Here is a 144,179-nt window from a genome sequence, read left to right on the forward strand (position 1 = left end):
CTCCAACCACATTTTACTTGGTGTTCCCTTCTCTGAGTTGCCCAGAATGAGAGACCAGCCTCCAAGCCATGGAGATAACCTCTTGGTACTTATTTCTGCTATTCTTGGGTGTTAGTCTTATAGTCTATTATTCTATATTCCACAGATGAGTGCAATCTTTCTATGTCTGTCTCTCTTTCTGACTCATTTCACTTAGCATGATACTTTCCATGCTGATCCACTTATATACAAACGTCATGACCTCCTTTTTTCTAACAGCTGCATAGTATTCCATTGTATAGATGTACCAGAGTTTCTTCAACCAGTCATCTGTTCTAGGGCACTCAGGTTTTTTCCAGATTCTGGCTATTGTAAACAGTACTGCGATGAACATATAAGTGCAAATGTCATTTCGACTATACTTTTTGGCATTTCTGGGATATATTCCCAGCAGTGGTATTGCTGGGTCAAATGGGAGCTCAACCTCTAGTTTTTTGAGAATCGTCCATATTGTTTTCCAAAAGGGCTGAACTAGCCGGCATTCCCACCAGCAGTGTAGAAGGGTCCCTTTCTCCCCACATCCTCTCCAACAGCGGTTGCTTTTGTTCTTTTGGATGTGTGCTAGTCTCTGTGGTGTGAGGTGGTATCTCGTGGTTGTTTTGATCTGCATCTCTCTGATGATTAGTGATGTAGAGCACTTTTTCATGTGTCTTTTGGCCATTCATATCTCTTCCTTGGGAAAGTTTCTGTTCATTTCTTCGCCCCATTTTTTGATGGGGTTGGATGTTTTCTTCTTGTGGAGTTCAACCAGTGCTTTATATACCATTGATATCAACCCCTTATCTGATGGGTATTGTGTAAATATCCTTTCCCATTCTGTAGATAGTCTTTGTAATCTGGTCACTGTATCTTTTGCGGTGCAGAAGCTTTTTAGTTTAATGTAGTCCCATTTGTTGATCTCTGTTTTTACTAGATTGCTTAGTTCCGTGTCATCTTTGAAGATACCTTTATCTTCAATATCGTGGAGGGTTTTGCCGACCTTGTCTTCAATGTACCTTATGGTTTGTGGTCTGATGTTGAGGTCTTTAATCCATTTTGATCTGACTTTTGTGCATGGTGTCAGGTCGAGTTCTAAGCCCATTTTTTTGCATGTGGTTGTCCAGTTGTGCCAGCACCATTTGTTAAAGAGACTTTCTTGCTCCACTTCACATCTCTTGCTCCTTTATTAAAGATTAGATGGTCATACATTTGAGGTTGTGTGTTGGGATATTCCACCCTGTTCCATTGGTCTGCAGCTCTGCCTTTGTTCCAGTACCATGCTGTTTTAATTGTTACCGCTTTGTAGTAGAGTTTAAGGTTGGGGAGGGTGATGCCTCTCATCATCTTTTTCCCAAGAATTGTTTTAGCTATCCGTGGGCGTTTATTGTTCCATATATATTTCAGGATTGCTTGCTCCATTTCTTTGAAGAATGTCATGTGTATCCCTATAGGGATTGCGTTTAATCTGTATAATGCTTTTGGTAGTATTGCCATTTTGACAATGTTTATTCTCCCTATCCATGAGCAGGGGATATGTTTCCATTTCCTCATGTCCTCTTTTATTTCATGGAGTAGCGTTTTAAAGAATCAAACTTTTTTTAAAACATTTTTTATTAGCGAACCACCATGAGGTACAGTTACAAACTTAAGAACTTTCATGTTTGCATTTCAGTTACCCATCCCTCCACCAGTGCCCATTCTCCACCAATGTTCCCAGTATTCTTCCCACCACCCCCACCCAAACCTCCACCACCCCACCCTGCCTCTGTGGCAGGGCATTCCCTTTTGTTCTCTCTTTTTTTGGGTGTTGTAGTTTGCAATAGTGGCCATCATGTTCGGTCTGTAGTCTACTTGCGGCATGTATCTTTCAACACGAATGGGTCCTCCCAACATTTCTCTACTTAGTGTTCCCTTCTCTATGTCAGCTGCCTTTCCCCCCAGCATATGAGGCCAGTATACAAGCTCTGGGGCAGACCTCCTGGTTGTTATCTCTACTACTCTTGGGTGTTATTCTCCTATTCTGTTATTTTATATTCCACAGATGAGTGCGATCTTTCTATGTCTGTCTCTCTCTTTATGACTCAGTATCATTTAACATGATACTTTTCATGTTGATCCACTTATATGCAAATTTCATGACTTCATCTTTTCTAACAGCTGCATAGTATTCCATTGTGTAGATGTACCATAGATTCTTTAACTAGTCATCTGTTTTTGGGCACTCCGTTTTTATCCAGATGTTGTCTATTGTAAACAGTGCTGCAATGAACATAAAAATACAGATGTCATTTCTACTATACCTTTTTGCCTCTCCGGGATATATTCCCAGGAGTGGTATTGCTGGGTCAAATGGGAGCTCAATTTCTAATTTTTTGAGAATTGTTTTGTTTTCCAAAAGGGCTGAACCAGTCGGCATTCCCACCAGCAATGAAGGCAAGTCCCTTTCTTCCCACATCCGCACCAACACCAGTTGCTTTTGTTTTTTTGGATGTGGGCCAGTCTATGTGGTGTGAAATGATATCTCATTGTTGTTTTAATCTGCATCTCCCTGATGATTAGTGATGTAGAACATTTTCTCATGTGTCTTTTAGCCATTTGGATTACTTCTTTGAGAAAATTTCTGTTCATTTCCACCCCCTATTTTCTGATGGGGTTGGATGTTTTCTTCTTGTAGATTTCAACCAGTGCCTTATATATCTTCAAAGAAATGGAACAAACACTCCTGCAATTCATATGGAACAATAAGCCCCCTAATAGCTAAAGCAACTCTTAGTAAAAAGAATATGGGAGGAATCACCCTCCTCAACCTCAATCTCTACTACAAAGCAGTAGTAATTAAAACATCATGGTACTGGAACAAAGGCAGAGCCACAGACCAATGGAACAGGGTTGAATATCCTGACACATACCCTCAAAAGTATGATCATCTAATCTTTGATAAGGGAGCAAGAAATGTGAAGTGGAGCAAGGAAAGCCTTTTCAACAAATGGTGCTGTCAAAACTGGACACCTACATGCCAAAAAAAAAAAAAATGGGCTCAGATATCTACCTAACACCATGTACAAAAGTCAGGTTACTAATACCAAAAGCAAACAAAGACACCACTAAGAAAGAAAATTACAGACCAATTTCCCTGATGAACACCGATGCGAAGATCCTCAACAAAATACTAGCAAATAGGATCCAACAACTCATCAAAAAGATCATACACCACGACCAAGTGGGATTCATCCCAGGGATGCAAGGATGGTTTAACATTCGGAAATCAATCAACATAATCCAGCATATCAACAAAAGGAAAGATAAAAACCATATGATCATATCAATAGATGCAGAGAAAGCATTTGACAAGATCCAACATCCTTTCATGATGAAAACCCTCGCCAAAATGGGGTTTGGAGGAACTTTCCTCAAGATAGTCGAAGCCATCTATCACAAGCCTACGGCAAGCATTATCCTCAACGGGGAAAAACTAAGGGCCTTTCCTCTGAGATCAGGCACAAGACAAGGATGCCCACTCTCACCACTCCTCTTCAATATAGTACTGGAAGTACTTGCGATAGCTATTAGACAAGAAAAAGAGATTAAGGGCATCCAGATAGGAAGGGAAGAAATCAAACTCTCACTATTTGCAGACGACATGATACTATATCTAGAGAAGCCTAAAACCTCTACTAAGAAACTCTTAGAAACAATAGACTTATACAGTAAAGTTGCAGGCTACAAAATCAATACCCAAAAATCCATGGCCTTCATATATGCAAACAATGAGGCAGAGGAAAGGGACATGAAAAAAGCAATCCCATTCACAATCGTGCCCCAGAAAATCAGGTACCTCGGAATCAGCTTAACCAAGGAAGTAAAAGACCTTTACAAAGAAAACTACATAACGCTACTCCATGAAATCAAAGAGGACATGAGGAAATGGAAACATATACCCTGCTCGTGGATAGGGAGAATCAATGTTGTCAAAATGGCAATACTCCCTAAAGCATTATACAGATTCAATGCGATCCCTATAAGTATACCCATGACATTCTTCAAAGAAATGGATCAAGCAATCCTAAAATTCATATGGAATAACAAACGTCCAAGGATAGCTAAAACAATTCTTGGGAAAAAGATGATGGGAGGCATCACCATCCCCAACCTCAAACTTTACTACAAAGCAGTAACAATTAAAACAGCATGGTACTGGAACAAAGGCAGAGCCATAGACCAATGGAACAGGGTGGAATATCCCTACACACAACCCCAAATGTATGACCATCTAATCTTTGATAAGGGAGCAAGAGAAGTGAAGTGGAGCAAGGAAAGCCTCTTTAACAAATGGTGCTGGCACAACTGGACAACCACATGCAAAAAAATGGGTTTAGACCTTGACCTGACACCATGCACAAAAGTCAGATCAAAATGGATTAAAGACCTCAACATTAGACCACAAACCATAAGGTACATTGAAGACAAGGTCGGCGAAACCCTCCACGATATTGAAGATAAGGGTATCTTCAAAGGTGACACGGAACTAAGCAATCTAGTAAAAACAGAGATCAACAAATGGGACTACATTAAACTAAAAAGCTTCTGCACCGCAAGAGATACAGTGACCAGAATACAAAGACTATCCACAGAATGGGAAAGGATATTTACACAATACCCATCAGATAAGGGGTTGATATCAATGGTATATAAAGCACTGGTTGAGCTCTACAAGAAGAAAACATCCAACCCCATCAAAAAATGGGGCAAAGAAATGAACAGAAACTTTACCAAGGAAGAAATACGAATGGCCAAAAGGCACATGAAAAAGTGTTCTACATCACTAATCATCAGAGAGATGCAGATCAAAACAACCATGAGATACCACCTCACACCACAGAGATTAGCACACATCCAAAAGAACAAAAGCAACCGCTGTTGGAGAGGATGTGGGGAGAAAGGGACCCTTCTTCACTGCTGGTGGGAATGCCGACTGGTTCAGCCCTTCTGGAAAACAATTTGGACGACTCTCAAAAAATTAGATATTGAATTCCCATTTGACCCAGCAATACCACTGCTGGGAATATATCCCAGAGAGGCAAAAAAGTACAATCGAAACAACATCTGCACATGTATGTTCATCGCAGCACTGTTTACAATAGCCAGAATCTGGAAAAAACCCGAATGCCCCAAAACGGATGACTGGTTGAGGAAACTTTGGTACATCTATACAATGGAATACTATGCAGCTGTTAGAAAAAAGGAGGTCAAGAATTTTGTAGTTAAGTGGATGGGCATGAAAAGTTTCATGCTGAGTGAAATGAGTCAGATAGAGAGAGACAGACATAGAAAGATTGCACTCATCTATGGTATATAGAATAACAGAGTGGGAGACTAACACCCAAGAACTGTAGAAATAAGTACCAGGAGGTTGACTCCATGGCTTCGAGGCTGGCCTCACGTTCCGGGGAAAGGTCAACTCAGAGAAGCGATCACCAACTACATTGTAGTCGAAGGCCATGTGGGGGAAGAGAGTTGCGGGCTGAATGAGGGCTAGAGACTGAGCACAGCGGCCACTCAACACCTTTATTGCAAACCACAACAGCTAATTAGAGAGAGAAAACAGAAGGGAATGCCTTGCCACAGTGGCAGGGTGGGGTGGGGGGGAGATGGGATTGGGGAGGGTGGGAGGGACACTGGGTTTACGGGTGGTGGAAAATGGGCACTGGTGAAGGGATGGGTTCCCGAACTTTGTATGAGGGAAATATAAGCACAAAAGTGTATAAATCTGTAACTGTACCCTCACGGTGATTCTCTAATTAAAAATAAATAAATTAAAAAAAAAAAAAAAAAAAGTCAGGTTAAAGTGGATTAAAGATCCCAACATTAGACCAGAATCCATAAGGTACATGGAAGACAAGGTTGGCAAAACCCTCCACGACATTGAAGCTAAAGGTATTTTCAAAGATGACACACCACTGGCCAAGCAAGTGAAAACAGATATAAACAAATGGGACTATCTTAAACTAAGAAGCTTCTGCACCTCAAAAGAAACAGTGTCCAAAATACAAGGACAATCTACAGAATAGGAAAGGATATTCACCCAATACCTATCTGATAAGGGGTTGATATTAAGGAGATACAAGGCACTCTACAAGAACTCTACAAGACTCAAATTTTTCTTTTTAAAGTAGTAACTTAATCATATTAAGTGAAATGAGTCAGAAAGAGAGAGATATAGAAAGATTGCACTCATCTTTGGAATATAAAGTAACAGAATGGGAAACTAACACCCAAGAATAATAGAGATAAGGACCAGGAGGTTAACTCCATGGCTTGGAAGCCGGCCTCAAATGCTGGGGGAAAGGCAGCTCAGATAGAGAAGGGAACATCAAGTAAAACGTATTTGGAGGATCAGTTCAGATTGGGAGATGCAAACCGAATATAGACTGTAGATCGAACACAATAGCCACTCAATACCTCTAGTGCAAACTACAATACCCAGAAGGAGAGAGAGAGAGAGAGAGCACAAAAGGGAATGCCCTGCCACAGAAGCAGGGTGGGGGGAGGGGGTGCTGGGAGGGATACTAGGATCATTGGTGGAGAATGGGCACTGGTAGAGGGATGGGTACTTGATCATTATATGATGAAACGCAAGCATGAAAGTTTGTAAATCTGTAACTACCCCACGGTGATTCACTAATAAAAATAATAAAATAAAATAAAGTAGTAACTTAAACTAAGAATTCTATATAATAAAACCAACATTCAAATCTGAAAAGACATTTTCTGAACACAGTGTGCTCCAGACTTATACCCAAAGACCCATTCTAAAAGAAAAATTAATTGGGTGCATATTAGAAGGTGGAGAACAAATAGGTAACTTTTACAATTTAGTATTAATAAATGCTCATCCATATGTAAAACAGGTACCTACAAAGTAACTGAGGCAGGACCAGGATGATGGGGGAAAGGGCTCTCAGATTAATATTTGAATGTCAGATTTACCTTGGAAAAGAAGCCACAGCAAGTGTGAGACTAATTCCCACTGGACCACAATCGGCTGAATCGCTCCCATTCTGCCTTCTGGTGCCTTTCATCCTCTAGGCATTAGAGTTGGTCGGAAGCTTTAGAACAAGGGAGCAGCCTAACAGCATCCTTGATCAGTAGAGGGGACCTGGGTGTTCCTACAGATATCCCTGGCATACTCATAGTGATACTTGATTAGGATAATACAGTGTCTACTGCGTTGCTTTCCAGACCACTTACTCTTCAAAGCATCCCCCAGAGGAACAAAAAGGCCATGTGCTGGACGAGAGGCAGGATCAAACCTGGAGATGGACAGTGTCCAGAGCTTTCCTCAAAGCCTCGACAGCTCAAAACGCACCAGAACCCAAGCCTTGCCACTTAAGAAACTAACCATGTAACTTCGGTTAAACCACGTCACTTGCTCTCGGTGAACCCCTATTTCTTCACCAATAAAATGAAAACGACCTACTTACCTTCCAGGGTTGGGTGGGAAAGAGGGTCAGTACGGGCCTCTGCACCCCAAGGGATTTACTACATGGCATGGCCTCTGTCAGGGGCACTGCTGGGGCTAAGATCACTTAAAAGGATTTCCCAGGGCACAGCTACTGCGCACTGGACAGAACCCGCGCGCCCGCCCGCCCGCAGGTTGGATGGTGCAAATCCTCTTCCCTCGATGTCAGACGACCAAACCCGGCTTCGGCCGCTTGGAAGGTCACTTGGCATGTTTCCAGTCCCAGCGATGCCAGCTCGACTGCCTCCTTGTCCCTGGGTGGATGGTGACCCTGAGCGAGTGTGGGGCGCAGCCGGGCGCGTCGGGGGCCCGGGCCAGGCCAATCAGCGCTCGCCGCGCCCTCCCTGCCAGCCGCGCTAGCTCCTGGCTCCCGACAGCTCAGCCGGGATGGTGGGTGGCAGGATCTCGCGACTCTCGGTCCGCGACGTGCGCTTCCCTACGTCGCTCGGGGGACATGGCTCTGATGCCATGGTAAGCACTGGGCTAGGGCGCGCGGGTCCCGGGGGGGTGGAGATGGTGTGTGTGTGTGTGTGTGTGTGTGTGTGTGTGTGTGTGTGTGTGTGTGTGTGTGTGTGTGTGTGTGTGTGTGTGTGTGTGTGTGGTAGTGGTGGTGGTGGGGCGGGGGAGGGAGGGTTCCCGGCTTAGGAAGTAGTCCCAAATACTCCAGCCTCCTCGGGCTTTTATCATTGTCCTCGTTGCTGGGACTGATGTGTTCTTCAAATGTTTAGGGTTTGTATTTTGCTGAAAGTGGTAGAAAGCAAAACACGCAACATCAGCAAAAGAATTTTTGAGATGTTGAGTTCCACCATCGGAATCTTAGTGCTTGTTTCTACCTACTGAGGGAGGACCTGATAGGGGCTCAAGGGATTAGAGACCAGGAACTTGGTTGGGTTTTTTTTGTTGTTGTTGTTTTGGATGACGATCCTAACCCCACTAACAACTTGCTTTGACCTGGGAAAGGCATTACCCTCTCTGGGCCTGGGTGTCTGCAAGGCAAATGTGTAATTCTGGGTTATGTGGGTTTTGTAGCAGATGAGCCAGTCCGGATTTTTTTTTTTTTGGTGTTTTGTTTTGTTTTTTGCTTTTTGGATCACACCCGGCATTGCACAGGGGTTACTCCTGGCTCATGCACTCAGAAGTTACTCCTGGCAGTGCTCAGGGGACCCCATATGGGAAGCTGGGAATTGAACCCGGGTTGGCCACGTGCAAGGCAAACGCCCTATTGCTCCAGCCCCAGAGTCCGGTTCTTGTAGCAGGGTTGGCCCGCAGATGTCTTCCGTGTTACAGATCTTAATTTACTGAGAACGAAGTACATCTCTGTGGGCTGACTCTCAAATGGAATAATCAGCAGCAGTTAGTGGGCTCAGGAGTGCGCCAAGGATAGTGAGCAACCACCTAGGCCAATGGTGACAGCCACCCTCAGCACCATTCCTAACACAACGGCTTGTGTTTATATGCAGTAGCTGGTTCTGTTAATTGGCTGCATTTTATGTAAATGGGGGTTTGTGGGACAGAACAATTGTATCACATGAAAATGAAGGAACCATTGGTGGTCTAGATTATCTGACCCCTTCTTCCCCACTTCCTGCCTGACTAGAGATCTCATAAACTCAAAACTGTTAAAGAGAATTTGTCAAATTTGTGCTAATATCAGTCGTTGAAAATGCTATAAGATCACCAACTTTAATTCCTACCCAAATACCGAGGCTGTTTTTGCTTACTGAGAGAGGGATGCCGCCCCACCTCCCTCCAACCACACCCCTGCTGCCATCTATTGCTTGACTCCCAAATGTAAGCGTTCTGTGCGGTGCCTCCTCAGACCTGGATCCCTAATGGTTCCGTGGTCCACCAAGGAAATGAGCACACTTGAAAAACAAAGTCAGATAGCCCTGTAACAAATGCAATGCACACATGTGGAGAAGTGAGAACCATCCAAATTTGGATAATGGTTCCTGTGGGGGGAGGGGAATGAGTACCTGAAGACTCAATACTGTAGTGTTCTTCTTTTTTTTCTTTTCATTTTTTTGGGGGGGTCAGTGGTAGAGGGGGATTGTTGGACTATATCTGGCGGTACTCAGGAAGGACTCTGCTGACAAGTGGGGAAGGAGGAGTCAGATAATCTGGACCTCCAATTGTTCTTTCTTTTCATGTGATACAATCAAGGGATTACTCCTAGCAGTACTCAGGATAACATATGTGGTACTAGGGATCAAACCCTGTTTGCCTGCCTGCAAGGGGTGTCCCTACCAACTTTATGTCTCTCTGACTCCAGTGTTTTGTTTCTTAAACCAGTTGAATGCCACATTGATAGTATTACATTATCTACGGTCTTTGTGTACCTCAAGTGTCTTCAGCAAATAGGCCTTGTCTTAAAATACTAATTAAATAGTTGTTACATTTCCAAGATTAATTTGTCTGCTTTTTAAAAATGCTTATGTGTCTTTCCTTACATAGTATAATGGTAAATGACTCTACTCAGACCCAATTGACAGTCCTTTGTGGCTCTCCAAATAAATGTTTGGCATATTACTAGCTTGACCCTAGGTCAAATACCTTTGCCCTCTGAACTGTGGCAGATGTGGGGAAGAAGCATAACAACCTCTCAAACCCTAGGTTTTCACATCTGTAGAATGAGTTTAATAATATAAATTTTCAAGTTAGTGAGATGTCTGTAAGCACAGAGAAGGCCCTGACTAAGGTTTGGCTGTGATTACTCTCTGGGAATGGAAGCAGCAGGTGCTCTGACCTAGCCCCTGAATTTGTGTTGTGTTAAAGTAGCCTGACTTACATAAGAATATTTTATTTATTTATTTATTTATTGGCATATCGAATACACCACAGGTAGCTTGCCAGGCTCTGCCATGCAGGCAGGATACTCTCGGTAGCTTGCCAGGCTCTCTGAGAGGGGTGGAAGAATCGAACCTGAATCTGCCGTGTGCAAGGCAAATGCCCTATCCACTGTGCTATCGATCCAGCCCTTATTTTTATTTTTTAAACTTTTTTATTTATTCACTGTGAGACAGACCCTTACATCCAATTATAATCATGATTGGATTTTAGTCATACAGTATTCCAACACCCATCCCTCCACCATATATAATTATAAAATTATAAACTCACAAATACTTAAATATTTTTCTTTTGGAGATCTGGTATGTCCTAAGAGACTCTGAGAATGTGCTACTTTGCGCTTTTCAGTGGTTACAGAAAACTCATGATCACTTTTCTATGCCCTTAGCACACCAGCGACCTTTAGTACTTAGCAGTATGAGCCAAAGTGATTACTAGCAGGTATTTTTATGAAGCACAGATTATTTCCCTCAAATCTGTTAAGGCATAGTGTTCTAGTTAAATGATTTCATGCTCTCATACCTTTTCTCTCCCTCTTTCTCCACCTCTCACCCCCCACTTCCTTCCCTATTGACCAGGATATTGTACACACTTGGCTGGAGCGCTCACACTTGTACTTGTGAGGGGTTGGTTCACATTTTGGTTGTTGCCAAGCACCAGAGAGTGAATGCTTTGTTGTGATGTTGGGGATCCCAAGCAGCAATATTGCAGGGATTGTGCTCAACATATATGGGTGTTGCCAGGAATCGAACTCTCGGCCTCACACTTGCAAGGCTGAGGCTTTGCCTCTGAACCATCGCTGGGCCTTCTTAGTTGTGATTTCTTATGAGCATTTTAGAACAGTGCTCAGTCAGGGGTGTTGTGCCGTGCTCACACACCCACCAATGTTCCTGAGGGCCCCGGGACTGTGATCCCAGTTCCCGCCTGCTCTTCCCCCCACATCTCAGCCACACTTTACCTGTCCTTTCCACTGTTCTCTGCCGAGTTCCCCAGAGCAGTTGTGCCAGATCCTCTCTCCCCCCATTGGCCACCAGTCCTGCATCCCTAAGAGTTAAAAGACTGTTATTATCATCACTGAATTGCCTGGCAGTGCATCACTGAGAAGAGACAACACAAATGTCCCCCATATTCCGAGGTCAGCCTCCAAACTGATCCTATCACCTTTCTCTGCATTAAATAAATTGTAAATTCCTCCAGAACAAATCTGTTTGGTGTCCTCGGCCCATCCCCTCCGTCTCCAAACTCCACCCAGTCTTTCCTGTTCCGTGGTTTATTCTTACCTCATGCTTTCTTCTGCTTCTTCCCCATCCCAACCAAATACTAAATGTCTGCTTCACACTGCTATTTTGGTCCTTTACATCTGTCCCCTCCTTAATCTGAAATGGATTTATCTTTCCTTCTCTCGGAATTGCCTTGGTTATTTCTGTCCCCCTGTGGTCATCACCCTTGGCTCTATGTCCTGCTGTCTGCTGCCCACTTTTCCTGCCAGCTCTGCCTACTGGCTGCCAGACTTTCTGGCTAGTCCTTTCTATAATGCTTCCCAAATTCCTTCTTGCAAGCTTAAGCCTCAATGCCTTTCCCAGCTCGTTTCATGGTCCTGAAAGAGGAAGCCCGAGTTTCCTCTTGCCAGCTGCTGTGAGCTGCCCATTTTAACTCTCCATTCCACACTTTTAAACATTCCTGCAAAATCGTGGGCTTTTCCTGAGAAAGGGAAGTTTGCCATGTCCCAGGACTATAATTCTGCCCCAGAGCCTAGACTCACTGGAGACTGTGGTCAATATCTTAAGGCAAATGGTCAAATAGAGAACCTTAAAGACTAAGCTTCTACACCATGCTGTCCAGTTCTTGCATTCTCCATAATATTCTTGTCACTGGATAAGTGACACATAGACCCAGGTTTTCTATTTTTAAAAAATCCACAAAACAAACCATATTAAACTTAATCCTGTACTAAGCTCTTCCCCACATGGGGATCTTCTTTCTCTTTTTCTTTCCAATAAATGTTTCTGTTTTCTGAATGTGATCATCTTTATTAGTCAATATTTTCACTTTTGAAAATATTGAAGAACCTGGGAACCATGCATGAACAGACACCTGCTGTCACTGCTCCTGCATCAGTCCTATTAGCATTACCTCCATGTTCAAAGCTTTGGTGCCCACTTTGATTCAGAAGACCCCCAAGATTTCATTTCTGAATCTTCCCCTTTATCTCAAGCCCAGCTTCTGTCTGGACACTTCTATGGGCTTTTGTATCTTCATGCCAAAGACTGACCATCAAAATCTGAACTTGTCATCTTCATACTTTACCCTTTCTCCCTCCTGATCGGTCCTTCAGACATGAAAAGCAGTAAGTCATGCTGGGCTCAACTCTTCCTTTTGACCTCACAGAAGACTCCTGTGCATGGTCTTCCTTTTCTTTTGCTTCCTGTTCATGGAACCAGAAACTGTCGTCTATCATCTTTAATCATGGCATCTCCCTTGGAGCCTTATGCCCCACCCCCTACCACAGGAACCCAAAGACTAGGTCAGATCAGGGTGATTGGCTGGAAACGTTCCAGACTTTCCCTTTTATGTCCCTTTCCTGACACTGTCCTCACCTCAGACTTTCCTTCCTCCTGAACTCCTTTATGTCCCTTCCACACTGTTGAGAGACCCACGCAGCTGAGGGTCGATTTCTGTTCCAGAGCCATCTCGGTCTCCATGTGTGTTCAGTTCACCTGGCTCTCAGCTTGGCCTACACCTTTTCTGTCTCTCCCCAAAACTTACCATGTTCTTTTCGTATTCCAAGGGCATTTGTTATCATGGCTTTAAGCTGTAACGTTCCCATGGCTCTTGAGATGTCTGTGCCCTCAGCAACGTCCTTCATCTCTGCAGCAGTGCCTCATCCCTCCTCATCCCTTCCTCTGGGCACCATACCAGACACAGGCAGAATAGTGGGCCCAGGACAGGATCAAAAATAATATGACAACAATAATTAGTAAGAAAAGTAACTGGTCATAGCCCTATGCAACTTTTTTCAATTATTTTCCTTAATCCTAAGTCCTTCTGTTTGATTTGGGGGTATCTCCTTACCTGCCCCCACACCCCACACATGATCCAATGTTGTCTTCATTCCATTACAAATTAATATCCTGCTGGTCTTTGATTCAAGCCTCACTGAAGACTGCCAGGATTTCTCACCTCTCTCATCTGCACTCCTGTGTCTTCCCCTTTGTTCATCCAAATGATCCTAGACCCTTCTTTTTTTGTTTGAAATCCCTGAAATTTCTATGGTACTTCAAACTGATCATATCTCAGCACATGACTTTATAGCATCCTAGCATTTGTTCTTTTATGAGTGGTTGGTTCATTCTTCCTCTCCACTGAGAAATTTCTAGAGATAGATTTGATTTTTACTTCTGTATTTCCATATGGATGTGTAGTGTTGAGTTTTATAATAATCAGCCAGTAAACAACTATCAAAATACTGTTTTGATAGTCCAAAGTCAGATATATTCAAAAATATGTTGTTAATTTTAATTAAGTCCTAATTCATTTTCTACTAGTCATCTCTGAACTTGAGCTATTGTTTTTTCAGCCCTATGCTAAACAGTTTCAGTGGAGATTAGTTCCTCAATAGGAGAGCTTTTCGGATCACTGGCTTGTTCCATTTGAAGCTGTTAGTGACTGTCACCCTGTTCAGAGATGACAGAGATAGTAGGTGTAGGTGAGAAACTCCTGGGTTTGAAATTGAGCTGAACATCAAGAACTCAATGGTACCAACTGGCATTCAAAAACGTAGACATTGTGAGGGCCAGAGCGATGTACACAGCTGGGGTACTTGCCTTTTATGCGGCCATCTGGATTTGATCCCAGGTACTCCATGTGATCCCTTGAGCGCAGAGCCAGGAGTAAGCTCTGAGTACCTCCGCATGTGGCCCCAAACCCAAAACCAAACACACAAAATGTACACATTAAAATTATTTGAATCCTTCAGGAGGAATTTCTTTTGTCCATTCAGAGTCCCTGATTTTTTTCTTTGGGAATCCATCCAGGGGCCCATGCCATGGGGAGCTTGTCCACACATTGTCATGTTCTTATCTGTCGGCAGCACACAGACCCCGACTACTCAGCTGCTTATGTCACCCTAGAGACGGATGCAGCAGATGGGCTCAGAGGCTATGGATTTACCTTCACTCTGGGAAAAGGCACTGAAGTTGGTGAGTTGGACATTCTCTTTGGTTCCAGAATGCTCCCATTTCATTTTGGTTCTGCTCTGCCTTATTTTTCTTTGTATCTGTATCATATGAGGTACATTTTAAAAAATATATGATTTACACAGTAGAAATGACATATATACCTGTACATGCTTTGCAGCACTGTTCACAATAGTCAGAATCAGGAAACAACCCAAGTACCTGAGAACAGACGACTGATTAAAGAAACTTTGCTACATCTACACTATGGAATACTATGCAGCTGTTAGGAAAGATGAAGTCATGAAATTTGCTGATAAGTGGATGGTCATGGAGAGTAAGTGAAATGAGTCAGAAAGAAAGGGACACACAGAATTACTGCACTTATTTGTGGAATATAAAATATCATAATATGAGACTAACACCCAAGGACAGGAAGACTGCTCCATGGTTAGAAGCCTGCCTCATGAGCTGGGGGAGAAGGCAGCTGGGATAGAGAAGGGATCACTAAGTCAATGATGGTTGAAGGGATTGCTTGGGATGGGAGATGTGTGCTGGAAGTAGATAAAGGACCAAACATGATGGCCTCTCAGTATCTGTATTGCAAACCATAATACCCATAAGTAGAGAGAAAGAAAGAGGAAAATTGTCTGCCATAGAGGCAGGGTGGGATGGACGGAGGGGGTAGGGGGAGGAATACTGGGGACATTGGTGGTGGAAAATGTGCACTGGTGAGAGGAATGGGTGTTCAATCATTGTATGACTGAAACTCAAACATGAAAGTTTTGTAACAGTAGTTCACGGAGATTCAATTTAAGGATGCTTTATTGCTATGTATATTCTTGAGAGAGATTTTGAAGTGAGGAGGGCAGAAACTCCCCCATTCTTGGCTCATGTCTCTCCTGAGAACCTGAATTAGGCATGCAGCAGAGGGGCCTGAGGGGGCAGGCGTGTGTTCAAGTAACGAGGTGTACTGTGGTGTACAGAGTGAATCTACTCACTTCTCAAGGTGGTTCCAAGGTCCCAAGGTCGCTACTCTTCATGGCAGAAAAGGCCTCCGGCCTGCCCTGTTCACATCTGTCTTCCAGGAAGAGCAGATTGTGTGGGAGCCAGAGTAAATTGGTTTTGTCTCAGAATTGGAAGAGAGCTCAGTGGTTATCATGAACCTCCTTATGTTTGAGAGAAAAAGAAACTGAGTCCAAATGCTGCTCAGCCATCACATATTCTCCTGTCTATTGCTCTGGCCCCAGATCTTCGTGTGTGTGTGTGTGTGTGTGTGTGTGTGTGTGTGTGTGTGTGTGTGTGTGTGTGTGTGTGTTTAAAGACACATAAACCATGCAGATAGTGGAAAATTCAGGAAGTACAGGATGACCCGTGTCAGATCCATTTCAACTGATCAGTTAGAACTGAAGCTGGAAGGGGGAAACTGATGCCACAGGTGGTAGATATCAGCAAGATCTGCTAGGCCTCAGTGTCAGTTCCTGGAATGAAACAGTTTCAGTTTCCCAGCAATGAAACAATGTGTAACTGACCAACCTGATCCTACCTGGAAAGTTCCTGGGCCCAGTTAATGGGCTCAATCAAACAAAATGCCCCAGAAATTGTCTTTCCTTAGCATAAAGAATGAGTAGCTTATGTAACCATAAACTGTTACTGGGAACTATTGTTTAACTGTTGCCTGACCACTGTTATCATAGTGCTTGCTTAACTTTGTAACCTATATAAACTGCTTGCTCCTCAGAGTTCGGGTGGGTCACTATCAAGAGACCATTCTGTGAGATACTTGACCCCAGTTAACTAGAATAAAACTCTATTGCCACTGAATTATTGTGTTTGCATCTCTGTCCATCTCGCCACTTAGGACCTTATTGTCCCAGGCATAACAAAGCATCAGGAGAGGTTGGAGAGGAATGGTTCAGAGGGAGGAAACGCTCCAGCTTTGGTGTAGTTGCTGCCTACCTCTCCCATCTCCCATACATGTCTGCACATTAGCCCTCTCAGCTGTCCGATGGAAATCTTTGTTTTGCAAGATAGGAGTTTGGGGTGAAGAGTTTGGGCCAAACCCTGGCTCAGTGCTCAGGGTTCATTCCTGGAAGAACTTTATGGGGTGTCAGAGATTGAACCCATGTGGGCCATGTGCAAGGCAAGAACCTCCCTGCTGTAGTATCACTCTGGCCCTGAGAATCAAAGTCTAGCCCCACTGAAAGACATAAAATTGTTGAGCAGATAAAAGTTGTGTGTGTGTGTCCCCTTGAGGGAATCATTCTTTTTTTAATTTTTTTTTAATTTTTTGCTTTTTGGGTCACACCTGGCAATGCACAGGGGTTACTCCTGGTTCTACACTCAGGAATTACTCCTGGCGGTGCTCAGGGGACCATATGAAATGCTGGGATTCGAATTCGGGTCGGCCTCGTGCAAGGCAAATGCCCTACCCACTGTGCTATCGCTCCAGCCCCGAGGGAATCATTCTTGAACTTAATCATGAAGGTACTAGTGCTCCAGTTCTTCACAGGACTGGCATTTGGCCACACCATGGACCACTTTTACAGACCTCTTTTTTTTTCTGAGTGTAATAATGCACTTGTGCTGAAATGTTTTTTTCTTTGCTTGCTTGCTTGTTTTAATTTTATTGAATCACTGTGAGATAGTTACAAACTTTCATGTTTAGGTTACAATCACACAATGATCAAACACCCAGCCCTCCACCAGTGCACATTCCCCACCAGCAATATCCCCAGTATACACCCCCTTTCCCACCCTCCCCCTGCCTCCATGGCAGACAATATTCCCCATACTCTCTCTCTACTTTTGGGCATTACAGCTTGTAACATAGACACTGAGAGGTCATCAGGGTTGGTCCATTATCTACTTTCGGCACACATCTCCCATCCCAACTGGTTCCTCCAGCCATCATTTTCTTAGTGATCCCTTCTCTATTTCATCTGCCTTCTCCCCTCCACTCATGAAGCAGGCTTCCAGCTATGGGGCAATCTGCCTGGCCCTTGTATCTACTGTCCTTGGGTGTCAGTCTCATGTGATGTTCTTCTATACTCCACAAATGAGTGCAGTTCTTCTATATCTGTCCCTCTCTTTCTGACTCATTTCACTTAGCATGATACGCTCCATAACTATCCATTTATAAGCAAATTTCATGACTTCATCTCTCCTAACAGCTGCATAGTATTCCATTGTGTAGATGTACCAAAGTTTCCTTAACCAGTCAGCTGTTCTAGGGCACTTGGGTTGTTTCCAGATTTTGGCTATTGTGAACAGTGCTGCAATGAACATATAGGTACAGATGTCATTTCTACTGTATTTTTTTGCATCCTTGGGATATATTCCCAGAAGTGGTATTGTGGGGTCATATGGAAGCTCAATTTCTAGTTTTTGAAGGACTGTCCATATTGTTTTCCAGAAAGGCTGGACCAGTCGGCATTCCCACCCACAGTGAAAGAGCATCCCTTTTTCCCCACATCCACACCAGCACTGGTTGCTTTTGTTCTTTTGAATGTGTGCCAATCTATGTAGTGTGAGATAGCTTATTGTTGTTTTGATTCACATCTCCCTGATGACTAGCGATGTGGAGCATTTTTTCATGTGCTTTTTGGCCATTTGTATTTCTTTTTTGAGGAAACTTCTGTTCATTTCTTCTCCCCATTTTTTGATGAGGTTGGAGGTTTTTTTCTTGTACAATCTACTATTGTCTTGTATATCCTGAATATTGAGACGCCAGAGAATTAGAACTAAGCACTGGAAATAATTTTTAACAGGGGAGGTAGAGAGAAAGTCTCACATACAAGAGAAGGTCCGTATAAATTTGTCAGAGAAATATACATAAAAGAAATGTTGGTTTGGTGTGAGGACCATGCTCACCAAGCAGGCAGTGTTCACATGGGAGAGGAGTGAATCCATAGTCCAAGAGGGTGAGGGATGGCTTCAGAGCAGAGGCCAAACCGTCAGTTAGATCTTGACTGGAACAAGGAATCTGTCAAGCAGAATCAGGAGACTCATCCATCAATGATTCCCCATGAAGTCAATAATTTACTGTTGACATTTCCCCCAGATAGTGACCCCTGAAGTAATTCAGAAACTGTTTTAGCTTCTGTGACTTTGTGTCTGGCCTAATTTAGCACCTTACAAAGTTGTTTTTTCCATACTGCTGTTCTACAGCATGTCCCCAAGAGGTTGGTAAAACTCGACAAGCTTACAAAGTTGGTTATGGGACCACTCTGTTAGCCCCTCTGTGCTTTGCTGACTCACACACAGAGCAGAGACCTGCGCACAGGGTCTGCGTATTAACACAGCGAGGCAGCTCGTCTCCAGGCCTGCTGGTCTGTGCTCTCGGCCTCACTGAGCGCTCTCCTCCTCACTTCCATTCCCACCCACTCTCCTGGCAAGTAGCTCTGCTGGAGGTAAATCCATTCCCATCCTTTATGGCTTTAATAAATGAATGTGTGTGTGTGTTAATGCAGCTTCTGCCTTTTTCAGACCACAGTATGCTAGAATCCATTTTTATCTTTAGCCTTCCTACATATTTCAGGTGACTAACTGCAATTTCATTGTGTTATAGGCCTTCTGCAATTAAGCTGAAAAAGTTCCATTAGCTCATAAATGTTCTGCAAACTTTAATCATCCAGCTTACCTAATTATTCATTTGTGATTTCTCTCATCCCCCAAACAGAAAGAAATAATGTTTACTTTTTACTGTGAAGAGACTGTTTAATGTGTGTGTCAGAGGGTAGGAGAGAGGAAGGATTACTGTGGTCTTTCTAATGTGCAGAATAGATCAGAATGAGGGCTTTGCTGTCATAGGAAATGAAAAAGTTAAAAATGGCCATTTTACATAAAAATTTATGGATTTAATATAAACCCATCAAAATTTCAGTGCTAGTCAAGGATGCAGCTCGGTAGTAGAGTGTATGTTTTGCATATATGTTGGCTTGAATTTTTCCCAGTGCCAAAATCCCAACTGGCATATTTCAAGAAAATAGAGCAAATCTAAAATTTGTGTGAGGGCTGGAGTGATAGCACAGCAGGTAGGGCGTTTGCCTTGCACGCGGCTGACCCGGGTTCGATCCCTGGCATCCCATATGGTCCCCCAAGCACTGCCAGGAGTAATTCCTGAGTGCAAAGCCAGGAGTAACCCCTGAGCATCGCTGGGTGTGACCCAAAAAGCAAAAAAAACAAACAAACAAAAAAGCCAGCTCTTCTATTTATGTGATATTAGATATGGCAACTACAGGAGAAAAATTTGTATTTTTTTAAAATTTTATTTTATTGAATCACATGTAGAAAATTACAATTCTTTCAAGCTTAAGTCTCAGTTATACAGTGCTGAAACAACCATCCCTTCACCAGTGCCCATATTCCACCACCAAAAGAAAAAAAAAACCCAGTATACCTCCCATCCCGCACCCCCCCCAACTGATAAACTTCACTTTACTTTCTCTTTACTTTGTTTACATTCAATATTTTAACAAAAACTCACTATTATTGTTAGGAGTTCCCCACTAGAGTCAGACCTGTTCTGAAGAGATATGAGGTTTTGGATTTCTGTATTTTAGCAACTCAGTCCAGGGAAATTTCTTTCAGAAATTGGATCATTGCAAGCTTGTAACTCTCCTCTGTGGTCCTCATAATATGGCGGTCGCCACGCTCTACCCCCCCACCCAAGGAAAAGGTGAGAGAGAGAGAGAGAGAGAGAGAGAGAGAGAGAGAGAGAGAGAGCAAGAAAGAAATACCTTTCCCTCCTGGGCAGGCATGGGGCGGCGGCTTAGTTCTCAGTCTGGAGACATTCTGCAAGGAGCTGCCGCTACCAAAAGTAGTTTAGCTGGCCTCTGGAATCATGCTCATGCTGCGGAGGGGCCGCGCTCGGCAGAGAGTGGGGCCGGTGCCGCCCACCTTCCTGAGTAATTTTTGTATTTTTTTCTTAAAAAACGCAAATGCCTGCATCCATGCATTTGGAGTGTTTTCATATCTAAATTTATTGACTTTGTACCAATAAGAATCAAATGCCTGCTTCACAGTTGTCTGTGCAGTGAACGCCCTCGCTCACCACGTGCTTAACAAGGACCTCAAGGACATTGTCCGGGACTTCCGAGGCTTCTACCGGGAGCTCACCAGTGACGGGCAGCTCCGATGGGTAAGGGGCCTAGTTTGTACTGTGCTTCCATAAAAATGTTACTAAGTTCTGATTAAATTGCAACAAACTTGAAAATAGCAAAAGTTTAGAATTGGGGGCTGAGAGGGGTTGGAGCCCAACCCAGTTGAGCTTAGGGCTTACTTCTGGCTTCATGCTCAGAGATCACTCCTGGTGCGGGGGATCAAACTGGGACCACCTGTGTGCAAGGAGCATCTTAATCTCTGTACTGTCTTTCTGGCCCAAGGTTTAGAATTTTTAAACTGAATTCAGGCTTCAACTATTTAAACAATGTTTCAAGGGAATTTGTTTTCTTATATAAAACTTTAACCTGAATATATTGACATACTATAGCTATCTTGCCATCTGGGTATCAATTCTACCCCTGTAAATTGGAAGAAGTAGTCTAGATTTTCTAGAGGATAAAGTACTGAATGTGTAGCCTTCATGGAGGTGACATATATGAAGGTGACATATTAATTGGTGTTGTGAGAGGAGGTTAAGGAAATAAACATAAGCAAATAAAAATGATGGAGGGATGCAGGCACTTTGGGAGAGAGTGTGGGGTTGGAATCTTGTGTACACAAAACCCATCATTAACAACATTAATGATGCCTCAAATAAGACTTTAAAAAATTTTTTAAAAGTCAAAGAATATAGAGACTAGCACTGCACTGTAGCACTGTCCTCCCATTTTTCATCGGTTTGCTCGAGCGAGCACCAGTAACGTCCCCATTGTGAGACTTGTTTCTGTTTTTGGCATATCGAATACGCCATGGGTAGCTTGCCAGGCTCTGCTGTGTGGGCGGGATACTCTCGGTAGTTTGCCAGGCTCTCTGAGAGGACAGAGGAATCGAACCCGGATCAGCTGTGTACAAGGCAAACGCCCACCCACTGTGCTATTCGCTCAAGTACCTTTTATTTGTGTTGGTCTGTATGTGAACCCTTTGTTCAAGACATGAGAAGAGTAAGGTTCTATTAAAAGGGTTCTCTTTTCTTTGTCTTTTCCTGTTTAGTTCCCTATTCATGCACAAAGATATCAGAGAATGCACTGTCCACAATAACTCAGGTTTTATTTTTACCTTTCTGCAAAGTTATATTTACTTCTTTTAAAAATGTATCCTCTTAAAGAAGCCCTTTACTGACTGAATTGGGGATAATTCTAGCATCAAGATAAATCTGATAGTAATGGCTTATAACTCACTGTATAATATCAGAACTCATGAGCCCCTTCAGGCACTACACAGTAAGGAAAGGTTCATCATTACAAAAGAAAGCAAACTAATATAGAAGGAATGTTAACATTGGAAAATTGCCATATTGCGGCCACTGTAACTATAATTGAGGTACAAATTATCAATGGAAAATAAAATTTGTAGGCAAATACTTTTACTTTAAAATGGAAAAATGGCAAGTATACAGAGGACTAGCCTAATAAAGATCAACTTACATTGGTAGATAATGGCTCACTAAAATAACAAAACGGGGCTGGAGCAATAGCACATTGGGTAGGGCATTTGCCTTGCATGCGGCCGACCTGGGTTTGAATCCCAGCATCCTACATGGTCCCCCGAGCACCACCAGGAATAATTCCTGAGTGCATGAGCCAGGAGTGACCCCTGTCCTTTGCCAGGTGTGACCCAAAAAGCAAAAATAATAATAATAATAATAATAATAATAATAATAATAAAATAAAATAACAAAACAATGTCAATACTTGTATAGTATTTGTGCTTCCAAAAACGTAAAATCTGAATCTAATCATAAAGCAACTTCTGATCAAACCCAAATTGAGGGAGACTCTGCAACTGACTGTATGCTAAAATTGTCCATCAAAGCTTAGAGATAGAGCACATGTTTCTCCCAGCACCACTGAAAAAAGAAAAAAAGGGGAGAGAAAAGAAGAAAACTTGTTTTAGATGAAAGGAGAAAAAAGAGATGCAAGAGTCATAGTACAGGGGTTAAGCTCCTGCCTTGTTCATGGCTGACTTGGTTCAACCCTGGAAGCCCCTGGGCCCTTACCTGGAGCCTCTGTTTGCTGAGATGGTGAGGAGGGGCCCCAGGATTTCCCGAGCACCGCCTCATAAAGCACATTATTGGAACAATTGGTGAAACTTGATTATGGATTGTCTTATTTTTTGCATGGTACTGGGAACATTCTCTCTGTGTGTATAACTTATTGATTTTATTAAACAATGTTAATATTTTATAATATAATATAGTTGTTTACAGACAACAATTGTCTATTATCTAAAGATAATATTATTTGTCTACAAATAAAAAGAGAGAGAGATTGTGTATAGAGAGAACACAAGAGTAGGGCAAGGTGGGGAGAAACATATAGGATGTTTTTACACTGTTCTTGGAATTCCTCAGTAGATTAGATTTTTTTTTTTTAAGTAATTGTTAAATGAGTTTCAATTAACTCTTGAAATATGTTGCTGGCTAGGGAACTCAGAACTCCTTTTCATTTTTAAGGAGTGCTGATATGGTCTGTTTCCTAACCAGATTGGTCCCGAGAAAGGTGTTGTGCATCTGGCAACAGCGGCTGTTCTTAATGCTGTGTGGGACCTTTGGGCCAAGCAGGAGGGGAAGGTGAGTCATCCTGCAGTACTTCCTTGGAACAAGAGGACACGTGCAGAGGTGTCAGGCCTCGAAGAGGATCAGCCTCCGTAATCTGCAAATACATGGCAGGCACTTATCAAATATTTGGAATACAGAATTGTCTGACTGTTTTTTCCTCCCCTGAGTGATACTGGCAGTAGTCATGAAGTTGTAGGAATAGGTTAGAAAGGGCTGAGAAAGGGGCAGCAAATGGGAGGTGAGGGTGCAGCAGGGGAGGGCTCAGAGACCTGAGGACGTGGTCAGGAGGCAGCATTGACCCTTAATCCAAAAACTGAACACGAATTCCCAAGCATTTTCCCAGAAGGGCCTTGGTGTAAATTAACAATCCACTTGGGAATTGACTCTGGTCTCCTGAGAGTAGCCAGGGGAGCAGATGATTTAATTTTATTTTATTTCATCTTATTTATTTTGTTTGGTTTTGGGGGGTCTAGTACACCAAGAAATGCTCAGGGACTATTCTCGGCTTGGTGTTCAGAGGACCGTGCACTGTCGGGTATTGAACCCGGGCCTGCATGCAAAGCCCGCACTCAGCCTGTGCAGCTGATTCTTCCTCCCCAGAGGTTGTCTCCTAGCTAGAGTCTGCGACTCCTACATTTACTCTCAGGAAACAACTGTACTTTGCACACATGTTTGACAAATCTTTCCTTTTGTTTCTTGAAGCCTTTGTGGAAGTTACTTGTTGACATGGTAAGTAAATTATTCAATGCTGTTTCTGTAAGTGAAATAGACTTCTTGACTTTCCTTCTTTTTGATAATCAGTGAATCTATCCAGGGACCATCTATGAATCACTGTACTGGAGATAAAATCACTTTGAGTGAATTATGTTCTTCCTTTCTTGACAGGTGAGATGACAGATAGTTGTACTCAAAGGAGGATGGGGTAGTGAGAGGTGCCACACTCAGTCCCTCTTCCTCTATTGTGGACCTTTCTCCTGTGGTACAAATACTCTAAGCCTCTGTTTCATAACTGTGGAAATAACCATCACATCCCAATAGCCTTGGTTGAAGACCAAATGAGCAATGCAATCACAAATGCTAAAGAACAAGATGTGCTTGTCTTATCCAGGACTGCCGTAGTGCCAGTGCTCTATAAAGAGGCAGACTCTCAGCATTTTTGAGTGAGTTTCTCTCATTTGGAATGGCAACGCTGGAGTAGTATTACTCACAGTAAAACATGGATGGGCATGGAGCTGCTGTTGCTTTCCCCCTGACCTTCAGAGTGGCCAGGCAGTGGTCTCAGCTAAAGGCCTCCTCAGACCTTTGCCCTGTGGCCTGAGCGTGGAGGGAAGGCAGGGAGCTGAGCCAGCGAGGGTCCGAGGGCTGCTTTTCCTCTGCAGTATCCCGCTGGGTAGGAGCGGAAGCTGCCCAGGTCCAGCTGCTTACAAATGGTGGGTGCAGGGGATGGTGCCGGCCCTGTCCTTCTCTTGAGAAACTGCCCCTGTTTTTGAGTCAGCCCTGAGCTGAGCAGTGGCAAACGGTCTCCAGATGGTGCATCCATTTGCTTTGCCCTGGGCATGAGTCTCTCTCCAGTCCTCAGTGTGGTTCGGAATGGGGCGACTTGGTTTTGAGGAATGGGAGGGGCAGGAGAGGGTGAGGGCATGGAGCCTGAGGCCTGAGGACTTTGTCAGGAGGCAGCACTGACCCTTAATCCAACTGAACTGTTTGCTTGGGAATTGACTCTGGTCTCCCCCACCCCCAACCCACCCTGTCACTCTGCCAGGACCCCCGGACACTGCTGTCCTGCATTGATTTTAGGTACATCACCGATGTCCTGACTGAGGAGGAGGCTTATGGTGAGTCACGCTCCTGGGAGGGCGCTGGGCTCGCTCTGTGGGCCGCAGAGCACAGATACCTTTTCTTTTTTCCAGAAATACTGCGGGAAGGTGAAGCAGCTAAAAAAGAAAGAGGTGGGTCTGTGGAGGTTTCCCTGACTATTTTACTACCATTGCCCAGTTTTGAGGGTCCCTGCTCCTTGGGACTTGACTCCCTGCTCCCCTTCTCGCAGGCCCTCTGCTGCTGTGTGGGTCTGATTTCTTCTTTCCTCAGGCTGCAATTGAGCAACTGCTCAAAGGCACTTCCGGTTTAGGGTGATGCCTTGGACCAAGGAAGGTTTCACTCCACCCAGAGTGGGACATTCTGAGAATTTGTACAATCTTGACTGTGGCCAAGAGGCTGGACTGGGGCCGGGTGCAGGAGAAGGGCAGGCAGGGTGGGGAGGAACAGCTGGATCCTCCTGGGGCCTCCGCTGAGCCTCGAGCAATTATAATCCTACTGGAAGGCACAAAGGCTTTTTCTTTTTCTGCAGAAAAGCAAATGCTGGCCCAGGGCTACCCTGCCTACACCACCTCCTGCGCCTGGCTGGGGTACTCGGATGACATGCTGAAGCAGGTGGGTATTAGCACCTGGCAGGCGACAGCATTTCTATTCCTGGCTTTCAGGGGGAAAAAAATTCTAACACTTTCGAGTGAGAATCTTGGAATTGTTTTGGAACTGAGGCCACATTCCGAAAGTTGTGACCCGCCAGTCACAGTTTGGCTGTTCCCACTGGGGGCCTGTACATTCTTAGGCTCTGGAAAGTGGCAGCCTAGCCTGGATGTCCAGGCAGAGGGAGGGGCATGACAAACTGAGCCTCTTTCTCCTCTTCGGGAAAGGGGACTCATCCCTCTCTTCATGGGTGGCTTCCAGGATCAGGTTGAAGGCTGTGTTGTTAGTGCTCACAGCGTGTGGCACAGAACCAGTGCTCAGCCAGTAGTTCTTTCTCATCATGCCATGTCCTCACAGTGACACCAAGGCCGCCTTCTGGTCGCTATTCTGCCATCAGTTAGTTCTGTGGCTGTTGGGGAGTAGCCCAGCTTGAAATAGGCCCACGCGTCTCCACTCCCCTGCTAGAGAGGTTGGGACAAGGAAAGAACAGTTCCCACAGGGATGAGGAAAGAAAACCACTCTCCAGGCAGACAGAGTTCCACAGTTGGCTGAGCTGCGGTGGCTCCAAATTTCAGCAACACGTGATAGTTCATAGTTCCTCCTACATCCACGGTGTCTGGGAAATCAATTCAGAGTCACCTGAGATGCTTGGCAGACCCCGGGGAATATTTCAGCACGTGGTGAGAGTTATACTCCCTTCCCCACAGCTCTGCACCAAAGCCCTGAAGGACGGCTGGACCAGGTAACTTCTTCAGTTGGATCATGAGCTTGACTTTCCCAGTTGGTAGCATGAGAGGCTCAGGGGAGCCAGGAGCAAAGGGCGCCCTGAGCGCAGGACTCATGCAGGAGCATCTGTACAGAGGAATAGGGGGCGAGGACTTCTCTAGAGTTGAGGTGAGTCTGTCCGAATCAGAGACCTTGGGAGAGCATTCATTTCAAGCACCAGCTGGAACTAAGACCCCACGATTTGGTGCCAGTGACAAACCTTCTTTGGCTGTTCCATGGCTGTCACTAGAGCAGGAGCCTCCTCCATTGGGGCACTTCCCTGTTGTCTGAGTCGTCTGAGCTGCCCTTTGCTGCCCTGTAACCCGCAGTGCCAGGTCCCCTGTTCTCCGTGGGCTTCTGAGGGCTGGGCAGCTCCTTCCCTGAAGTCAGTGCTTTTCAACCTGACTTTCTTCCTATGCCCCTCCTCCTGCCACTTGCCCCCCAGTCTTGTGCCATGGCCCTCCACTTTTTGTGAAACGGACCTTGTGGAAAGTAGAGTGGACCACACCCCCCCAGCTCTGTCTAGAGAGGCAATCTATTTTGGGGGGTGGGAAGATGGTTTGGAGGTGGTCCTCAGAGGTTATTCCTGGCTCTGTGCTCAGGAGGGACCCCTGGCAGTGCCAGCACTGGGCCAGAATGAACTGGCATTGGCTGCTTGGCAAGGCAAGCACCTCACCTCCTGAGCTATTACTCCACCTGTCTAGAAGTGGAGATGGTCACAGCACCAAATGTTCAGGGCACGAAGACAGGTAAGCTGCAGAGAATCGCTGGCCCTGCCCAGTGCCACACTCAGGCACACGCTCTCTCCTGAGTGCCGAGACCAGTGCTTGGGCTGTGGGGTACAATGCAGGTCTGAGGAAGAGTTGGGCGTCAACAAACTAAGGAGGGCCTGGAAGGGGCTGACGAGTATAGCAGGTAGGGCGTTTGCCTTGCAGCCGACCCAGGTTCAATCCCCAGAATCCCATATGGTCCCCCAAGCACTGCCAGAAGTAATTTCTGAGTGCAGAGCCAGGAGTAACCCCTGAGTATCGCCTTTGTGACCCAAAAATTAAAAAAGAAAAGAGATGAAACGCTTGGCCTGTGGTCAGCAGTGTGATGCAGGAGACCTGATGTTTTCATATTTATGTGACCTTGTCATTTCATTTTGCTCTCTTGAATAAAATGCCACTGGTCCCCACAGCCCACCTCACCCTGAGTGGATTTAGGTGAAGCCCTCTGGTAAAGAGCAACGACAAAGAGGTGTTTCATCCAGCATGCTCTGAACATTCACCATGTAACTAGGCTGTGCCTTCAATCCCCCCATCGTCCCTCTCTTTTCTCCAAGTCTGACTTGGAGTTCCTTCTTGAATTCTTTTCATGGCACAGTCAAAGCTGAGTTATGTTACTAAAGAAACCTAAGACTCTCTAGTTCCTTAACTTCAGGTCAGCACCTAATTTAGAATCATTGTCCCAATACTAAGAGCAGGGAGGCTGTTTGCAGGATGATTTTCAAATGACCTGTCTGAAGATTGACTAGGAAAGAGCAAGACCACATCGGCTAAAACATGGGGTCTGTGAATTATTGACAGGGATGGCCAGATCTGCAGCAAACTCAGGTGTCTTTGCAGGTCAGGAGACAGACGGAAGCTACCAGACGAGTGTTTCTTGCAGGTTTAAGGTGAAGGTTGGAGGTGATATCCAGGATGACATCCGTAGATGCCGCCTCATCAGAAACATGATTGGATCTGACAAGACTTTGGTAAATAAACGTTCTCTCCAACCACTGAGAAATAAACTGTTCTTCAGAAAGTTTTCTCTAGAGTCAAAATACAACTTATTTCCAGTAAGGATTAAAGAAAATTAGGACTTATAAGACTTAGTTGTCTTAATGACAAAGGAAGTTCTGCTTCATGATCTTATAGTAGGCAAAATCAAATGAAAACTGAGGGGGGGTGATAGTTTAAATAGTTTTTTTTCATTTCCCGTAGTTAATTAAGAGCAGACTAGAGATTGTTATATTTTTCTAGCAAGAATTCCCCTGAGAAAAGCAGATCTCTCATTGGTCCTTCAAAGTGTCAGTCATTTACTTTCCCTTTTGTTGTTTTGTTTATTTTAATATACGTACATACATACATACATATATACATGCATTTGTTTTTTGAATACATATACATATACAACAACACACATGTCTATGAGGGGGGTCATACACCTGGCAGTGTTCAGGTCACACACCTGGCTCTGTTGTGTGACTTTACTCCTTGTATGGCTCAGGGAACTATAAGGGATGTCACGATCAAACCTGGGTCAGTAGCATGCAAGGCAGGCAAGGCTATTGCTCTAACATCCCTTACTTTGCCTTTTATTTTTAATTTTTTGTTGGGGGCCACACCCAGAAGTGCTCAGGGTTTACTCCTGGCTCTGCATTCACTCCTGGTGTGGTTGGGGGGAATATATGGAGTGAAGGTGATTGAACCTGAGTCGACTGTGTGCAAGACAAACGCCTTACCCACTAATCATCTCTCCAGCCCCTACTGTCTCCTTTAGAAATTAGCTGGGTAGGCAGTCTTAGGAAGCCATTGAAAAAAATGCACAATTTTGGCTGAGGGAAAAAAAAAACTAAGGACAGGACTTTCCTATATATTTCTATAAAGCATTTCTCACTATATAAAAAAAAAACCTTTATAAAATCAAGACAAACTGTTTTGTTTTTATTATTAAACTTTTAGAGGCATGTTAAAAGAGAAATTTGAGTTCTTGACCAAGAACCAGAAGTCCCTTTATTTATACATTACAGATACTATTTTTGTTTTATGATGTCATCCTTAGCCAAATAATTTATGATACGAATTGGCTGTATTGTCCTCAGGTCTTCATAGGCTCCCATGAGGAAACCATTACCACTTAGCACATTTAGCTCCATCTCTGCCTTCTGGAGGCTTGGTGTCATTGGGGTAGAGGGGTCATTTCTTGATTTTTTGCACATCCAGAGTGTCTTCTAGGCATGCGAACTACCCCGAAGAGCAGTGCTTTTCTTGGAGTAAGGAGCCTGAACTTAAATTTATATTCACTTAACTTTTTCTCAGACATATAACTCAATTTCTCTGCATACCTCTTATAAGACATCGGTAGCACTGTCATCCCATTGTTCATGGATTTGCTTGAGCAGGCACCAGTAACATTCCATTGTGAGACTTGTTACTGTTTTTGGCACACCGAATACACCACAGGTAGCTTGCCAGGCTCTGCCGTGCAGGCAGGATACTCTCGGTAGCTTGCTGGGCTCTCTGAGAGGAACAGAGGCCGGCCAGCCTCGTGCAAGGCAAATGCCCTACCCACTGTGCTGTCGCTCCAGTCCATATTAAATAGGACAAATAGATAAAATGCTTAGTGAAATTGGTGCTTATTATTATGAAATTGGTGCTTAGTGAAATTGGGTTGCTTATTATTATGCCACACTTATTAATTGGTAAGTCAATAAACAATCATTGAATACATATTGACTATGCATGTTTTAATTTTATTTTTTGTGGGGTGTTGGGGCCACATCCACCAAAGAGCAGTGCTCACAGGACCATAAGTATCAGGAATTGGCCCTGAGATCTCAGAGCAGATGTCACTGTGAAGGGTCTCTCTGTCCCTGCAGATGCTGGATGCCAACCAGCGCTGGGATGTCCCTGAGGCCGTGGAGTGGATGGCAAAACTGGCTGAGTTCAAGCCACTGTGGATCGAGGAGCCAACCTCCCCTGACGACATTCTGGGACATGCTGCCATTTCTAAGGTCTCAAAAGTACCACTGTCTCTGCTGCTGCTACCATCCCCTGCCCCTCTCCCCGCCTCCCCTCTTTCTTTCAAGCGCTATGTCTCTCTCTCAACACAAATATATACAGACGAGTGTATTTCCTTCTTTCTATTGGTTAAGTTTTTCAGTGTTTGTGGCAGACTGAAATTTCTTTGCTGGTTCCTGATGTTTCCTGATGAAATAGCAGAAATAATGGTAACTTGTGAAAAGTGCTGATATTGCAGACTGGTCTGTTTATTCACTTCAGCTTATCTATTTATTTTAGAGAGAATAAATTGCTAGGAAGTCAAAAGGTTACCATCAATCCAAAGGTTCCTAGACATGGTTCCCAGATTTTGTAAACAGAGAAATCTGATACTAAAATATTTCACTCACCCAGAAAGAAGTAGGTATTGTTTCCTCTGGGTGACTTAGAAGCAGGGGTTTCCTTAGCAAATATCAAGGTCAGACCTCCCCAAGAGAAGGTGAATGGATGGTCCTGGGTTCAATTCCTGGTAATAATGTCCCTCCTCCAGCCCCCAAGTAGACAGGACTTCAGCAACCAGTGGCTCTAACTTTTTATTTATGCAGGCCAGGAGGCCAGAGGTTCTGGTGGCCCATGACTCCCCAGGTCCACATGTTCCATTAGCAGGTACCAGAATTATGGACACCTGACTCCTAATTTAAGGGGTTTTTCACCAGGAAGTTGGCCCCTCTAGTGGTTCTGGCTTTTGCAGCTGGCCTAGGTATCTAACCCTGGCTTCACACTATCTAGTTTGTATTCAGGTAAAGAACTGGGCTTTTCTGATCCATGAAAGAGGGTGGTGGGGAGGAGAATACAATGTCCTAACCCAGAGGGTTGATGAAGAATCATTTCAGTCTGGGTGTCGCTCAATGCCAGACAGGTAGGAAGTTCACCAGTGTCACTGGTTGTTCTATGGGAAAGCAAGTCAGGGAGAAACCAGCCATGCCTGAGGAAAGTGACAGGGAAATCCTAATGGGAGGCACAGGAACCTGGCCAGGAGCTCAGGTGAAGAGAGTAAACCTGCTTCAAGGGGAAGGACAGAGAGTACCATGTTCAGATCATTCCAGTCTCACCATGTTAGGAATTCACAAGTGAGGAAGGAAGTCAGTATAACCTATAAAATAGGATTTAACTGCGCTTGAAGAAAGGTTCTAGAATAATCACTGAAAGTTTTCATTAGGGAGATAGGGAATAAGAGTGATTACCTCTAAGCAGCCAAGGCCAGAGCCATTCCTGAGTGACTGTATCTTTTCCCTCTCTCCAGAGCCCTGGGTACTAGAAAATATGGCCCAAAAATCTGAAAGAAAAAAGTTCTCATCATATCCAAAAAATTCAGTATGATGATGGATGTTAGCTAAGTTTATTGTAATAATTTTGCAGTATATGTCTATATCATTGTTATACACCCAAAATTAATACTATCATATAATAACACATAAACAGCTTGAAAGAAAAATCTCACCAACAAAAGACATTTCCTTCTTCAGTTCTACATTCTTTTCATTTTAGGGAAAGGGCTTGGGGGGGGGGGCACATCTCTAGGTGCTCAGGATACCTGGCTCTTTGCTCCGGAACTACTTCTGGCAGGCTCAAAGGTCTATGTTGGGTGTCAGGGACAGAACCAGTGTCCACCGCATGCAAGGCAAGTGCCCTGCCTGCTGCACCATCGCTCCAGCCCCTCTAAATTCTTTTTAACATTAGGAGTTTCAGTTCACAAACTCAGGAGACTAAGTTTTCCTTATCTTTTATAGGCATTGGCCCCACTTGGAATTGGCGTTGCCACAGGAGAACAGGTAAATCGAGTTTCTCTGGGGTCAGCACCAACCCGATCCACAGACCAGACCAATCCAACTGGCAGTCAGTGTGCAAAAACACCTGTAGCGTTCTGAGTTGGGAAATTCCATAACCTCAGGAATTGGGTCACTTAACAGTGCTTCCTACAAGTCTGGAGTCTGAATTTAAAAAAAAAAATTGCTTATTTTTCTGCAACTCAGATGACTGGGGTCATTTATCTTTTTTCAGGGTGTTTTAACTTGAAATTCACAAGGCAACACATTAACAGTTGCTGTTCCAAGGACATAAAACACACTGTAAGAAAGTCAGCTTCTAAATTGAGTAAACATTAGCGGGTTCACTTTCTGTGCTTATAAACGAAGCCCAAGTGCCTGCCAAAACCTGCAGCGCTCAGCCCACGAGCAGAGCGTGAAGGAGCAGATTCTCAGCTCTGCCAGCCAAGGGAGCAGTGGTGCTCTGCAGAGGCTGTTTTGCAGGCCCCGCCACCTGCTCCCGTCTGTGTCAGCGCATTCCAGCCTGGTGCCTTGCTTCATCTGCCATGTATGAGTCGATGACAGTAATTCCTTAATAGGTAGTGAGCGGGAAAATTCATTTGATCCACGGATCCACTAGCAGCTTTGTAGAGAAGTGACTACAAAGTCCCCACCTGGACTGTCTAGCTGGCCTCCTGCCAAAGGAGAAAGAAAACCGCGCAAAGAAAAACTCTGACCAGCAACTTGGAGCTGGCACGCTGCCAGGTTAGAAATCCTACAGGCAAAGGCTGACTCTTCCCTTGATTTCTCTGCGATTCTGTTCCCAGTGTCACAACAGAGTGATGTTTAAGCAGCTCCTACAGGCGAAAGCCCTGCAGTTTCTTCAGATTGACAGTTGCAGGCTGGGAAGTGTCAATGAGAACCTCTCAGTATTGCTGATGGCCAAAAAGTTTCAAAGTAAGGGCACCATGGCGCTGCCACTGAACCACCACGTCTCTGCCCAGTTTGTCTACCCCCATTCCCAACTCTCCTCCAGGTTCAATCAGGGAATCTTTGGCAATTCTCAATCTGGAATGGCACTTGTCAATACTGATTTCATCACCTGCGGGCAATAAGAGAAATTAAGAGATTTTTCTTTCCCTCCTTCCTCTCTGCTCTCCTCTGGATATTAAATAGCCATCTGCTTTTCTTTTAGTTCCTGTTTGTCCTCATGCTGGTGGAGTCGGCCTCTGTGAACTGGTACAGCACCTGATCATATTTGATTTCATATCAATCTCTGCAAGTCTTGAAAATAGGTCAGTAATATGGCATTCACTTTAATAATAGCCCTGAGGTCTTCAGAAACTGTGTTCTTGTGACGGAGGCATTAGGAACTACATCCTTTAACATATCTGGTCCCTCCCAGGCCCAGCTGCTTGTGTTTCCACTTTCCCCCACACTGGCAGTAAGAAGGGGAGCCACCCTTGCCTAGGATCCTTTCTCTCCCAAAGGGGCAGATCCTTACTAAAGCTGTTTACTAAGTATATGGGGAACGGGACGGAAAAGAGTGGGTGTCTGAGGGTAGAAAGGCCTTCCTCCTCTCCTGTTGTTTTTATAAGTCTCCTTTCAGGGGCCACAGTAGATAGAGCACTTGCCTTGCATGTGGTTAACTGGGTTCAATCCCGGGCCCCCCTGATGGACCCCAAGTCCCACCAGGAGTAAATCCTGAGCACTGCTGAGTGTGCCCTCCCCACCAAAAATAAAACCAAAGTTCTGCTTTCATTACATGTAACCCTCTGCTCCTGTCTGGGCTGTCACACACTGTGACCCTCCAGGACCTGGGCACACCTTTATTCAGTCCCATTAGCCCCGGGTGGGTGGAAATGAGGAGCCCTCACTCCTTCCGTCCTTATACATAGGGTCCTTTTATGCTTTTCTTCCTTCCCTAAATAAAACGTGGCATTATGAAAAGACCACTACACTAGAAATACACGTCGAAAGCTTATAAATAAGTCTGAGGAAAAATAAGCACCAACTTCACATTATGAGAAACGGGAACCATGGGGGTAACATGTAAAAATAAGAAAAAGGAAACCATTACTTTGTAAGTGTAACATCACTTACAAAGTAATGGTTTCCTTTTTCTTATTTTTTTTTTCTTTTTGGGTCACACCCGGCGATGCACAGGGGTTACTCCTGGCTCTGCACTCAGGAATTGACCCTGGCGGTGCTCAGGGGACCATATGGGATGCTGGGAATCGAACCCGGGTTGGCCGCGTGCAAGGCAAACGTCCTCCCCGCTGTGCTATGGCTCCAGCCCCCCTTTTTCTTATTTTTAAAAGTTTATATATTTCCCCTTCTTTACTGAATTTCCAGTGATGTTAATGATAGTTCCATGCACACATCACCCCAGCCCCCGCCAGTCCCACCGGAGTGCCTGTTCCCCTGCACCGACAGCCCGGCCGCCCTTCCCATCCCCCACTCCCTGCCAGGGGAACTCAGTTCTATGAACCAATTTTTCAGTTCTTTTGCCTTTGGAAATTGTTTCTTTTTGTGTGGAATTTTTGTTTGTTTGTTTGTCTCTTTCTTTTCTTGTGGCACACCTGTCTGTGCTCGGGGGATTGCCAGGGATTGAACCTGGATCTCCTATGTATAAGGCAGGCAGGCACCTTACCTGTCCACTGCACTCTCTCTGGCCCCTGAAAATGGTTCCTTTCTTAAGTTGGTAGAGTAGACAGATGCTGTCTCTTAAATCCTTAAGAATTCTGAATGATAAGAAATGTCCACTCTGAAACTATTCTGCTTTTGCTGATTTCCATTTGCGCTCTTAGGGGTCTTGAGGGATGAGGAAGAGGGCAGTCTTGAATGCACTCAGGATTGGGTGAGGTGCTGCACTAATCTGGAGCAGACCTGCTCGGGAATGCCACTGTACGTGCAGAGTTTCCCGGGAGAAACTGCACCATCACACCCCGGTATCTTTATGGTTCTCCCTGCATGGAACACCTGCCTATGTCCTGTTCATTCATTTATCCTTTTTGATTTTGTGCCACTCATAGCACTGCTCAGGGCTTACTTCTGGCTTTGGGTTTAGGAATTATGCTCAAATGGGTTCCAGACCGTACGTGGTGCTGGAGACTGAATCTGGGTTGGCCATGTGCAAAGTGCAATCACTCTGGTTCCTCCTGCTCATTCTTTAAGGCCCCGTCCCCTCCCATGGGGCTGGTCCTTCTGTAGCCTGATCTTTAGTGTAAGCACAGCACATCTGACATATAGTCAGTGGCCTGGTCTCTCTGTCCACTGTAAACAGTGAGACACTCTTTCCAATTCCTTTGCGTGCCCCCTGTACCCGGCACAGGGCTGCCTGTTCATTACTGACAACTAAAGTCAGTCGTAGAGCTGGGTCACTTGCCCTAAGTCACAAAACTAGGTAGTGGTTGACACCAAATCTGAACAGATTATGTGTCTAGCTGGAAGGGACCTCACTGACAAATTTTTTTTTATCTAACTTTTGGTTAACGAAACTCAATCCCAGATAAGCATGAAATCTAAATTGATGTTTTGTGTGGATCACAAGACCATTACAATCAGGTGACTTCTCTCAAAGCCCCCTCCCCGCCCAAGACACACACACACACACACACACACACACACACACACACACACACACACACACGGCTTTATCTTATAGATGAGAACACAAGGCATAAGTTCATAGATTTGCAGAAACATGAAGTATCAACCAAACCTTTCTTCGCCGTGTACTCGAGTGCTCCTTCTGCTTCAGCAGCACCACAGGACTGGCCGGGAGGCCTCACTGCCCCACTCTTCCCTCCTAGGATGTGTGAATACGTTGACCACTTGCACGAACATTTCAAGTACCCAGTACGAATCCAGAAGGCTGCCTACATGCCTCCCAAGGTAAGCTTGGCCAGGAAATCTCCCTTAGCAAGTACCACTGTCTGTACTACTTGTTAGCATCGATTAAACCTACAGTGCAAAGCTGATTCCTTAGTTTATTTACAATTTTAGAAACAAATGGTTCATGGAGTCAGAGAGATAGTAGAGTGGGTAGGGTGCTTGCCTTGTAAGTTCGGTCCCCAGCACCTGATATGGTCCCCTGAGCACTGCCAGGAGTAATTCCTGAATGCAGAGCCAGGAGTAACCCCTGAGTAACATCATCACCACTGGGTGTAGCCCCAAAAATCAACAACAACAAAATAAATAAAAATAAATGGTTCAAGGAAGGACTAAAGGTCACAGGTGAAGTATCCCTTGATGCAGTTTCTTTCTTACCAGTGGAGAACTTAAAACATTCAATGATTGGGAAAAAGAAATAACAAAACTACACAACCTAGCTGCTTTCTAACAAACAGTTTGACTACAAATGTGTTACTAGTCTACTTATTCTCATTTTGTTTGAAATAAAAAATAGTAAAATATTATGCTTACATTTGTATAATGCTGTGTATTCATAATATCTTAGCTAAATTCGAAAAATCATTTCTCCTACATCAGGGCTCATTTCCACTGGCAGGCTGAGGCCTCAGAGTTTGATTACTAGTTCACTATTCCTGGGAAGTAGCCAATAAAATGTATCCCTCTCCCTCATTTCAAAGAATCGGAAATTTATTAAAATCCAGTTGCATCTGGTTTAATTTTAAGGCATTGCTAGTAGCAGAAATACATACAATTTTGCTCCCAGTTATTAACAATACTCCATTGGTCTCTGCCAGGACCCTGGCTATTCCACAGAAATGAAGGAAGAATCCATAAAGCAACACCAATATCCAGATGGTGACGTGTGGAAGAAACTCCTTGCTGCTCAAGGGAATTAAGTGTCCAGCTCTAATCCCTTTTACTTTTTGTGTGAAAAGGCCTAAATTTTCTTGAAAATGGTTTTACAAATTTTTTTGTGTTTTGGGAAAATTCATCCTACCAATCAAAACTAAAAAGTAAATCAACTTCAGTAGTCAGCTCAGTAATCATTGCTTGATTTTTTTAAAAGCCAGTAAACACACCTTCATTCTTTTTTTTTTTTCTTTTTGGGTCACACCTGGCAATGCTCAGGGGTTACTCCTACAATAAACACACCTATTTAATTCTTAAAAAAAAAATCATATTTCATTAACCCAAGGTCTAGGAAGATGTTCTAGCAAAACTTCTATCAAAATTGTTTTGGGCCTTAGGCATTAAATTGTATTTGCATATAGGCAGCAAGCCGCAAAATTTGTTCAGACCGTTCCTTATTGTATTTAATACCTGTCATAAATTAACACAATAAAAATATTCTGCAGCACCATGGGGTATGTGGTATGAAACAAAGGTAAAAAGATTTCACTGATTAGCCCTGAAGTGATTTAATATCTCCTTTCTTGGCTTAGTCTAACCGCATTATTAGAGAATTTATACTAAAATTAGCAACAGTAGTATATTTTTAAAAAATTATTGAATCATTGTGATAGTTATAAAGTTGTTCATGATTGTTTCAGTCATACAATGTTCCAACACCTAATTCTTCAGTGTACATTTTCCACTACCAATGCTTTTCCCTCCTGCCTGCACCCACCCACCGCCGGCCCCCTCCCCCTCTGCAGCCTGCCTCTATGGCAGACACTTTTCTTATTTTCTTTTAAACACTGGTTTGCAATACTGTCCCATCACTTTACCTCTTTTCAGCACTTAGTTTTTGTCCAATGATCATTTCCAATTATTACTATTATAGTGGTCCCTTCTCTGTCCTAATGCATCCCCCCACCCCTTTGTTTTGTGACAAGTTTCCTACCGGGACTAGACCTCCTGGCCTACAGTCTTTGGGAATGATTCATGTTGTATAACACTGGTCAGTCTTTTCTCCACCTCTAGCTCCAGTTTGCTGAGTAACACCCATCACAATGCTTCCAAAGCACTCCCTTTCATCTTTAACTTTTCCTTTGTGCTCTGTTAATCACTCATTTCCCCCAATCAGAACCTGTGACTCCTAAAGTCAGATTCTTCAGAGAACTCTGGATTTTGTAAGTGAAATATTGCTTTTCTCTTTCCTTTCTATCCTTAGCAGTTTATTGTCTTTTTTGTATAAACACAGGAAGACAATTAATGCTATGCACTTGTTACTTGAGAGTTAACTGACTGAGAATATTTACTCCTGGCCATCTGTCATATTTTTAAGCCTGTTACCCTTTGTTCCTAGCACCCAATAAGGAGGGTTCCCATGAATGATGAATGGACTTGAACTGGACCCAGGGCAAGCTGTGAGCTATCCTGGAATTGAAGAGACAAGCCGAGAGCTTGTGGTATCTCACCTATGTGTAATTGCTACCCCAAGCTTGGAGGTTGGGCTCTTAACTATCCCTGGGAGATAGGGATGGGGGCAGAGTAAGACTGGAATGGGACAGAGTAAAAATGGATGGGCAGAAGGAAACTGGATGAAGTGTGAGCCTGGCATGGAGACAGATATTAGAATTAAGAGACTGATCACCAACCAGCCTGGCCTCCATTCCCTCCTTCCTGTGTCTGGTGGCAGTGGCAACCAGCTGGGATGGGGAAGTGGCTCATGGCCATGGAATGCATGCAGCGAGGATACCCACACACTGTGAGCACACAATTCACATACAATGTGTCTGTATTTTAAAGATATCCTACAAATGAGTGCAGTCATTATCTATCCCTTTCCTCCAATTCATTTCACTTAGCATGATACTCCATGTCCATCCATGTATGAGCAAATAGGCCTTCCTTTTTCCTAATAGTATGACAGCAATATATTTATTTAATAGATGGCTGTAACTTTAAAACTCTCTATCCTAAATACTCATATTGTAACGATAAGACACAGGATTAGATAAATCACAGGATATAGGGCAAAATATGGTTTAGTTAGCATTTCTAAAATATATTCACACCCTTTAAGCAGCATCCAAGTGAGAATACGGCATGTTTATTTAGAAGAGTTGAATTCATCTATTTTAGGCAGGAATTAAGCAGAATGGGAACACATAATTTTAAGACAAAATGGATTAATGTAAAAATACTTTATTATAGCAATATATATAAAACAAATATAAACTTTAAGTGTCTATAAAACTACACTATTCAATGTGATGCTGTTAGAGCACTCAAATTCTGGAAGCATAACATATGAAGCATACTGTATGGTCCACTGACACAGCCCCTTCCCACCTCCTCAAATTTTAACAGTATTCCACTAATCTCTGCTAGGATGCTCAGTCCTGAGCTCAGAGCTTGGAATATCCTCCAAACTCCTTTAAAAACATGCTAAACTGCCATTTCCATTTTAATAGACGGATGAGGATTGTAGCCTTCAATCTGAAAGTCTTCAGCCTTGAAGTCATCAATTTTGTCAACTTTCCGAAGTATTTTGAGCTTTGGGAAAGGTCTTGGTTCTCGCTGAAGCTAAAAACAACATAAGACCATTATTTTGTCCAAATCTGTACAATGTGATTTAATTCTGTTCCATGTCCTTTCATAAATTAAGTTGACCGTATTATCTTACAGGAGTGTAATACTGCAAATATCTTATCTTTGGTTTTCTGATACTCAAAGGACAACTTACTGATTATCTTGCACAATGCTGAGTAGAAGGTATTTTGTGCAATCACAATGTCAGAGGTTGGTGGATCATCTGGAGAAAGTTCTTCCAGTTGATTGATTCTGGTATACTTTACAGGTTGTACTGCACTTCAGTTATAGCAAAGCAGTTGGGCGTTCGCCTTTCACGTGGCCGACCTGAGTTCGATTCCTCCGCCCCTCTCGAAGAGCCTGGCAAGCTACCGAGAGTATAGAGCCCGCGCGGCAGAGCCTGGAAAGTTACCCGTGCGTATTCGATATGCCAAAAACAGTAACAATAAGTCTCTCAATGAAAGACGTTACTGGTGCCTGCTCGAACAAATCGATGAGCAACGGGATGACAGTGTCTGTTATTAGTTTGGTAATTCTGACAGTATTTCGGTGTTCTTCATTATTGTTATAGCTATATAATGATCTGTGATCACTATTGTTACTATTTGTAATGGTTTAGGAACCTCATAAACCACATCCACATAGACGGAAAACATAATGGATACGTGTGTGTTCTGACTGTTCCAAATGACCCACACTTGCCCCTTCTTCCTTCCTGCCTCCCTATTCCCTGAGACACAATGCTGATGAGGCCAATTACCCTACCTGGCTTCTGGATGCTCAAATGATGGGTATCATCTGTCTCTTACTTTAAATTCAAAATAATAAATGTTTCTAAAAGTCAACACAGGCTTGAAATTTAGGCCTCTCTAGCCAAACTGAATGCCAGGGAGAAATTCTTAAGGGCAATTAAAAGAACTTTTCTAACAAATAACAAAATTGAAACAGTCTTACTGTCAACATAGAGACAGGTTTTGTTTTGTTTTGGACCACATCCAGCGGTGTTCAGGACTTACTCCTGGCTGTGTTTAGGGATTATTCTTGGTAGGGGTCAGGATGGAACCCTGATTGGCCGCATGCAAGGCAAGTACCCTACTCACGATACTATTTCTCCAGTCCCTAATGTTAACTCCTTGTAAAGGGGAGTGCCTACTCAGCAGTGCTCAGGAATCACTCTTAGTGGGATTCAGAGGACCATATGCGGTGAAGGGATCAAACTGTGAAGCTATGTGGAAGGCAAGTGCCCTACGTACTGTACCATCACCCGGCCCGGAGGTAGTTTTAGTGGTCCCAAGAGAAGATCATAAAAGCTGCCAACACTCCCTTAAGTCAAAGTCTAATCCAAAGCATTATTTCAGTTTTGTTCAATCCTATAAGGTTGAGAGGTAGGAAAACTACTGAAGTCTGAAGCTAGTAGTGGCTACTTCAGGAGGTTTAAGAGATCAAAGCGCAAGATGAAGTATTGATGTAGAAGTGGCAATAAGCTCTCCATTTCATCTCTTTATCACTGATGAAGGTGTCTACACTAAACAATAGTTTCTATGAGACAAAACAGCCTTACATAGGAAGTGCCATCTAGGACTTCCATAGCTAAAAAGGAAAGTCAAAGCCTGGTTTCAAAGCTGCAAAAGACAGGCCAACTCTCCTACTGGGAGCTGAAGGCAGTGGTCACTAACATCCCCAGACACAAGGGCCCTTTCAGAACTATGCTCTCTACCGTGCCTGTGCTCTGCAAAGGAAACAAAGCTGGGAAGGCAGAACACCTGTTTGTATGGTCTATCAGTTTACTGAACACCTGAAGTTCACTTTTGAGGATTTACTGCTCAGAAAAAGATCCCCTTCAAGATATTACTATCATTGATAATGCATGCAGTTAGCAAGAGCTCTGATGGAGATGTAAGAAAGATCAATGTCATTTTTGTGCCAATAAACACATCTATTCTGTGGTCAATAGATCAGAGTCATTTCAACTTTCAAGTCCTATTAAAGATATACATTTCTGGGGCCGGAGCAATAGCACAGCGGTAGGGCTGGATGGTTGAATGCCTGGGTCAAGAATGTGGTGACACGCAGGCCATGAAGTGCTGGGGACCACGAGGGCCACAGTGATAAGCTTGTGAGGTTCACATGATGCCAGAGTATCCAGCATGCAAGGTATGTGCCCTAGCCCCTATACCATCTCCCCCACCTCAAGGAGCGTGTTTCTTGAGATCTACTCTTGTTGCAGACACTAAACACCGCTGAAATGACAACAATGGATTTTAGTATTACGTAAATCTAGTTGACAAATAGCAGCAAAAGTTTAAGAAGGCTGACTCCAATTTTGAAGTCTACTTGTGAGTAAAATGCTACTAAGAAATCTTTTATGAAAGGAAATCAATACATGTGGCAAACATCACAGTTATATTTAGAAGCTGCCTAAACCAGCCCACCCTTCAGCAACCATCACTGTGATCAGTCAGCAGCTATCAACCTGAAGGTAAAACAGCAGCGACTTGTTAGAAGTGCAGAAGATCTATTATTTTTAGCATCAAAGTACTTTCAAACTAAGGTGTTTTTTTCAGACATAAGGCTATTACTACAGCAGAGTTTCTCAGCTGTGGCCTTCATCCAACATTATATTTTTCCTGTGGACCCCACCCCTCCACCAAGTGGCCCAAGTGGCCCCTAATCTTGTTGCATGCCCTCCCGCAATTATATGACTATTCTCCTGTGGTCCCTAGGAATGTCCTGGGAGCCCAGAGTGAGAAACGCAGGAGGGCTATACTAGTGTAAATAAAACTTCTCTATGGACAAGGGAAAAAATTATGACCTCCTTTATCATGTTTTATTTTATTAAGTTTTTGAAAATTGAGCTAATTTTATTTCATGACTATATTCCAGGGGATTTTATATGAGTGGTCACCATCTTACATGGGAGCGGTATATACCATTCTCACTGGACAACGGAGGGAAAAAGCTTGAAATACTACAAGAATTAACAAAATGTGACCAATGCACAGTGACCGTATGCCAAGGGAAAAATGGTGCTGACAGACTTGCTTCTTAGCAGGGCTGCTGTGACCTTCCAAGGTGAAAGCAGCATCCGTGAAGAACAGAAGGCAGGCCTGTCTTGGGGCAGTCCAAGTTCTGTACTCACATGTTTTCACTTCCACCGACTTAACCAAAAGTGGATTGAAAATTCATATCAGCAATGCCTATGATGGCTGTGCCTGTAACTAACACGCAGACCTTGTCATTATTCCTTAAAAAATATAGCACACCAATGATTTATTGGTATATAAATAATGTTATTGCAACTATGCAAGAGGATGTGCAAAGGCTACATGTAACCACATTTTATATAAGGGATTTAAATGTAAAGGAGTTTGGGAATTTACATGAGTCCTAGAGCCAAGCTTCTGGATAAGGACTTAGTACCCTACAGCACCCGCTGTGTTAAGTGCTGCAGCCACTGAAAGGTGATTTGGCCTTATTCTTGTTACCACCTCCTGTCCCCTCACTAAAGTAGTCACCTTCCCTACATCACAGACTGTCCTAAGACATGTTTCATAAATGAACCCTACTTTTTAATCATAAATCAATCTTTCATCAAAAGAAAGCACCAAATTCTAAAGTGTGACAGATTTCTTACCTGCACTTTCAGCGGCTCAATGTGATTCAAGTAAATATGTGCATCTCCCAAAGTATGTACAAAGTCACCAGGCTAAATCCCACGGGAAAAAGCAAAACAGGACATGTTTCAGTACCAATTCCTTTAAAACACATCATTTAAATACATTGCATAGGATGTATATCTATCCCAAAGCTTTCCAGAAATTAACTGTGGTAGTGTTTTAAAAAATTGACAAAAGTTCATTTGTAAAGATTGTCTAGTACGACAAACTATACCAGATAAATCAGTCTAGTGGACAGGTAAATTCCATGTAAGGTTACAAAAACTGAGCCAGCTCTTTTTTTTTTCTTCCTCTTCTGACTTTTGGATCATACCTAGTGATGTTCAGTTATCCCTGGTTCCGTACTTGGTAATCACCCCTGGCAGTGCTCAGGGGACCAATGAGTGTTGGGGATTGAGTCTAGGTTGGGCACGTGCAAGGCAGGCGCCTTACCCACTGCACTATCACTCTAGCTTCTCATTTCTTAAACTAATCAGAAACTATAATGAGTTTACACGAAAGCAGCCCAGAGGCCCGTGCGTTAGGCTGGAGACAACCCTTCCTTCCCGAGCGCAGCCCACCTTCAGACCGGTGACGTGTGCGATCATGTAGGTGAGTAGAGAGTAGCTGGCAATGTTGAAGGGCACGCCCAGGCCCATGTCTCCTGACCTCTGGTACAGCTGGCAGGAGAGCTCACCGTTCACCACATAGAACTGGCAAAGGGCGTGGCATGGAGGTAGGGCCATGAGAGGGAGATCTGAGGAGCCAGCAGGGAGGGAAAAGAAAAGAGACATGGTTTGGGAGGACACAATCATGGGGAAAGCACAGCAGGAGAAACGGGCCAAATCACAGCATGGGGAGCGTGACAAAGAGCCACTGGGCAAGTGCGAGTGAGAGCCACTTCACCTCCCTCCAATAGCTCCACTTCAAACCCCAGGTACCAGCCTGTCAACAGACCCCTGTGGATGCCTGTGAGAGGTGGAGGCAGTGCTGAGCCGAGATGACTTGCTGCTCCCTCGTGGCACCCCAATACCGGTGGGGAATGAATTCTTTAGCAGGCCCATGGGAAATCAGCATCTCAGACACCACCCTGCACTCAAAGTCTCTTTCATAAATGCAAAAAGGCGAACATCCAGTCTAGTCAGTACTCATAAAACCTTGGCCAAATTTTATTTTAAAATGGTTTAAAATTTTAATATGATCTGAGCAGATGTGGTTTAAAACCTCTTGTCAAAGGACTCCTGAGCCCCCACTTGGGGGTGGCCTCTGAGCACTGTCTAGTGTGGCCCAAATCAAAATACACACTGAGCTGCAATCTGACAGAAATGTAGGCTTTTTGTGTATTTGGGGGTCACATAGGGCAAGGGTCATTCTTGATTGGGGGCCTCCTCTAGTGTTGTCAGAAAGCATATGGCGCTGGGGATTGAACCCGGAGCTCCCACATTAAGGCGTCTCATCTGAGATCTCTCACTGGCTCTATTTAGGCATTTAGGGCAGGGGTGGTGACATACTCCCTAGAATTACTTGGGGCCTCAGGGCCACTCCTAGTGATACTAGTCCCAGTTTGACACCTGAGTGCAAAGGGCCAACAGGGCCATCCCTGGGTCAAACTAGGCCACACTTAGTAGGTCACGCTGTGTTGGAGACCAAACATACAAGGCATGTGCTCCAGCCCTTGGGGCCACTCCCAAATCCCTATTTAGACCACAGGGTCCCCTTTGGAATAAGGGCAAAAAGAAATATAAATAACAAAAGAACACTCAAATTAAGATTGTCCAGGTCCAGCTCCACCACTGGAGCTGAAAGTGAGGCCAAATGTGACCTGCCCAGGGTCATGCAACCAGCCATATGGCAGTTCTGGACCGGGACTACCACATAATGTCACACTGTATCCCCTCACGCTAATGGTGGAGTTAGGACAAGAAGGTGACTGAGATGCTTTCAACCTTTTGGATTCCAAGCACACATGATGATTCTTCTGTCGTCTGGGTTGGTTTTGATGGTGTCAATCACTTTTTGCAGCTGGTCTACTCCTTGACCTGAATAATCTGCATAAATGCCGGAAAGAGAGAATCAGTTCTCAGGCTAATTACAACATTGCCCAAGACAGCACTTAAGACGTCAACGCCCCTTGCTCCCCCCAAATTCCTCACGCTAAGTCCAGGGCCCTAGCTAGGTTCCTAGCAGCAGCCTGTTGAGCCATAACAAAGTCTATTTCTACATAAGAGTCCTCTGAATATATTGTCATACTGTCATTTTTCCAATCTCACTTTGTCCCAGCGATCCCTAGGGAACGTGTAAATCTACAGAGCCATCCATAATTCTTGTCACACTTTACTGACAATCTACTTTACCCATGTTCCACAGAAGAATGAGACCCTAGTTAGAATATGCCACTCCATACAAGCTATGACTAAGAGCACCCTTTTAGACCCAGACACAGTCTTCCAACTCTTCCCTCTCATTACAGCTTAGCAGATAAACGCCCCTGGACTTAGAAAGTACAGGGAAACTCCTGCAGTTATACCACCTTGCACCTTTATCCATTTCTGTTCTTTGGTCTTTGAGTCATTGCTGTCTTTCTGAAATGAAAGTAGAAGCTAAGAACTCTGGAGTTATATATTTTCTGATTAAAATCCCCTACAGGTTTCACTCTATGCTCTACTTTAGTAACGACTTGTTCTTGGAAGAAAAGTCTATAAGTATGATCCCAAAAAGGTAACAGCAGATTCTTAATAACGAATATACTGGACTGGAGCAATAGCACAGTGGGTAGGGTGTTTGCCTTGCACATGGCTGACCTGGGTTCAATTTCTCCATCCCTCTCAGAGAGCCTGGCAAGTTACCCTTTCAGAGAGCCTGGCAGGCCCGCACGGTAGAGCCTGGCAAACTCCCCGTGGAGTATTTGATATGCCAAAACCAGTAACAACAAGTCTTACAATGGAGATGTTACTGGTGTCCAATCAAGCACATCAATGAACAATGGGATGACAGTGCTACAGTGCTATTACTCAAGAAGTTAATTTAAAGAAAACTGAGTTAAAGTTACAGAGACCCTTCTGCACCTTTTTCTTTTATAGACAGAATTATTTCAAGATAAAAAATTTCAAAACAAACTACAAAATCGACAGTTGACCAGCCATACAATTCTAAAACTTAGGGTATAAGTTCATTAGGCTCCATAAATTCTCAAATTATAAATAATTGAACACCAGGCAAGATTTAAGACACAATTAAAAGCTAGGAGAGCAGTAGTATACTCTGAAGGTGTTCAAGGACAGAGGTTACAGTCAGAAGCAGATGATTTATCTACAGCAATAACAGAACCCACACAACATCTTTTTCATGAGTAAGTGTAGCCAGGCTAGTATTACACTAAATTGATCATTTTATGACCATGTTTAAGCATGTTAATGGTGACATTATACACACTCCCAGTGTCATCACTATCCAGTCCAGATCTTTTTCAGCTTCTCAAACAGAAACTTGGTACTCATTAAACAAGTGTTTTCTGTCTCTATGATTGTCTACCCAAAATTTCAAACGTACTGAAGTTGCCAACATAGAAAATATCTCAAGATCACACATAAAATGCAGATGTTATGACAGCATATTTGACGTCAGTCCCAACTCCTTCAACCAGAGATGAAAGTGATTCCTCTAGAAATGAGTCATGCTTTTCTGATCACTGATCTCTGCCTAGGTAACAAACACTTTTCTCCTCGTTTTTTGTTTGGTTGTTTTTGGGTCATTCTTGGCAGGTTAGGGCTTATTCTGGGCTCTCCATTCACAGTTCACTTCTGGCAGTGCGCAGGGAACCATGTGAGGCCGGGGACTGAACCAGGGTCAGTCACGTACAGACGCTTTAACCCGTCTACTATCTCTCCCGGACCCCAGCTAGCAAACTACTTCGCACACATGCCTGTACACATGTACACACACACACACACACACACACACACACACACACACACACACACACACACACATTAGGCATTTGCTTTTGCAAACACCATTCCAAGGATAGAACAGGACAGGAAGGTCATGGATCAGGGCTAGGTTCTTGGTGCCAAGCAAGAAAGGGAGGCAGCCATCCAGAAGCAACATTTCAGCTTCCTCTACCCCAGCAGAGCAGGAAGAGTGAGCTGAGAAGCACACTGTCTTAGCACTCCTTGAAAAGGAAAATAGACACAATTTCTAGGTGTCTTGTTCCCAGATTAACTTCCTGCCTTCTTCCCCACCCCAGCAACCAACAATGTCACATCTGCTAATGAGAGGTTTAGTAAATGCTAAGCACTGAATACATGCCAAGGGTGGATTTCCATGAGGTTTATTTATTTTGGTTTCAAGGCCACACCTGGTGGTGCTCTGGGCTTACTCCTGGCTCTGTGCTCAGGACTCCTGGAGGGCTAAGGCAAACAAATGAGGTGCTAGCGCTCAAACCTGTGGTGCTGGGGCATGCAAAGCTAGTGCTTTACTTGTTAGACTATTGCTCCGGCTCCCCATAAGGTTTAGTTGAGACTCTGCTACCTAAATCTAAAACAGCCTCTCAGGAGATTGGCTATATATCAGCTCCCCAGATACTGATTTCTTAGCCCCTAGAATTTGTTTGCAACAATAAATTCACCATCTGACAGGCATGCAGGAAACCTGAAGCATTGGTGCCTCCTCACCTGAATCTTTATCTTTGTATTCTGCCCCAAAATGCCTCCACTGAAAGCCATAAACTGGGCCTAAATCCCCTTCTTCTCTGGCGGAGAATCCCAGGCTGTCCAAGAAATCTCGGGACCCGTTGGCATCCCAGATTTTCACTCCCTTAGACGACAGTTCATTAGCATTTGTGGATCCCTAGAAGAGTCAAGAAAGAACAGGCATCCAGGTGAATTTGAGCCAGAGGGGCTGATCCCCAAGAGTCTCCTATCTGGTGTACTGTCACCCTGAGCAGACAGAGACACAAGCCCTGATATCCCTGCAGGCTATCATGCCTTTACACTGGTTCCAGTCCAAACTCCTAGTCTGACCTCTTCTTTGGAATGACACTTCCAAATCTTTTATTCCTCCTTTTATTCCCCTCAACTAAGGTCTCAACACTAAATTCTCCCTTCCATCATTCCCACTTCATGTCAGTTTTGCATTGCTATTTAAAAAAAAGAAAAAAAAAACCTGGCAGGGGCAGGGGTGCGGGGAGGCGTGGCCAAAATCTGCAGTACTCAGTACTCGGGCACTATTTCCAGCTTGGTGCACTCCAGCCTGTTGAGCTATTGCTCCAGCTTAAGTTTTGCGTTTTCAACCAAATGTACTGTCTGTTGGCGCCTCAGAATAAACATAACCTCACGTGCCTCTGACCAGTGTCTCCTAGATATGGTATGAAGAGTATTTCTACTGACTGGTCTGATAACTATTCCTTTATCTGGGAAATGTATCAGACATATATGTGTCACTCTAGTTACTGCCAGTTTACACTTGCATAGTTTAGGGGTTTTGTCTGTTTTTCGAAGCACACTCCTTATGTTTACTTCTCTTGTATTTTATTCTCACTAGATTTGATCCTGGTCATCCTAGTTAGCATCTGGAAATGCATCCAGGTAAGGAACTGACGTCCGCTCTTTCGGGTATGACACGATATAGTTACAAGAATATGGAGACAATAACTGGGCTCTGTGCCCAGGAGATCTCCCACCTCCCTTCTCTGATCAGCTCCTTACCTCCTCTTGTCAATAATATTCACATGATTTGCTATCAGGATTAGGGTCACTGACAGTTAATGCAGGCCAGGGCAGAATAAGCTATCCCAAGAATATAGCACCATGGACTATGAAATGATTTCTAAACCCCTTCTAAACATGGGTGAGGTCTGACTTGGTCTGAGCCCACAGCAACTGCACTACGGAATGGACCCTGTCATCTAGTTCAGTCTAGAACAAAGCCCATCTTCTCCCCCTCTGACCAGCACTAGCAGAACATCACCCGTCTGGACCAGGAGCCAAGCAGGGAGAAAGTCAGGTCATTGCCTGTCACTAGCACTTGGGCCCTCACCAGAGATACCTAATTGGTTCTTGGTAAGAGTCATGGCTTGTTATAAGAGAGACCTTACCAGTTTAACAGATACACAATGCTAGGGCTGGGGTCTCTATTCAGTGATCAGTATGAGTACCTACAATGTGGCACTGCAATTTAGGCCCTGGGAAAAAGTGAACAAGAGAATTAAATTTTCTTATATGGTTACTTGCTTTACTTATTATTGCTTTTTACTGAAACATTATCCAGTAGGTGATATCGGTAAATCCAAGGTACATTCAGACGAGGGTGTGGAAGGGTGATTACAATCTTGGGAGGTCACTAAGCAGAAGCAAAGAATGTGAGGAAGTGGCCCATGCTAAATGTAAAGGGAAGAAGGTTCTGGGAGCAGGACCGACAGGTGCCAGAGACCTAGTTGGAAATGTCCTGATGACCCAAAAATTTGCAGAGGTCGTCAGAGCTGGTGGCACAGTGAGGACTTTGCTCTTCTAGTGTGAAATGCAAGCCACGAACAGCTAGAGCATAGAGTGCTGTCATCTGACTTCAAAAAGGACATGTTCTGTGCTGAGTGTACCATCAACTTCCATTACGGTGACTTCCTTACCTTGATAAACCATAGCAACTCTTCCAAAACACCTTTCCAGAATACACGTTTGGTTGTTAACAGAGGAAATTCATCTGAAAGACAGTTTACCACATTAGTAGGCGGAAAGATAGATCATGTGAGCACAGGAGTAAGTGGAAAAGCATGACTCCATGATGTGGGCATCTGAGTTTGGGGAAGCTGAACCCAGACTGCAACACCAATCACTGGCCATTCAGACACCACCTGTCCTTCTGACCACCAGCTGCAGGAACTCCACAATGAGATGGAGTGCAGTCAAAGCAGGGATACTTTGCTAAATCTACTACAAGAGCTAAATCTACTACACTATTGATGTGAATCCTTCACTAGTATAAAGTAACACTTAAAACTGCCTTTGGGCAAAGCCAGAAGACTCCCCAGAGTTATCCCAGAATTACCATTAGGGAAAGTTTCTCAGGTATCTTTAGCTCAAACTGAAGAAGCACCTAGAAGGGCTTGCGAAGACAATGGGTATGCTTTGAAAATATACAGAAATAGTCACTATTTAACCACCTGCCTACACATGATTGATTCTCTTTAACCTTCAAAAAAATCCTTGAGATATTATACTGGGTGGGGTGCGGTTGTATGTTTTGGGGTCATACTGGGCTGTGCTCAGGATTCACTCCTGGGGGACCTTATGGGTTCCTGCAGATCAAACCCGGCCAGCTGTGTGCAAGGCAAATACCTTCTTCACTGTACTTATTGCTCTGGCCCCAAGATATCATTATGTTTTAAAAGCAGCTGGAGGCATCAGAAAGTGTGCATTAAGCAATACAGTTAAAAAAAAAAAAGTAGGGCCTGGAGAGATAACATAGCCTTAAGGTGCTTGCCTTGTGCACAGCTGATCCTGGTTTGATCTCCAGCATGGTCCCCCAGGCACCAGCCCTGAGCACAGAGTCAGGTGTGTATGCCTTGAGCACCTCTGGGTGTGGCACCAAACACAAACAAAAAGAGTAAAAGCTTGTCTCTAAACTCAGTCCATGTCATGAGAAATAGTAGTTGATATTCCTATAATTGGATTTTACCTGCCCACTCTTCCAGTAATGCCTACTGAGCAGTATTCCCTCCATGTTGAACACAGAGAGAGTTTGAAGACCAGAAAGATGAATATGCCCAAGGTCTTAGCAGAGGAGCTGGATTGAAAACTCGGTCTGTCAGAGGGAGGACAAATATTGTGTTCCCACTGATCTGTGGTATGCAATCACAAAACAAGAGGATGGAAGGTATGAATGACAGCCAGTCTGGGACTGCCAGGGGACAAGGGGGCTGGGTGAGGAGGCTGACTGGTGGTCACCTATGGGCCCTGGTCCCAAGTCTTGGTTCGGATGTACATACATCAAAATTCAAAGTCCACTCTACTGTTAGCATGTGATCTAAACCATCTGCATAGAATCAGCGAAGGAGGCGGATGGGGAGAAAGGGGGAGCCTTGGGGAACCGAGGGACACAACACTGGTGCAGGCTGGAGGTTGAAACGCAGGATACCTGAGTTAAGAGCTCTGCCAATCATGATGAATAAGCAAACACATCATAATGGTAAATAAAAGAAATAGGTCTATGGCAGCCGCTGAATTTGGGGCTGTAGGAAAGTGGAGAGATCTGCTGGGACCAAAGTCCCCAAGGCCATCGGATTACTACGGGGGTGGGAGCGGGGCGGGGCTATTCCAGTCTCTGGAATCCACTCCCCACCCCTCCAACAAAGCCTACAGGCTCCTCCAACAGCCGGTCCCTGCACTCCAGGAGGGCCATTGTTCCACAGCAGGTGAAGGATGTGCCTCACTAGTTCCGGGGGGGGGGGGCGGGGGGGAAGGGCGGGGTGGTCTGTCTGTAAATTGTCAGGGAAGGTCAATCCTTGGCCCCATTGTCCTGTGCCCAGCACAAAGTCGGATGCTAAAAGCCTCTGGAGACTCTTCCCTCCCCGGGCCCCTGTCGCTTTAGGCTTTCCATCCGCAGGGGAGAAGCCGCAAGTTCCCGCCAAACTCCTGTTCCCTCCCGCCCCCTGCCACGCGACAGCTTTGCTCCAGGGCGCGGCCGGCCGCTCAGCTGGCGGGGCGCTGGCCTTGCCCGCGGCTGTCCTGGGTTCGTCCCGGACTCTCTCTACGGTCCCCAAGCTCGTCAGGAGTGACCCCTGAGCACGGCCAGGTGTGGCCCCCAAACAAACAAAAGCGAGAAAGCTCTCCAGTTAAAGCAGGCCGTCCGGCAGGTGCGGGTGGACGCCCCTCTCCCCACTGCCTCCGAGGGCGCAGACGGGCCCCCTTTGGAGGGACCGCAGAACGGGGGGACCGAATGAGCTCCCCCGCCCCCGGCCCGCCGCCGCCTCACCTCGCAGGCTGTAGCGCGCCTGCATGCCGAACACCGACAGGGTGCCGGTGCCCGTGCGGTCCTCCTTGCGGACCCCGCTGCGGAGGATGTGCTCGAGCTGCCCCAGGTACTGCCGCTCCCCGTGCGGGCACGGCGGGTCGGAGCCGGCGTCGGGCATCTCGCGGGCGGCTGCGGGTCCCGGGCCAGACGGCGGCGAGCGACTGACTTGCAGGGATGCGGCTGCACGTTGGCTTCCCGGGTTTTTTTTTTTTTTTTCGTTTTTCCCGCCGCCGCGAGGTGGCCCCGCCTCTTCCGGGAGGGGGGGGGAGGCTCCAGCTCCCGGAACTCTCGGCCGTGCAGCCCCTGTAAACCCGTGTAAGCCCTTGCAAGCCATCGAGAGTTCAGTGCATTTTTAGTTGAAAACCTTTTGGTCTGAATAACATCTAAAGCGTGTCTTTGGGCGCTTTGAATGTGAAAACACTCTAGTTGGAAGGTTTCCCAGTGGGGCACTGCCATTCACTGAATGATTTAGGCAAAGAATGAATTTGTCACAGGCGTCCCACTTCTGTGAAATCTAAAATCAAACAACCCAGTTATTTGAGGCGCATTTCCTATAAGGGATATGCTTTCGAGTGACTTGCGTTTCCGTTTTCTCCTTCCTTGCTGAAGGACTACAATTGGAACGAGTGGAATAACGCAGATTTTGTATTGTTTTGGAATAATGCAGCTTTTTTTTTTTCTTTTTCTTTTTGGGTCACACCCGGTGATGCACAGGGGTTTTTCTTGGCTTTGCACTCAGAAACTACTGGCTGTGCTCAGGGGACCATATGGGATGCTGAGGAAGGAACGTGGGTTGGGCGTGTGCAAGACAAACGCCCTAGCCTACCCGCTGTACTATCACTCCAGCTCCAGGGTTTTTTTTTGTTTACAAACAAACAAACAAACAAACAAAAGTTCGTTTCTTTTTTCTTTTTTTTTCTTTTTTGGGGAATAAGGCAGTTTTAAACGGGATTAATGCCAGCTACATGTTTTCAAGTTCAACAGAATTTTCTATCTTAATGAAAGAAAATAGTGGGCTGAAACTATATAAGTTTAAGTGTACGTGTTTTACAGGCTCCAATCTTTGGCATCAATACGTTTTTTAAGAATATTTTGCCCAAAATTATTTGCATCTATTTGAGTGTGTCTGGGTAAGATAAGGATAAGACGTGGTCTTTGCTGAAACTCATAAAACAGTATTTCTTGGCATTCAATGAAGTCTAGGGCTTTTTCAGGTTATCTCATTGTCTGCAAGATTTCTGGAATGATTTTGCTGAAGTGTACCTTTCAAACTCATGGTTGAATTCTGTGTAGACATTAACATGTCTGAAATAAAGTTAACCGTCTTTCATTGTGCCAATCAACTTTTCTGAATTTTCTCAACACAAACAGTTGCGGCCCTTTAAGGGTATCAAGCCTATACAAAAATGACCAATCCCAGGAAAATGTACAAAATAGCCAGACATTTCTGTTGGAAATGGAGGGAAAATACCTACAGACAAGGAAGTGTTTCAGGGAACACTTTGGAAAGTGTTTCAGGGAGCACAGTGATGAAAACTCAGTATACTTGCTGTTTTGTTATGAGTATCACGAAGCTAGTTCTTAGTGATCACTAAATGCATTGCATTGCAAAATAGCAGGTATTTGGGATCTATTTGATCTGTCATAATAACAAAATGACTTTTCTTTCCTAGATCAAGTAGATTCTTCGCTCCTCTTGCACCCTGTGTACCTTGCATCCAATACCAGAGTAATAACAGTCTTTCAGCTCCTTCTGATCATTGCTGTTGTAGGATAAGAAGGGGACGGGACTCCCGTTCTTGGTTATGGTGCTTACACACTTGGTTGTGCTGTTTGAGGCAGTCTCACACTTTAGTTATCGTTGTTTGCGCATGTACTCGCTGGACAATGTCAGTTTTTAGTTTTATGTATTCTGGTTGTAATGCTTGTTGGAGATTGCTGTTATGCTCACACAAGTGCTTGCTGGGGTCTCACTCCAGCCTATGATCATACCATACATTGCAGAAAACCAACTCAACACAGCTTCATACCTACCCAAAAGTTTCCACACATATCCAACCATGGAAAGGCACTGCGCTGAAAATATCCCTGATTACCCAGTGACTCTTTACACTCTGGGTTTGTTTTCATTTTTCATATTTCTTGCTAAGTTGAATTGTTCTGGTTGAGTCAAGCTTCCTCTTTCATTGTAGTAGAGAGAATGGTTTCTTTCTTCTGGCTGCTCCATAAATGTAGATGAGAAGGAAGGTGTTGTCTTGATGAGATAAGCATATCAACTGTCCATTCACTCATTCATTCAATAGTTTGTTCATCTATTCAACATCTACTATATCCCAGGGCCTACCACTGTTAACAGGGGTGAACAGATAAGGTCCCCTTTAAACTCACTTTTTGGCACCTTTATGTTACAAATATGTCAAATATATCAAGTAGGATGTATTGATTGGAAATTTCCTATCTATGAAAGAATCCAAGATTCTATCAATTGTATCCTAACTTTTAATTCCTTTTGTCTATGATTGGAAAAGCCTTCCTCTTCATTTGGAGTTAATTATATACAATTGGCTGTCACTGAACCCTTTCTCTGATAAGTCTTCAAACAGTTCAAGAATGACTTTGAAGATTTTGGCTCTCTCTTTAATTGTATTTCTTTTCATAATTTGAAGAACAAACTGTGAGTATATTCCAGATATAATCCTTAGTGCTATATGCTGGTAAATAGCTCATCTATTTTTATATTGTACTAACATTTCAGTTATGAGGTTTTATGTCAGCTAATAATATCTTTTGCTGTGCATGAAATATACTTGGCTTTGATATAAGACAGCACTGTGGAATTAACTTTGCTAAGAAACTATGTGTGCTCAAATCAGCATTGTTTACAATAAACAAATGCTGGAAGCAACCTGAGTGTCTGTCCATGGGTGCAGGAAAAAACAGTGACACACACCTGTAATGGAATAGGGTTCAGCTTTAAAAAGAAGGGATTTCTGACATACTACAACATAGGATGAACCCTGAGAACTATATGCTAGGTGAAATAAACCAATTAGAAAAGGACAAATATTGTGTAATTTCATTTATATAAGGTACCTGGATGAATCAACTTTATACACATTAAAAGTAGACTGCTTGTTGCCAAGGGCTGGGGAGGGTGAGAAAGAAGGGGTTAATGTTTAGTGGAATGGGTTTTTATGTGGGAAGATGAAAGAAGTTCAGGAGATGGATGGTGCTGAGGTTGCTGAGGTTGCACTTGCACAACACTGACTGCTGGAAGCTGCTGAACTCAGATGGAACATTTGCTCAGTATATTTTACCATGCTTGAGCAAAAAGCTACTCAGAAGCTACAGGTTTTTACTAAACAAAGGAATGTACCAGATTCTCCCAAAAGTCAGTTAATTAAAAGGCAATTTAAAAGAAGAATCCTCTCATCCTAATTAGAAAGTGGCATATATATCTAGCCCACTGTACTATTTCTCCACTCCGTAATATTCTGATCTCTTAATTAGCATCCCGCACGGCAGAGCCTGGCAAGCTACCCGTGGCATATTCGATGTGCCAAAAACAGTAACAAGAAGTCTCACAATGGAGACATTATTGGTGCTCACTTGAGCAAATCGATGAATAACGGGATGACAGTGCTACAGTGACAGTGCTATATATATAATAGAAATGACAGAACATAGACACCCAGGTGATATAATATTTATTCACTACACTAAGAACTACTAGGAGGGGTGTGAAGCTAGTGCAGGTGTTAAAGTGTTTGTCTCTGGGTTTGGTCTACTTGGCAATGCCAGGAGTGATCCTTGAGCATAGAGCTAGGAACCAGCTCCGAGCAATGTGGGCTGTGGTCTGGCCCAAAAAACAAAACAAGAGAGTGAATGACCCCCTGGTCACCTCTCCAAGGCCCACTCTGCTACTGCTATTATATCTCTTATTCTCCCATTCTGAGTGGGAACTCATCAAATTCATTTTTTTTTTCTCTGCACTCAGTAAATTCTAGAACAGTATTGGTTTTTGACTGCTATAACTTAACAAAAAATTCTCTAAAACTTTGAGGTGAAAGGAGAGGCAATAGTAATGTAATGTAGCTTATTTATGTACTTATGAGTTTGTTTATTATATGTTAGTGGTAACCTACTTACAAATGATAACTTAGAAGTCAAATTTGATTGTTCTTAAAGATTGATCATATTGCCAAAAAAATATTTTCTACAGCTTTAATTATGCCTCCACTTTACAAGATACATTCTAAGCATGACAGTGATGATGGCTTAGGAATTTTTTAAATATCATTTAGTCATTTTCCGGGGCTGGAGTGATAACACATCGGTAGGGTGTTCGCCTTTCACACAGCTGACCCGTGTTTGATTCCTCCGCCCCTCTCGGAGAGCCTGGCAAGCTACCGGGAGTAAGCTACCAGGAGTATCGCGTTTGCATGACAGAGCCTGGCAAGCTACCTGTGGTGTATTGGATGTGCCAAAAACAGTAACAAATAAGTCTCACAATGAGAGACGTTACTGGTGCCCACTCGAACAAATGGATGAGCAACAGGATGACAGTGACAGTCATTTTCCTGCAAACTTTAAATAGAATTACTTAGATTCTAGCTCAATGTAGGATAACCTGGGAATATTAGTAGGTAAGGATAGCATGAAACTTATATGTCACGTTGGTATTCAATCTACTTTTATCTACCTATTTTAACATAGAGTATCTTCTACTTGAATCTTAAAATTACTTTTTCCTTTAGAAAATTATGAAAATAGAGAAAAATAGAAGTCTTTATAAAGCATTGGTTTTCCTATGCATCATGACAGTTTTTCTTGTTTTAAAAGCCAATTTTAGATTTTGCTTGGATTTAATATAGATTTTTGTATGTTGCTTTTAGACCAAATATCCTAACAGGAAGTAGTATAAATGTGATAATTAGGACTCAGAAAACTGAGTTAAAATTCTGGCTTAATAAATAAAGACAGTGATGTAAGATTTTGGGTACTTTGGTGATCATAAAAGCGGCTTAACTTAATACATCATGAGCATAAATAGTAACACCTCCATAATAAAAATAACAAGCAGTAATGGCTACGTAATTAAAAATATTTAAAATTTTTTGATTCTGTCATCTATGGACTTGAATCATAATTCCTTTAACATTGAACCCCAAGTCTCAACTTCCACTTATGAAAAATGCAATATTTATATCACAGGTAAACTTATAATAAAGGTGTTGTTATAGCAGTTGATGTTTATTTACATTTTATAAATATATTAAAGGTTTTCAGTGCTGGCGTGGGTGTACGGGAAAAGGGACACTCTTTTACTGTTGGTGAGAATGCCGACTAGTCTAGCCTTTCTGGAAAACAATATGGACAGTCCTTCAAAAACTAGAAATTGAGCTTCCATTGACCCCACAATACCACTTCTGAGAATATATCCCAAGGATACAAAAAAAGCACAGTAGAAATGACATCTGTACCTATATGTTCATTGCAGCACTGTTCACAATAGCCAAAATCTGGAAACAACCCAAGTGCCCTAGAACAGCTGACTGGTTAAGGAAACTTTGGTACATCTACACAATGGAATACTATGCAGCTGTTAGGAGATATGAAGTCATGAAATTTGCTTATAAATGATTAGTCATAGAGCATATCATGCTAAGTGAAATGAGTCAGAAAGAGAGGGACAGATATAGAAGGACTGCACTCATTTGTGAAATATAGAAGAACATCACATGAGGCTGACACCTAAGGACAGTAGATATAAGGGCCAGGCAGATTGCCCCATAGCTGGAAGCCTGCTTCATGAGCGGAGGGGAGAAGGCAGATGGAATAGAGAAGGGATCACTAAGAAAATGATGGCTGGATGAACCAGTTGGGATGGGAGATGTGTGACGAAAGTAGATAATGGACCAACCCTGATGACCTCTCAGTGTATGTGTTGCAAGCCATAATGCCCAAAAGTAGAGAGAGTATGGGGAATATTGTCTGCCATGGAGGCAGGGGGAAGGTGGGAAAGGGGGGATATACTGGGGATATTGGTGGTGGGGAATGTGCACTCGTTGAGGGATGGGTATTTGATCATTGTGTGATTGTAAGCCAAACATGTAAGCTTGTAACTATCTCACAGTGGTTTAATAAAATAAAACATATATACATATATATTAAAGGTTTTGTAAAATTTATTGATTGTATTTGGTCATAATCCACTTACCCATTCTCTTATATTTGGAGATTAAGATAGTATTTTACTTTTATAATTCTGCTAAAGCAATTTTGCTTTATTAAAAGTAAAGATAAATAAGCAAACTTAATGATATAGATCTTGGAGAGGAACTTTTAATCAAATTTAGATCTAGTCCAGGGTATTGATTTTAAAAAGCAGAATTATTATGTAAAAAAGGAAATTGGGGGGTGGGGGAAAACCTGGGACTGTTCAAGGCTTCATACTGGCTCTGGGCTCAGGGTCATTGAGTCCAGGTCCGCAGTATGTACAACAAACACCCTACCCATTGTACTATCACTCCAGTCCTTCATAAAAAGGAAATTTTATGGGTCCTAATATGGTAATCAAATAGGTTTAATTTAATTTATTTATTTTGGCTTTTGGGGTCACACCCACTGATGCTCAGGGCTTACTCTAGCTCTGCACTCAGGAATTATTCCTGGTGCTGCTTAGGGGACTATATGGGATGCTGGGGATTGAACCCAGGTCAGCTGCATGCAAGGCAAATGACCTATTCAGCTGTGCTATCGCTCTGGCCCCTTAAATAGGTTTTTTTTAAAGGTGAAAACTATGTATGTTCCCTCAGTTGATTTATATAAATTCTCATTTCATTAGACAACTGACAGGGTTTTGTATTTTTCAGATTTAATACACGAAAGATACTGTATCTATCAGTTTAGTTCTTGAGTCTTCAATTATTAATGCAATTAAATAATTTTCCCCCAATATTTTAAAACCAGATTTGTTGTTCTTTCCTTTTCTGAATGATTTGCTATATGTATCAGCAATACATTACTAATTTGGTTTTATGCTTACTGAACTTTAAAATGCTCTTCAAAATACTGTAGAGTTTTTGTTATTACATAACTAATGAAGCTAGAACTTTCAGCATTTTCTTCCAGAGGAATCTGCAGTGTGAAATTAAGGGAAGGCAGAATGTTCAAGTCTATCATCATTTCATCTTGATCGGAAAAGTCTTCTTCGTGGATAGATGCAGGTATCTAAGAGGAAGGATTATAGAGTATAAGTAAACTAAATTTTAGAGCACATTCATGATTAATTTGATACTACAATGGTATAGGCTAGATTGTGCAAAGTTGGTAGCAAATTACTTGCATTTTTGTTTTGTTTTGGGGCCACACTGGGCATTGCTCAGGACTTACTTCTGGTTCTGCTTTCAGAAATCACTCCTGGCATTGCTCGGAGACCCTATGGGATGTCACGAATTGAACCTGGGTTGGCTCTGTGCAATGCAAACGTCATATCCGCTGTACTATTGCTCCAGCAATTTGTAGCAAATTAGCCCAGACATTCCAGTTGCTTCAGCCTCCAAAACTGACTCTTTGCTCTTGTTAGGTGCCCATTATAAGAGCTCTCTGCCTCTGAGACACTAGGCAGGTCAAGAAGACCCTGCTTGGCAAGAGGTTCCCAGTCTCATGAGACAGGATGGGTAACCCCATAACCAGTGTCATTCCTGATCACACTGTATGTGCCAAAACTTGGTACAGGGCACGATTTTACTGCTAGGGGAGCTGGACAGTGTGTGAGCAAACACATTTTTGGTGAGCACAGCTTCCTGTGCCAGAACTGGTCAGGTGCTACCACATAACTTTATCATTTTATGGTCATGTATGTGAACTTTTTAAGAACTGTTCATCTAAATTGCAAGTTGATTGATTGCTCTCTTACTTCTCAAGTCCATATCCTTTTATTTCAGTAATTTAAATGAGATTAATGACATGCAACTTAATGGAACTTTAAATGTTTGAATTAATTCCCCCTTTTAAGAAGGCAAAATATTGGGGCTGGAGTGATAGCATAGCGGGGAGGGCATTTGCCTTGTACACGGCCGACCCGGGTTCGATTCCCAGCATCCCATATGGTCTCCTGAACACCGCCAGGGGTAATTCCTGAGTGCAGAGCCAGGAGTGACCCCTGTGCATCGCCGGGTGTGACCCAGAAAGAAAAAAAAACGAAGGCAAAATATTAGGAAGACAAAAATGGGTAATTTCTTAATTCCAGATTTTTTGGAGGGTGGGGCAAGGGGTACCCTGACTATGCTCAGGGTTTACTCCTGGTTCTGTGCTCAGATATCATTCCTGGCAGGGCTTAGGGGACATCTAGGTACACTTAAATGAAACCCATGTAACAATAACCCAAGGGCACAGTCTTTTTTAACCGGACAGAATTTATATTTTTTAAACAAGGTTCTTCAGTGCTTCCTCTCTTAAGGTTTTGTGCTTTCCCTTATATGCTGGAATAAGAGTCACTTTGAGGAATAGAACTTTTATTGGCATTTCTGCAAAGTGGAAATTCAGTCCACCAATTCTAGAGAAATGTTGCTTGGGTTTAAATCCCACCTCTACCTTTAACTAGCTGAATGACCCCAGCTTGGTGAGCACAGAGTCACCAAGTATGTAAGGCATGCACCCTACCTATTGTACTATTGCTCTTGCCCCTGATGATTATTCTTAAATGTATAATTTGACACCACAATTTTATTTAATATGGAGGTGGCAGGTGTGGGGTGATAATGCAGAAACATCAAAATTAACAGTATTGCAAATCACAGTAAACCCTGAGCACAGCTGTTTAATTATCCCGTGCTTCATCTGAAAAATTTTGGAAAATAACAATACTTACCTTACCGGATAACTGAAGTAATAAATGAACATTGCCTGTCACATAATGAGTACTTTTTAATATGATGTTTGTCTTGGGGTCACACCTAGTGATCACGAATCACGAAATCCTGTTAATCACCGATTTCTCCGGCGGGCTCAGTAACATCTCATTTCATCCTTTCCCTGAGATCTTAGAAGTCTATCTCGACTTGGCCCTCCTAATGGTGTTGCGCTGGGGGCTCTTCAGGGTCATGGGAATGAGATCCAGCTTGTTACTGGATTTTGCATATGAATACACCATGGGAAGCTTGCAGCCTCACACTTCTGAGAGCTTGCTTTTAAGTCTCTCTCTGGATGTTGGCCATTGATGGGATTACACACACCTGGGTTCCTCTGCCGATACCTTCATGCATGAGGCCTGTCCGATCGTGTGGAGAGGGGCCTCCAGCATGGCTGTAGCTAGGTTCCGGTGGTCTTCGGTTGCCGGGAGCTCTGCTCGGGGTGGGGAGGGAAGCTGGAGCCCAACCCCTCCGAGGGGCCCCGGGGAAGACAGCCAGGCGTGAGGGCAAGAAACTGCATCGCTCTCTTCTGAGAGAATACTTAGAAGACCATAATTATAAAGCTAAAAGCACTGGCAAGTTTTTCCTTAACTTTTATTTTTCAGGACTAGAATTGGGCTGGAGCGATAGCACAGAGGGTAGGGTGTTTGCCTTGCATGCAGCCGACCCGGGTTCGATTCCCAGCATCCCATATGGTCCCCTGAGCACCGCCAGGAGTGATTCCTGAGTGCAGAGCCAGGAGTAACCCCTGTGCATCGCCAGGTGTGACCCAAAAAGAAAAAAAAAGAGGACTAGAGTTATTCTTTTTTTTTTTTTTTTTTTTTTTTTTTTTCTTTTTGGGTCACACCTGGCGATGCACAGGGGTTACTCCTGGCTCTGCACTCAGGAATTACCCCTGGCGGTGCTCAGGGGACCATATGGGATGCTGGGATTTGAACCCGGGTCGGCCGCGTGCAAGGCAAACGCCCTACCCGCTGTGCTATCTCTCCAGCCCCTAGAGTTATTCTTAAATAGAGGCCTGTTTTTGTGTGGATGATCAAATACATTGAATTATTTCACCTGTCTAGGTTATGATCTGAATAAAACAATCAGAGTCAGCAGTCACTGGAGAATGATTTTCAAAACCTTTGAAGTGCTCTACAGTTACAAATAACTTTACATAATAACTTAGTACATGTCTAATACATGTATACACATACATAATTGTGTGCACACATAATGGAAGTGAAAGTTTTATGACATATACAAAGGATTATTAAAATCTGCATTCTAATATTTTTGATTCTATCTCATCTTGGGTTTTTATTTATTTTTATTTCAAACATGCTTATCTCAACTCTCTTAAATCTATTTCTCAAACCAGACATGGGCCAAAAATTTTTGGTGTGAAAGAGTAAAACACTGAGTTCAGAGTATCTTTGTTCAGAATCCTTAGAATCAAAGCATGAGATTCTGGCACCAGTTTTTTAAGGGGTGCCTTCAAGTTGAAATTTTAAGGGAATGAGGCCAGCAAGGTCAAGAAAAGGGAGAGGCAGAGCAAAGAAGGGCCCCCGTCACCTCTAGCCTCAAACAGAGGCTGAAGGAAACTCTGCAGCATAAATGAGCTAGGGTAATCCTCTGGAGAAGGTCTGGGAACCAGACAGACAGACAGACTTGGTGTAGGTCTTTGCAGAATTATGTGCAAGGTACCAACATTACATGCTATGTGAAAATTGCATCTTGATCTCTCTATTCAATGATTTCTGTATCCAGGTCTTTTTATTTGAGGAGCCCACCAATAGAAACAGCTATAGGAATCACTAGCTAGGTGTATTTTTATATTAGTATAATATGTGTCTAGGGCATGAGGGTTCCAGGAAGAAATTCAGTCCATTTTATGTTCCACAAAAGCAGTTATTGATTGTGGAGAAACTGGTATAAATATGGCTTATGTTGGTAACATGTTTTTATGTGTAGAGCTAGTATATAATTATATTTAATTTCTAGAGAGAAAGCTAATGCTCGCATCCATGGGAGCTTGTATGCAGGAGGCCCGAGCGCAATACTTAGCACTACCTGGTCCCCCCAAACACTTCCAGAAACCGCTCCTGAGCACTGTGTATGTATTCTTTTTTGTGAGGGGAGGTTTGGGACCACACTGGTGATACTTGGGTTTGGAACCACACAGGCAATGTTCAGGGAATATTCCTGTCTCTGCACTCAGAAATTACTCCTGGTGGTGCTTGGGGGACCAAATGGGATGCTGAGAATCAAACCTGATCGGATGCGTGCAAGGCAAACGCCCTACCAGATATATATTAATACTCTGTCCCCCATTTCTGAGCACTGGTCTTGGAGTGCCCTAACCATCACTGGGTGTACCATAAGAAACCAAAACCAAATAAACTTAAAAAAAATTAACAACAGCAACAAAGAAACCACTGAAAACTGAGTGCTGTATGAGAACACTGAATACAGAATTCTCATTTTGTATTCTAGACTAATCATTTATGACACATCCTAGAATACAATCACAGTGGAAAGGTGAATAATCTCTCTGCTTACTTGAAAATTTGAAAATTCAGATAAAATTAATTCAGAAAATCAATGTAGAGACATGTAATCTCCATCTCTGTCCTTGAGTCTCAGTCTTACCCTCACTGAACTAAAGATGTTCTCAGTTTTTGGAGTCTGCTTCGCCAGTTCAGTCACCCAGCCAAAGTGCTCTTCCATTCTTGCCATCAGATATTTGGTGTCTTCAAGGTGATGCTGGGTCATCTGGAGAATTTGGGCATATTGCTGATTGGAAATGTTGACCAATTTAAGCGCCTCATGTACTTTTTTGTGCAGTTCGGGTACATCAGGACACTCTAGCAAAGAAGAAAGTAACACGACAGAGAAAAGAATTCTATGAAAGTATAGTTGAGTAGTGCGAGCATACCCATTCCTGAACACTTTCTATTTTCAGTCTTTTGACCTTATGGAAGTTTTCAAGTAGGTAAAATGGACCTGAATAAAATAACACTAAAATGGCCTGCTTTACAGGGATGTCATACATAACAGATGTAGAATATGTTGATTTTTCACTTCCCCTCTCCTTCTTTTCTGTGCTCTGGGGCAGCTCGCTGATACACTGGTTCTCCTCCTTCAGGATATATGTGACATGACTGTCATTCCCTGTCATCTTGAAGTTGAGCACTGCCATCTTGAAAGTGATGAGTCTCACTTCTTGCAGGAAGCCTTTCAGAATGTTTGGGATTTCTCACATCCCCTCCCCACTGACAGTGGAACTCGTTTTCTCCATATGGTAGAATCTCTGTGATCCTGAGATGTGTAGCAGAGCCTTCCCGCAACTGTAACTGACGAGTGGGAGAGTCAGAAAGAACCCTTTGTATTCCCAAGTTGTTGAGATTCTGCAGTACTCTGTTATTACTGCAAAACAACTCTTGTGGACTGAGACGAGGTTATTGGAATTTACATAGTCATGCTTGTGAACAGCTTGATGACGTGTAAATATTATCCGCAGATTATGGAAGTGGCTATCTGCCATTTGGGATCATAAGAGACAGCTGTGGGAAAAGACCACACACTCAGGTCCCAAGAGATAGTATAATGGGCAAGGCGCTTGCCTTGCAAGTGGTTAGCTTGGGTTCAGTTCCTGGTGTCACATATGGTCTTCTGAGCACTGCCAGGAATGATTCCTGAGCAAAGAGCCAGGAGTAATCCCTAACACAAAGCCAGGAGTAAACTCTGAGCAACACTGAGTGTGACCACAAGACAAAACAAATGGAAAGACCACAGACTCTAAACTACGTCTTTTGATTTTACTTAAAAAAAGTCCTTCAGAGTGCTCTCCACCAAGATGTAACCCGGGTGGCCGCACGTGTGTGGCCTCTCCGTTGCTGGATGACCATGATCCCAGAGGCCAGCTAAACTACCTTTGGTACCAGCAGCTTCTTGCTGAAATGTCTCTAGACTGTGAACTAAGCCACGGCCCCATGCCGCCCCAGGAGGAGAAAGGTTTTTCTCTCTCCACTTTTCCTTTGTGGGGGAGGGGGAAGGGGTGGTGACTATAAGGACCACTAAAGAGAGGTACGAGCTTGCAATGATGCAATTTCTGGCAGAAATTTCCCTGGACTTAGTTACTAAAATACTAAAACACAGAAATCCCAAACCTCATATCTCTTCATTCTCAGCAATGAAAAACAAATTATTCAATGCTTCCTTTTCAGCGGGTCTGATTTTGGGGGGCAACTCTAAACAATAATAGTGAGGTTTTTTGTGGACATATTGAATGTAATCAAAGTAAAGAGAAAGTAAAATGAAAATTATCAGCTACACAGGCGGGAGGGATGGGGTGGGAGGGGAGGTATACCGGGGTTCTTGGTGGTGGAATATGTGCACTGGTGAAGGGATGGGTGTTCGACCATTATATAACCGAGACTTAAGCCTGAATGCTTTGTAACTTTCCACATGGTGATTCAATAAAAAAATAAAAAAAACTTAAAAGAAAAAGTCCTTCAGAAATATAGGGGTGGGAAACCTACCCACCAGAGACCAGGTGACTACCACAGATCTTAAGCATCAGTTTATCAGTTCTTTCTGATATGTAGATAGGAAAAGAAAAAAAATCTTCAAAAGAATACTTAGTCAGTAAACAATAGTTGCAATATTGCAATGGTATACAAATATTTGAGAAGTGATTTTGAGAAGATATTTGAAACAAAGGGAGTTTCAGTAAGCAAGAGTTAGGGTGCACTTGAAAGGTGATATGAATGTTTTTTGAATTTCTTCTTTAGAACTTCAGAGTTGCATATGCTGTACCACTGAGTTATCACCTGCCCCAATAATTTTTTTTTAATTTTAAGTAAACTGTTCTGATTTCCTTTGTATCTTGGGCAAGAGTATATTCTAAATTTCTTTTAATTTGAATTTATTAAAATGACTATCCCCGAGACCAGAATTATAGTACAAGGACAAGGCACTTGTCTTGAATAAGTGTTTAATGCCTGGCATCTTATGTGGTCCCTCTGAGCACTGCCAGCAGTAACTCCTGAGTGCAGGGCCAGAAGTTATCCCTGAGCACTGCAAAACAAAATAAAACAAAAAAAATTAACTCAATGTTGCACATGCATTTAAAGTTTAAAAAAAACAATTTGAAAAATGATTGAAAATGAAAACTTTTACATATAGTTTGATGATCAAGTGTTGATTATTCATTTAATATTATGGAATTTTAGGGATTTAGCTTCATATTTGCATATGTGTGTGATTGTTGCCATTGCCACTACCAAAATGATTCCCTACTACGTCATCCCATGTGACCCTTCCCTTTCTTTCTGGGAATCTCTGGTTCCCTCTGGAACCATGTCATTTCACAAAGCTCAGGGGTTAGTTTTGTTGGTGTTATTTTACCAGTTTGTTTGCTTTTTTAATTCATATTCCACATACGAACAAAGCAGCAGGCAGTTGTCCTTCAGTTCTTTACTTATGCCATTTAGCATAATCACCCCTAGATCCATTCATTTTGCCCCAAATAGTGCCACTGGGCCCGATTTTCTCTTTTTCCATGGTATTATATTGAATACTGTATCACAGATTCTTTTAATTAGTCATCTATTGATGAGTAGCTAGGCTGAGTCCGTGCTTTGACTATTATGAATAAAGCTCTTATGATCATCTTTTTAAGTTAGGTTTTCATGTTCACCAGATAAATCCCTGGGAATGGTATTACCAGATCATAAGTAGTCTCCATTTATTGATCTTAGTTTTTACTGTCTCTTTTCATTTTTGCCCAGACGTGCTAGTGCTGGGAGCCTCTCCCTACTCACTGCTTAGATGTTGCCTCCAGAGATGCTTAGCGGTGTGGTGCAGGGATTGACCCTGGGCCACCTGTTTGTGATTCATGTGTTCAAGCCCTTTGAACTATCTCCCCAGGTCCATTTTTATGTTGTATAAGGAATCTCCTTAGAGTTTTCCATAGAGATGCACTAATTTACATTCCCACCAACTGTGCCTCTGTGTTGTTTTTACCTCCACAGCCTCACCAACAGTTCCTGTTTCCAGTCTGTTGGATATAGGCCATTCTCCCTAGTGTGAAATGATATTGTACTGTGGTTTTGCTTTGCATTTCTCTAATAATAAGTGATGGTGAGTGTTTATTCATGTGTCTGTGGGCCAGCTGTATGTTTTCTTTGGAGGCACATCCTTTTAGGTCCTTTGCCAATTTAAAAACTGCATTGCTTGTTTTTTTTTTTTTATTGTGAAGTTGTGTGAATTCTTTATATTTTTTGAATCTAAACCTCTTGTCAAATGTATGATGTGAAAATATCTTCTCCCAATTGCTATTTTTGTGGTAGTTTATTTTGCTGTGTGCGAGCCATTTAATTTGATATCGGCTCATAAATACCCAAAACTTTTGCCAGTCATTGCATAAACTCAAGTTTGACTAAACATAACCTCTTCCAAGTGGTCCCCAGAGTATAAATTTCCACACACCACAAAGTGAAGTTATACAGTAAAGTTGTAACAGCTCCCAAATCCCAATTTTAAAATGGAAAATAGTGGCTAGAGAGATAGAACAAGGGTTAAGACACTTGCCTTTCACCCAACTGACACCAGTTGGTTCCTGGCCACTCATACGGTCACCTGACCACCTCCAGGAGTGATCCTTGAACAGTATCAGGTGTGGCCCACAAACCAACAAAAAAATTGGAAAAATGGGTTTCCCTAGATGGTATTAGTAGTGGCTACAAGCACTTGAACACACTAACTTCTAAGGCAGTGACCATACCCACCATCACTGCCTACACCCATGAGATCAGTCTCAAAGATGAGGCTGCAAAAAAAGGTTAAATCATAAATAATTAACAAAAACAGCCTAAACATGAGTAAAAGTAGGTAAAGTGCTACCTTTTCCTTAAGACTGAAATTTCCTGAAATGGCTATTATTGCTATTCCAAGAAACAACTCGACTTTTTGTCTCTGAATCTCTTCAAAACAACCTCAAACTAGGGTGAGAATGGAAGAGGTGACCCACTGCTCTCTGGTATTTCTCCAGTAGGGTATAAATACAAGAAGAATTCTTTCAAAGATATCCACTTACACTTTTAGCATATGCTACCAGGAAAAAGAGCTTCCTAGAATAAGGGTGAAGATTCACACAAAACATAATAACACAGGAAAGGAAAAGTTTCTATTCATAGAAGACGTGTTCTTGTCTACAGAAAACACTAAGGAACACACACACCTTAAAGTGAATGAAGAGTTCAGAAAGGCCACAGAAAACAAGATTCATATCAGAGAAAAGTCAAGTATTTTTGTACTCTAATAGCAGACCAAAAATGAAGAAAACAATGCTATTTGTGATTACATCAGAAAGAACAAGATGCCTATGAATGAAACATTAAAAAGAAGTGCAAGACTTAGACACTGAAAAAACGTCTTTGAAAATAATTATCAAAGACTTAAATAATAAATGAAAAGGCTTAATATTAATATGGTGACAAAAGTAAATGTATGCCTCCAGTATAACAGTATGGAGGTTCCTAAAATTTTTTTAAAGTCTTACAAGCCAGTTACTTCAATAATTTAAAAATAAAAATAGAATTATCACATAAGCCAGCAATCCTTCTGAGTATTTATCTGAAGAAAACAAACAAAAACAGCCATTTGGAAAGATAGCTGCATCCTCATGTTCACTGCAAGAATTTTTAGTCCTGGAAACACAGGGAACAATCTAAATGTTCTTCAGTGGATGAATGGGTAAAGAAAACGTATAGCTGCTTACCTGCTTCTATACCTGTTTACCTACCTATCTTCTATCTGTAGACCTACCTACCTGCCCGTCTACCTATAGTCAGTGGAATATTATTTAGTCTTAAAAAAGGAGAAATATTGCCATTTTTGACAATCTGGAAGATCTTAAGGATTATGCTTGCTGAAATAGTCATATAGAGAAAGACAAATATCACAGGATCTCACTTATATATGGAATCTGAGAACTAAACAAAAAAGAGGTCAAAGGAGCTGGAGAGATAGGATGGGGTTTAAGGCGCTTGCCTTTTACTCAGCTGACTCTGGTTCAATCCTTGGTACCCCATGTGGTCCCTTGAGCACTACCAGGAGTAATCATAAAGCAGAAGTCAGTAGTAAGTCAGGTTAGCCCCAAAGAAAAATAAATAAATGAATAAACTCAGAGATACAGAGAATAGATTGGTGGCTGCCAGAGGTGGGGGGTAGGAAGTGGGTGAAAGGTGTGGAGAAAAACAAAAGGTACAAACATCTAAAGAGAAGATAAGTTTAGTTATAAAATAAAACATATGTTGAGTTAACAATTCAAAGCATAGTTCAAAGTTGCTAAGATCTTAAAAGTTCATAGATAAAAGTGTAACATTTATAAAGAATATTTAAAAGTGTGTAACATCAAAAAGGCGTGTAGAATATAGTGATATGACTAGATTTATTGTGATTACTGTTTCACATTTTAAACAAATATCAAGTCATTTTATTAAACACCTTAAACAAATAGAATGTTGTATGCAAATTAAAACTAATAAAAAGCTTTATAAATCTACATGGAGTAGCACCATATGAAATGAACATCCCCAAAAAAATGCTGAAGAAAAAGAAAATGAAGCCAGGATCCTTATAAAAATGAGATTCGGAAACCTGACCAGATTGCTATTGAAACCCATAAGAAAATAATAATTTACCTTTGCATACATAATTCTGATATTCTGGGCATCTTGTATGAAACTCAAAACATTCTGACACATTCAGGCCAACTTGCCCACAGAGTTCTTTCTCTGGCATCGACCAGTTCTTTGAATTCAGGTTTCGATAGTCAGAGTCTGCAAGTAACACAGCACTTACACATTAGTGTCACTAGAGTCTCACTTTAGAGGAACGTGCATAACGTTATTTCTTTTACTTGCCAGTGCCTACAACATCTACATCCTGTGTACAGTCATAGGAGTGTATATTGGTGCAACCATTTGCCAGGGCAATTTGTCATCTATGAAATACTGTACAAGTATCTATTTGGGGAAGTCCAGTCTTCTCATTACTATGGTTGTTACTCTTCATTTTTAGAGCACACCCAAGAATGGTTAATATATATTTAATATATTTCGTTAATATGTTTAATGTAATTTATTTCATGCGAGGAATCATGAGGGATTGTTGATAATAGCCTTTGAGAGAAAGATTTGATGAGGTGGAAGGAAATTTAAATTATTTTAAATGTGTTTTATTTTTATTATTTTTTAATGTCAATTTAATAAACTAAGCACAGGATTTAAGTCACTTTTCTCTTTTGACTTCTCGATTTAAAAAATTGTAGGGTTCAGAGAGATAGTACAGGGGGTGGGGCACTTGCTTTGCAAGTGGTTGACTTGAGTTCCATCCATGGCACCCCATATGGTCCCCAAGCACTGCCAGGAGTGATCACTGAGTGCAAAGCCAGGAGTAGCCCTGAGCACAGTCCAATGTGCTGACAGCACCTGCCCCCTCCTCCCAAAAGAGACAAAGAAAAAAAATTCTGTACAGGAATTGAGGACACTTGTCTTACATGCAAGTGACCTAGGTTTTATAACTGGCAGCACATATGATTCCCTGAGCACCATCATGAGTGACTCAGCATATAGAGCCAGGAGTAATCCCTGAGCACCTCTCTCTGAGTATGACCCCAAAACGGAAAGAACTTTTTTAGTATTTTAAGTTTTTTATTTCTTTTTGGGCCATACTTAAAGGTGCTAAGGAGTTACTCCTGACTCTGGGCCCAGGGATCACTCCTGGTGTGACTCAGGGGACCACATGGGGTGCCAGAGATTGAACTTGACTTGGATGCTTAAAAGGCAAGCACCTTACTCACTGTACTGTCACTCTGGTCCTAATTTTTAAGATAATAATTGGAAAGTACATCAGAGTTATTGGGAATAATTGGGAAATGTATTAGAGGTATCAGAGATGTTCATGTCTAATCTGAACATTTGCGATTGTTTTATTACTGTGTTTTTGCTTTCATACATAGACTTATGAACAGTGGATCAGAGATTTTGGAAAATACCTAAGGCAGACCAAAATTTGAGAAAAGTATTTTTTGGTCTGTGGGACCTAAGAATTTATCAAAAATGATTATATACAGAAGCAGCATATGTAACTGAAAGTTGACAGTTCCCGCTTGTATTTCACAAAGGAAAAATTTATTGCAATGAATAACCTGATCATTTTTTTTTTTTTGCTTTTTGGGTCACACCCGGCAATGCACAGGGGTTACCTCCTGGCTTTGCACTCAGGAGTTACTCCTGGCGGTGCTCAGGGGACCATATGGGATGCTGGGAATTGAACCCAGGTCGGCCGCATGCAAGGCAAATGCCCTACCCGCTGTGCTATTTCTCCAGCCCCCAACCTGATCATTTTTATATTTATCCTCAAAATTTAAAAACAAAGCTTTTCACTTTTTTTTTCTTTTTGGGTCACACCTGGCAATGAACAGGGGTTACTCCTGGCTCTGCACTCAGGAATTACCCCTGGCCATGCTCAGGGGACCATATGGGATGCTGGGATTTGAACCCAGGTCAGCCGCGTGCAAGGCAAACGCCCTACCCGCTGTGCTATCTCTCCAGCCCCAAAGCTTTTCACTTTGAAATAAATTGTGAAGTAAATTGTATAAAGAACACATGGAGCATTTTTTGATTACTTGACATATCAGGCAACCATCTCTTTTGTTGACTAGAAAGGCTTCTCTGCCAAATCCCTGAAGATTTAATTCTTTTGCCCTTATAGATACAAAACTTTCTATGGAAAAGTTTTGTAGAACTTATTTCTGCTCCATGCTACTCTCCGAGCCCCTGAGGAGAAGATGTATAGTCTGATACTTTATTTTATTTTTGGTTTTGGGGCCATCTGGACCTGTCTTCATCTCTGTGCTCAGGAGTGACCATTCCCAGTAATTGAAGGACCATAGATGCTGCCAGGGACCCAACCAGGGTTGGCAGAATGCTAAGCAAGCACCTTAACCTCTGTAATACCTTGTTGGTTCCCAGTCTTGTTACTTTGTTTTTATTTTAGTTTGGGGGACATACCTGGCTGTGCTCAGGGATCACTCCTGGCAGTACTCAGAAGACCACTTGTCATGCTGGGGGTTGAACCCAGGTCAGCAGCATGCAAGGAAAGCTCTTTAACATTTGTATTATCTCTCTGGTTCCTTACTCTTGCTACTTTTGTTTTGGGGCCATACCTGGCAATGCCCAGGGGTTACTCCTAGCTCTACACTCATAAATTAATATTGGTGAGTCTTGGGAGACCATGTGGGATAGTAGGGATCAAACCTGGGTCAGTGAGGTACAAGGCACGCACCTTAACCCCTGTGCTTTCTCTCTGGCCCCTGATCTTGCTACATTAATCAAACTTTCTTCTTTTACTTGCCAGGTGGTAAGATAATTGTTCTCTTATGAATGTTCTGGACATTCATTCAGGTTATCACTGTATAGAAGCAGGAAAGAGACCCTGAGCACCTTGGGGGAGAGACTGGTCCCTTGATGTGTGAATGAAGGGAACCTGCAATTGCATTTGGAAAATCACTTAGATTCCTACTTATATGGAACTTTGCTATGTAACATAAAAGATAGAATAGGTCAGGCGCATTGGGGGACACTTTTTTGTTTTAAAGAATGTATTCTGAATATTATTCTAGGACTATTGATGTTTGCTTAAGAGGTCAAGAAAAAATTATTCCATATTACCTTAGATTGATGTATTTAGTTTAGTTTAGTGTCCTGATACTTTTCCTGAATGCTTGGTGATACCAAACACCTGACTTACAAAAAAACGCTTATCAGACCCTGAAATAGAATCCAACAATTCCAGTAATGAAAACTCATGGAACAATGGGACAGGAAGGATATAATGCATGATTTCCTGGATTCGGTTTCTATGTGTGAGGTAAGCCCCTCCTGTACAGAGGCCAGTTACGCAATGCTGTGGCAACTGTCAGAAATTCATTTAGATATTGCCAGTGACATTTAAAAAATCTGTAGCTAGGGCCAGAGAGAGTACAGGGGGTTAGGCACTTACCTTGTAATGTCCTGGATCAGCCCCCTGGCATCGTGTATGGTCGCCTGAGCACTGTCAGAGGTCACTCCCAATCAAATAATCCCTGAGCACCTCCAGAAGTGGCCCAAGCATCCTGTCCCATCCCCAGCGAATCTGTACATAACTACTATATACAACTACTATGGCATAAACCAATCCATCACCTCTGAAAGTGTCATCTTGTGTCACTGTCATCATCATCACCATTATGTTATTATATCATTATTATTTACAAGAATATTTAACATGGTATTACATATAAAGTTAATAAATAAATGCTTCTTAGCAACATTTTAAGTCTGCAAAGCAGTATCATTGACTATAAACAATGTGCTATACAGTCAATCATCAGGATCCATTTCTTCCACATTACTGAAACTTTGTACTCTTGGGCCAATACCACCCCATCTTCCCCTTCCTTTAGCCACTGGGAACCACCATTACATAATCTACTTCTATAGGTTTGACTATTTTAGATTCCATTAGAGGAGCCTCCTCCACACCCCTTCTTTTTTTTTATCATTTTAGAAATTAGCAACTTTCACTTGTCCTGGTGGAAAATAAGAGATAAATCCAAAGAAATTAATTTTGTGTATTATGTTATGATTTTTAGGACTTACATTAGTGATGCCAAGGTTTCAGAGGGCCCCAAGTAACATGATGTATGTGACACTAGATTTATTTTTAGATGAGAATTGAAAAACTTTGACTTTAAAAGAAATCCCATGGGGTTAAAATAGGATCAATCTTCATCTGTGGAAGTTTTCACAAAGGAAAACTTTCCTCCATAAAGTTTTCCCAAGAACTTGGTTTTCTAAAATTTTCACCTTAATTATATTTTCTCTTCCAAAAACTGAAAATTTGCTTTAAGAAGAGAGAACAGCCCCACAAATGTCTTGATAGTGTTGGAAGAGGGATAAAACCATTGTTTGGCACACTATAGAGCTGCTTCTCAGAGGCTCTAAAACTTTGATTATTCATAATGTCACTCAAAAAAGTATACAATGGCCTAGAAATTTTCAAAATTTCCAAAGCTAAACAAAACTTGACTTTAGTATAGACATCTAAGTAAAAATAATCTTTCAATACTTGCCATTGTCTGGTTTTGGTAAATCCTCTATTGCACGCAATGTCTCAGTAATTGTTTCACTGACACTTTGATAAATAGAGAGAGTGAAATTATAAACTATCTGGAAGAAGTTGAGAATGTCCCAACTTTGCACAAGATCCAGTGTTTCCACTGGCTCTTTGGGAAAAGCTGGAAAAAAGTAAGGCTCAATTAGGTCTGTATCTGACATGAAATATGATTGAAAGGCTTGGTCAAATTCTTGCTGCATTTGTTTGAAGACATTATAACTCCTGTTAAAGAGAAATCTCACATCCACTGTCAATTGATTGAACACATTTTCTATTTGGGTCAGGTGCATATCTTCCTCAATGACATTTTCATTAACCAGATGATCTTTCTCTTTATATTCTTGAAAGGGAAATAGAAATTGATATATCTTTCTTAAAAAATGTCCAACCTGTGGGGTGGGATGGAGATAGAAATGGAATATTTATTTTCTTTCTGTACCATTTTTTATTGTAAATAAAAAAATAAACTTTCAGTAGTCATTCAGAATTAAGCATAATTCTGAACAAGGCAGAAAAAGAATTTGCTTAAATTATCAACACTCTTGTACATGATTTTGACCATGGAAGTAAGATCTTAAATTTCTCCCTGTTTATTTGTCAACTAAAAAGCACTTTTTAATATTGTTCAAAACCACAGTTTGAAGTCCTTGCAGGCTAGCAGTACTAAGGCCAGGGAGTACCTTGGAGAATTTCCAATATATAAAGGATCTTTCCTTTCACCTCTGTTTTAATGTCTTGTTTTTTTTCCTTTAGTAGAATGCCATTAACATTTTTATGCTCTCCTCTTTCTAATCACACAAATTAATCCACTCAAAAGAAAACATCAATACATTCACATTGAACTATACATATCTTTATACAACTAAATAGGTGACCTAGGGAGTTTACATATTAACAGTGATCAAAACCCTTCTTGGCTAAAATTAAAGGCACGAGGCTTTACTTGTACAATTTCCCCCAGTGGGAGAACATTTTCAAGTAGTCACCACACGCTGCGTCACCTGTATGACTCTTGAGTTCATACCAGAACATACCTGCCATGATATGCTATGATGGTAATGATAAGAATCCTGACATGACCTCCTGGTCATGATACAATAGAGATATGGTTGCTCTGAGAGTCATCAACTGTAGAATATCACTGTGTAGCATTCCAACTTGTTCAAAGAACTTTTCAGGATTCATGCCTTTTACAATCTGGATTAATCCTGTCTCTCCTAACAGATTCTTTATATATCTAAATTGTCCAGAAAGATAAATCTTGAAACCCAAAGGGGTTTTCATAAGGAAATTCCCTAAGGTCACGCAACTGGTACAGATAGGAACTCTGAAGTTCAGTAAGCATTCATGAATCCCTGTTCTGGTATGTCACACAGTGATGGTGTTTTTACAAATACAGCAGAGGCAGCTAACCACTGTAGGCAAATTTACTCAATAGAGAATTATCCTGGGGCTGCTCCCTCCACATTGAGCACAGCACTGTCAAACCCAGAGCATTTTTGACTATGGAGAGGGAAATTTCATTTCATTCAGCTCCCATCTTGACGAGGTTGTAAAACTCAGGCCAATAGAATAAGAATCTGATATAGGGAATAGCTCCTCCTATTTAGGTCACCATCCTCTGTGATTTCCTCTGCCAGGTGATAGCCAAAGGGGACAAAAAATAAGCAACAATGCCAGTCCTATGCCACATTATGGATAGTGCTAAAGGATATCTGCACATGAGTTTGTGTCCACATGCATGTGCATGTGGGAGTTATAGGTAAACTTGTTGAAGGGGAGATTTAGGAGACATATGTTCATATGCTTGGTCTTCAGGCAAAAAATAAAGTGTGTTGAGATCAGAGATGATGATACTATCATTTAGAAGCAATTCAGCAAATATTTATTGCATACCAACAAGACTTAAATGAAGCTAAGAAATGGTCCTTAAAGAGCTTACAATATAGTGTGGGACATGTTCACCAGAAACAAATAGAGGGTGGAAGGAGCCCAGGTTTCCTGAGGGAGAAACATAGCCTTATCAAAGGGAGCAACAAAGGCTGAATGGCTGTCCTAACCTACTAAAAATCATATGAACACAGGTGATACATACATCAGCATGAGTGTTTGATTCTAGCTCACAAAAGGCCAATAGAAAATCAGGCATCTATACTAATAGGAACAGTGGTGGAGGGTCTCAGACATTTTGGTATTGGTGGGGTATGGCAAAACTTCAGCAATATCATAAATTTAATGCTATTGTAACCATGTTGCCTAAAGTATAATTTAAAAAATGAAATGAATGGTGATGAAAAGATTGTACAAGAGTTAAGGCCCTTGCCTTGCATGTAACCTACCCTAGATTGAATCCTCAGCACCTCAAGCACTGCCAGGTATCACTTATGAGCACAGAGCCAGAAGTAGTTCTGAGTGTGAGTAGTTCTAAGTGCTGAGTATTGCTACCTTCCAAAATAAGATGAAAATTAGTATTTGGGGGGCCTCCCAAGAAGTAATCAGGGGGCATGGATGTTTCTCCAAGGCATTCTCAACAAGCTGGGCTGCAGTTCAAAGCAGCAAAGACATAATGCTACTTGGACCCTGTGGTGTGGGAATTACCTGGGTCATACTGGTGGTGCTTGGAGGACTCCAGCACCATTCCTGGTGATGCTTTGGAGACTGTATGGTGCTGAGGATGGAACTGGGGTTGACCACATGCAAGGCATATATATATATGTGTGTGTGTGTGTATTTATAAGATACATATATATATTTTTTTACACCCTATACTATCTCTCTGGTCCCATACATTTAGAATTTTAAAAAGTTGAAGAAGCTACCATAACTGTGAAATCTTGAGCTCTATTTTCCCCATACCGTATTTCTCACAGAGGACCAAGTAGGTTGGCAAGTTGTATAAAATCCCATGTGGTTGCTTTCCAGGCAAGATTTGCTTTCATTCCAGGAAGATGCCAAAGACACCTGGCATAGGTGTTCTTCTTGTTCCAGATGTTTCTGAACTTCATTCATAAGTTTCAGTGCTTCCTAATTAAAAATTATAAACAAACATTATATTTCCACTTCATGATTTTGTATACCTCACTTGATTTCACCCTTGAACATGTGTCTGTTGAAGCTGCATGCAAAAAAAGGTGCATGTGGACTGAGAAGAGAGCTAAAGAGTTAGAGAGCATGTCTGGAATGCACAGGGCCCACTTGGTCAGAGCACAGTTAGCTCCCAGCACTAGGAAGTCAAAAAGACTCCCCTCACCCCCCACCACCACCCTTCACTCCCCCCAAAATGTGCAGGCCTGGAGAGATGGCTTATTAGGCGGGAGCACATGTTTTGCATGCAGAAGGCCCAAGTTCAGTCCTGGCACTGCAAGGTCCCCTGAGCACAGAGCTGAGAATAGTCCCTGAGTGGTATAGGATATGACCCCCCAAACAAACAAAAAGTGAATACTATGAACGAATTTTTCATCCCTTTTTCAAGCCCCTTCATCCCTTCTTCAGGGTGGTAGGCCTACCCAAATACATTGTGTTTGATGAGGAAAAGACACCAAAGAATCTCTGTTGTGAAAATTGGGTCCATTTGTTCATTCACTTGTTTGCTCAGCTAGTGTCTAGTAATCACAGTGGCCCGGACATCATGCTAGATTGTTGTGAACCACAGCAATGGAGGTGTGCCCAGGGCCCCTCCTTTGGGAGGAGGACTAGGATCTCATTTGTCTTCATAACTAGTCTATGGAGGATGTGGAAAACAAGTTTGAAGTATTATAAAAGTATCACATTACATTTTAAATTATGCTTCCTTTAATTTTTAATGTCCTGAAACATTGAATGAAGTGTGCTTCTCAAGTCTCAATTCCAATCTGCCCATCGAATTACACTCTAATTGCGTTTCTCTCTTTTGCCATCTTTTTCATTCTGGTCCTTACTCGAGCACTCCCCCTTGTGGTGTCTGCTGTCCATCTGAACCCAAGACCCTTAGAGTCCTGCCTGCCCAGTCCCTGCCGGGCTTGCACCCCTTTCTGACTCACATGCCAGCCTTTGGACATCTGAGATCGACTCCCCTCATGCCTTGGGGATGCATCTTGGGGAGATGATCTACCTCCCTTTAAGTGAAAACGCATAGAAGAGAGTAGTTTCTGGACCTATTACCAAATTATTGTGATTCTTTCTCTTCCCTAATTGGAAGAAAAGGAAATCTTCCATTCCTGACAAGCCCAAAGAACCCCCAGGGCACTGAAAAATCTTCCTCCTTTCCTCTGCAGGGCCCAGATTTTTCTGCTGTCCTCGGGACAGAGTTCTGAGCCAAGCCAGGTGGCAGTTGTTAATGTCCCACATAAGAAACCTGGTAGGACCCCAGTCAGCCAAATGCACCATGTGACCCCCCCAAAAGTTTCTTATATCCTTGGACTTTGCAGAGCAATCTTGAAGCCTACATCTTCTCAAGAAAGTTGACCTCACTCTCAGGAAACACCTGCCAGGATTCTCCTTCAGCGCCAGGCTGAAATATTTATGCATTGTCACCATAAATCCAAACCCCTGTACTTCCAATTTCAAACTATACATATTGTATATCTCTGGGAAAATTAGCCATATCTATGAGTCTTGTTGTTCTCCTTATCAAGAAGGACAAACAATAGGATTCACCCCAAAAGCTTCGGTACTTTGCCAACATAATAAAAACCATTTATGAAATCACATGTCCCAAGTTTGGCAGGTTCAGTGTTGCCACAAATGAAGTCCTGAAGTTCTGGAATGACCCATTCAATTAAGAGTGCCATCAGCTGAGAGTGGCCATACTTAGAACTCTATACCTATATTTTGCAATTGATCAAAATCCTATAAACCTGTGTGTGGGAAGGGGGAGGGCAGGTAAATCACTTTAAGCTCGCTAGGGTTTCCCCTTAAGTTTCAGATGGCTGACTAGGTATTAATGGGGAGAGGTTAGGTTGGTGATGTTAGTCACCTGACTTTAGATAGAGCTCTATGCTGGGACACTGGTGGTGTTCACCCCCCAGATGCCAATCCTTCACTTGTCTAAAGTAGGTTTTATTCAATGTTTTAAATAATTTCAGGGATGGAGACTCAGGCTAAACAAGTTTTTCTTCTTTTTTATTTTCTTAATTTTTAAAAAGAAACTTTGCCTTTATTAATAGGAATTCAATGATGTTCTGTTTAAAACAACACTTTTAAAAGCTCATGAGTTCACTTTAACCCTTGACTGCTGGGAGCACTTTGAACTGATAAAACCTAGGAGCCCTCCTTTTTTTTTTTCTCAGATAAACTTGTTAATGGAGGGTCCAATCCTTGAGTAAAACTCAATGACTTTGTTTTGGTTTGGGGCCACACCCTTGATGCTTAGAAGTTACTCCTGGCTTTGATCTTAGGAATGACTCCTGGCAGGACTCAGGGCACCATATGGGGTACCTGAGATAGAACCTGGGCTGGCCACCTGCAAGGTATATGCCCTACCTGCTAATCTATGTGACTCTACACAAGAGGTAGGCTTTAAGCAAAAATAAAGTCTTAAAGTTCCCAGGATTCTTCAGAGCTACAACTGAAACCCATGCTTTCTGGAGCCTGCCACACTGCTGCTTTCTTTCCCTAGTGGTACCTTCATGGCTTGCCAGGAGGCTTGGGAAAGTCACGGTTCCCATAGCTACAGCGCCAACACTTTCTCCCCAGTTGCTCATTCTAGGGTTGAGTCATTGATCACCACCCCAAGCCTCCGTTTGCTTAGCTGGAGAGCTGGAAGTTAGCTGTTAGAATGTGAGAATGTGTCTTGTGAATGGCCTGTCAATGATATCTCTTGTCATTATCCCCAGACTTCCAACCTCACAAGCTCACCAGGAAGGAATCCAGGTCCAAAGCCTTCCACTGTTTCCTCACCAGGAGCCAAATATTATTTCCCCCAAATTATTTTATTACTGCCCAACGGGAGCAAAACTTAAAGCTGCTAGGAACCCTGACCATGGCATCAGCTCACTGGTGATAGATTTTGGGTTTAGACTGTGATGGAACTCTGTCCCACTTGCTTATGGGTACTCAGAATCCACTGAGCTTGGAAGGGAAGAGAATTCCAGTAGTTATGGGATGCGGTGACCTCTGACTTTACAGGTCTTTAGGTTCAGGTCTAGGAGGACTTATCAAAACTCCTAGTTGTTTTCACTGAAAAATTGGCTGTGGAAGCAGCTAATGGCTCAAGTGGCTGAAAGCACCTGCCTCGCAAACTTGAGGTCATGAGTTTGATCACTGGTACCTTCCACATGTGCCGTCTGAGATCATGGCAGCTCCGCCCCAGCTGATGCTCAGCACTGCAAGTATTTTCAGCTGCACCACAGCCTCATGTGTGCAGGCACCACAACTAAAGGGTGCAACCCCCAACAGACACTGAATTAAGAAGCTGTGAGCACTGTAGCCTGGAGTGCTATCCTTGGGGTGAGCAAGTAGGTGAGCAGCACAGCTAAAGTGTGCTCTGGCAATCATCATGGCTGTGTGGCTGAGCACACTGATGTGTGCCTATGGACAAGTGCCACAACCAAGTGTCCAGTGAGATCCCAGGCTATGCCAACAACAGCATCAACAGAAGGAAGAGGAAAAAAATAAAAGTTGTACAAAGACAAAATGGGCATAGAGTTTCACCTTTGCAGGATGGACAGAATTCTGGAGAATGGTCATATGACAGCGTGAAGGTACTTAGCACTGCACTATTTGAATGGTACAGAAAAAATATGGTTTACTAGCACCCAGAACTTCTTAAACATGAAAATAAGGCCATGGAGCTAGTTTAAGGATCATGGCTTTTGCCTTACATGCTGCTTCCCCAGTTCGTCTCCAGAGTGCTGTCAGGAGTGACCCTTTAGCACAGAAGCAGGTATGGCTCCTGAGCACCTCTGGGTGTAGCCCAAATGCCTCCACCCTAACTCTTCCCCCCCCCCAAAAAAAAAGAAAATAAAAATAGAGAAAAATTTAGAAGCAAATTTATGCTCAAGGTTGAAAAATTATATCATCCACAATAATGTTTGTTACAGTTTTGACTTCCTCTTTGATTTAAGGGTATCACTGTATCACTGTCATCTCATTATTGTTCGATTTACTCCAGCAGTCACCAGTAACATCTCGTTACTCGTTACTCATTACTGGTGACAGCCCTGAGATTTTAGCAGCCTCTCCTTACTTGTCTTTCCCAATGATTGGAGGCTCTTTTAGGGTCAGGGGACTGATGAGACCTATGGTTACTGTTTTTGGCATATCAAACACACCACAGGTAGCTTGCCAGGCTCTGCTCATGTGAGCGGGATACTTTTGGTAGCTTGCCAGGCTCTCCAAGATGTATATATATATATATATATATATATATATATATATATATATGTATATACACATATATGTATATATATAATATATATCACTCTCTATGATTTGTTGCCTACTGTCTGAACTCCATCAAATATGGTGTGGTAATTATGGAAAATGGGTAGGAAGAGTCTTATAATGTGTTGCGCAGCTGACACATTATCTGGGTTCCGTGGGACTTCATTCATGCGTGAGGCTCAGAGTGTCCAGAAAGTGGCCTGCAGTGTGGTGGTGGTTGGGTAATTTAAGGGAAATATTGGAAAATGATGTTGGTATTTGGAATAAAAATCTGAGGTTTTTCTTATGTGAGGTATGTGCTTTATCACTGAGTCATGTCTCTAGCTAAAAAAAAGATAATTTAAAAAATATTTTAATTGTCTTGACTGTTATGTTAATTCTCTGTTACTAAAATACAAGACATGGTATACCTAGGATTTAGAAATGTGAGTTTTATACTTTCTAACATATAAACAATTTTTAACACCTTCTATAGAAATTTGAAGATAATCTCCAGTAGTAAGAGAATTAGCTTGAAAGGTATTTGAATGAAAAACCTGATTAAGGGTCAAAGAGAGTAGAGAGGGTACGACTTGGTTAGACTGATATATTATTTCATATATATTAATTTTTCTTTCAGTGCTTATGTCAAACTGATGCCTGTGGCTACATGCAAGGGACCGCCTGGGGCATTGGAAGGATGGGGTGTGGGTGGGGGGCCCTCCACATTCCAGAAGCCTCAGCAGCAACTCCCTCTTTCTTTGTTCTCTTGCATCCAGTTACAAAGAATTGTTATTCAAGAGGTAAACGATGGATGTTATTGTCTAGTTTTAACTAAACTAACCCTCACTGAACGGACAGGAGGCTTAAGAATTTCTTGGGAAAAACAACCAAGCACGTTAAAAGCAATTAAAAAAAAACATGAATAATAAAGCTCAGGTAGACAAGAAGCAAATGGCAGAACTGATCGTTTCATTATGCACTCTTTATTGGCTTCATGGGGAAGGAAAAATATAATGATTCAAGTAGATCTGGCAAGCCAGTTAAAAATAATAAATATCAAAATAAATGGAAACATGGACTCACATCTATTCAAGCTAGTGATAACCTAAGTCTATTTTGTGTAATGAGATAAGGGTGGCAGCAATTCATGTACCTAATTTGTAAATAAGCATGTATATTAAAGTAAATTTTTAAGTGTTTTAGTAATAGGGACAAGGGATCAGAAACTTGGGGAAATATTGATCTAGCTAAAATTTTCCTGAGCACTTTTGACTTTATAACCGAATTCAGGAGGGAATAAGGATAAAACATTTTAAAGGAAGCAGCTCTTCCCAATTAGATAAATTCCAGAGCTTCCAAGTGTAGAGACCTCTAGAGTCTATTCTGCAAGAAAGTTTCTCTTTAAAGAAATTTGAAGTTGCCTTCAACTTTTTCTGCAAATGAACTGCTCCCCAGAAAATCTTTTTTTAAAATTATCTTTGATGTTCATTTAGGTATGAGACATGACTAAAGGATTTGACGCATTGCTTACTTTTGTAAGGTCTCTCTCCAGAACTGTCTCATGTAGCATGAGCTTGGAGAGGCTGCTAAAGGCTTTTTTACATTGTTTACACTAGTAAGGTTTCTCTCGGGAATGAATTATCTGCTGTCCAATAGGGCTGAGCACCTTGAAAGGTTTTCCTACATTCTTTACATTGTTAAAGTTTCTTTCCGGAATGAATTTTCTCATGTAGTTAGAAGTGAGCACCTGTTAAAGGCTTTTCCACATTCTTTGCATCTGTGAGTTTTTTTTTTTGTCCAGAATAACAGGGAAAAAAAGTAATTTACCAACAACACTAACAAATACAATGTTTTGGTCTGTGTTAAGAACAGATTCTTTTCAATGATCTTACCTGCTTCTCTTCCTTGCATTTATTCAATGTTTTCATTAGATTGCTGTGTTCCTCCTCTCTTCTTTCCATCATGATTTTCATCTGCTTAATACCAATCAAAGCTTTCTTCACCTCTTCATCTAAATTTTTCTTCCCTGTCTTGGAAAAATCTAAGAGATATGTTGCAGTATATTTCTTTGAAATCTCATTAGAGACACAGTACACAATTCAATGAGTTCACCAATTTTTCTTTTTTTGAGTTCACCAATTTTTTTTTTTGCTTTTTTTGGGTCACACCTGGCGATGCACAGGGGTCACTCCTGGCTCTGCACTCAGGAATTACCCCTGGCGGTGCTCAGGGAACCATATAGGATGCTAGGAATCGAACCGGGGTTGGCTGAGTGCAAGGCAAACGCCCTACCCGCTGTGCTATCACTCCAGCCCCGAGTTCACCAATTTTTTATGTCCCCTAAATTTGAAATTTACTTGTTCCTTTTTAGCATTGGACTCTGAAAGCAGATCATAAAGAGTTAGCTGTCAGCTGTCACATGGAGAATTCCTTCTGCTCCTCACTTCTGAACTCCTGGGCAAGTCAGGTTCATTTAGCATCATTCTTGTCATTTTCTGCAAGCCTGTTTCCATTTATCTTGCCTTTACCCCCTTAACTTAAGACCCAAGTGTGTTTATATTAAAGAACAGTTCAAATTTTATTCATAAACAATTTATATTAAATGCCCAACTGGGAACTTCAAACAGTGAACAATTTCCCTTTCTTTCAGCTTCAATTACCTTCCCAAGAGGCATCAAATATAGAAAATATCTCATCATGCAATATTTCTTAGTAACCCACTGAATATCTCTAACGCACCTTTAACAAGCCTTTTGTGGTTGTAAAATTTTTCTTGTTTGGTCATTCTCTTCACAGTAGCCCATGTGACTCCTAAGTCACTTACTCTTGTTTCCAAATATAATAATAGATCTCAAATAGGCTTCACTTTAATAAGCTATTTTTCTAAGTGTTAGAGAGTCCAAGTATAGATTATCTAGCCAAGGTCACGAGTTAATAAGCACAGACCAACCAGATTCAATGCCATTATAATCCAGTTTCACTAAAGCACAGATTATTTTAATTGTTTAAAGTTTTTAAATGCTAGAAAAGAATTTCACTGTTCATTAAAGTTGTGCTTAGATGACACCAAACATCTGGATGAAACTAAGAAAAGCAGTCCAAAAATTGGCAAGTTCTATCTACACGATAGCAAACATCTGGGTTTGTGAACGGTCTCAGATACTCAACTAGAATTTTCTATTTTTATCCAGATGTTTGGCGTCATGTCTATTTGGTTAAGAAGCCGAGAGAAGGTCTCAGCACGGAACTAGAGGGCCATAATGAATACGATTATCTCTCAACTGTAAATCACAGGACATGCCAGCAGGACATGTAAACATGCAAACAGGACATGGCACAGATAAGAAAACCAAACAAACCCTTCAGGTTTCCCTGGATCTCAGTCTGGCTCTTCCAAGGAGGTGCACAGTGACAGTCTTTCAACCACAGCAGATGCACAATAAACAACAAGAGTGGCGGCTTCATGTTCCTGCTGTTTCTGCAAAGGAAAAATAAACCTGCATCCAGTGCTTCCCCTAAGGTTAGTTTTTGTAGGCATCAATTGGAAACACATGGCGATCCAAAACATTTTTCTGTCAAATTTTCTTTATGACTTTAGACAATTTACGCTAATATGCTGGGGACATAGGAAACCTGGATTATAAATTTAGAAAAAAAGACAACCCAAATTCCCATTTTGTTTACATTCTTCATGACAGTTAAATAAGATGATCATCTGAAATACTTGAAATTTAAGGCAGTGAATAGTATGAATCACAGTCACATGGAATATAAACTTTATTTCATTTCCAAACACAGAATTAGTTAAAATATATTAGAGATTTTTCCTCTGAAAATTTCTGAATCCTCAGATGATTCACTACTTACATTTTACTTTTTATTTGAAAGTAAAAGCAGTCTCATACATTTATCTCATACTATTTTATGAAATGCATCAAAATATATCAATATTCTGCAGTTATAGTTTTTCCTTCTCAGATGATAGATTTCCTCCAAATTTAATTTTACTCTTATATGCATTAGTTATAAACACTTCAAGTGCAAATGCTTAAACTTCACTCAGAAAATTAAATAAAATAGTAGCATGTCTCAATAAAGTAAAATCTGTAAAGTAAGTTATGTTATCTGAACTTCTTGCAAAGGGTGATATACATAATTATCTCTCGTACATTTGCTGTTTTGAAAAAAAAACTTTTATTTATTGAACATTCAGAATATCTTTTAAATATAACAATAAAATATGTAGCACATATTTTAATCCATGCATCTATGTACAATTCTTACATCAACCATTTAAATTAACATTCCCTTTTTATTTAGATCCTTTATACCAAATAAAGACTTTGAAAATATAATTATTTACCAGCAACTGTGTAGTATCTTCTAAGTGAAGTTTCTATCAGCTTCTGTATGTATTTTCACTTCCTTCGGACTTAATTTTTGTCTGTGTCAAGGATTTAACCTTGTTCTATTAATTTGATGACACAGTTCTTAATCCTATTAACCTAACATTTAGAGATTAGGAAGATGGCTTAAAATTTGGTATGGTTTAGAAAAAAACACTAGAGGGCAGGCTGTGGACATGAACAGGAATGCTGACCTTGAGTTATTTAATTTTGACACAAATATGTTTTGATCAGTCATTAAAGTCTTAAAATATCTTTTAAAATTTTAAATTTATGGTATGTGAATTCCTAAGTAGGCAAACAAATGTCTTTGATTTGGAACATAAGCAAAAATTGAAGTAGAGTAAATAATCTCTGAGATAAACCACTTTGAAGATTATTTATATAGTTGTTAGGCATTTTTCCACTATATGGAAATGATTTTAACTAATTAAGTGATAACATCTAACATAAATGATGCAATAGATAAGTAATTCAGGCTTGCTACAATCTGATAATTGACTGGCAAACTAAACATATGGCTCCTTAATGATTAAGGGAAAAACAGCCGAGCTGTTCCAGTAGCCAGGCATAGAGGCTGTGATGCTTTGTTTCTGAAATCTCAAGATTATCTTGAGTGCCCTGTGAGGATTTTGAGGGATTCCCAGTCAATCTTACTATATACTCAGTGTATTTCGCTCTCTTTTTTTCATGTGCCCTTTGGGTTTTGCTCAGTGTATTTCTAGAATGACAGTATATCGGACTGATCCATCTGCCTTTTGGGGTGGAAAAGTTGTCCTTATGCTTGAGAGAAGTTTTCTCTGTGTGTGTGTGTGTGTGTGTGTGTGTGTGTGTGTGTTAAATTCCCAGGATTTTATTGGGGAGTGGGCACCCCTGGCAGTGCCAGTCTTCTTGTGCCTTCTAACTGCAAGAACAAATTCCTTTTATGTTTTTGGTTATCCAATACTCACTCTGATATTCAGAGGGCAGAATGATAAGCAAAATCCTCCAAGGTATCCAAGTCTCCCAAGAGTTTATTGTGTTTCAGGAGCCAGACAGATAGTACAGAGGGCAGGGAGTTTGCCATGCACGTGGCCAATCTGGGTCTGATCACTGGCATCCCATATGGTCTTCCAAGGCTGCCAGGAATGATTGCTGAGCATAGAGCCAGGAGTAAGCCCTGAGAACTGCTGGGTGTGGCCCCAAACCAAAAATACCAACAGCTTACTGTGTTTCAGCCACTGCTACGAGAAGTGGCAGCTGTTGGGTATAGGTGCTTGTGTTCAAGCAATTTGCAACCTAGGCTTTCTGCTCTTCTAGTGCCCTGTGATTAGTAATTACAGGACAGCCTCAACATCCAGACACACCCACTTGGTCGGTCTTGATTATCTGCTAATTCTCTGTTTTAATTGGAAACCTCTTTCAGTTGGAAACCTCTTGGCTCAGCTTAAACCAAAACGTGAACTATTATTATTTTAAGCAGCTAATGTCACGCTTGGGCTGCTCACTCCATACTTAGACACAGAGGTGGCCTATCCCAAGAGGTTACTGCTTGGCCAACGGCGGAAGCAGCACTTGGGTATTTTTCTCAGAAAGAAAAAGAGCTGGAAAAGTCAGCCATAGGAAATCATCCAATAGCCTGACCCCGAGAATCCTTCTTTCTTCTCAGGATACTCTGGTCCATGTTCAGGCCTGTGTGAACTCATCTACCTCTTCCTTTCCAACAAACTCAAACTTTTTGGAAAATGGAACCACATTCTCTTTTTTTCTTTTTGTACTCCATGTTCCTCTCTGTAATTGTAATTTCTGAGAACAGAGCTTTCTTGCTTGCTAGTATTAATTACTTAAAAAATATCCCGAAGCTCCCAAAAGTTTCTTCCTTTGATTATTTCATCTGTTTTCACAGCTGCCATTTTGTTCTTAGGATTAAGCAATAATTCATGTGAATCCAGTTACTCTCATAATTATGACATCATTATATCCATGATTTAAGTGGATTAGAAAATATTATAGATAGTTAGTAACTAAGGAGACAAAGAAGCAGGGGAGTTTTAATTAAGACAGCAAGAAAGTACATATGATATTGACTAAGAAACAAGGACCAGATAGACGACTCCAAGATAACAGGTCAGTTCTGACTGTCAGTGTCTTAAATGTGTGGCTGTCACAAACTTATTTGCTGATTAGCAAGACCTCTGGTTAGATTTGCCAGGGCATAGCCAGGGCAACCTTGGCCTCCCCCTGAGCCACTCACTTGGCAGTGAGTGGCAGTGAGTCTATTCTCCATCCCAGCATGCAGGTGCTTCTCCCTGTTCAGAGTCGAGTTCCTAGAAACAGTGCTCAGGAATGCAACCCAGGAGCCCTGCACATGCGCCCAAAGCTAGAATTGGCCGTCTTACATCAGTCAGCTCAGAAAGGGAAAGAAAGGGAGATACAGCCTGATGAATTCTCCCGAAGAGTTGAGTGCTACCTACTAGTGGAACCTCCCACGAACTGAACAAACTTAGCCCTGCTTGGGATGAGGATGAGAAGTTGGAGTGTTCCCTTGATGTAAGGCCCCCCACAGAAACAAGGGGACAGGCTCCCATATTTAGGGAGGGACACAATGTGTCAGAGAAGTAAAAGAAGAGATGAAAGTGTAAAGGTTCGAACAAATTATGTTGAACATAACAGGCACTCACTTCATGAAATTAATTTCTTTCTTCCTTTCATCTTTCTGTATCTTCATTGTCATTCATTTCATAAATGTAAAGCACACAATTCTCATTAAAACAAAGTCCTCAGGTAGGGGCAGTGGCTCCACTCCGAGAGCACAGGCCTTACCTGTGGGAGGCTCTGGGTTCTGCCCCCGAATTCATATGCCTCATCTCTAGCTCCAGCATCTCTGGGTCTGGACCTAATGGCCCCTCAGAAACACCAGGTAGTTGCTGGTTTGCTCTTTGAGAGGAAGGCATAACATTGACTGAGTTTAGAGATCTGGTTCCATTAAAATCCCTACCATACCCTGTATTGTGGACATTTGTATCACCATTGGAAGATGAATAATCATTAGAAGAAATAATATCAAATACCTTTCCACCTCTAAAAATTCCCTTTAATCATCAATTTTATAACTTATCTATAAAATAAAACATTACATTTACTTGATCTCTCTTACAGAATTACTGACCTGGCCAAATTTGTTCACATAAACAAAATGTTTTCTTGCACCATAGAGAGCAAAGTAACTTTAAGGAAGGTAGATCAAGAACAGCTATTTAAAATTTAGACTACACTAAAATTATTATTATTATTATTATTATTATTTTATCTCATATCACATAGGCAGCAAAAGCAGGCAGGGAGTCTAGACTTCCAAAACTTTAGTGAGAAAGATTATGCTAGAATACAATATGAGGAAATTATATCTCATTTAACCTCGCCATGAAATGAGAATTTCCTGTACATGTTCTTCCAGACCTACCACGTAGATACAATTATTAAGCAGGACTTATAGAAATATCAGATATATTCTGGGATTTCTGTTTCACCTAGCATCTGATTTCTCTTGCTTCTGTGAGCTCTGGTTTAGCGGATGTGCATCAGGCACCTGCTCTGCTCCATGTGTGGAGGATGCCTGGGAACAGATGCGCTCTAAGTTCTTCTGGAGCTCCTGCCATGTTCAGCTGGAGGGGAGGCGGAGAGTACGTGGATGGTACATGAGCAACCAGAGCATGGAGCTGGCGCAAGGAATGGGAGTAATTTGGAATAGAAAGGGCTCCTTTATGCTGTGGAGCCTAGGAAAGCTGTCTCTAGGAAGGGGGCCTCTTGCTGGTACAACCCCTGAAATCAGCCAGGCTACATAATTTGCAAGGCCAAATGCAAAATAAAAAGGCAGATCCCTCATTCAAAAAATGTTTTTGGTGGGCCACACTGGTGAAGCTCCAGGCTGACTCCTGTCTCTGTGCTCAGAAATCTCTCTGGCTGTGGCAGCTCTGAGCCATCTTGCCCACCGGCCCTGACCCCTCCCTGTTCTCCAGGCAATTGGGATTTCCCCTTGGAGACCCCGCCCAACGTGGAGAAGCCCTTCCCTCCTCCCCTGCCCGCGGTGGGGGGCCTCTCAGAAGCCCCCAGCCCCGCCTGGCAGCTCTGAGCCATCTCGCCCACCGGCCCTGACCCCTCCCTCTTCTCCAGGTTAGGGGCGTGTCCTCTCGTCAGGGGGCGTGGTCTCAAAAGGGGGCGTGGCCTGTTTCTGGAGCAGCCTCAGTTATTTCTCCCATTCCATGCAAGCTGCCTTGGTCACACTCGGTATAACCTATTCCTCTTAAGATACCCTGGTCATCTTTGTCACTATATGCTAATAGTTAATTAGCCTATCCCATCCAAATTTCAAAAACACTATCAGTGAACACATCAAGCGGAACAAAAACTCCTTTTTAAAGAGATTATTGCCCCACGTCTTCATTTGAGGCCCCTCATAAGCTAAGGTAGTGCGCCTGACAGTAAAGCCCATAACAACATGAAGAAACAGAGAAAATCTCCACCGCCAGGAGAGATGGAAGAGAGGAGCTCAGAAACCCCAACAGGGACTTCCCAGAAATACAATCTCCTCTCAGATAAAGAACTCAGAGAGAAAATTGTGAAGATGGTTCATGAACTCAAAGCAACTATGGAACAAACATCCAATTAATTAAGGGAGGATATGGATTCAGCATTGGAACGGTCCATCAAGATAACCCAGGAAGAAATTAGAGCAGAAATCTCAAAGCTACGAACAGCAGTCACACAACTAAAAGAATTGGTAGATGAAATAAAAAACTCAGTAGGAGCCTCAATAATAGAATGGCTACAGCCGAAGACAGAATCAGTGAGCTTGAAGATGACTTGCAGAAAGCATATAGGCAACAACAAATAATGGCAAAAGATCTCAAAATGGCTCTAGAGCGAATTAGAATCCTAGGGGATGACCACAAGAGAAGCAACACAAGAATCATTGGAGTGCCAGAACCACAGGGAACCAATCCCAATGAAAAAAACACAATCAAAGACATCATTGCTAAGAAATTCCCAGAGCTAGAGAATTCGGGCATCCAGATCCAAGGAGTCCGAAGGTGCCAGCTAAAAGGGACCCAAATAAAAAATCCCCAAGGCATATCATAGTCAGAATGATGGATGCTGTGGATAAAGAGACACAATACTGCAAGCAGCAAGATCAAAGAAAGAAATCATATACAAAGGAGCACCCCTTAGATTCACAGTAGACCTATCAGAAGAAACCTTCCAAGCCCGAAGACAATGGTGGGATATAGTGAAAAAACTTAATGAAATGAATGCCTCACCAAGAATATTTTACCCGGCTAAACTCTCAGTTAAACTTGAAGGAACCATACACTATTTCACGGAGAAACAACAGCTCAGGAACTTCATAGACTCAAGACCAAACTTAAAACAAGGACTAAAAGAGCTACTATAAGACAAGGAAAAACCCTACATAACAAGAAATCACTCTGGCTGTGCTCCATGCGCTGACTACGTGCAGTCCCAGGGACTGAGTCTGCACCGAACACATACAGGGCACACACCTTGTCCACTGCACTATCTTTCTGGCCCCTTGTTCAAAATTATTAAGCATTTCAACAAACTTTGTATCTCATGGTGATTCAATTAAAAACTAGTTGGAAAAAATAATTTCAATAGGGCAATAGCACTATACCTTCAGGAGAAGGTATACACAGGTCATACGTGCATGAAGCCAGCCCTACATGAAAGACAGAAAGTGCAAGTGCAAGGGAGGGAAACAAACTTGGCAGACCAGTGCAATAGAAGACAGTGAGGAGAGGATATTAGGTGAAGAGACAGAGTAATGCAGATCATGCTAAGGAATGACCCATTTAAAAATGAATTGTCTTTTCCACATGGTGACTCAATAAAAGAATAAATTAATTAAAAAATAATAATAAAAACAAATTGTCTTATAGAGACCCTAGCAGTTCTCTGTAGGTGCAAGTAACCAACCCTCCAAGTACTCCTGCCCAATCAGTTCGAGGCTGGAAGTGCTGTGCTCCTTGGGGTCCACCAGGGCCATTCTAGTGGTGCTGGGGGACCACCAGGGCTGCATGCTGTGATGCTCAGGAGACCCTGTGGTGCTGGAGTTGAATCTTGGCCTGAGGCATATCGGATAGATTCTGAGATCTCTCTTTCACCTGGCATCTAACTTCTCTTGGTTCTGTAAACTCTGGTCTTGGAATGGATTTAGTAGGTGTGTGTCAGGCACCAAAGGGTGGCATTAGCCACTGCTTACTTCACATTCCTTCTCTTCTGTGTCCTGTATGGACCACCTGGTGCAGTGAGTTTTTGTTCATTTGTTTGTTTGGGGACCACACCTGGCAATGCTCAGGATTACTTCTGCCTCTGTACTCAGGGATCACTCCTGAGGGTACTTGAGCGACCCTGTGGGATGCTGTGGATCAAACTCGCGTTGGCCACATGCAAGGCAAATGCCCTACCTGCTGTGCTATTGCACTGGTCCCAGTTCCCCAGTTTAGTTTTTTTTTTTTCCTTCATTAGGCCTCTACTGTTTTGGTAGGAACAGTCTGACCCGTCTGAGTTCTTCTTTTAGAAAACATCTTTTATTTGTCATAAATTGGGATTGATTGTCTTTTCCTCTAACTTTTTCATTCTGCTCCATTCTCTCGGAGGTTTTCTATCCACGAAAGTCTCCTTTATCTTATTTACTCCAATCCCTCCAGGGAAAGATGTTGTCATAGGACTGTCACGGACACAGCTGTACTATGCAAAGCTATCCTTACTGGTGAAGAGAGACTTTATCCTCTGAGTGCCCCCTCGGGAGAGTGATGATAAAGGCAGCAAGGGGGTTGATTGCTGAGGGTGAGCTGAACCAGGATGCTGGGGAAATAGAAGGAGACCAAGTAGGAGGGATCAAGGAAATGGGACACAAACTTAATGCTGATCTGCAGGTGAGCTGAGAAGTGCAGGCAAGACATGTTAGCACTTAGTTCCAGGCACACTTTTGATTAGTTCCCAGTAAGAAGTGGTGGAGTCTATTTGCCAGTCCAACCTACTGTGGCCTCCCCTGGCTGGACGATTCCTTGAATAATTATTCTGGAGTGCCTATGTGCCAGACACTAGACGCAAGCCCAGGCTTTTTTGTGAACCTCCTCTTCCTCTGTCTCACCATGAGATATTTGTTTTCCTCAGGGTTTTGTTCGTGGGGAAAATTCCAGGCCACCCTCTTTGGCTGATGTGACCTAGAACCCCAGACACACATAGTTAACCTTTGGGTTGTCTCTGTGCCAGACCCCCAGGGATTCCAGTTTCAACAGTTTCTAATCCAGCCTTTTCTTCTCAAGCTCACCCTGCCATGAGCTCCCTGTCACCAGATCCAGATATTTGGGAATTATCCCAGACCCCACTCTCTCCTTCAATCTAGTGGCCAGACCAAACAGACTGCCAGACAATGTAGTATATCCAGATCCAAGGAATGTAAAGACTCATGTGAATTAATGGCATTAGAAGTGCTGAGCTTTGTTGTTGAATAAGCCCAAGCATGTAGAAATCAGTAGACCATCAGAGCATAAAAGTAAAATTATACTTGATTAAAAATCAAGTTTACAAAATCTTGCTACATTAGTAAGACCCTGGAAGATATGATTTCCTTCGGTTCTTGATCACTACACAACAGGATGGATAAAAGACCATTAAGTATCTGGAGGGGTCTGTGGGCAAGTCATTGTAAGACTCCAGGCTCCACGTGGGAACTTAAGCTCCTTTCTGGGAGAGAATGATAAACTGGATGACACCCCCAGACAGAAACTTCAAAGGTCTCATTTATCAACCTTTGCTCCTGAGAATTGAAAGAATTCCTAGGAGGTGCAGGACCTGAAGGCTGCTGTTTTCCAGAGAGAGAGGGTGTGAGTTGCAATGTGTTCTCTCTGCAGTGTTGTGTCTGTGACAGATCACAGGAACTGTCGCTCTGTCGCTGTCCTGCAGGAACCATCCTGGCTGTGAGAGCCAGGTGATTAATGGGTGTCTCCTGGGTGGCAGCTACGAAAATCAGGACACCAGCTACATGACAGAGCTCCCTCTGAGAGACAGTGGAGTTCTGGACAGCAGCAAAAGGAGTGTGCCCAGAAAAGTGGACAGTCACAGGATTGAACTTAGGCTGACTGCATGCAAGGCCTGGGGGCCCTGTCAGGGGTGATCCCTGAGTGCAGATCCAGGAGTAAGTCAGAAGCACTGCTGGCTGTACCCCCATCTTCCATTATTACTCCTTCCCCACCACCCTGCCCTCTCCCTTTTCCCCAAAAAATAATTGTCAGTAAGCCCTAGGAATCTGCATCTCAGGCTGAAGCTGTGGTGTGGCCTACAGGAAGGTGGTAACTATTTAAAACTCTTTCTTCATAGTTCTAGTCCTGAGGGACCTGAGCAAATGCTCCACTGACCACCAATGGAGCAATGCAATGTAGAAGTGTTCCCTGGCAACAACAGCATAAAATGATGGTATGAGAAGAAGTAAGCTTCTTTCTAGAAGACACATTTTTCCAACTCTTTACATATAACACTCTCAGTGTGACTGAACAAAAATATCTTCCCCACTCTTTAAAATTAGAATCTACTACTATACTATTCCACTCCCTTTTAATCTCTCTTGATTCCTTTGTGGGTAATCACAAAAAAGGGCAGTGGGGCTCTACCCCTCCCGCTGCCCATGTTCAGTAGTCTCATGCTGCTTCCCCCACCCTGGGGAGGTTGATGAAGATGGGCAGGCGAAGGAAGGAATGAGAGCCAGGCTGGTTGGTCTCAATTGCCATTTATTCCAATCTCCTTTCTATTCACTCCTGTCTTTCTATCTGCTTCTCTCCCCAGACCCCCTCTTACCACCTCGTTAAATCTCCAAAGCATGAGGGGTTGGTGCTTGCATATAGGTGTGGTCACAATCAATAGCATCCTCAGGGGATGCTTCTTCTAGGACAGATTCTCTTTCAGCAGGATGACCCACCCAAGGGCGGAATCACATGAGTGTATTTCTCCTCTTCTTGACCAACAAACATATAAGCATTCATAATATGAATCATTTTGTATGGACACAGTAAGAGATACATTATAGAATTGCTCTATAGAATTGCTCTCCTGGGGTCATCTCGATCTCAGACTACAGTGCAGTGTTGTGCCTGTGACAGATCACAAGAACTGTCACTCTGTTGCTGTCCTGCAGGAACCATCCTGACTGTGAGAGAATTGCTTATAGAATTGCTCTCCTGGGGTCATCTCGATCTCAGACTACAGTGCTCAGGCTAGATTAGTCTTTCCTATCCTTAGCAGGGTTCTAGTCTTGTCGTTGCTTTTGGATCATGACAGCATTTGTCCATGATCAAGCTCTTAACTTATAGTTAAGAATCGTGGCAATTTGGCCTGTACCATTTCGATGCCAGAGTAGCTCACAGCTTGCCCTGGGTCCTTTCAGTCCCTTGTTGGGACCCTGCTTTTGGGGTGCTAGGAACTAAGGGCAGCTGAGGCTTAAGTCAAGAAAGCAGATGCCCAGAAATGTATAATATTTGAAGTCAACTAAAAATCCCAAATTAGAAAGTATAATATTAACTGTCTTCCTGTGTCTATACAAAAAGGATATTGCTTTAAAGTAAACTATTCAAAAGACATAAGGAGAGGAGAAAGGCAATATTAACTTACAATACAAGTTCAGTGTCCTAGAAAGATCTAACCTTGCAAATTAACAGAGTCTGATTAGGGGGAAAAGCTGATTAACTGGTTAGGAAAGAGAGCCTAGAGAAGTGGTTGCAGATAAACAAAGAAATAGGAGTGACTCAGGAACACTGTGATGGGTGTGACCAGATAAACCTAAGTTCCTTGTGGCAAGGGAGAAAGGACAAAGCAATGTTATCCTACACCTTTGTGACAAAACAATGCCTCTGACTGACTACAGTGAACCAGAAGTCAGAGTATGCATCTCATGCAGAAAAAATTTTGGGGTGCATGGAACAAGGCATCGAAAAAAAAAAGTGCATCAAGCAAGAGAGTGGCAAAGAGAACAAGTAACCCACAGCGCACAGATGGTTGGTCACTGAAGACAAAACATTTCTCATTCATTTTTGTATCCCTCAGTACCTAGCACAAAGCTTGGCCCAAAGTCATCATTAAAAATATCTTTGTGAATGTCAACTACTATATTCAGTCATCTGCTGCACTAAACTTAGTATGTGTGGAGAGGTCAGCATGTAGACAGACAAGCTGTTTCTTTGGCCCACTTTCCATTCACTTTTACACTTTTTTTAAAATCTTTCTTGATATCATATGATAATAACAGAATCAGGACAGAATCTGATGTCAATGTTAGTTTTGGTCATCCTGATTTGCTGAGTTCAAACTCATAGCTCCAAAAGCAACATGAACCTGGAAATAGGATTATTCATTTGGGACTATAGCACAGCCATAAAACATTAGAAACGTATTACTGAAGATGATTGTCTATGGATTGCACAATATCATCTCCAGATTCTGGAGCCCAGTGGGCAATAAATAATAGCTTGTTGACCATTTGTGTCAGGCAAGCGAGGTAGAGTTTTGAGGCATGAAGCAATCCAGATACTCAGTATCATGACACAAATGAGGACATTGAGTAGGACAACCATTGATCCTGTTTGCCAGGAAATAGCCTGATTTTAGCACTAAAGGTCCTTCAGTCTGGGAAACCTGGGTACTAGGTCACTTGTAATAGTGGGTTTTCAATTTTTCTTTGTTTGTTTTTGGGTCACACCTGGTGGTGCTCAGGTATTATTCCTGGCAGCTTTGGAGGACCATATGGGGTGCCGGTGATTGAATCCCAGTTAGCTTTGAGCAAGGCAAGTACACTGCTTACTGTACTATCTCCCCAGGCCAAACTTGGAATACTTGGTCACCCTACAATTAGGAACAACTGAACGGTTAGGTTTGGGAACCAGAGATAATACAGGGGTTAAGGCATTTTCCTTGTATGTAATCAACCCCCTTTTGACCCAGCTTGATTCCCAGTACTCCATATGGTCCCATGAAGCCTGGCAGAAGTGAACCCTGAGCGCAGAGCCAGGAGTAAGCCCTGAGTACTGCTGGGTATAGACCCCCCCAAACAATATGTTCAGTGTTCATTACTTCGTGTTCCCTGAGCTTCAGTGCTAAAATCAGGCTATTTCCTGGCAAACAGGATCAATGGTTGTCCTACTCAATGTCCTCATTTGTGTCATGATACTGAGTATCTGGATTGCTTCATGCCTCAAAACTCTACCTCGCTTGCCTGACGCAAAGCTCAGGGAACTTTGTGGAACAGTATGGTTCAGTGGTCCCCAGACACATGATATCCTTTGGCCCTGACAGCAGCCCAATTGGCTGAATATCAGCCTCAAGACTCCCCACACCAGTTAGATTGTGATTAACTTTATCAAGAAGTATTATTACAAGGTTATATTTTAAATTTCTCTTTTAAATTTATCTTAAGTTTTTTTTTTTCTCTTTGGATCACACCCGGCGATGCACAGGGGTTACTCCTGGCTCTGCACTCAGGAATTACTCTTGGCGGTGCTCAAGGGACCATATGGGATGCTAGGAATCGAACCGGGGTCGGCCGCGTGCAAGGCAAATGCCCTCCCCGCTGTGCTATTGCTCCAGCCCCTATCTTAAGTTTTATAAAAGGCAAAAACTTTCAGATCTGAGCGATAGAACAGAGGGTAGGGCATTTGCCTTGCACACAGCCGACCCGGGTTCGATTCCCAGCATCCCAAATGGTCCCTTGAACACCACCAGGGGTAATTCCTGAGTGCAGAGCCAGGAGTGACCCCTGTCCATCGCTGGGTATGACCCAAAAAGCTAAAAAAAAAAAAAGGCAAAAAACTTTCTTAACTGAAATCTGTAAGTATACTGTTAAATCCATAAAGAACTTAAAAAAAACCTTGATTGTCATTATTTTCTTATTAATACTTATAAAATGACAATTTCTCAGGTGTCAAATAAAAAGGTACTCTAGCATATTTATACAAAATCAAAATTCCCCCTCCCTCACCATCCCCCATGCTAATTTTTCTTAGGTTTCTGGATATATTTCTAAACACTTTATCAGTCTTCTCTATAATCTTTTGTTTTTAAATACAAATGTTTTTCTTTTATTTTTCATTCAAAAATTTTTAATGAATATTTCATTAAAATTTTTTAATTGAATATTTTAATTGAATATTTGTGAGATAGACTATTACAAAGCTATTCATGATTGGGTTTCAGTCATACAATGATCCAACACCCATCCCTCCACCAGTGTACATTTCCCACTACCAATGTCCCCCCTTTCCCCGTTTCCCAATATCTCTCCCTCCACTCCCAGCCTGCCTCTATGGCAGGTACTTTTCATATTTCTCTGTCTCTCCTTTTGTGCATTATGGTTTGCAATACACATACTAAGAGGTCATCATGTTTGTTCAGGGTGTTCAGTATTTTTATCAGAAGGTAAGGCTTTTTAACTGGGTGGCAGTTTTGGGGTCTGGTCATGAAGGCCTGGCTTCAGAAGAGCTTACATGGTGGCACTAAAGTTGGTTCATGGGAGTGACTGCTGTACTTCCAGGAGTATAGGGAAGAGGTGGGAGGTAGACCATCCCAACTCTGAGAAAATCTGGAGATTTCAGTCACAAAACCTGCATATCCAAATTTTTAACAGGTTAAAGTCTCCGTGAGATCCATCCTTGGATGGTGGAGTTTGGCTGGAGGCATGATGGCAATTTTGGATTGTGGAAGCAAGTGGCTGCCAGAGGCTCTGCTTGGACAGGCACCAGGCTGACCCACTCCCCTTAGATTTACCTTGGTCTGTTCATTCCTGTGTGGGTCCAAGATTAACTGAGCCTTTTGATCTCTTTTGAGATTTATTTATGGGTCTCGGAAGCAAGGCCAATAATTGAGCTTGGAGAGCTGAGCCAGAGGTAGTTTGTGGACGTGGCTCCCACATACCTAACTTTTGGCCCTTTAATTTCTCAGGAAACTTGGTCCCGAATTGTTAGGGTCCATCCAGAGGCACAGTGGCAATTTTGGGGTATTAGGAAGTCTGAAGGCGCCATCAGGCTACTGATGTGGGTACAGGTTGACCTGTTGGTGGCACCACAGCCTCCTCTGTAAACTTTTAAGTCTTTTGTTCTGGGATTCTACAATAGGAATATGCACAACAACAACTATTACACCAGTGACCATTTCTAATCTTTGTATATGTTAAATGAGAAAATAGTGAAGAGCTATATAAAACTCTTTTCAAACACCGTTTTTCCTCAATTTTTTGGCTGAGCTATAGAAACTTGATATGCAATAAAACTGCTGGGATTTTTAAACAGATAAATTCCTTTTATTGGTGAGAAACATCATATATGACGTACTGATTTATGTGTTCTTTATATAAGTACAGGAAATATTTAGTCGCTATTTAATATTATAATTTATGAGAATTTTTAGAGGAGAGAAAGGCAAATAGATGCTTGACTCCTGTTAGAAACGGTTAATGCTACTGAAGCAAGAAGGTGGGGGAGGGGAGGTAGAGAAAAATCCAGCTGCTGAGTGCAGTGATAATTGGCCCAAAACAGTTTGTATATGAGGAAAAAGATCACTCAGTCATCAATTAAGATTTTCTGTGTGTTGTGAATTTTGGGGGGTTCCTCCTAGTGGTTTTCAGCCACCCAGACCTACAGTTCCAGGCAACTGCCTGAGGATGTGGGGCTGCGGGGGCTCTGCAATGCCGGGATCATCTGGGTCTCTCCTGCAGTGCACGGAGGCTTCTCGGGCTGCACTTGGCAATACTGGGAGACCGTGTGGTTCTGAAGAACCAAACTGGGGTCAGCTATATGCCGTGTGTGTGCCTGCACCCCTTCTTACGCTCTCTCTGTCCCTTAATGATATGTTATGTGATATTAAGGAAAATTGTTTACTTCATGTGATTTAAACTATTTTTAATTTTTGTGATTATAGCAGACATGGGCTGGAGTGATAGCACAGGGCGTAGGGTGCTTGCCTTGCACTCGGCCGACCCGGGTTCGATTCCTCCACCCCTCTCAGAGAGCCCGACAAGCTACCGAGAGTATCTCGCCTGCAGGGCAGAGTCTGACAAGCTACCTGTGGTGTATTCCATATGCCAAAACAGTAACAGCAAGTCTCACAATGGAGATGTTACTGGTGCCCTCTCGAGCAACGGGATGACAGTGACAGACAGTGATAGCAGACATATCTGGTGCTAAAAGAAAGTTTATTTTGGTGAGGGGGAGGGGGTGGCGCACCCAGTGATGCTTGGGGATCAGTTCCGGCAGTGCTTGGGGATCATATGGGATGTCAGGGATCAAACCCAGGTCAGCTCTATGCAAGGCAAGTGCCCTACCCTCTAGCCCCTTGAAAGTTTTAAATATTTTTTTAAAAAAATGACTCTGAAGCTTAAGAAAGTCCCATACGTAATAAAATTACCGTCACCTGAGAAAACCGTTACTAATAATTTCCTTTATTAAACACCTTACATTGTATCAAGCACCCTGAAAGGCATTTATAAAAATCTTATTTCATCCACTCAATTCTCTGATTTGACTCTTTCCAACTCTATCTTGTAGGGAAATAATAGGAGGAATAGAAAAATTAGTTAATTTGCTGAATATCACAGAACTGTAAGATTTTTATTAAAGAATCCCAGTTAATCAGAATTCTACCTAACCCAGATCTTCTAGTGCTTTCCATTATATAATTACCTTAAACATAAAAACAAAAGCATGTAAAAACACTATTTTGATGACTGAATTATCTTGCTTTTCTGTGTAATTTCATTTTGTTTTGCTAATTAAGAGTGAAGTTAAATAAGCAAACTTATTCAGCATTACGGGACCCATAATGGTGCTTTGAATGCATTGTAGAGGCATTTGTACCATAAGTGTTTGTTGAATAGTACTTGCTAATTCTACTCATTTTGCTAATTTGCCCATATATTTTAATTTCTGGAAAAGTTGGCCACAGCTGTTAAAAACAGAACAATGGGCATATTTTCAAAGTCTAGTAAATCAAAACAACATGGGCACATGCTAGAGATTAAATGGGATCATTTACATATATGGCATTCTGAAAAAAAAAAAGGAGTTGCTTTTTTTTTAAGCGCAGAAAAAGGAATGTAACCTATTTCTTGCAAGGGCATATGAGTGGATCTCATATTCTCACACATGGCTTTGTTTTCAAATTCTTGAAAGTGTAGAAATTCTTTTAATTTAAAGGTGAGCCCATGGCAAATCAGGAACAGCTGTAGAAAGCTGCGGAGGAACCGGGTGCGATAGCCACTTTTTCAGTTTGCGACACCACCCCGGGGAGAGCTGACCCTTCGCTCACCACCGTTGTAAGTTATCAAAGAGGGGCACCGTCTCCCGTTACTACAAATGAGATGTTTCCATGGAATGAATTGTTTCATGAGCTGGTCCTGCTAGAAGAATGTTGAGTGTAGAGAGGAACTCAGGCAATCTATTAGTTAAAAGAGAGACTTCAGGCTGTCCAAGAAAGAAGATTCAGAAAAAGTTTCAACCCAGCAGATTAGATAGTAAGAGTTGGGAAACAGCCATATCTAAACACGCTATCTGAGGGACCTGGCAAAACATATCTCTATGACTTTCTCCGAGGTCATGCAGAGTTTAAGTGATTTTCACTACCCCACATTCCAACATGTCCTTCTCTATCGATTCATTTCCCATGGTAGTTCATCATTCTATATTTATGGCATTTTTATTAGGTAACAGTCTCTCATTTCTTCTAACTGTGCTGCTGCACATTTTTGGAAACATTTCTCTTGGTCACTGTCAGGAACTGTGGGGGTCTCATGAGTGCTGGCGAGGTGGAAAGTTTGAAAATTTGGTTGTCAAATGTGATAAAAATGGTCTTATTAGGAATTCTGCCCGCCAAGACCAGAAGACAGTAGCAGGGAGAGAATAAGCAGTTAATACCGTGTTGTGTTGTCAGCTGGTAAAATCTGTACATTAAAAGTAGGCTAAGCTGGAGTGATCGGCTTTAATAACCTTAAATAGCATAGGAGGTTCTTCCCTTCCTTAGCACTGGTTAACTGGACCCATCAGGAACGTAGATTAAAATCAACAGCTCATCTGTAGTTTCCTACTAGGCCAAATTTGAGGAATTTTGCTAAGAATGCCACGAGCTGCCAGAGCATTGATGCATGCATGGCAGAGTGATTCTTTCTCTGCTTTTCTGTTGTTTTTGCCAAGATTTTTGTAGGGTTGGGTTGTCTCTTTGCAACTACTTCCTCTTCCTGAGTGTTTCAAGAAAGAGAGAAGCAATGGATTGAAATGATTTGGAGTTTTGCTGGCAGTCTCTGAAAATGAAAAGTGTTTCATTTTCCCAGAAAGATGCAAGGAGTGGCCTTGGTTCTGTCCACGCAAGAGAGACTGCACATTCCTGGAACTTGCTTGTCTGATAAAAGCCGCTTCCTCTGGCTCTGATATTATCCTTCACCTATCACTCACACAAGCGCTCAAGTGCTGCCCTCTGCAGGCACCTCTGCCACTATCTGAACGTGTCATGGAGTAAACCTCATGGAGACCTGGAGTGAGCCGCTCTGAAAGGATTAGCTGCCATTTGACTCTGGCTCAGTATTGCTGGGAAGGAATGTGGCCCTACTGTCCAAAAAACATCCAGCTTTTGAAAGTAACACCTTTGCAGTCTTGCATGAAATTCCTTACTCCTCCTCTTCTTCCTCGTGTCTCCTTCTTCTCTTTCTCCTTCTTCTTCTCTGTCTGTGGGAGGTGTCACACATGGCAATGCTCAGGGCTTACTACTAGCTCTGTGCTCAGGGGTCACTCCTGGTGGGGCTTGGGGAACCAACTATATTGGGTGCTGAGGATTGAACCCCGGTCAACCCCATGCAAGGCAAGGACACGTACAATCTCTCCAGCCCTTCAAAATTCCCACTTTTTCAATCTTGGCAGTCTAACACAATTAAAAACAAACAAAACAAAAAGCGTTGTGATGGCAGGACATTTCACGTGGATAATGCCTTGTGAGAATTAGAAAAAGGTGCCCCTCTGAGGAGACAAAGCAGGGAATGAAAAGCAGACAGTGCCGAGGTGCCAGGTAAAAGGTACCGCTGAGCGGGGGTTCTCTGGGCCAGGAGCTGGATTTAAGGAGGGTCTTGGCTGGATTTCAGCTTCCCTTGGCTGCTGACTGGGGACTTTGGGGTCATCCTGCACAGCTGCAGACAGCCCTCATATAGCTGCCAGAGTCAGTAAAAGTCAGATTCTGCATTGGGGCCTGAACTCACAAACTCTGGATGATGGAAGAGGTGGCCAGAGAGTGAAGAAGCCAACGCAAATTTCAAGGCTCCCTACTAAGGGGCCATAACATCTAAAGATATTTCCTTCCTTCACTGTGTCCCAACCCCGCTCTCAGTAGCCCTGCAAGGTGAATGTTGGATCGCTCGGTAGATAGAGATCTTTCTTCGGAGATCATTGCATTTTATAGATGAGGACATGTTTATTCTTCTGCTTTATCACTTTGTGATACACTTCACCTATTATTAATTTTAATATTTCTCCTTTACTGATATACTATAGAATTATATCTTTCCTTTCCTTTCCTTCTTATAAGCCATGAGAAATTACTTGAATTCTCCATTCCCGTTTTCTTTTTTGTTTGTTTGGTTTTTGGACCACACCTGGATTACTCCTGGCTTTGTACTCAGGGCTCACTTCTGGTGGTGCTTGGAGGTCCAGATGGGGTGCTGAAGATCCAATTGAGACCGTCTGTAAGGCATGGATTTAACCCTTGCACTACTCCCCTGCTCCTGGATTTTCTTATATAAAATGAAGATAATGACAGAATGGGTAGAAGCTCCCACAACAGTTAATATTTTCTATAAGGAATCATCATCAAATTTAGTAATGCTATATACTTACATAGGAAACATAATTTTGATTGATTATTGAAATTATAATGAAATCTTATTCTGAAGATTCCCTCTCTAAATGCATTATATTTCATTTTACATCCATGAAACTAGAGAAAAAATGAGATGCTGATATGGCATTGAATGGCCTGAAATATCTGTAGCACTTTGGCAAAATGTTCATTCAACCCATGTATCTGTACTTTATAATAGAAACACAAGATTTAGGCCATGTAGTTTGTCTTTTGGCAGGATTGGTTATTGAAAGCCCTTCCTGATACCAAGTTGAAGTCTCTTTGCTTTCTTATATCCTCTCAATGAAATCCCTGCAGCACCTGTGGAGCAAGTTTTTCTTTTCTTTTTTCTTTTGAGCCTATATGTTTTCCAAATATTTTATTTTTAGGTGAAACAGCCCAAGCTCAGCTAAATCACTTCTCTTCAGTTATGGTATTGCATCCCTTCATCTTATCTCACTGCTTGCAACAGTCCTGCATTTCTGTAAGATGTAAAACTCAAAAGTGATCACATTTCTCCAGATCATAGAGACCCATCTCCTTATTTGAATTATACTTTTACATGTAGTCAGGAGTATATTTATTTTTATTTTGGTTCAGTTGTCATTCTAACAGTATAAGCACACTTCCTAAAGTGCTAAAAGAAAATAATTTTTAACCTAGATTCCTATATTCAGTGTAAATGTCCTTTAGGAGTGAAGGAATAAATGAAGTTATTCTCAGAAGAAAGAAAACTAAAAAATTACTGAAAAAATACAATGAGACATACTAAAGATAAATCAAGATAGAATGATTTAAAAATCATTGTAGCCAATATTGAGGCAGAAAGAAAACCTCAGGAAAACAAAAAATGGTTAGACTAAAGAGGTAGAAAATATTCAGAGCCATGAAATAAGCCTCAACAAATTGGAAAAAATTGAAGTTGTATGAATGTGCTCTGACAGTAAAATCAAATGAAAGATCAGCAATAAAAAGATAACAGGGAAATCTAAGTACTTGCAAACCAAGCAGATTTCTAAATAATAGAAAGGCCAAAGAAGAGGTGTCATGAAAGATTCAAAAATTATATAGAACTAAATGAATATTTAAAAACAATATATCAAAATTTGTGGTTCGTAGCTAAAGGTATATAGCTAAAGGGCTGAAGCAATAGCACAGAGGTAGGGCATTCGCCTTGCACGTGGCCGGCCGACCTGGGTTTGATTCCTCCGCCCCTCTCAGAGAGCACAGCAAGCTATCAAGAGTATTCCGCCCTCACTGCAGAGCCTGGCAAACTACCTGTGGTGTATCCGATAAACAGTAACAACAAGTCTCACAGTGGAGACGTTACTGGTACCTGCTCAAGCAAATCGATGAGAAACGGGATGACAGTGACAGTGACAGTGACAGCTAAAGGTATGTTCAAGTAATGTAAGCTTCCATTTCAAGAAATGTAGGAAGAAAAAGCAAAGAAGAGTGACAGATAGGCAGAGAGTCAGATACAGAACATAAATGATCACTATCAGGAATTAAAAAAGGAGTATCAGTAAAGACAATGCAGATATCAAAGAAGATAAGTAGGGCATACTACCATAGCACTAAACAAATGAATGTTACACTTCAGAAGAAATGGACCAGTTTCTCTTATAAACCAACAACCACTACTATAATTTACTTACTATGCAATAGATGACTTGAATAACCAATAACTACTAAGAAAACTGCATATACAATTAAAACTTCCCCAGAAGCATCATTATTATTTTTGCATGTTTTTATTATTAGCAATGTTATTTTTGTAAGGAAAATACTCTACTCAGACTCACTAAAAGACTGAGACTGAATAATAGAACTGCAGGATACTCTTCCCTGGCACTCACCTGACCACAACAACACAGTATACTAACGAGGGCCACAGCTTTAAAAATCATCACGCCTCAAACCCTATTTTGGGAGTCTCTAGGGAAATCCAAATGCAGCAGGGCAACAAAAACAAGAATACCTCAGGAAATTTTAGCTTCCGACACCACAGCTATAGCAAGCACATATCACTTAACTTCAAGCTGGTAAAACATAAAAACCTCACACATCAAGGCAAATTTTCTCAGCTTTGTGTATTATATACTGGCACTCTGTATTACTGTATCACTGTCATCCCATTAATCATCGATTTGCTCAAGTGGGCGCCAGCAACGTCTCCATTCATCCTAGCCCTGAGATTTTAGCAGCCTCTCTTTACTCGTTCTTCCCAGCAGAGCCACATTGGAGGCTCTTTCAGGGTAAGGGGAATGAGACCCAACATTGTTACTGTATTTGGCATATTGAATATGCCATGGAGAGCTTGCCAGGCTCTGCCCTGCGAGCAGGATGCTCTTGGTACCTTGCCAGGTTCTCTGAGAGGGAGAACAAGGCTATAAGAGGTCACGCAGCTGCAAATGCTCTTCTGGGAGCATTGTTTTATAGTCTCTGGATCTTGGCCGTTGATGAGATTACACGGCAGGGTGGGAGTGGGGCAGTTTGTGGTTGTGGCTGCCAAGCTGCTGGAAAATGGGGGAATCTGGGTGTAGGAGGCCCAGTCCCAATCCGAGCAGGCTTGGAGATCCCAGCCCCAGGTCCCACACACCTGGATTCCTCTGCCAGTTCTGACAGTCTATAGGGAAAAAAATCATATCACCTCAAAAAGACAAAAAATAAAACCTCACAGTCTGAGAGATAAAAATGAAGATTAAACAAGACTCAGAAATGGCAGAAATTTGAAATAGCTAAGGTTAATATAAAAAAATGAACAAAAATTGGACAATGTGAAGAAATGCATTTATAAATGAAAACTGGAAACTCTAGGAAGGAACAAAAGGAAATACTAGAAATTAAAAAAAAACCATGGAACAGAAATGAAGAATGCCTTTGATGGACTCATTATTAGATAGAGCCAAGAAAAGAATCAGTGAGCTTGAAATTATGTCAGTGGAAACTTCCAAAACTGAAACATGAAGAGAACAAATAATGAAAAAGAACAGAATGCAGAAGAATTGTGAAACAATTACAAAAGATATGAGACACATAAGGAGAATACCAAGAAAGGAAGAGAGAGAGAAGAAACTGCAGAAATATTGGAGGTAATAGACATTCACTGTAGCTCTATTTACTATACATAGGATATGGTCTGTATACATAATAGGATGTGGTCTGTAATACAATGGGACATTCAGCCACGGTGCAGAGGCCGTGAGTGGAAGAAGAAACGTTGCTTTCTGTTATATCATGGGTAAATCTGGAGGGGATTCAGATCTATAAAGAAAAGAAGAGCATTAGAAAATAAATAAGTGATTATAAAACAAAATACTTGGTTTTATTATTTTAATTGAACAGATCAACAATTTGTTCAAAGTAACAAAAACATATTTTATTATTAAGGTTTTTGGGAATGAAATACTTTCGCACTCTGAAGTAGTAGTGTTGCAAGTAGATTTGAATTGGCTGTAAATGTATGTTGCAATGTGTAGGACAATTACTAAAAATTTATTTATTTATCTATTACTAAAGGGCTGGAGCAATAGCACAGCGTTTGGGCTTTCGCCTTTCACGTGGCCGACTCAAGTTTGATTCCTCCGCCCCTCTTGGAGAGCCCGGCAAGCTACCGAGAGTATCAAGCCCATGAGGCAGAGCCTGGCAAGCTACCCGTGCGTATTGGATATGCCAAAAACAGTAACGATAAGTCTCTCAATGAGAGAAGTTACTGGTGCCCGCTCGAACAAATCGATCTATTACTAAAAATGGAGTTATAATCTTCTCTACACCAGAGAAGACACTAAAAGAATGGAGACAAAGGAAAAAGAGCAGTCAGTAGAAAACTAATATGACAGACCCCAAGCAATAGTACAGCGGGTAGGTTATTTGCCTTGCATGCGACCAACCCAGGTTCCATCCCAGGCATCCCATATAGTCCCCCTGAACATTTCCAAGGAGTGATTCCTGAGTATAGATCCAGGAGTAACCCCTGGGCTTGCAGGGTGTGGCCCCCAAAACAAAAACAAATAAACGGAAAACTAATATGGTGAATATTAATCAGCTATATCACTAATTACTTGAGAGCACATGATCTAACCTTATCAGTAAAAAGAGAGTGAATAAAAAGCAAGACTATGATGTCTATAAGAGACACACTTTAAAAATAAAGACACAGATTAAAAATAAAGAGATGAGGGCCAACAGGTAGTACAGTAGGTAGGGTAGGATGATTGGCATCCCATACTTTTTTTTTTTTCACTTTATTTAAACATCACATTTAAAAAGTTGTTCATAATACAGTTGGTACGGGGTTTTGATGTTCCAACACCAATCCCACCACCTGAGTGACCCTCCTTCTAACATTGTGTCCATTTTCCCAACCACCCCCCATGCCTTCCCTTTTAGCAGGCACACAATAATTTGTTTTATGTTACTTGTTACAACCAAATGGCTAAAGGAATTTCAAAATTACTTCAGTAACAGAAAATTTGTGAAAACTGTTATATTTCACTACAGGGTTTTAAAGTCTTTGAGAATTAACTAAGCTATTTGTTGCTAGTTGAGCCTTCTGTGTTATTGTTTTGTTATTGTTGTTGTTGAGTTTAGTTGGCTTCTACATTACTTTCTCATCTAATTTGGTGTGCTCCTATTGGGACTTCATACTGTGGAATTTGGAGGTGCCAGAAACTTCAGAATCTGTAGAATTGGGATGAGTATGCAGCAGCAGTGGCTTTCGCAGGGCACGGACATGGCCCACCTCCCTCCAAGGCCACCTCAGAGTTTTTAGAGGTGGGCTCATAAATGTCAGCGGCTTGCCCTGCATCTGCTTGGAGATTTAGGCTGTGAATCTGAAGAGCAGGGCTAGTGGATAAGTTGACAGGGTAGCAGCTATGGGATGTGGCTGTGGTAACTGGAGCTTCTGGAAGCAAAGGGTGCGTTGGGGAGCTATGGGGGGAGGCTGCTCACCCCCAACTTGAGAAGACCCCCGAGTTCTCAGCTCCACACTAGGGTATCTGGATTTATGCGATTTGGTGTCTCTGCAGAGATTCTAATTGAAGCTGTGAAATTAGGCCATAGGCTTCACATGGTTTTTTTGAGCACAGAGGCAGGAGTAATCCCTGAGCACCATCTGGGGTGGCACAAAAAACAAAATAATAATAGTAATAATAATAATAAAATGAAAGCAAAGAGATGTATGAAGAGTTACCAGACCAACACCAACTAAAAGAAAACAGTAGTTACATTCATTTTAGACAACGCCAACTTCAGATCAAGGAAAGTCGACGGGGAATAAAAAGGCAATAAAAGTGCAAGAATAGAGGAATCCACTATTATAGCTTAAGACTTAAACACCTCTTTGACAGAAATGATCAGATCCAATAGGTAGAATTCTGGACACAGTAGTACATAGTTGAATTCAATAGCATCCTCAGTCAACCAGATGGGATTAACATCCGGGGACTACAGATGATAACGGGGCCTAACACATTCTTCTCACTCACAGAGATTCACATGGAACATATATCATACCTTCACACATCTAACAGAATATAAATCACATAAAGTTTGCTTTCCAGACCACAAAGGAATTAAATTAGGAAAGATAACAGTAAAAGAGATGGAAAATCACAATATATTAGGAGTTTAAGCAAAGTATTTCTTTTTTTGTCTGACTGGTTTTTGGGTCACACTCAGCTGTGCTCAGGGAATACCCTGGCCCTAGTTCAGGGATCATCCTTGGTGGGCTAGGGAGACCATAGGGGGTGCTGGGGATTAGAACCAGGTTGGCCACAAGACAAGTGCCCTCCCTGCTGTGCACCAGTCTCTAAATTAAAATTTTCTAGATAACTGGGTCAAAGAAGACTCAGAACTTAAAATTGATTTGAAACATAAAAAAATGAAAATGTAGCCTTTCAAGCTCTATGGAATACAAGATAGATGTGCTTAGAGAAAATTTATAGGTAAAATACATTTTTAAAAAAAGCTATAAAATTAGTAATATTATCAGGTAGGTAACTTGCAAAATAAAAAAGCATCACATCAGTGATCAAACAGAAGCTGGGCCGAAGGACCTAATTTAACTACATGAGGATGTAGTCCAGGTTCTCATATAACCCTCAGTTTACACCATAGCCTCTGCCTCAGCTCATACCTGTGACACCATGGGGGAAAGGAGTTCCTTTGGACAAGCTGTTAGAGCAATAAGTGGGATGAAATTGGTTAAAGGATATGTCAGTTTGGTGTATGGATTACAAATACATTATAGAACTATTAAAAAGAAGCGCAGACTTAGATTTCAGTCATACAGTATTCCAACACCCATCCCTCCACCAGTGTACATTTTCCAGCATCAGTGACCCTAGGTTCCCTCCCATCACCCTCCACCCCCACCCCTGCCTGCCCCCGTGGCAGGTACTTTTCTTCTCCCTCTGTCTCTCTTTCTGTCTATCTCCCTCTCCTTTTGGACATTATGGTTTGCAACATTGGTACTGAAAGTTTATCAAGAATATTCCTTTACCTACTTTTAATACTCATATTCTGTTCAGCATAATCATTCCCAGCTATTATGGTCATACTGGTCTCTTTTCTATCTTACCTACCCTCAGCCCCACACACTTGTAGTTAGTTCCAACCATTCTCACAGTGATTCATTAAAAAATAAAAAAATATATATACATAAATTGCAACAAATTAATATATCATATCTAAACAGACAGTAAAATGACATTATTGAAAATTCAATGCAAAAAAGAAAAAGAAAGAAGAGCAAGAAAAAGAAAAACCCACCAAACAGGCAGAATTTGTTATTGTCGGGTCACTGACTTTGTGTGGGAAGAGAAGGTATTATACTTGAGTGTTCTGTGCTCATTTTGAGGGTAAAGGGGATTATTAATTAATAATAATAATTTTCATTATATTAACCAAGTAAAAGCAAGGCCATTACCTAAGAGGGGTATAGACTTTGGAATTCAGATGTCTCAAGGATGAGGACCGAGGTCATCCCCCCAGGTAAGCCACCTACATAAGCAGGGGTGCTGAAGCTGTAGGAGGGTGGGGGATTGATGGAATTAGTGGAGGGAGCTGACTAGAGAGTACTGTTCATGGCCTTGAAGCTTCTATTGTGGTAATGGCTACAGTTTCATCTGAAAATTCCTCAGGAAGAGAGCTCCAACATGTAAGATTAGCTTCAATTAGTGTCTCCCAGACCTTCTGTCCAGCCAGTAGATTTAAATGCTGAGGGGGTGGTCTGTCGAAGTTGTGGGACGTTGCATGCATCTCCCTGCACTTTGGCTGCTGTGAGTGCTGACAATTTGTCCCAATTTGGAATACCTCCACAGGGTTATATTCCCATGAAATCAACAGAGGACTTAGTTGAGACTGCATTATGTCCAACATCTCTCTACTTATTGATGGTTTCTTTTCCCTCTCTACCCATTTGGTCCAGAGAACCAACTGGAATAAACTTCCTGCATCTATAAATCTCTGACTCAGTCTGAATCTTCCCATGGAAACTAACCTACAACAATTAGTTGAACTAAGCTCTTCCTTGATCTTATTTTACAAGGTATCTTAATATCCCGCATGGCAGAGCCTGGCAAGCTACCCGGCGTATTCGATATACCAAAAACAGTAACAATAAGTCTCACAATGGAGACGTTTATGGTGTCTGCTCGAACAAATCAATGTACAATGGTGTACAATGGGACAACAGTGCTACAGTGCTATCTTAATATAACTATGATGTTTTTAAGGAAGAAGAAATTTTGTTACTGTCCTCAGCTCGTTTGGAGGTTTTTCCTTTCTTGATCTAAATACAACCTTAATACTAATATATTTTCATCTTTGACCCTATGATTAGTTTATCATATGGCACAAGCCTTCTATCAATAGAAAAGGCTTGTCAATATGGGGTTGTTTGGTATGTTTCCAACTTCATTACTGAAACCATTTGTAATAGCCCAGTGAAATTTGTTTAGTTCTGAACCTTTACAACTGAGTTGTCTCGTCAGTAAACAAAAATAAATAGTCTTTGAAATTTTTGTTTTCTGCCTTTGTAAGACTAGGAGACTGCCTTTGTAAATGCCTGACCTAGTGACAATTTTGATCAACTTCTCTTACAATTCAGTAGTATGTCTGAACTTTGGTAGACAGTCTCCACCCCACGCCCAATCTCCATGCCTCACTCTCTGGGCCAATTGACAAGCAAGACTGCTTTGCAAACTCTTTCTAAGCAGTAGGTGGGATTCAGAACTATTTTAGAGACACTCTTGCCTGTGCAGGATGGATTTTTGCCTTCAAAGCAACTTATTTGAGTTGTAGACTTTAAGATTGATTCCACAGGGATTGGACTGCCTCACTGCTGAGTTTCACTTCTATCCTTCACTAAGCCAGAATTCAAGGTTGAACCCAGTCCAATTGGCTAAAGCTCTGACCCCTTCTTGTTTCTGCCAACTTTCCATGTTTCTGGTATTTCTACCTTGATCAATCTATAGATTCCTGGGCCAAGTCTTTAGTTAACAAGATGCCAGAAACTCTTGTTTTCTATAATGCCACATTCCTCCACTAGCCTTCGGATCATACCCTTTTTGTTGTTGATGGTGCAAACTGCACTTTTATCCCCTAGACTGAACCTGAGTCTATAATAAGACTTTGAACCCGAACTGTTTACATTTGGTTCTAGGTGGACACTTGCCCTATCTGAGTGACCAGCAGAATCATGTCTCACAGTGATTGCTCACATACCCCTCATCACTTCAGTTAGTGCTCCTGTGTTAACAAATTTCTGCTAATGAGAATTACCTCCAAAGTTATTCTGCTGATTAGAGTTACCAATTTCCGAAGGCTGAAATTTCTGGAAAAAATGAAAAAAATTACCAGAATTTCAGCAAGGTGTTAATGGACATTGTGTAATGACTTAATTTTAGTGGTGACCAAAATATCTTACCAGTTTTATAGTTTTGTTACATATTTTAAAAAAATTATGGTTAGGCCCTCCTCAGTAGATAAATATCTACCCATTATGATATTAATATTTTATGTTTTGTATATATTCAAAGCTTATTTTATGGCAGAAAACAAACAGCATTAATACATGGCAAATCACAGTGAAGTTGTTTCCTTGGATTGTAAAGGAGTTACTTATATGCCAGACACTCTGGCACCAACTACATGCCTGAAAGAGACAAATAAAGTATCAAGAACCAATATGTTTTAAGAATTAACAGATTGATATTGGCTCATAATAAAGCAGTAATAAAATAACTAAGCTTTTATTTTAAGTAGCCTATTTGCTAAAATATTAGTTGGTCTTTCCAAGGACAAATAAGTAACTTAGAATGCATTGTCTTTTTGTAATTTCCTAAACTAAGTTCTTATACTTATATTTACTCATAATCATTACTTAGCTAATCTATTAAGCAAATAATACTTAATACTTTCCTTGAGCCAGTATTACATTTTATTTTTATTTTGTAGCCCAAGAATACAATCAGGTCTTGGATAATCATGGGAGGAAGATAATTTACACACAGCTGAAGAATCATTTACATCTGAGACATCAGAGAGTAGCTGAAGTTCCAAACACACTAGCACCCGCAGGCCAGCTCATACTTTAGAAGGTGTTCTTCTTGTGCCCAGTTACTTGTCCAGCTGTTTTCTTTCAAACCTATATTAAGTGAAAAGCAAGAGCAAGGCAATCTGCAGATTGATTCTACCTCATCTTGCTAGAACAGTGACTTGAATTTAAGGAATAATATCTGAAGCAAAATTTTAAAGAAGCAACGAGAGAACCAGGCTTTGATGATCAGAAACCATTTAACCATTTAATCTAAAGAATGTGCACCCAGGCAGGGAGGCGGTGGGGAGACTGGCACCCCGGGGCCTTTGATTCAAACCTAGGATTTGCTCTTGATAAATAAAACTCAGAACTCAGGTGAAAAGGATCTTTCACATTCTCTAACTGTGCCTAGAGGTTTGTAAACAGTAAACAAACCGGAAGGGAAGAAGGTAGGGTGGCCACTGTCCTTTTAATGTAAAGTCTTACAACACAGAGGCCAGGAACCCCCGAGCCCCCCGGCTGGCTGCACGCGGTGGGCGCAGGGCCATCAGTACAGGTTGGTCTTCTTCATGATCCGCAGGAACTCGTCCTCGTTCACCTCGCCGTCGCCGTCGCGGTCGGCCTCGTCGATCATCTCCTGCAGCTCCTCGTCCGTGAGGTTCTCGCCCAGCTCGCTGGCCACGCGTTTCAGGTTTCGGAACGAGATCTTGCCCGTTTCGTCATCATCGAAGAGCCTGAAAGCCTTCAGGATTTCTTCCTTGGTGTCCTTCTCGGCCATCTTCTGGGTCATCACCGCCAAGAAGTCGTTGAAGCTGATCTTGCCGGTGCCTTCCTTGTCCACCTCGGAGATCATCTTCTTCATCTCTTCCTTCCTGGGCTCAAAGCCCAGTGCCCGCATGGCCACCTTCAGCTCCTTCACGTCGATGGTTCCACTTCCATCGGCGTCAAAGAGGTCAAACGCTTCTCGAACCTCCTGCTTCTGCTCCTCCGTGAGCTCAGGCTTGGGGCCCATCTTTTTTTTATGGCTAGCAGAGCCCACACTTTGCTTCTTAAAGCTGGAGGCCATCCTGCCGCAGCAGTTACCTTAACGGTGCGGGGGGCGGGGGCCTGAGTGGCTGCTGCGCCTGCGCTGGCCTTGTGCCCCCCCCCCCCCCCACTGGTGCCTCGAGTCGCCCCTTCAACAGCCAAGCCCTTTTTTGGTGCTCCAGGACTGCCGTCTGCAAGGGCTGATGTAGTGCACAATTCTGCAGCGTTCCCCCGATTTTACCCCGCTTCTGTAAACTGAGGCCCTGCAAGAAGTGTCTGTAGGCACAGTGATCTGCCGTGCATAGGCGCTTGCTGCTCTTCTGGTCCGAGTCGGGAGGACCAGTTTTCTAGGGTTATTTGGAGGACCTACCCTTTGCTCTCCACACTCATCAAGAAACCCGCTTGGTCTGAATGACCCCAGATTGATTTTGATCACTTGGTATGAAACATGTGGCAGAAAAAGGAGAGAGAATATTAAAAGTTGCACCATGTGTTCGATTTGACACAAATGGAAAACAGATAAAATGGAAAAGTTATGTAGAAAATTTGTAGAAGTTTGTCTCCTGACATTACACTCAACAATAATAAAACTTCACTAGCGTAGTTGGCCTGCACTCAAATATGAAATGTAATATCTAAATGGATGATTTACTTTCAGTGTTTCTATTTTACATTCTCAGGGTAATTGCCCTTGAGTAACGGTCATAATTTCATTCACTGGGTTTTTGACTCAGAAAGCTGGGGGTTGAAATACTGCATTCTGGCATTCTGGCGTTATTTTTAAAGCCCTTGCAGCATATCCTCCTCACTGTTTATGATCGCATCAGAGCTGGGCTGAAATTCTGCCTTTCTTTGGCAGTGGGCACCAGGCAGGGTTTGTGAGACTCTAAATTGTCTCTGGACAACAAAGGGACAGGAGAAAAATGGAAGCTTGGGGCTGGAGAGATAATACAGTGGGTAGGGCATTTGCCTTGCTTGAGGCACCCAGTATGGTCCCTGAAGTCAACCACGAGTGATCCCTGAGTGCAGAGCCAGCAGTAAGCTCTGAGCACCGCCAGTTGTGGCCCCATAAAACAAAAACAAACAAAAGGAAAAAATGAATGAAAAAGGGAAGCTTTGTGGGTAAAATAAAATAAAGCCACAAAGGAATTATTCCTAGAGTTGTTTTGTAGTTCCCCCATCCCTTTCAGTTTCTGAATAGGGTCCACTCCCGCCACACTCCTGGGCGGTGGCAGAGAGGGTTCACTGCTCCATCTGGCCAGGAAGGTGTTGTGCCAGGTGGTGTTCAGGGAGCACCCAGGCCACTCCAGTGGTGCTCCAGGGGGTGGGTGATGTTGGATTGAATTCAAGGCCTTGTGTTGGTGAGCCATGTGATTTATTATCAGACTGAGCTTTCACTATTCTTTAAAAATACCTCAATTGATCACTACTCAATCAGCTCTAAGAGTCGGTCCTCTCCAGAGTTTCTAATTGAAGAATATCTATCTGTATCTCATGCTTGACACAGTAGGCAGTTTGATAAATATTTGTTGAATAAATGAATGACAATGCTGGTTCTAAAACATTTCTGAATCATCATAATAAAAGAAACTAAGAAGATTAAATCATGCTCAGTGTTTTAAAAGTTCTGATTTTATTAATAACCTGATAAAATTTACATGACATATATTTTTGTTTGTTTGGACCAGCTATACTCAGGGCTTACTCCTGGCACTGTGCTCAGAAATCATTCCTTCTGGCAACCAGGAGACCATATGTGGTTCTTGGTCAAGCGCCTTAAACAGCTTACTATCTTTCTGTCCCTATACGACATGTTTAATTCACCATATCTCATTCCCTGCCCCTATCTATATGTGATATAAGGACCCTAGGATACAGGTTTTCTAAAAGTCATTCTTGGTGGGAAATATACATTGGTGAAGATATGGGTGTTGGAATATTACATGAGACTAAAACCTAATCATGAGCAACTTTGTTACTGGGTATCTTATCGTGATTCAATTTTTTAAAAAGTCAAGAAAATTTGCTGGGACTTCCACCTACAACTTTCCAGCACTTGTCAAATGTCAACTCTGAGTAGAATTGGTTTTAACAAATAGATACACTGCACCAGTCCCGTCTTTCAACACTGCAAATTTACCTGCTTTTTCCCCTCCCTCTTCACCACCACTTATTTTCCTCAGGGTTGAATTCAGGTCTTCACACTTGCCTTGGGTTTTCTTTTAGGTCCTTCCTGATGGGACTTTGAATGCATCATTTGGCACCCTGGTTTGAACTCATCACCTTGTGCTTGCCAGGCAAGTACTTTTAGCCTCTGAACCATCTTCCAGGCTCCCAATCCTGTTTACTTAACCTGATTGAAAGACCAGAATCTCATCCCAGATTCATGCCTTACTGTCCCTATTGCCTCAAAAGCAAGTGTCTTAATCTCTCAAACTCAGTTGAAGAATCTATGAAGTAGGCATAGTAATATGTCATACTCTCAGGGCTCCTGTGCGTGTTCAATGAGCCACTCAGGGAGTAGTTTCCTAGGGCGCTGGGAGAGGCTATGTGACTGTCATTCAGTCAGAATCCCTCCCAGGCATTGTGAATTTCTTTTGACCCCCACTCTTATGCCCAAATTCAGGCCAAGTTATGATGTATGGGGAAAAATTGAAAGATTGAAGTTGCCTTATATAGAGTTATATTGGGGCCAAACTAAGCTCAAAGCAAAAATGGTTGTCATGGCTTCCAGATGTGTGCAATCAGCAGACACAACTAAGGGCCACCAAAAGTTCCCTCTGTTGGAAAAAGTGCCTTCCATCAGAATCAGCTCTTGGTAGAAAGTTACTTTATGTTCCTATCTGTCATCTAATTTAAAGGTGAAGGGATATTTACATTGGTTTTGTGCCTAGCATTGGGTTTACTCATTGCATTTCCTGCCTTATTTGCTAATTTATTTGGATTTTTTATTGAATCACAGTGAAATACAGTTACAAGGTAGTTCATGATTGAGTTTCAGTTATATGATGTTCCACTACCCGTCCCTTCATCAGTGTACATTTCCCACCATCATATTTATTTGGCTTTGGGACCATATCTGATGGTACTCAGAGAATGTTACTGACTCTGTGCTTAGAGGTCACTTGTGGCAGTGTTTAGGGGACTATCTGTGAGACTGAGGATTGAACTATAGTTGGCCACATTCAAAGCAAGATACTTAACCCCTGCACTATCTCTCTGACTTCTTTTGCCTCATTTAGTCGTTGCCTTTATGTCCTTACCTTAGCACGCACTGTCGTACCACTGTCGTCCCATTGTTCATCGATTTGCTCAAGTGGGCACCAGTAACATCTCCATTTGTGAGACTTGTTGTTACTGTTTTTGGCATATCAAACACGCCACGGGTAGCTTGCCAGGCTCTGCTGTGCGGGCGGGATATTCTCGGTAGCTTGCTGGGCTCTCCGAGAGGGACGGAGGAATTGAACCTGAGTTGGCCATGTGCAAGGCAAATGCCCTACCTGCTGTGCTATGTCCTTACCTTATAGATAAAAATAAATGAGGTCCAAGAGAGACTCTATCTTACCAAATAGTACAGAGCAAATAGAACGTGATGCTGGAGTTTTATTTGCCACACCATGCTGCCTTCTTCAATAGTTGAGAAAATGGTCCAGGTCCAGAGATGGTTCAGTGAGACATCGATGTTTCACATGGGTGAGGAACATGCATAAAAATAACAATTGTGATTATTAACAAAATACAGATGACTGAGAAGATACGATAATGATTTTATTTCCTAAATCTAATGACAGCTAAACATCTTAGCGAGAAATATTTAACAGCATTTTGTTGGATTTTAGAGATGGTTCCATTCTGGAGTGATTCAATGAGAAAGTATAAAGTGTTTGGTATTTATATCTGTCCTTGAATTCTACATTGCTCAGTTTTCAAGGTTTGATTCCAGATACAGTTTTCTCCTACTATCCAAAAGTAGAACATTCTGTGCTCGCTTTGGCAGCACATACACTAAAATTGGAATGATACAGAGAGAAGATTAGCATGGCCCCTGCATAAGGATGACATGCAAATACAAAAGTAGAACATTCCATTTATTGTGATTGGGTAGGTCATTATTTGTGTCTATGTTACTGGTTCTGTGCTTAGAGGTCACTTGTGTAAAAAATACTTAATATTTCTTCTATGGTAAAGAAGAGTAGCGCCAAAGAAGATTAGCTCAAAGGTCTGACATAGGAGCAATGATTGCATGTCTGTGTTCATCCATAGTTCCAGAGTCTTCCATATATTCAAGAATTCAAATATTGAGTAAAAAGATGCTTAGACTCAGAGATCGAAAACAGAACAGTGTATTGGAAAGTAGAAGAGAAAGAAATTCCCCTATGTGGGAAGGAATTTAGTACAAGATTAAATTATGGTTCATTTTGTGGGTTTTTTATAGAAAAATGGGGTCTTTGTGTTACTTGTGGTAGGAATGTTACAGAGAAAGTGAGGATTTTACAGAGCAGTCTGGCTCGTTTAGGTTCTTTTAGGTTATTTGTTTGGTTTTTTTGTCTAGTTATTGCCCTTTATCAGTTTCCTGTGAGCCTAAAGTCTGGGACAAAAAAATCCTAAGGTTTTCTAAGATCATAGGAAATTGTTAACTTCCCGTTAACTTCTCTTTCTGAATCTAGGAGTTTGCAGGAACATTAAATGGGTAGAATGGAAACTGTTAAATTTGAGCTGCTCGTGCCACTGACAAGGGAAAACTGAGGCTTCCTCCTTCAGGACTGAAGTAGATATCTGGTATGTGGAGGTTCATGTTTGATTCCCAGGACTACATGGTGCCCCCAAACACCTCTGGGTGTTGCCCTCGTGACTTCTAGCACCACTGGGCCCAAATTTGGGCCATGAGGTCCACATAGCTGGGCTGAGTATTTCTGGGAGGGACCCTGGTCCCCCTGAACACTGCTCTGGAGGCCTTCCCTCAACTACTATTAATAGTATCCCCACACCCCAAAAAGTGACCTACCAAATAAGACTATTGGAAAATGGGGAGGGGGAACCTAAAGAATTAGTGGGAGACAGTTTTGGCAAAGAAGCTCTGACTGGTATTAGTGCAGTTCTACATAACAATTGTGAAAACCAGCTTTATTGTTTTAAATCACATTTTGAGTTCTAATAAGACAGATAAAGTAAATGAGATATCCTAGAATAACTACCAAGCAAACAAAATGCTAACATCCTAATAATAGAAGTTAGCATTTTGTTTGCTTGGTAGTTATTTGCTCTTAAAAGTTTTTGTACTATAATGTCTGAGTAATATGTAAAATCAGTTATTAAACCTGATTATGGGCTGGAGCAATAGCACAGCGGGTAAGGCATTTGCCTTGCACTCGGCCAACCCGGGTTCGATTCCTCCGCCCCTCTTGGGAAGTCCAGCAAGCTATAGAGAGTATCTCGGCCCCACGGCAGAGCCTGGCAAGCTACCCGTGGCTATTCAATATGCCCAAAACAGTAACAACAAGTCTCACAATGGAGATATTACTGGTGCCTGCTTGAGCAAATCGATGAGCAACGGGATGACAGTGATACAGTGAAACCTGATTATGGAAATTTAACAGCTGGAATGAGAAAAGAAAAGTGCTAGAATTTCACAACAGGGTCTGAAGCAGTTGAGATGGAGAGAAAGGAACCATGTGGCTTGCTTATCCTAATTATTTGGCTTTCCTTTTGACTTACATGGCACGCAAAAGGTGAGGCTCAGGAGTCTTTTAAAATTTAAATTGCAGTCAGCAAATTCCAGGTGTCACCTAAGGCAGAAAACATGCATAGTAAATTTTCTTTATTGCTGCCCACTTAATTTCCTTCAAATGCAGAATAGAGAAATACACATTTTGACTCTTCTGCAGAAGCAGAATAACTGCCTCTGTGGTGGAGGGATGATCCCCAAACCAACAACACAAGTAAACTATTTATTTTTTGTATTTCTTTTACAAGAAATGGACTCGGCAGCTCAAGTTTTACAATCCCGGTGGTCTCTGAATGAGAGTATAAAGTGGAGTGACTCAACACAAGTCTTTTCTGGCAAGTCCAGAAACAGATCTAAGCGTCCAGCCAAGGGCTATATAACTTCTCCTTCTGTGAAGCCCAGAAATAAAGAAATACCCGTCTCAATTACAAAAGCAGAATGTGTTTTAGACAAGAATTTACCAGAATCTCACACCGCATCTCAATCATTCACCCAAATGCTCTTAATATCAAAGGAGATTGAAAGCAATCCCTTGAGGTTGACTGAAACATTTGGAAGAAACCTACAAGTATGAATTTTTTTTTTGTATAATTCTGTGGTTTATATTTTTAAAAAGTGAATTTTGTTTTCTGCTTCATAGCACATTTACTGGTTCTAAAATGTTTTTCAATGATGGACATTGCACACATTTGAAAAATAAACACAGAAATAAAGACATCATGTTTATTTTGAGATTTTAAGTGCTGTCCATGGCATGGCCAGGGGTGAGGGAACTTTATGTTTTGTAGCAAACATCTAACATGAGTTTGAGGTGCAAGAACTACAGACCAATAGTTTCCTCCCATCCCCTCCCAAGTTTCTCCACTTATACATGTTTGTGATTTAGGAGTCAGAGAAGAGGGGAAGGTAGAATAGTGTGAGGAGAGCTTTAGAGCATTTGAAACTTGAGAATTTGAGTGAAATTAATGCATCAAGGAAAGCGTGCCCTCTCTTAACTGAACCCAACTTAAACACTCCTTTGATGGAGCAGGCACAATCTATGTTGATGCAAACGCAAAGCAGAAGCTTGGGGTTTATGACGCAGCATTTGGTCTGCAGAGGGTTCACGGGACGGAACAGAAAATGCAGAGCCAAGAGGTCTGGGAGTAGCATAGTTGGATTTTAAAAATATGTCCAAACTAAGTTCCTGGTGTCATCTTTGATCTACCTTCTATTTTTTCCTACAAAGACTTCGAGACTTCAGCACCTAAGATGAACTTTGAGGCTGTTAACTGCAGAGCAGATTCTGTTCACCAGAGGTGGAAAAGTCAGAAGCTCACTGGGGTGTTAGTAATGCAGAATAAGCCAAGTGGGATGCCTGTTAAGGGTGTATTCAGGGATTAGCAGTGGCCTGGAGAGTTTGTGCTCCCTTAAAAGACATTAAAATGCAGATCTAAATATAAAACAAATAATGCTCAGGACAAAGAAAATAGGTCTTGAGAAACACAGGCCAAGCAGAACTTGACCTATGGGCCCCTTGTTGTTCAGGCAGACTGCATGGGCCACTTCTGCTGGGTCAAGTAGGAAAAATACTTCTCAGAGAGAACAGAGAGAGATTTGCGCTCTAGACCAGAGCTCTTTCAGAACTAGGTACTTTTTTTTATTAGACATACAGCATAAATACTCTGAAGGGTAGGGCATTGCTATAGACCAACTCCTGGGGAAAGTAAACCATGGTGGATATAACAGTCAATTTTCTTTCTTTTTTCCCCTGAACCATGTTCATAGGAGAGGAGCCTTCCCCACCTGCCTCATATCTGTGTTCTTATCTGCAGCTTCACTTAGGGCCCTGGGGGTCCCTTTGAGAGACCGCAAAGACTGTCACCCTCTTCCACAAATGCCGCAATAGCCATGTTTTCAGAAGTCTGTACCCCAACTCAGGGAAACAGGGAAATGACAGTGGATGGCAGATAAAAGATGCCCTTTGTAAAGAGAGAACATGCATTAACAAAGAGTTATACAAGTGGATTTCAAATAAAAATCAATTCTATGAGTGCAATATACATTTAAAAATAAGCTTCTGAGCTAAATTACAGCTCTGCTGCTGCCTTTCAAAGTTTAGCAGTTGTGTCAGCAAACAAAACATCAAAGGAAACCAATAGGTCATGTTAGTCTCTTCTGAAGCAACAACTAGAAATCCCTTCATCAACATGTAATCATATTACAGCTCCCTCCTGCTAAGCCTCTAAATAGGAGAGGAGGTGCAATTAGGGCAGGAGGAGGTGATGTCTCCCTCATTCTTTCCACTTGGCAACTGATCATCCATGGAAGGTTTTCATTTAGATGTTGCTTAAACATCTTTTGAATCTCAGTGGGTTGCACCACCAGGAATCACTGGCTTTCTTTATTTTTCTTTATGTTCTGCATTTGCGACTTTGTGACTGCGACTGCGAAGTCCTTTCTAAATTCCTTTGGTTTCTGGATCATTCTTATCTGAAGCCCATGTTCTCCCCAACCTCTCAACCCCCACCCCTTTGGCACTGGTCAGGATTTCTTTTGCCTGGATGTTGTGCATGGGGCACAGTTGAGAATGGAAACTGGGTTATTTACTCGTGGTATTGTTTCCAATTACACCTCATGCCAAGTCTCTGCCTGCCAGTGTGATTTCAGGCCCCATTGCATGAGTGTGAATCCATAGTTTATTCAGTTTAAAACTTTCACGTCCTCTAAGAATAAATTTCTCACAGGCACGTTGAAAAATTAAATTCCTTTTCTTCTTTTTTTAAATTTAATTGAATCACTGTGAGATACACAGTTATGAATTTGTTCATGATTGAGTTTCAGTCATATAATGTTGTGATACCTGTCCAAATGATCAGTGTACATTTCCTACCACCAATGCCCCCAGTTTCCCTTCCGCCACCCCTCCCCCAAAACTGCCTTTCAGCAGACACTATTCTTCTCTTTCTCTCTGTCTCTGTCTCTCTGTTAACATTTGGGCATTACAGTTTGCAATATAGGTACTGAAAGGTTATTACGTATGTCCCTTTACATCCTTTCAGCACTCAGTTCTTGCCCAAAATGGTCATTCCCAGCTATCATTGTCGTGGTGTCTCTTCTCTGTCCTATTCCCACCCTCCCACCTTCCACTTGTGGCAAGCTTCCAATGAACCCATTCTCCTGGCACTTGTTTCTACTATTCTTGATATTAGTCACATACTATGTTTCCATATATTCCACTACTATGTATTCTTATATTTTGTTTCTTATGTTCTTATACTTCAAGGATGGAAATGAGACAGATGAGAGAGAGAGGAAGTGAGTTCTCAGATATAACTCATAAAACTCATCTAGAAATTGGGTTCAACAAAAAGCTTGCATCTCTCCCTGTACACCTTTGTAAACTTATCAAAAGTGAGACTACTTAGTGAACCTTAAGAAAGTGATAGACTTTATTTAGCTTTTCTGTACTGAAACCACAAACATCTTAATTTCCCAGCACATACAATTTTAGTGTACAAGGCAAACTATATATATCATGTGTATATATTATTCAAAATCATGGAAAGTCTACTTTCAAATTCCTGGAATCTGTTTTTGTTTTGATTTGTTTGGGGGCCACAACTGGCAATACTCAGGGGTTACTCCTAGTTCTGCACTCCTAGTTCTGCACTCAAATTACTCCTGGCAATGCTTGGGGACCATATGAAATACCAAAGGTTGAACCATATGGATTGAACCTGGGTGGGCCATATGCAGGCCAAGCACCCTACTCACTGTTCTGTTGCTCTGGCCCGAATTCCTGGTATCTTAAGTATTTATTCAGGATACTCAAAAACAAAGAAATTTGAGTTTATCATGGGGTCACTCCAGAAATTTACAAAACAAGGATTAATACAGAGACAAACACAATAAAGTTCTCCACACCTTGGATTCTATTTATCCCTTTTTGTTTGTTTGTGGGGGGGGGGATACACTCAATATGCTTAAGGGCTACTCTCGGTTCAGTGCTCAGAGGTCACTCCTGGCTTTGCTGGAGTACCAGCATTCTCTTTTTAACCAGTTGAGTTATCATCTCTCTGGTCAGCCAGCCAGTTTCTCTTTCTAAAAGAAGTTTGTAGTTTTAATTGTAACTTAGGTAATATGGTACAGTTAGTGTTAAAATTTATCATATGATTACTGTAACCCACCACCACCAGAGTGCCCAAGATCCTCTACTTCTGACCCCGTGTCATCTCTAGTGCACTTCTTCATTTCCCCACCCTTTCTGCCACTGTTTGGTGATCTGAGTTTTGTAATTCAAGGCTAGTGGTTTGTCACAGTGTCTATTCCTTTATTTTGTTTTTCTATATGTTTTTCTCCCTATTATTTTCTTTCACTTTGACATAGGCAGGCAGGCAGGCAGATAGGGAAGGCCCTATCCCAAGGCTATGTCAGCAAATTTCCCAGGAAGTAATGGCCAAAATTGCAGAAAACAAAAACTAAGGCCTGATAAGAACTTCACCTGGCCACCTAGAACCAACAACAGACCCAGAGAAGCTCCAACAGAAACAAAGGGCCAGAAACAGAATTTCAAAGAAGACCATCACCACTCCCAAACCTAGCCCCCTTGATAACCTCCTTAGCAACAGACTTTTACCTAGATAGAAGTCCCACATGGGAGCAGATTGGAAAATCCCTATAAAAGCCACCTTGAACAAAGGGAGGGCACACATATGCTGCCCGAGCCCAGGTGCTGCTTACGCCTATGTGGCTGAGTTCATGTGGTACCAAGCACAAGTGGTACCCGCATCGCCATTCTTGAGATGTTACTTTCATGCTTTTTTGTCTAACGCTGGGATGTGTATGTGAGAGAGTACATTACTCTCCACTGTCTCCCACTTTCTCTTTCTCCTTTCCTTCAAAACCTCCAAATAAATCTGTTTTACTTCACTGCTTATCTACTCCTGAAATTCTTTTCTGTGAGGTGAGACAAGCACCCAGTAATCTTGGGTCCCGGGTGGCAGAGGCGGGTGGGGAGAAAGTGACCATTTTTCTCCTCCCTGCTTCACATAAGCCACCCGCGTGGCCCACTGACATCAACTTAACACGATATCCTCAAGTCGAATCATTGCAGAAAACTGTATGATTTCATCTTTTTTTCATAGCAGTAATATTCTTTGTGTTTATATACCACAACTTTTTTTTTTTTTTTTTTTTTGCCACACTGGAGTTATTCAGGGCTTACATCCAGCTCTGTGTTCAGGGATGCCTCCTGGAGGAGCCAGAGAGCAACCCAGGTAGCTGTGTGCAAGGCAAGTACCTTAGCTGCTCTACTCTCTCGACTTCTATTATCCATTTGTCATTGGACATTTGGATTGTTCCTATATCCTGTCTATTGTATTGAGTGCTACAATATACATAGGTATTTCTGTATCTTTTTGAATTAATGCTTTTGTGTTTGGGTAGTTTGGTTCTAAAAAGTGGAATCATTGCACTTAAGAGAAATCTGTTCTTAATTTTTGGAGGAATCTCTACACGATTTCCCAGAAATGTTGAATGAGACCAACAAGCCCACCAATTGTGAAGAAGGGTTTGTTTTATTAGTTTTTTAAAATACACTACATCACTGGCAACACCAATTATTTCCTCTTTTAGATCTATGCCCTTCTCACTGGTGTTCTGATTTACCTTGAGAATAAGGGATAATGGACACGTTTTCATCTTCCTACTGGTGGGAAATTTTCTTTGGGAAAGTGTCTGTTCATTTGCTTTCCCGGGGCTGGAGCGATAGCACAGCGGGTAGGGCGTTTGCCTTGCATGCGGCCGACCCGGGTTCTAATCCCAGCATCCCATATGGTCCCCCGAGCACCGCCAGGGGTAATTCCTGAGTGAAGAGCCAGGAGTAACCCCTGTGCATCGCCGGGTGTGACCCAAAAACCAAAAAAAAAAAAAATCATTTGCTTTCCCCATTTTTAGGTAAATGATTATGGGTTGTTGTTGTTGTTGTTGCTGCTGCTGTTGAGCCTTGTGAGTGCTTTATACATACACATATAATTGCCTTTTATCTTAGTAAATAACCAGATTCCAAGGGGCCAGGACCTGCCTGATAGATGAGTGGATAAAGAAATTGTGACATAGATACAGAGTATAGTATTGCTCAGCTACAAGAAAAAAGATGTCTTGCCTTTTGCCACAATTTTGATGGCATTATAGGGAAGTCATATAAAACAAAAGTAATGAGAGGGAGGACAAATATGCGGTGATTTTACTCACATGTTGTATATAAAGAAACAAAGAAATGGATGGCATGGCTAGCAGTGACATCAGGACAGTGGTCTGGTGGTGGTAGAGGGCCAGTCATTACACTGTAAACATTAACGTAAACACCATTGTAACCATGTTACTTCAATTACAAAAAAATTAACAAAAATTATTTGGATCAGAGAAGAAGGAAGTAGAAATGCAGAAATGATAAAATATATTTTCATGACAGTATTGTCTTTGTGTTGAGTTGTTTTAACTATCATTTTAAGCTGTGTTTTGTGATGCTTAGAGATGGCTCAATGGCAAAAGTACCTGCCTGGTAAAGGTAAGGTAAAAAATACAAACTACCCACTGGCATGCACTGAGTGTGGTTTATGGCAGCAAAGCATACCCTGTCTGGAGAATGGCAACCTGGTGTGGATGGAGATTGCAACTAAAGTGGGTAACCTGCAGAGATCACCAAAACTATACGTGTGCAAGCATCACATGTATCAAGTCAGTATGTGACCCCTGGCAAGCATGGAGCACCACAACTAAAGTATGTGAGATATCCCCCACGCAAGTGAACTCTGCAACCAACCATGTGAGAAACCTTTGGTCATCACAACGATAAGAACAGCAAGAGAGAAGGGAAGGAAAACCGATAAATAAAAATATACTTTACTAAGACAAGAATATGTATTTTACAAAATACTGGCAGGTGACACCATCCATTTATTTCAAATGACTCCCAAAGTATTGTATCTATACTTTGGTGTTACTAGCTGAGTTAGTGGTGAGATGGTCAATGCAATTATCATTTTGATGGTGGCTCTGTCAGTGTTTACTGATGTCTAAAACTTGTATTCATTCTGTAAACAAATCTCTTCAGTTAATGTTCACAGGTTATGATTATCAAACTTACTTTATATTGGCTTCCAAAAATAGCAATTGCTTAAATAAAAGAGGATTTTCCCTTCTTGTTCGGTACAAATGCACTGGCTACTTAGATCTTCACGGAGAACTCAGTTCCTTCTATATTACAGTTCCTCCACCCTCCTAGGTAGTTTGCACTTGGTGTATAGATTGAGATAACTCCCCACTACAGGCATTTTAGCAAACCAGAGGCGGACCTATCAGCCACCTTGAATACCACCTGGAGTCCTAACTGCTCAGATTAGCACCCTGCAACCGTTTCCTGTGATGCTTGGAGTGGTATGGGGTTTGCTAATCAGTAAACTGGCAATTTTCCACCCTGGCTCATGGCCCAGATCTCTCCGCTATTTGTTTGGGGCTTATTGACCAATGGCAATGGCAGACAGGTATCACTAAGTATCTCCCTCCTTGCTTCTTCCCAGGAGAGGGTCCCAAGGGACTGAACACCAGTCACCTACACTAACAGCTGACTCAGTAACACCTGCTCTCTCACTGGCTCTCCCTCTTTCTTTGTACTGCTCTTCCTCATCATCTACACTCCTGCTCTCTGCAGTCACTCCAAAGCCAGGCTGCAGTCATGCCTTAGCGTCAGACTCCACTGTTAGGGAAATGTAAGCCCATGGAGCATGTACATTTTCCCTGAACCAGAAATTGCTCATGTCCCGTATGCTCACATTCCAATTGCAGAAGTCACATGTAGAAGCAAGAAAGGCTGAGGAGTGAATTCTTTATTCTGGGTGGCCTTGATTGCAGTTTTTAAAGAAACCATTACTATGGGTGAAGTGTCTGCTTCATGTGCATATTTCCTGTTAACACATTTTCATTTGCATAATTCAGTATGTTATGGAAAGGTCACAAGGCTCTGACCTCTGAACTAAGAGACTTAACTTTTTGTCTACATTCCTCCATTTTCTTTGTATTTTCAGGCAAGTTGTTTAAGTCTTCTGAGCCTGCAGCCTTATTTTGTAAGAGAATGATAGTAATAGCTCTTTTTCTCCATGGTTGTGAGAAAAATGAGATTGCAGATGGAAAAATGCTTTTAAATGTATAAAAATGATGTAAACAGGGGGCTGGAGCAATAGCACAGAGTGTATGGCGTTTGCCTTGCACACGACCGACCCGGGTTCGATTCCCAGCATCCCATATGGTCCCCTGAGCACCGCCAGGGGTAATTCCTGAGTGCAGAGCCAAGAGTAACCCCTGTGCATCGCCGGGTGTGACCCAAAAAAAATGATGTAAACATGGGTAAGATTTGATTGCTACCTATATGTAAACAATAAAAAAGTGGCAAAATATTCAGTTCCTTCCTGTTCCTACATTAGTTTGCAAGTATAACTGTGGAGAACAGCCTCAGTGACTCTAGTAATTGATGGACTCATTTAACCCACCATCCTGAGAAATGGTGAGTGGCATCAGGAAAACATTTGCTGCTTGAAAGGTTGTCCTTGCAGATAATCTTTCCTTATTTCAATATTATTTTCTTTTCTTCCAGATTTTTTCAACCTCTGGAATTTATCCTTTAAAAAATAATCATAAGGAGAAGGAGGGGAGGGAAAGTTAGTTGTGATGCTTGATATGTGAACCTAGGGGACAAGACTGAAGTCTCCCTCCCCATCAATAACTAAAAATTCAAACATGTCGGAATGGTTATGGATTCTTCTGGGCTATTTTAAGGAGCAAATTTATTAGTTCTATAGCATCTTGTAATCCTGAGGTATTTAGGAAAACTACATTCTTTGGATTCTCAAACTCTAGCTGTTTCCCTGAGCAACCTCAAACAATGCAGCTTTTGCTGACAGGGCATTCCATGATCCAGCAGTGTTGTTGAATTGTAAGTAAATAATCTTGAAACAAACCCATGGTTGACATGGACTCTCACATGGTGTTTACGGCTCCAGAAGAGGGATTTATTCTGAGAGTATTGAAAAATTCCATTGCTGTTTGGGGGAAATGACAATTGTGATAACCCATAAATTAAAGTGACTACCCTCTGTACCACAGATTTGATCCAAAACATTGTAATGCACTAAAATGTCATATGTGAAATAGAATAGCTCTATATGTATGTGAACATATAAACATGCATATATACATGTATATAAAATAAAGTTACTGTGGATATGATAGACGTTTAACATGTTAAGTTTGATTGTGCATAGTACCATACTTCTCCCAGGATTAATAAATGAGGGAGGAATAAAGTGAGCAGAAAGATAATCTTTGGTTCACTGCATTTTCCTTAATTTAACAATTGATTTTATGATGCATTTTTAATGATTTAGTCTTTTTTTTTAACAGTTTTCTCAACCAAAATTCTGGTTCTTGGTTATTTTATTTTATTATTATTTTTTAAAAAATTTTATTGAATCACCATGTGGAGGGTTACATAGTTCTCAGGATTATGTCAGTTATACAATACTCAAACACCCTTCCCTTCACCAGTGCCCATATTCCATCACCAACCACCCCAGTCTACCTACCGCCCCCTCCCACCTCCCCAGTCCCCGCCCTTGTAAGTGATAAGTTTCACTTCGTTTACGCTTTATCTCGATTACATTCCATGTTTCAACAAATAACTCACTATTGTTGCTGGGGTTTCCCCCCAAAAAGAAAAAGACAGTCCTATTGCCAAGGAAGCATTTAATAGTTCTCCATTGCTAAGAATATAGAGATATTAAGTCCCGCTGTTTGTTACATAACTTTTCTTTTTTCCCCCCTTGCCCCGCGCCACCGAGTTCACGCCTGTTTAGTAATCGCCACGCTGCCTGAAAAGGGAAAAAACCGAAAAAGATAGTTATTTCCCGTCATCAGCCGGTGTGGGGCTCTGGCTTAGTTGATAGTCTAGTAGAGTGTCTGCAAGCAGTTTCTGGAACCAAAGGTATTGCGCTGGTATCGGCTCCGGCTCGAGATTCCACCAGCATCCCGCTGTTCCATGTACATAATTTTTCCCCTTATATCCCATTCCCACGCCACCAGGTCTGTGTTTGCTTAATGGACATCATACTATGGTTGACGCAACGCCGCGTTTCTTCCCGGGAAAGAAGGATATTTCTTCTCAGCCAGCGTGGGGATATGGCTTAGTTCAGTCTAGAGAGATGGCTACCACTTTGATTGCCTTCAATATTTCAGCAAAAGACTTACTATTCTTGTTAGGATCTCCCACAAAAGTCCAACCCGTTAAAAAGGAACCATTACATATTGCTGATGCGGTTTTGGGTTTCTGTATAAAGTCCAGGGAAAGTACAACCAGAAATAACATCACTACAAACTTTTACCCTTTTATGGTACTCATAAGATGGAGAAACCTAGAGAAAGCTGGCTCGGCGTCTCCATTTTGCGCTCAAAAAGCCGTGGACCCTGTGCTGTGCTCAGGAGGAAGGGGTTGAGAGAGAGAGGTTAAAAGAATTGGGGAATGCCCGGCTTCCACTGTCGCAGCCCGCCGTGGGGTCTTCGTTCCCGTGCCGGAATTAGTTCAGTGGGCTGCTTGGAGTCCAAGGGCGCTCTTTTAGGCTCTTCTATCCTGCTTGACCCGCAGCGGTGCCAAAAGGGATGATTTAGTCTTTAACTAATCAGATATCTCTTTCCTTATAAGAAGCGCACGGGTATTGTAACTTTCAAAAATCAGTATTTTCTCAATTATCTTTATGCTCCTTCATTCCCATCTCATTTGGGGTTTCGCCAGACATTGCAACAGGTGCACGTTAATTAGAATGGTTGGTTAGTATGAAGTAAGCACAGATATTCAGGTAATAAAGGCTTTAGACTTTAAGCACAGTTCTTTACTGAACAGAAACTTTAATCCCAGACATTTCATTTGTATGTTCAATATGAAATAAGAGATATTTGAGTCCCATGCTAATCAAATGTTCCACTTGTCACTCTATCCGACCCAGTCTAAAAGTCTTAATATTAACATTAAAATATTGACAATGTTCATTGATATTGAAGGTCATTTCCACTTAAATATATGTGAACATGTTAATATAATCAACAATATTTGAGCTAAAACTATTAGAATAATGTTAGAATTAAGCACTCATGTAACCATGATTGAGCTTAGAGGAAAAGAAAGAGGAGGGAAGGAGAGAGCAAAAGAGACAAAATGAGAGCTTTATCAGTATCTTTGAGAGCTTTTACTTTCTCACCTTCTCTTCTGAGTCATCCTTTATTCTAAAATTGGGTTAATTTCCCCCCAACACACAGAAAGAGAGAGAGAGAGAAAGAGAAAGAGAGAGAGCAAGCAAGAGAGCTCTGTGCACACATGTGTACAGTCACAATCAATAATGACTGGGATATATGTCATTATGCAGTTTCATTTCTGTTCAAATGTCATCAAATAAAATTGCAAAAACCTAGAGGGTATAGCCTACTGCACAACTAGACTGTGGCACAGTCTCTCAGGACCACCTTCATATGTGCATGTTTAGTGAATTAACCAAAAATTCACTAAGCGATGCATGACTGTATTTACCACAAATGAGTCTGGGTTTCTAAACAATGTATTCTTTAGCTTTTCTGCCTCCTTGTACACTTTCCATATAAATAGAATCATACTAAAATATTCTTCTCTGAATTTTGAAGGGAAAAATCACTTACACCATTATGTTTTTTACATCTATTAAAAAGATATTTTGAAGCATGTCTAGCTATAGATAATTCATTTTTAATTGTATATAGCTATTCCATGACACGAGCTTACTGGAATTTATTTTTCTATTCTAAAGCTAACATACATTTTGGTTGTTCTTAGCAACTTTGATAATGCTCCTAAGAATATTGTTGTGCTGGTCTTTAGGAAGTGTGTTTAAGAATTTTCCAACACTAGTATTGCTTGTGCATGTAGATTTATCTTCACTAGGTAATGCAAAATTGTTTTCCTAAAACTTTCTGAAAATTTTTGATGCATTTTACATTTCTCCTAGTGCTAAGCCCTATTTTCTTTCAATTTCTTTCTTTGACAATATAAGTCTTATCCTCTGATCAAAGAAAACTACAAAACACTACTTCAAGAAATAAAGGAGGACATGAGGAAATGGAGACACATCCCCTGCTCATGGATTGGGAGGATTAACACCGTCAAATTGGCAATAGTCTCCAAAGCATTATACAGATTCAATGCAGTCCCTATAAGGATACCCATGACAGTTTTTCAAAGATACAACACTCCTGAAATTCAGATGGAACAATAAATCTCCACAAATAGCTAAGACTAGTGGGGAAAAGAAGATGGGAGACATCACTTTCGCCAACTTCAAAATGTACTACAAAGCAATTAAAACAGCATGATATTGGAATAAAAACAGACTTACAGACCAGTGGAATAGAGTTGAATATCCTGACACAGACCCTCAAATATACGGCCACTTAATCTTTGGTAAAAGAACAAGAAATGTGAAGTGGAGCAAGGAAAGCCTCTTTAACAAGTGAAGCTGGGAAAACTGGACAGCTACATGCAAACAAAGGAACTCATTGCTGCATGGTCGGAAGCCAGCATTATGAGCTGGGAGAGAAGACAGCTTAAGGATCGCTAAGTCAATGATATTTGGAGGGATTGCTCAGGATAGGAGATGTGTGCTGAAAGTAGATAAAGGGCCAAACATGGTGGCTTCCCATTATTTGTATTGCAAACCATAATGCCCATAAGTAGAGATAGAGAAAGAGGGAAATTGTCTGCCAGAGACAGAGGGAGGGGTGGACCAGGGATTGGAGGGATACTGAGAACATTGGTGGTGGAAAATGTGCACTGGTGGAGGGAGGGGTGTTCAATAATTTTCTGACTGAAACTCAAGCATGAAAGTTTTGCAAGTGTAGCTTATGTGACTTAATCACTATATCACTGTGTCACTGTCATCCCGTTGTTCGTTGATTTACTTGAGCAGGCACCAGTAATGTCTCTATTCCTCCCATCCCTGAAATTTTAGCAGTCTTTACTTACTAGTCTTTCCTAATGATTGGAGGCTCTTTCAGGGTCAGGGGAATGAGACCTATTGTTACGGTTTTTGGCATATTGAATGCACCACGGGTAGCTTGCCAGGCTCTGCCCATGTGGGCGGGATACTCTCGGTGGCTTGCTGGGCTCTCCGAGAGATATATATATATATATATACACACACACATATGTATATATGTATATATACACATATATATGCATGTATACATATATATGATTTGTTGCCTACTGTCTGAACTCCATCAAATATGGTGTAATTATGGAAAATGGGTAGGAAGTGTCTTATAATGTGTACTCAACCTCGGCCTGGAGCATGGCGGCGGTTGGGTAGTGGAGATTGGCTGCCAGGCCTGGGTCCCTTGGGGCGGGGAGGGGTCTCACCCTCATACCTCTGGGGCCCCTAGTGAAAATATCCTCGTGCAGAGTCCAGTGGCATGGCTATGGGTGCTTCATTTTATACTCCCATCTGGTAGGAGCAGCTGTTGAGTGATTCAATTTAAAAAAATAAAAAAGAACTCAGATCTTTGTCTAATGCCAAGCACAAAAGTCAGATCAAAATGGATTAAAAACCTCAATATCATACCTGAATCTATAAGGTGCATAGAGGAAAGTGTAGGTAGAACCCTCCATGACATTGAAACTAAAGGCATCTTTAAAGATGTAACATCACTGACCAAGCAAGTGGAAGCAAAGATAAACAAATGGGACATTAAACTAAGAAGCTTCTGTACCTCAAAAGAAATGGTGCCCAAGACAGCCCACAGAATAAGAAAAATTATTTATCCAATACCCATCAGATAAGCAGTTAATATCCAAGATAGATAAGGTACTTGTAGAACTTTACAAGAAAAAAATATCTAATCCCATCAAAAAACGGAGAGAAGAAATTAACAAAAATTTCCTTTAAAAAGAAATTCAAATGACCAAAAGACACATGAAAAATTTTTTTACATCATTAACCATCAAGGAGATGCAAATCAATACAATCATGAGATATCATCTCACACCAGAGCTGGCACACAACCAAAAGAAAAACAACCAGTGCTGCTGTGGATGTGGGAAGAAAGGGACTCTGTTTCATTGTTGGTGACAATGCCAACTGGACCAGCCTTTTTAGAAAACAATATGGGTATTCCTCAAAAAACTAAAAATTGAGCTCCCAAAAGACCTAGCACAATACCACTTCTGGAAATATACCCTGGGGGCACAAAATAACACATTGCAGAAATGCCATCTGCACTTCTATGTTCACTGCAGCACTTTTCACAATACCCAGAATCTGGAAACAACCCTAGTGCCTGAGAACAAAGGTCTGGATAAAGAAACTTTACACAACTGTTAGGGAAAATGAAGTTATTAAATTTACTTGTAAATAGTAAATTTACTATTTACTTGGAGAATATCTTGCTGAGTGAAACGAGTCAGAAGGAGACGAACAGACATAGAATGGTTGCACTTATTTGTGGGACATAAAAACAACAACAACATAGTATGAGACTAATATTCAAGGACAGTAGAAACACAAGCCTGGAGGATTAGTCCACAGTTGGAAGCCTGCCCCAGGTGCTACGGGAAAAGGTAGTTGGGATAGAGAAGGAACCACTATGTCAATGACTCTGGATAAGAACTGTGTGCTAAAAGTAGGTAAAGGAACAAACAGGATAACTTCTCAGTATCTGTATGGCAAACCATAATGCACAAAAGGAGAGAGAGGGAAAGAGAGAGAGAAAGTGAGAGAGAGAGAGAGAGAGAGAGAGAGGGAGACAGACAGACAGAGAGACAGAGAGAGATAGAGAGAGAAGAAAAGTGCCTGCCATGAAGGGTGGGGAGAAGAAAACTGGGTGGTGGAAAATGTGGCCTGGTGGAGGGATGGGTGTTGGAACATTTTATGGTTGAAACCTGAGCAAGAACAGCTTTGTAACGGTGTATCTTATGGTGACTCAATTTTTTTAAGCTATAAAAACAAATAAAATGCCAAAAGAATTCCGGAAATTTATTAAAAATATTCTCCTTTGATAGCTTTAATATTTCCCCTTATTTAATAATGAGAGTAAATATCATCTCATCTATATGTGAACTATTTATGTTTTCTTCTATATGAATGTCTGTGTTTTTGTATATTTCTCTATTTTTTGTCTTCTTCATAACTCATAGGTGATAGATACATGTCTTGGATATGAAAGTTTAATGAATGCTGCAGGGGGGATGTTATGTCACCTCAGGATTTAGCCTTAGCACTCTTGCAGCTTCTTTTTTACTCTTTGGGAAAGTTATCTTCTCTCCAACAAGACAGAAAAGCTGTATGGAGAGAAGCCCTAGAGGATGAGAGACCGTATAGGAAGAAAGAGACCTAAACTTGCCCATGTTCTTTCCCACGAACCATATCAACCTCCTTAGCTCATGTTAACCCTAGCCAAACTTCTAGATGGGTGCATGTGTGACCCCAGCTGATGCCTCTGGGAGCAGAAGAACTACCATTTGAGCTCAGGCAGAATTCCTTACCCACAAAATCATGGCAATAGTATAATTAGTTTCAGCCAGCAAATTTGGGAATAAACTTGGAAATAAATTATTATTTTATAATAAATAAATAATAGAAATAAGTTTGTTGTAAATACATTTCTAAAACTCTTGATGCATGGCTTTTTAAAAATTATTTACAATACTTTTCATTATAAGGAGTCTTAATGCTGTACATTTTTAGTTTTTCTTCCATCATTAGTTCTTTTTATTTATTATTGAGTAAAATAATTTAAATCTTAAAGTACCGAATTTTCCACTTAACATTTTAAAGTTCTATCATTCACGTTTAAGTTTCTTAATTTATTTTGAATGGAATAAAGTAGGGGTATATTTCTCCTTCTTCCCATATGGATACTTGTTCCAGCATTATAAATTGAATGGATTTATCTATATCTTAATTATCTAGCATAATGCCTGCACACAGTAGGCACTAAATATATTTAGAAAAAAGGGAAGAAAGCAGGCAAAAGGAAGAGGAGAAAGGGAAAATGGTGTATGTTTGTATCTAGATGTCTCATTTAAAAGGAATGCTTAGTTGATCTGGCCAGTTCAACTTTGACCTTATTTAAAGTCGTTTCAGGACTTTGTAATGAGTTCAGGCCAAAAAGGATTCCCAGGATAGCAATTACTTCTCTATACGTAAAAATGTTTTCCCAAAGGGCGAAGAAGCAAGTGAATCCTATTGTCATTGAGTCTGAAGGCTACTCCGAATTGCTGTGACTTGGAAAATATTTTGCTGTCTTTGATGTTATTCTTTCACTGTCTTTTAAAAGATAAAATCTAGCAGAAGTTTATGGCTGGATTATGTTCCTCCCACCTAACCCTGAAAGTTTATGGTGGATAGAATATAATAATTCTTCTAGTTCCTCAGAAGCAAAAGCAAAAAAAAGGCACAGCAAATAATAATAATACTCTAATATTTAGCACTGCATGCTTATATGTGGGATGTGCCCTCTCACAGGGGTACTTTACCTCATGCCAGTTTGTTTAATCAAAGCTTCTGACAAAGTTACAAGGTTACCTGCAGTGAGACCCTCCTAATACTTTCAGAAATCAACCCTCCGTGAACTCTTGCTGTGAAAGTATTTAAATAATTAAAAACATTCCTTATCAAAGGAGTCTCCTTCTGACAGCGGAATCCGTAAGTTCTGTAACTTTTCTTTTCAAAACACATAGATAAAAGAGGTGGTTGTGCTTTGTGCAGTAACTCCAGTTTTTTTCTTTAGTGGGGCCAAACATTGTTCAAAACCTTTTGTGATGAGAAATCTGAATAAACATAGCTTGAGTACTCAGCCTGTTGGAAAATGAAGGGTAGGACCGTACTATATAGAAAGGGATATTTACACTTTTTGTTTGTTTCTTGAGCATTTTTGTTTACATGGGGAGTCACTGAACAGGAAGTCTGCAGTAGGTTTGGGCGTAAATCTTTGAAGCTCAGTGAGAGGGAAAACACTGGTGTCTGAATGAACACACACATACACTCACTCATTGTGTCTTACTCATTATGGAGGAAAAACAAACAGTCTCAACAAAGGCCCTGGCATTTAAGATGGAACACATCTGGAAGGGAAGGCAGGAAGAGGATATGATGAAGCCCCGGTGGGGTAAATATCACCCTCTAAGTATTTTTTAAATGATAACCATTACAACAGTAACAGCGTCTGATACTGAAGCTCTTGAAATTCTTCCAGCTGGGTCCAGATGGTCTGAAGCACTCTCAGAATGCAAGGGCCCTGCTGTGGTGCCAGAGATGCCCCTGATAAGATTAGCATGCCTCTGGGGTTATCATTAGCATGCCCCAGGGAGCAGGTACCATCTTGTAAGATTCTGCCCCTGGATTGTCACCCACAGTGAAAATTGGATGACAGGGAGATGAGAGAGTGTTGTCATGGTAACAGAAAGAGGAATTCTGCTATGCCGTGGCTTGCTGGTGCTACAGCAGAGCAGTGGACGTGGCCACGGCGAGGACCACACTGCGTTGTATGGTCCTTCCTCCAAATATTCTTACAGGGAAAAGAGTGCCTTGGCCTGTGGCTCAAGTCCTACACTTAAGAAAACCTTTTTTGTTTGTTTGTTTGCGGGGGCCATACCTACTGGTGTTCAGGGCTTACTCCAGGCTCTGTGCTCAGGAATCACTCTTGGTGAGGCTCGGGGAACCATATGTGGTGCCATTATGGAACCCAGGTGAGCCATGTGCAAGGCAAGCGGCCTACTATCCTATCTTCCTGCTCAGTTAATTTTACACGTTTAATGGCAAATACATAGAGATCATAATTGAGAGGTGTGAGAGATATGTTATCAGTTTATAAATTGTCCTTCCATCCTCCCTCTCTCCCTTCCTGCCTTCCTCGGAATGGATGAGGTACCAGGGATGGAACCTGGGTTGAGTATGCATAAGGCATGCACCTTAACCCTGTATTATCTCTCAGGCCCCTTATAAGTTATTGTTTTGGGGCAAGGGAGTTTGGACCACATCCAGCAGGGCTCACTCCTAATGATGCTCAGGGCTCCGTATGGGGTGCCAGGAATCAAACCGAGGTTGGCTGCATGTGCCCCGCCTGTGGTACTATTGCTCCAGACCCTCAAACTAGCTTAAATCTGGTTTGTCTAAGTGTTGACTCTGCAGTGTCCCCTGCACACCCACTTGGATGATGTGATTAGAGTACAGTTTTCAGCTAAAGAATAGAACCTGAGATCCAGCCTGCAGACCTCAGTGACCTAATGAACTCAGCTGCCCCAAAGACCCTAAATGCTCTGAAAGGAGAAGAGAGTATGACTGAAACCAGCACATAAATGCTCACAGAAAAAACGGGGAGGCATTAAAATCTTTTTTTTTTAATTTAAATAACATGCACGTATAATTTTCTTTTATAAATTCCAGTAGTTTACAAATCAACATGTTTTCATCCTTTAGCTTACCATGACCCCTTTTCTCCAATTTACTTAACCTTCTTTCCCTCTTTCCTGATAGTAATCACTCATTTTCTCTTATAATTTAAAAGTTTATTTTTGCACCCTGTTAAATCAGGCAAAGTGCTTATTCCGCATGCAGCTGATCTAGGTTTGATTCCAAGCACCACATATAAGCCCCTCCAAGAGTGACCTCTGAGCACAAAGTCAGGAGTAATCCCTGAGCACTTCAGGGTGTGGCCAAAATCACTTGTATCACTTGTAGTCCCGTTGATCTTCTATTTGCTCGAGCGGGTGCCAGTAACGTCTCCATTTGTCCCTGTCTCGAGCTAGTATAGCCCAATGATACCTGCTCGCTCCAGGAACAGGAAGAGCCTCAAATCGTTCATTCAGAGATTTGACAAAGAAATCTGACCATCTAATTGGTGGGCGGCCACAAGGTCTTCTGACGTCCCGTGGAATCCAGTTGGTAACAGCTCTAGTTCAATGGTTGTCTCTGAATCGCATTACATGACCGGCCCATCTGATTTTTGATGCCTTGGCAAACGAGACAGCATCCCTGATTTTTGACCATTGACAGAGGTCAGAACTCCGGATTCCTTCTCTCACTTGAGTGAGACATGATATTCCTAGCACAGCTCTTTCGATTCCTCTTTGGGATACCCTAATAGCATTCTCATCCTGTTTGCATAGGGCCCAGGTCTCTGAGGCATATGTTAGTGCAGGAAGAACGGTGGAATCGAAAAGATGTGCCCAAAGTCGGAGGTTCTTCATTCTCTTAACCACCTCTTTGACGCTCTTGATTCATTCCACGCTGCTCTCTTCCTCCCGCGCAGTTCTGGCACCAAGTCATTGCTCATGTTGATTTCTCGACCCAGGTACACATAGCTGCCGCATTCGGAGATGTTTGTTCCATTGAGAGCAAATGGAGCTTCAGGGACCAGTTCGTTTTTCATGAACATCATCTTGTTGAGATTCAGCTGCAATTGGACCTTTCTAACACTCGAGGTCGAAGTCGATCAGCATTTGTGCTGCTTGACTAATGTTTGGTGTTATGAGAACATGTCATCAGCGAAGCGGAGGTAGTGTAATTGCGGACCGTCTATCTTCACTCCCATTCCTTTCCATTCCAGTCGTCGCATGATGTTCTCAAGGGCGGCACTGAAGAGTTTCGGTAAAATGGTATCACCCTGCCGCACCCCTCTCTTTACATCAATGATCACTTGGCCAAAATACACACGAACAAATAGCAAGTTTGTTTCCATTTAGTTCATTCATTTATTTCTTTCTGTACCATATATAAGTGAAAGCATTGGATGTTTTCTCTGTGTGATTACTTCACTTAGCATAGTGCCCTTTAGATCCAGTCATATTGTTGCAAATGACAAAATTTCATCTTTTTTTCTTTTCTAATAGCTGAGTTCATCCTATAGTGCGTAGATGCCACATCTTCTTTATCTAGTGTGCCAGTGGGAGCTCCCTACTCTTGGCTAGTGTGAGTAATGGTGTCATGAATTATAGGGGCGCACATGCATTTAAAATTAATGTTTTTGTATTCTTTGGGTAAATACCCAGAAGTAAGATAATGATTATATAGAGGTTCTATTTTTAAGTTTTTGAACAATCTCCATAACATTTTCCATGGCGGCTTCACCACTTTACATTCCCAATAATAATGAATAAGGATTTCCTTCTCTCTACGTCCCTCTAGCATTTGTTTTTGGTCTTTGTTTTGGTTTGGGGGCCACTACTTTTGTACCCTGGTCTCAGCTCTGTGCTGGGACCAGACCTTTTGGAGCTGTAAAATGAGCCTAAGCCTCAGACCTGCAAAACCCATTGAGCTTATCTCTCTAGGTTAACACACACACACACACACACACACACACACACACACACACATTTTCTTTTTCTTTATGTGGAGGTGGGCCTACAGCTGGCTGTGCTCAAGAATGGTGCTCAGGCCACTATTTGTGGTATCAGAGATATTGCCTGTCTCAGTCACAAACAAGGCAAGTGCCTCATCCACTAGTGAGTGGTCTCTCTGCCCCCTATTTCTTATCTTTTTAATAATTGGCATGGTCACAGTTATGAGGTGATATTGCACTATTCTTTGGATTTGTAGTTCCCTAACAATAAAAGATTATTGAGATGTTTTCTTGGGAGTTTTTGTTTGCTTGTCTGTTACAATTCCTTCCATCCTGCTACTTCAAGCATAGAAGAAGCTTATCTTTTGTTTTCCTTGTTGCCAACCTGGAGCATATATTTCTCTTAGCAATCCTAGTTCCTCTTATTTGAAAAAAAATCAGGAAACAAAATAATAAGGTCTAGGCATTAGATATGTTCATTGCTATTAGGGAGTCTTTATTTTTAAGCACATTCAGTGGACAGAAAAACTAGAGTCCACATACATACACAAATTGTGTACTAAGTTGAGATACTTGGTTTTCAACAGAAAACAGACAAAAATATATATATATTTTTTTGCTTTTTGGGTCACACCCGGCGATGCACAGGGGTTACTCCTGGCTCTGCACTCAGGAATCACCCCTGGCGGTGCTCAGGGGACCATATGGGATGCTGGGATTCGAACCCGGGTCGGCCGCGTGCAAGGCAAACACGCTACCCGCTGTGCTATCACTCCAGCCCCCAGACAAAAATATTTCTAACAAAAATAAATATATTTGCTATGAATTAGCAAATTATTAAATTTTAAAATATTAGAACCTTATTTTTCAATTTTTAGTCACAAAATATAAATTTTTGTTTTAATTCATCCAGTAAAGCTAAATTAACCTCAAATTAATCAATTGGTTTTTCACACTAAGAGGTATTGCATATCTGTATTATGCACTCAAAAGTGAGTTTAATATCCATTAAAACTTGGAACTGGAGAGATAACACAGCAGGTAGGGCGCCCAGGGCTGACCAGGGATTGATCCCCAGCAACCCAGAGCCAGGAATAAGCCCCAAGCACCACAGGTGAGCCCCCCGTCATTCCCCCCATAACCCCTCTGTCAATCCATTGAAACTTTTAACTTGGGAGTTTATTTTTTTTTAAAGCTAGGAATTCTATTTCTAAGTTTTTGATAGTGACTGATATGAGAATTTTTATGGATGACACATACTATTTTTGACCACAGAATTCCATAATCATGAAACAATTTCCAATTTCCAAACTAAAGCAGTTTCAGAATGCTTTTTTATAGTACAATTTCATTCAGAAAATACTCATTTTCTCTCTCACTCAGTAAATGTCACCTTTATTGCAAAGTGATGGAATAAGCTTTATTTTTCTTTGCTTATTTTTCTATTTATTTTTTATGTTATATTTCTATTTTTCATTGTGGCAAAGCCATATATAATGTAAATGTTACCACTTTATCCATTTTAAAATATATGCTACAATGGAAATTTTTGAATTTTTGTGGAACAATCATCATCCCTCTCCAGAATGTTTTATCTTTCAAACCTGAAACATCTGTTCTCATTAAAAACAAACTCTCCATTGTTTCTGCCCCCAGTCCCTGAAACCATCATTCTTCTTTCTCTCTATGAATTTGACTATGCTCTATGCTTCATAAAAGTAATATTATGCTATATTTTCTTTTTATGTGTGGATTACTCCACTTGGTATAACTTCATATTTAAAGTTAATTCATGTTGTTGCATGTGTCACAACTTTTTTTCTGTTTAAGGCAAAGTTATATTCCATGATATGTATGAATCATGTGCTAAACATTATCCATTCATCTATGCATAGATATCTGGGTTTCTACTGTTTGGCTTTTTTGAAAAATGCTGCTATGGATGTGGGTGTGTAAATATCTTTTCAAATTCTTCCTTTTATTTCTTTGGCATATATACCCAGAAATGGAATTACTGGATTATATGGTAATTCTATGGTTTATTTTGGTTTTGTGTTTAGATTTTCTTGATCAATTCCCAGCCCCACAAAGACATCTTGTAAACCTCAAACGATACCAAAAGTTTACACAAAAACCAGGGCATTGTTCTTTGCTCAATAAGCATGGTGTGCTTGGATCTAATACATTATTAAAGTATGGGTTCTAAAAGAATTTCTTATGAAGTGTTACTTTACTTTTTGTTTTTGAAACAAAAATTTTTTTAAAACTTGTTTATTGAATCACTGTGGTATAGATAATTACAAAACCATTCATGCTTCGATTTCAGTAATATAGTATTCCAACATCCATCCCTCCACCAGTGTACATTTCCCAGCACCAGTCTCCCCAGATTCCCTCCCATCACCCCCACCTCTCTCTGCCTGCCTCTATGGAAGGCACTTCTCTCTCTCTCTATCTATCTATCTATTTATCTCCTTTTGGGCATTGGGGTTTGCAATATTGATACTGAAGGTTATCAAGAACATTCCTTACCTACTTTTAACTCTCAGATCCTGTCCAGCGTGATCATTCCCAGCTATTATTGTCATAGCAGTCTTTTCTCTATCTTACCTACCCTCAGCCCCCCACACACTTGTGGTTAGAAACAAAATCTTAATGTATCCAGAAACCTTAATTTCCTTTCTCTCCTGCCACTCCAGCAAAGCAATATTCTAGAAGATTCAGGGAAGGGTGGGAGGTGAGTGATGGTGAGTCTACATTTTGACTTGCCTGTCCTGCTCCCTCATCCTTGGAAAGTTGTCACAAGCTGGAGTGGGAAAAGGTTGTGAAGACTCCCCTCTCTAAGACCTGCTATTTCTTTCCACTTGACATCACCACCTCACTTGTATCACTTGTCGTCCCGTTGATCTTCGATTTGCTCGAGCGGGCACCAGTAATGTCTCCATTTGTCCCTGTTGCGTGCTAGTGCAGCCCAATGATATCTGCTTGTTCCAGGAACAGAAGAGCCTCAAATCATTCATTCAGGGATTTGATGAAAAATCTGACCATCTAGTTGGTGGGCGGCCACGAGGTCTTCTGACGTCCGGACAGACGAAACCACCACCTACTCCCATTAATCACTCAGGTTCCTTTAACCACAGGTTGTACAGATCCTCCACTTAGACCAACTTGCTGTGCCTTCATCCCTTTAAAAAAATTGTCTTACAAACTCACTGGCAGAAGCCCCTATGCTTGGGAGGATCCATGTCAGGGATCACAGCAGGAATTGTCTCGCACGGGAATGGCACTTCCTGTCAGCGCCGATAACAAATTGAACAAATTGCTCAAAGTTGTTGAGGTTAATCGGGATTGGTAGAAAAATTTCTGCTATGATTTACATGTAGGACTTTAACTGCCTGTACATCTGATGAAAGAATGACAAGCCATTCTCTACTGTCTTATGGAATGAATTAGCAGTAGCCCCTGCAGAAAACTGTATAGCCAAATGATGACTACATTTGCAGTTTTGAGACGTATGTGCATTTAAAGTTTAGAATTGGAACAGGCTTAGAATTTTTCTCATGTGTTTAGATCAGTTTTC

General features: G+C 41.8%; 4 protein-coding genes and 1 non-coding gene across 7 annotated transcripts; 2 read left to right on the forward strand and 3 right to left on the reverse strand.

Annotated features, from left to right (window-relative positions):
* The first annotated feature begins 7,924 nt into the window (after positions 1 to 7,924).
* Positions 7,925 to 36,880, forward strand: ENOSF1 (enolase superfamily member 1). Of its 3 annotated transcripts, XM_004606005.2 has the most exons (16): positions 7,925 to 8,008; positions 14,478 to 14,586; positions 20,589 to 20,704; positions 23,210 to 23,296; positions 23,987 to 24,013; positions 25,047 to 25,119; positions 25,195 to 25,233; positions 25,632 to 25,714; positions 26,458 to 26,492; positions 28,166 to 28,253; positions 30,141 to 30,275; positions 32,052 to 32,093; positions 32,894 to 33,023; positions 33,262 to 33,361; positions 35,882 to 35,963; positions 36,779 to 36,880. In XM_004606005.2, exons 1-16 carry the CDS (start codon positions 7,925 to 7,927, stop codon positions 36,878 to 36,880), a joined length of 1,332 nt encoding a protein of 443 aa, XP_004606062.2. The 3 variants fall into 3 exon arrangements, with proteins under 3 accessions (XP_004606062.2, XP_054984159.1, XP_054984160.1); XM_055128184.1 differs by lacking the exon at positions 32,052 to 32,093; XM_055128185.1 differs by lacking the exons at positions 7,925 to 8,008; positions 20,589 to 20,704 and having other exon boundaries at positions 14,524 to 14,586.
* Positions 36,881 to 39,317: 2,437 nt separating this feature from the next.
* On the reverse strand, positions 39,318 to 52,241 carry TYMS (thymidylate synthetase). The gene is made up of 7 exons (XM_004606006.2): positions 52,085 to 52,241; positions 49,740 to 49,813; positions 47,791 to 47,965; positions 45,064 to 45,165; positions 43,699 to 43,874; positions 43,096 to 43,167; positions 39,318 to 39,455 (listed from the first exon to the last, which is right to left on the reverse strand). Exons 1-7 carry the CDS (start codon positions 52,239 to 52,241, stop codon positions 39,318 to 39,320), a joined length of 894 nt encoding a protein of 297 aa, XP_004606063.1.
* Positions 52,242 to 59,167: 6,926 nt separating this feature from the next.
* CLUL1 (clusterin like 1) lies at positions 59,168 to 85,059 on the reverse strand. Its single transcript, XM_004606114.2, has 7 exons — positions 84,954 to 85,059; positions 83,487 to 83,635; positions 77,107 to 77,274; positions 74,207 to 74,639; positions 69,732 to 69,869; positions 63,673 to 63,887; positions 59,168 to 59,356 (listed from the first exon to the last, which is right to left on the reverse strand). The coding sequence occupies exons 1-7, from the start codon at positions 85,057 to 85,059 to the stop codon at positions 59,168 to 59,170; spliced, it is 1,398 nt and encodes a 465-aa protein (XP_004606171.2).
* Positions 85,060 to 114,007: 28,948 nt separating this feature from the next.
* CETN1 (centrin 1) lies at positions 114,008 to 114,526 on the reverse strand. Its single transcript, XM_004606008.2, has one exon. The coding sequence runs from the start codon at positions 114,524 to 114,526 to the stop codon at positions 114,008 to 114,010; it is 519 nt and encodes a 172-aa protein (XP_004606065.1).
* A 3,941-nt stretch (positions 114,527 to 118,467) lies between these two features.
* Positions 118,468 to 118,576, forward strand: LOC129402825 (U6 spliceosomal RNA). The gene has a single exon (XR_008628866.1). It is a non-coding gene; the product is annotated as a U6 spliceosomal RNA (small nuclear RNA).
* Positions 118,577 to 144,179: the final 25,603 nt, after the last annotated feature.

Source organism: Sorex araneus, chromosome 2 (assembly GCF_027595985.1).
Source record: "Sorex araneus isolate mSorAra2 chromosome 2, mSorAra2.pri, whole genome shotgun sequence".
Lineage (NCBI taxonomy): Eukaryota > Metazoa > Chordata > Mammalia > Eulipotyphla > Soricidae > Sorex > Sorex araneus.

Coding starts and splice junctions, on each gene's coding strand:
- ENOSF1 (XM_004606005.2), top strand. CDS start 7,925: ATGGTGGGTGGCAGGATCTCGCGACTCTCGGTCCGCGACGTGCGCTTC. Junction 23,297..23,986: donor GGGCCAAGCAGGAGGGGAAG/GTGAGTCATCCT, acceptor TGTTTCTTGAAG/CCTTTGTGGAAGTTACTTGT. Junction 25,234..25,631: donor AGCAGCTAAAAAAGAAAGAG/GTGGGTCTGTGG, acceptor CTTTTTCTGCAG/AAAAGCAAATGCTGGCCCAG.
- TYMS (XM_004606006.2), bottom strand. CDS start 52,241: ATGCCCGACGCCGGCTCCGACCCGCCGTGCCCGCACGGGGAGCGGCAG. Junction 45,166..47,790: donor ATACAAAGATAAAGATTCAG/GTGAGGAGGCAC, acceptor GCATTTATGCAG/ATTATTCAGGTCAAGGAGTA. Junction 43,875..45,063: donor GTGTGCTTGGAATCCAAAAG/GTTGAAAGCATC, acceptor CTGGCTCCTCAG/ATCTCCCTCTCATGGCCCTA.
- CLUL1 (XM_004606114.2), bottom strand. CDS start 85,059: ATGAAGCCGCCACTCTTGTTGTTTATTGTGCATCTGCTGTGGTTGAAA. Junction 74,640..77,106: donor GGTCCTCTGTGAGAAATACG/GTATGGGGAAAA, acceptor CCCACCCCACAG/GTTGGACATTTTTTAAGAAA. Junction 59,357..63,672: donor ACATCTTTAGTTCAGTGAGG/GTAAGACTGAGA, acceptor CCTTCCTCTTAG/ATACCTGCATCTATCCACGA.
- CETN1 (XM_004606008.2), bottom strand. CDS start 114,526: ATGGCCTCCAGCTTTAAGAAGCAAAGTGTGGGCTCTGCTAGCCATAAA.